The sequence below is a fragment of the Sycon ciliatum genome, chromosome 4, assembly GCF_964019385.1.
Source record: "Sycon ciliatum chromosome 4, ocSycCili1.1, whole genome shotgun sequence".
Classification (NCBI taxonomy): Eukaryota; Metazoa; Porifera; class Calcarea; order Leucosolenida; family Sycettidae; genus Sycon; species Sycon ciliatum.
Window position 1 is genome coordinate 6,440,402 of NC_088646.1, and position 107,500 is coordinate 6,547,901.

The following is a 107,500-nucleotide window of genomic DNA, read 5'->3' on the forward strand; positions in this document are numbered from 1 at the left end:
GAATGAGAATCCGAAGGAATACGTCCATCAAGGTACATAAGAAGTTGCTGATATCCTTTTACAATCCACCATTGCCAGCGGCAATGTTTCGTCGAACACCTTCTCAATACCTTCTCAAAATCTCAAACAGCATGGGTGAGCCCAAGCACATGCATCACCACAGGCACAGGAAGTCGGAGCATACTGTATGCACCGGAAATCTCACACTCCCGGGATCCCGTATGCTAGACTGTACGACAGGAGTAGAGCTACAATATATAGATCTACATGACATCTGAGTACATAAGTAAGTTGAGAGTACGAGGTGATTCGCAATTATTTTTGGACATGTCGCAATTTTTTAAATATGGAAGTAGAGGCCTCCTGAGTCGTTGTGCTTTCCTTGGTGGACAAATCTTTGACAAGAGTGTCTTCGTGTGGTCCTCACGTTTCTTCGTGCCTATTTTTTGTACATAACTGGTTATGTACTCTTGATGACATTGTACTCAGTCATATTTTTGAATGACGACTCCCTGAGCTGAGGCCTGTAGAGCTACTCGTACAGTACTGCGGATCCCCCCGCCGGGCCCGCGCGGGCCCCCGGGCCGGGATAGTGGGAGTCGACATGCACGTGAGATGACGTGCTTCTACGCAAACCCAAAAGTGGAGTTTTCGTACCGAAAAAGGTTGAGGGGCAAAAAAGAACAAACAAATGAAAGAAGCAAAAGGAAGGACTCGATGCGGTAGCTGCTCATGCTGCTCACGAGGCTATACTATAGCGCCTGTTCCGAGTGCGACTTTATCGGCGTACCGTAGGCTACGTAGCTCGTACGATCGTAGATCTAGCTACGTAGCATGCATGCAACGTTTTCTTCTTCTTTTTAGTTTAGTTTTTCTTCTCTTCTTCTTTTTATTTTGCTTTGCCCGTACGTACAAGAGGCTTTACCGGTTTATAAAAAATAAAAAAATAAAAAGTACAATGTAGTGCACTAGTACATATATATTGCTAGCTGCAGCATATGGCCATGCATAACACCAAGAGTACATAACCCCCGTACTCTTGATGGCACACGTACAGGATTGCTGAATTTGTGGCAGGAAAGCAACTCGTCGTACCGAATCTGTTCTGCATTTTGTAGTACATGCCATGCGTGATTGTCTGTATATAGCTGTATGACCACACACAGCATATTCATGTTTGGGCACTGTCGGATAATGCAAACTGCGATGCACTCGTACAACTAGGCCTAAGGGTTCAGAGTTCGTGCACAAGAGTACTACAATTGTAGTACAGTGCGTATCGGTAACAGCGTGGTCGTGTAAAAGAATATACTGCCTACAAGAATGAACTCTCATGTTTTCATAATCATAACATGCATTTCAAGGGCACATTTATTCTTACAAGCAATTTTATCCCATAGTAGAATATATCTGTCCTAAGAATGGACTTTGTGTAGCAAAACATGCCAGATTAGTACAAAGTGTATCGCCTGTAGTAATAACATCTGTCCAATGCCGTTCTGATGTGACTCTCGTTGCGTCGTAGTGCTGCAGATTCAACTGTTGGGGCCATGTAACTCATTTTGCATAGCCACATGGTAAGCCTATAGTCTAGTATGGGACTATGACCAGCCACATGTACAGAAGTACTGCGTTGCATGTACGATGATCTTCCTGCCCCTGCGCACATGCATATGATATGCCACACTTGATTTATCGTGTGTAAGAAATATCGGAAATAAGAATAGAAAGTCGTTTTTCAAACACCCACGCTATAACCGATACCTATTGTATATTATATCAGATGTTTTCATAAGGTCTCTAGACGTGCGCCGTATAGCCGTGGGATTTTCCCTTGACAAACGCCCTGAACCGCACCGTCACGGCTTCGCCTAATTTTCCAGAGAGATTCTACCTTTCCCTCAGTACCATCGTTTCCATAACAACTTTCCCAAACCCGTGGTTTTACCCATGTGTACTATGAAACCGGGTGCTCTTGGTAATCTGGTTAATAGGGGATTCACACACACGGGTAAAACCACGGTTATGGGAAAGTTGTTATGGAAACTATGGTACTGGGGGAAAGGAAGAACCTCTCGGGAAAAAATTGGCAAAGCCGTGGCCGTGGGCCTCAGAGCGTTTGTCAAGGGAAAAATCCCATGGCTATAAGGCGCGCATGCGTAGATCTTGTCTTTGGCGAGAACTCTGAACCCTAGTTGTACGAGTGCATCGCAACTTGCATTTTCAGACAGTGCCGATCGAAAAATCGTGCATGGCGAATGCAAGATACAGTACAGGATGTACTACAAAAATGCAGTACAGATTATTTTTTTAGTTGCCCCGCCACAAGTTCATGGCCAAACGTGTGGCCAAGGCAAAACTGACCACGGGTGTGAACGGCCCCACTCCGTTGACCGAAGGTCTGAACTTTTACCTTGTCCCGTGACCTCAGGTTTACCCGTGTGTGTGTGAATCCCCTAATAAGTCAGCGATTCACACTCATGCCATGGGGAAAACCTGAGGTCATGGGACAAGGTAAAAGTTCCGACCGCCCGGCAACCGAGAGTAGCCGTTCACACCCGTTGTTACTTTTCCCTTGGCCGCATGTTTGAATTTGTGCCGGGGAAGTAAAGAAATCTATAGAAGAAATCTATACTGAATTTTTGTAGTGCATCCTGTATGCACTCGCCATCATGCACGATTGTCCGCATGGGCACTGTCTGAAAATGCAGCCTGTGATGCACTCATTCAACTAGGGTTCTGAGCCGGGAGCATTTTACTACTCCCTGGTTCCGAGTTCTCGCCGGAGACAAGATCTACGCACATGCGTCGTATAGCCTGACTGCCTGACCTTTTACCTTGTCCTTTGACCTCAGATGTTTCCGTGAGTCGGCTTCCGAAGACTTGCAAGATAGCGCAGCAATCACAGGTGTCCCACCCCTACCTCCCCATCTCATTATGCTCTCCGCCATCACCAGGGATGTCGTGAAGCAGGTTCTACTCAACACCACCGGAGCAGCGGGACCTCCTAGCTTCCGATGACCTTTGCGATGCCCTGGCGCTACGTGGAAGACGAATAGCATTGTGCCCCGTTGATTCAGCGTCATTGCCGGGAGGCTTACAATGCCTGCCGCCTCAGTCCACTAGACAAGCAGGTTGGTGTGCGCCCCATCATGGCGTTGGGGAAGTTGTGCGCCGTGTGCTGGGGAAGGCCATCCTGAAAAGTGGTCGGTCCACCCACCGAACAACCAGTCGGCTCTCTCCAACTACAATTGCAAGTGCCGGCCATCAAGGCAACATTCCTGAATGACGACACTTAACAAACGATTTCAACTGCATTAACCGTGCCAGTGCATGTCTTGCTAACATCCGCCAACTCTGCCCGGAGTTCTCAGCTCGTGACTGTCATCAATTCCTACCGCTCACCATCCAAGCTCTCCGTCGGGGGCGAAACACTTCGGTCCTGCGAAGGTACCAGACAAGGCGACCACTCGCCATATGTATGCACTTGGGACGGTACCCCTCATACAAAGCGCCAAGTCCAGTGGCGCCCTCCAAAGCCTGGTTCACAGATGACTCAACAATGGGTGGCAAACTACAGACGCTGCGTACCTGTTGGTCTATCCTACAGGAAGAGGGGCCAGTTTTGGGCTGCTTTATCAATGCCAAGAAGTCCATTCTTCTTACAAAACCAGATCATGCTGACCTAGCAGCTGAGCTTTTTGGTGACACCAATGTGGACATCCGTGTTGACCGCTGTCGTCATCTGGGCGCAGTTCTGGGCATCCCACAGTACTGTGAGAACTTTCTTCGATCGAAAGTCCAGGAGTGGTGCGCAGTGGCTACAGTGTTCGCCCAGCATGCTGTCACCCAGCCCCAAGCAGCGGTTGGGTATTTGGACAGGACCTGCGGCACAAATAGGCTTTCATTGCTCGAACTGTGCCCGACACCGTGCTTGCTCCCATTGAGGACAGGATCCGCACTAACCTCATTCCAGCCATCACCAACCGACCGCCTCCAGGTGATCTTGAAAGGTCCATCCTCGATCTACCCTGCAGAGACGGATGATTCGGTCTCATCATCCCGGCCTCCCTGTCAGCCCAGCACCAGGACTCGAAAGTTATCACGCCAGCACTCGTAGAGCGTATCCTGTTTCAAGACCAATCCCTTGACGGTATCATGCACAACACCAGAAAAGCAAAGGCAGATGCTTGATGCCAAGCCTGCCAGGCACACATGGACCATGACAAGTCCATCAAGGATAGCCCTGGCTGCCCGCTGCCATGCTTCAGGTGCTGGAACTGGCTTCAGAGAAGGGAGCCTCTAGTTGGCTTGCCTGCCGCCCGCCCCATCGCTACGTTTTCGTCCTCCATAAACAAGCTTTCTGTGGCACACTTCGCTTGTGCTATGGTTGGATCCTATCTGGACTTCCCTCAACCTGCACATGCGGCGCTTCCTTCACAGCAGAACACGCTTTGTCCTGTCCCATACTCTAGGCCATAGACGGCTACCCATCCATGTGCCACAGACGTCAGTGACCTCCAATGGCAATGATCTGACTGCATCCCTGGGCCTGGGCCCTGGCCCTCCTCAAACTGAAACTTTCAGAGATGTGGCCCATGATCAGTAGGGGAGATGTCCTATCTAGGACATCGCACTCTGAATGAGTCTGATTGGTTACCTGTCCCAGAGTTGTCATGGAAGCGTCGGTCGCGCACACGCGATGAAAAGAAGTGCTGCGTGAGCATTTCTGAATGTATGTGGAGGATGCACGATCGTAATGGCGATGGATTTCTTTCCGAATTGGTCAAGTTTGAGGGAATAGGCGGAGAATATCAGACATCGGCGGGGATTGAGGTAGTGTATATTCGATTCGCCATCGAATACCCGACCGAATGGCCGTTTTCGTTTGGGGATTTCATGTGGGTTAACCGGTTTCTCGTAGCCACGCGGCGCTTCTTTGGAAACGATTGGTTCCAGGGAGTCGTAAAATACCACTCCCTGATTGGTTCTAATTTTGAATGTTTTGCCTTTGGAATGTTTCTTCACGCCCCGTGCGTTCATTTCGCCCCAAACCTGGCCATGCAGAGGAGGAAGACGAGGCAGCAGGCGCTAGGCCCGTAAATTACTGCCTGGAAGATATTATTTAGCCAAAGCTTGTTGTTGGCGTTTTTGATTTCTTGGATACGACAGCTCTTGGCTAAAACTGGACCTTGGACGGTCCTTCTTGGATATCAACCCAGGACGTGGTGGTCATGGACGTATCGCCATCGCTTTCAGCCAGATCCTTCTGCTGCCTGAAACCAATGGCGAAAGTAAAAACTTTATCGCAGCAGCAGCTACTGCTCTGCTGAAAGTGCGAACAGAAATTGCTTCGCCAATCCTCTTGTGCACTTGCAATTTTCAATGCGACCAAAACGATTCGCTTGCCAGTTCCTTTGTCCAGGCGTACTCCACAACGAGGAAAATAAAATTCGTGAAGGCAAGAGGCAAGATACAAATCTCGACTCGCTTGAGGCAAGCCGCCAGGAGAACAACTAATTACTTTTGAGACGAAAGGCCTTCGTTGCGTTTGTTTTGAGTGCGACATTTCATCTTCCTCGGACGGACGCGACACAAAGTTTTGAGTCACGTGTCACGATTACTATGGGAACAGCATAGTATGTATGCTGGGGCATGCTGGGTTCCGTGATGTCCTATCTACCATCTACAGTCCATTCAGAAAATGTTGATATCCTAGCTTTTGGCCATAAACGGGTCAAATTTTGAGTTTTCGTCTCCTTTTTTTTGGCAATCCCCCATGGAATGCTCTTGTGTTTTTGAAGTCTATTTCTCCAAAAAGCAAGCCATAACAAGAATAGGATTTCGGCCAGGTTTTGCCCCCAAAGCACTGAATTGGGTAAAAACCATGAAAATCCAGGCCGTTCACTCCACTTGCATAATAATATAATATATATAACAGTACATTTGCGGTTCGAACCCCAGTTGAGGTGCCTTTTTGGACCCTTTTGCAAGTTTCGAATCGCGCGGCACTGCACAGTGTACCACAAAATCGCCAAACACGGGAGCTCTCCAGAGCCAGCGCTCAACCTTTTTTTTGAATGGACTGTAGTGTAGGACATCACCAGGACTGATGATGTGAGCACTGAACCTTCCCTAGGCCCTACAACCCGGTGAGATCCTGCGTCTTCGCACTTCAATCTGAGCTGACAGCGCTCGCCTGGACGTGGCAGCATCCGGCATTATGAAGTGGGCGTTTTGAGAAGACGCTCCTCGACATTCGCGTCTTTAACCTGTATGTGCATTCCAACCGCCAGCAGTCACTTCCGGTAATATACCGACACGAAGCCGAGAAGAGGTGCTCGTATGAGGAACGAATCCGGGGAAATTGAGCACGCCTCATTAAATTTTGTGCCTGTAGTATTAAAGGGGAAGTTAAGGCAAAAATTAAAATTTCACCAGTTGTAGTCTTCGGGGTGCTGAGTCGAATGGTCTTGGTCCGAGAAAGCTGAGACGCTCCCTTCCTACTTGAATCCCAATCGAACTCGCGCACTTCCACCGAAACTGGGTGACTGCGCCCTACGAGATGGGGATTTGTATGCAAAATGTCACTAAAAGCGCCATTTCGTTCTTATAAAAGCACGGATGACCGCGATTGGCCCATATGTTGTAGTCTTTTGGACGCTGAGTCGACTGGTTTTGGTCCGAAAAGGCTGCGATGCAGCGTTCGCCCCTAATTCCCAATCGAACATGGTTGAACAAGCGGTCACGTGCTCCTGCGTACACCAGTCACCTGATCACCGTGCCTGCAGGGTACAACTTACAGCCTGTTTTGACCTTTTTTGGGTGCAGTCCTGTCACTCGAGTTGAACCTTGGTGTGAAAGTTGTCGCCTGCTGGCGTGGTGACCAGGTGATTTTGGCACCCAGGAGCACGTGACCGCTTCTTCAACCATGTTCGATTGGGAATAAAGGAGGAACGCTGCATCGCAGCCTTTTCGGACCAAAACCAGTCGACTCAGCGTCCAAAAGACTACAACATATGGGCCAATCGCGGTCATCCGTGCTTTTATAAGAACGAAATGGCGCTTTTAGTGACATTTTGTATACAAATCCCCATCTCGTAGGGCGCAGTCACCCAGTTTCGGTGGAAGTGCGCGAGTTCGATTGGGATTCAAGTAGGAAGGGAGCGTCTCAGCTTTCTCGGACCAAGACCATTCGACTCAGCACCCCGAAGACTACAACTGGTGAAATTTTAATTTTTGCCTTAACTCCCCTTTAAGTGCATCAGGAGGATTCGGGAAAGCGGCTTCTGCACTCTACAACAGAGTTGCCCCTATGCTCTCGGACAAGAGCAAGGAGCCCTATTCCACCGCACTGGCCTGGATCAGGTCAAGGGTCTCTTTCTCTCTTGTCCGCTCAGCAAATGCTAACCTATGTGGACATCGCGTCACTCACCCGAAGTCCAACTGAGCTTTGGCTGACTACTCAGTATCCCGCTGTGCTCGCCGCAGGAGCATGATGCCACTTTTGATCCTCTTGCTTTGGCAATCTAACCCAGTCTCATTTAGTCCATCTTTTTTCTTTTTTATTACTTTGCTTTTTGCTCGGCTAGGTGCTAGCAAGAGTATGGTTAGCATCAAGAGTACATAACCTGGTTATGTACTCTTGCTAGCATTAAGTTCCCGAATAAGATCAGCAACAAGCACCTGTATGATATCTGCAACTTAGCACCAATTTCACATGAGATTGACTCAGTAACGACGTTGGGAGCTCCTTGGTGATGTAGCCTCTCCCCATCTACTGAGAATCCAAAAGAACTCTCCTCCACAGCGTGTGCTGGAGTTTTCCCTTTTCAGCCATGGCGATCCTGCGCAATCAACTGGGTCGACCCAGGACAACTCTTCTTTCGGTTCTTTCCCAGGATTGCCTAGCCAGACTCCGATCAATGTTAGGAGCAGAGAGTCGTAAAATGGGATAATTCCCTGCTATTTTACGACTCCCTGGATTATGTGCAGATGCAGTTCCGAACGCAATGGGAAGTGATCACACCCACCACCGTGAAAGCGGTCTAAAACCAAAAAATCCCTTTCGCCCTGCCCACGTTGCCACGGTTACCCTCACACTAACACAATGTGTTTCCTGATTATGTCATAATCTAGCACTAAGTAAGGGGTCCGTGACAGAACAGCGGAGGGAATATTTCCCCTTTCAAGCAGGGCTTGAGCCTGGTACATGTGCATCATGCCCTCAGTTTGTTCTTGCTCTGGCATCATTCCGGATCCACAGCAAGAAGGCATCAATGTTTGTACCTATGTTTGTACCTATGTTTGTACCTATGGTGAAGCAATTTAAAGATAACATCATTGAACATAGCATTCTCAGTGATGGTCCTAAGCCATCTCACTCTGTCGGCTTGCCTGCATGAAGATTGAGTAGCGCTGAATGGAAGGAATCATGTGTGAATATTCCAGAGGCTGACCAGATGATGGGAACAAACAATGAACGTTTTAAAATATCACCAGCGGAGTCACAAGAATTGTGTGTTACTGACAACCTTCCGGCTACCTTTCAAGAAAAGCCCACTAAACTGGTTTTAGGCAAATCCACCTAATCTGGCATATTGAAGCCTCTAAAGTAATGATAATTCCACTATGCAACTAAAACTATGTGCACTACGGTATGAAGGGGATTGGACTGGTAACAGTGGTGCGACTCTATCTGTGACAATGGAAAGACGACTACTGAAAGCGCTTTGGTTCGATCACGTCGCCTATCTGTGGCCCCGGCATTGATAGGTTCAGTGTGAACTTTGCCTGCATGTCGGCACTTGTGGATGCCGATGCCTCGGTGTCGACGGCGGTGCCTGCAGTGCCCATGACTTGAGGAGTTCCTAGCCTACCGGCTGGAGGTGTTGGTAAGCGAAATGTGCTGAACTGATTACTCTGTTGGACGTCAACTTGAGGTCGAAATTCAAACTCTCCTGCACAAATTAGCCAATTCAAAAGAATAAAAGTATGTCTTATAAAAAGGTTTCCCTTCAATTATGCATAGCTTTTCAGGGATTCTAAGAAGGAGATACCCACACAAAGCGCTTGTAGATGCTTTGGTTTGCCTCATTCGCAACCTGCGGTGAGTAGCATTCCAGTGGAGTTCTACATACTTGAATGCACGGCGTGTGCAAATACAGCACGCACTGTACATTACATGTACTCGCGCTCCAGTTACCGTAATGCCTGCACCGTTCGATTACAGACTAGGGCTAACATTTGTCACAGCACCCTGGGCAGAGTGCATTCGGGGAAGGGGGGGGGGGGGGGAGGGGAGAGCAGCAAAGCCCACTATTCTCACAGTGCTATAATTGTTATCGTCTTTCCTGTACCCCTTCCCTTCCCTTTGCTTAGAGCATAAACTAAATGCACGGTGTGGAGATTATGTCGAAACACATCCATAGTTGTATCCCATGGCCTGTCACAGCTAGTGCCTGCCTAGCTTGTGCAGGAGACTGTTATCATGCACTGACCTTCCTGTCCAGCTCTGTGGCTGCTGCTGCCATCGGTGGACTCCACAAGAGATGTTGTTGCTGCACCACTGTTGCTATGTGCCACCGCGACAGCGTGCACCCCTGCCTGCTGAGTGTGGCCAGCGCTGGAAAAACCTTTGTTACGACTTGGCAACAGCGAGAAGTGAGGAGCCAAGGAAGGCTTCAACCGTGTTCCCAAATCATCTGAACTGCCAAATGTTGATGTCGTCACGGTTCTCCTACAAAAGGGGGTCAGAGATTGACAGGGGGCTCGTCTCAAAGGCTATGCCTAGTCTGGTGGGAAACAGTGGGCCGAAAGAATATTCCAAACTAACCGCTTCTTCATCTTGGCGGATCATTTTCGGCACTCTGGAATGCATGTGAAATTGTCACCTTTTATGTTATTAAGGTAGCCGATATGATAGCAAACATATCACATTAGCTAGAGCCATGAATCAAAAATAACTCACCTGCGCATTACATCGTACATGGACTGCAGAAATAAGAAAACAGGAAAAAACCCACATACCCAGTGGAACTGCTGCAGCTTCAACTGAGTCCTCAATCACACTGTCAAAGGCTCAAAACTAACCCGTAGATAAAGGATGGTGCAACTCATTCTTTCGTTTCCTAGCAGCTGATTTGGCACACGCAGATACTTGGGCAAGGTAGCGCCAGTGTGTGTATTTAATGAATAGGCTGTGTGTGTGTGTGTGTGTGTGTGTGTGTGTTGTGTGTGTGTGTGTGTGTGTGTGTGTGTGTGTGTGTGTGTGTGGTGCTAGCAGATAGTCCCTTCGCTCTCATTCCCTCATAGTCCCTTCGCTATCATTGCCATCGGCAATGGGCATGTTCAAGGTTCAAAGGTCAAAGTTCAAGGTTCAAGATGTGTGTGTGCACGCGCGCACGCGCGTGTGCTTGAGGTTGTGCTGGCCCGCTCAGGATGGGGAAGGCCAGGGTTTTGACTTTATGACCAGTTCATAAGGAAATGAGTCCTCCCTCCAAACTCACCCCAGTACACCGAAGGCTGACAGTGGACAATGAATATTCAGTCTCCGCATTTCAGGCTAACTATCATCAGCATGATCTACATTACAAACTGGTTGCATAAACCTGGGATTTACCTGAAGCTTTTGGTAGTGGCGGTTGCGCTCCACGAGCTTGCTGGAGCATTCATTATACCTGGCTTTGAGTGCTTCTAATTCATGTTTAGCAGCTAAAACAAACAATCACAGTGATCGTGTAAAAGTAGGAAGCATTTTTCCTGCCTCAAGTTTTGATTACACTAGTCAGGGCAATCAGTGCATAATTCTGTCCCCGGGGAAAATTGCAATTCCGCGGCCGCGTTTTTTTCCGCGTTTTTTGCGATTGTTTAAAAGACCGCGTTTTCCGCCATATTCCCGCGTTTTTTGAACTTTTTTGTTGCACTACACGTACACACAGTGCACTGTCCGGTCAGCAACGTCTCGTCGTGGCGGCTTTTTACTCAAATATGACGAGTGCTTACACCAGAGACTTGTAACTGATTGATTTCACTACATAATAATAATAATAGCACATTTCGCGTAGTAGAGCACTAAATAAAGAAATTCAGTGTTTTTTCCGCTTCTGTCTTGTGAGCATCATCAGCTAGGTGTAGTAGCTGCTGATACCGATTTCTCGCCGGGTGTCGAGCTGCACAGTTTCCTCCAGTCTGTCTTGTCTGCTGCTTGTTGTCGGCACCTGGAAAGGTCTTCCATGGTCTTCATTGGCACACCCAGCTTATTCAGCTGAGCAACCAGACTTGTGGCCAGTGTCAACCTTGGCCGTCCACGAGGTGCTTTGTTGCCCTTGTCAAAATAGCCGCTCATGGCTACTTGCGGTGGCGTGTCCGTGTCCATCCGCAGCACATGACCGGTCATTCGTAGTCGCCTACATGCAACTGTGTCTGATATAGGGTTGCTCTTGGTTCTGCGGTATAGGTCGTCGTTTGAAATTGTGTCTGGGTATCGTATTCCAAGGAGTGATCGCATTTGACGCCGGTGGAATGCGTCTGCCTTGGCCATTGCTGTTGACGATAATCCCCAGGTCTCGCAATTGTACAGGAATGTCGGCAGTACGATAGCGTTGTACAGGCGTAAGCGTGTCTTCTCCGCTACTTTATCTCTACGCAGCCATAGGGCGTACAGCTGGCCAAACACGCGAGAGGCAAGTTCCATCCTGCGCCGAACATCCTCTTCCTCCCCCATCAAGGAGCCAAGCTGCCTAGATGTCCGCCAGCTCTCGGATTCAGGTGACACACGGATCCACTCTGTTTTATCTGGATTTACTTTTAATGACCAATCGTGCAGTGTGTCTGCTATTACAGGCAGAGCATTCTCAAGCCACAGCCTGCAGGTTGAATAATAGGAGATGTCATCTGCATAACCCGTCTCTGGTGGTAGACTTGCGTCGCCAGCAGGGCGGGGCGCGAGACGAGTTCTGCATTCCTGTAGTGCAGCCTCCAGATAGCAGATGAAGAGAACTGGGCTGAGACTGTCGCCTTGTGGTGTTCCAATAGTGCTCTCAAACGGTTCAGCTGTGGCACTTGCAACCTTAACAGTGATAGTTGTGTTGTGGAGTAGGTGGTGGATGAGACATGTGCAATCTGAATTGGTGATTGCAGACATCACCTCCAGCAGCTTCAGGCGGTTAATCGTATCGAAGGCCTTGGACATGTCCAGGCCTAGAATGTGAAATTGCTGTCGGTAACGAATGGCTCTTGCAGCGATCCACCGCTGGGTCCATACCACGTCCGCTGTACTACGGCCCGGGCGGAAGCCGGACTGTGTAGTACCAAGATGACGAGAGAGTGCCCCGGATTCCGTGATGCGCCGAAGCACAATGATCGATATCACTTTGCGGATAGAGTTTAATAAAGTGATGGGCCGCAGACTGGTTACAGGACCCTTGGGCTTGTTAGGCTTAGCGAGAGGTATGAGTATTCCTGGTCCAATAGCCGTCGATAAATTGGCACCCTGCGAGAGAGCAGCGTTGACGAAATTTGCTATGACCGGCGCTAGCACCTCGGATCCATATTTCAGGAGCTCTGCTGGGATTTTATCTGGACCACAGGCCTTCCCGTTTCGCAGGCGCTTGAGGGCAGTGGCGACTTCAGATTCGGAGATGGGAGTGGCGAGGGAGTATGGTGATGGCGGTGGTATTTCACCTGCTGTTTTGGCACTGAATTGTGAGGAGAAGTGATCTCGAACTCGACTGGCCTTGTCTGTGGCATGAGCAAGAATACATCCATCATTTCACTACATACTCATTGAAAATTGCCGCACATCAATAGTATTCACCGCATATTAATTTTACCGCAAATTATGCCATCATTATGCCGCGTTTTCCCCCGCGTTTTTTGCGATTTTTTTCCGCAATTTTCCCCGGGGACAGATAATTATGTCCCGAGCCATTTCTCATGCTATAGATTTGTGATGAACACAAGTGTACATGCAGTACATTGAACCGTCATCACTTTTCTTTCCCGAGGCTCCCTCAGAAAACTTGGGACGTAACCTTGCTGTTCTGTGCGATCATCACTCACAGTTAGCCAAGTTCAGCTTACGGAAGAAGTCGATCTCACACCGGCTTTTTGAGTCTGCTCACTTCACTGTATTGGTTCTATTCATGTATCTACAATGTGGTTCAGCAGAACACCTGGTGTCCACACACTCACCAGTGCTCAAACAACAAGTCTTATTGCAATGATGTCACTTACTTGACACTTGACTCTTCAGCGCTGTCGTGCAGTCGTCATGTTAGGTCAAGGACAGTAGCCATGGTAACACTGTACTAAGTGTTGCAAAAGAAGGATCCACGAGCGGGATTCGAACCCAGCACCCCTGTCCTTCCGGGGCAGTGCCCCACCGATTAGGCTACCGGGGATCACACACACCCGTGGCTCCTTCTTGCAACAGTACCTCTTCTTCCCAGTACAACCACCAACACATGCACGGTAAAACATGTATGCCACTGGTACACGAGGAGGCCGGGGGGGGGGGGGGGCAGGTGGCACTTCAACCATCTGTGAACATGGACATTCCTAGTCCAGTGTAGGATACAGGAGATTTCGTTTTGCAGCCGAGCTAGCACTTGCTCGTAGTACTGTTCCAGTTTGAGGCACCTTTCTTTCGATTTGTTGGAAAGGTACTCGTGGTAGGTGCGCTCCTGATGCGCCTGTTCCAGTGCAAAGAATAAAAATGAGAGAGAAGAGAATCACATGTATTTGCAGCATCACCACAACAACAACACATTGGTCATGGATCAAGTTCAAACTTGCAGATACTTCTAAGAAAGCCAAGGACATCAGTGTACATGCAACTGAAGTGTTGGCGACCCTGATGTACAAATCAGGGGCGTAGCACCCGCTACGACTGGTACGACCATGGCCGTACCACTTTTCGAAAAGTGTGGTCCGTCCGGAACGTGCAAAACCGCAATAAAAAAATCAGGATCCATCGATGCATATGCGCATCATCAGACTTTCACCTTTTTCTAGACTCGTAGGTCTACGCTCGTACTCGTAGATCTGCCATGCATCTGTGCATGTCCATGCACGTCTCTTCTGACCGTGAAATAATTCTATGACTTTATAAACTGTGCCAGAAGTGTGCCAGAAGTTCCCAGAATGCAGAATTTTGTGTCTTTTTTTTTTTTTTTTAGTTTCTTACAAAATTTTCCCGGGGGAGGTCCCCGGGACCCCCTCCAAAACGGCCTTCGGTCGTACCACTTCCAAAACCCCTCCTACGCCCCTGCAAATGTAAAGGCAAGTGCCAGTATGTGTAGCAGTGTGTGCGCACCTGGTACGTCCAAAATGAAAGCGCTCTTGTGCAGATCTCCATAATGACTTCGGGCTTTTGGCCAGCTAGAACCATCTGCAAATAACAAACCCAGGTCACAGACAAGTCTACATTGTTAGCACAACGGCAGGAACATGCAATGTACAAAGTGCATACGTTGATGCTAATATCTGTATAAACTATTTTTTCGTCACAGTTCCATCACTTAGCATTGCGGAAGCGTGTAAGATCCCGAGATGATTTTCACCCCGGGCAGTGTCGGGTTTTCTGCAATTGCTCTTGCACTGTGCAACTACCGAGAACTTGCCATCGTGGTCTTTGTCTCTCCTCATGGCAGTTGAAATTGTGGACAAGCTACAACAAGAAGTATGCGGCATGTGTGCTGCATGAGTGTGTAGTAAGAGAAGTTACCTGGCCGATAGCAGCTTTCACTAAATATTATCCGTTGGAGTGCATCATGCACCAGGGGGAATGCATGGCAGGCATGTTTTTGTCCGGGCAAATTGTGGTGTGTCCACCACTGGTCCGGGACACGTCTGAAAATGATGTGTGTGCCACAAATAATTAGTATAATGTCAACTTGAAATTAGGAGTCAAACGGGTGAACCTTTAACTAACGAACGGGTAATTTTCTTAACAGGCGGGTTAACGGGTACCCTTTAGCAGCCATGTTTAGGTTTTTGCGCAATTTTTACATCAATCAAGATTATAATTCATCTGTTCTCGGGTTGCATTTTGATATCACGTTGTGATTCGCAAATCGATTGGTGTCTGATAGTCGCAGGAGTAGATCTACTAGGTGCGAAAATGCAACAACAATGCAGACATCCAGCGTGTAGTTGTAAATAATCGACTTCCGCCTGGAATACACAATCCCAGCAGTGTTGCTCCACACTGAGTGGTTCATCAAAATCCAAACGGGTACCCTTTTACTTACGGTACCTGAGATTAACGGTCGGGTACCCGGGGACCCGGTACACCCCTTTGACCCCTACTTGAAATTCTATTGAGACAGCACTGATACTGAAGATCACTCTCTGGGGAGTTATTGATAGCTTGCATGCCGTCCTCCCGGTAGGACCCAAGAAATCGTGCTGCAAAAGTGCTTTTGGTTCAGAATTTTCTGGGAACAATTGCTGTCTGGCAAAGTAATGGCGCAAAATGCAAAGCTATATCCAGTGCATTGCATATGTGCAATTTTATCAATTGTCAAAATGGCCGCACATACTCCTGTCGGAGCGCTAGCAAATATGTCCAAAGTGAATTTTGACCATGGCACATCAATCGTGGTGAGGTCCTAATGTTTTTATTAGCCTGCCAAGGCAGTGGAATGCATAATTCCATACTCCGTTTCCATGGTTACCATGGGCTGCTACCATGGAATTTCGTAGTATGCCTTGTGCGATCACGTCTAAAATGTGTGGACTCCTTCATTAGCCCCTTAGCAACAGTTTAGGTCAAGTTTTAGGTCAATGTCAGAACAGAGGCTGTGCAGCATGTCTGTGTATGATGGTCAGGACCGAGGTCTATGCAAGCTATCAAATTTATGTAATGTTGGTGCCATGGCATGTAACCACGCAATGGTGTGTGGCAGAAGTACACGTGCGACCAAACCATACTGATATTGTGTGGGAACGGTCACAGCATTGCCAGCTGCAGAATGCCACAACTTACAGACTTGTATTGATCTGTGGGTGAGAGATCAGTCCGAATGATGTCAAACTTTCCCGACAAGTTTTGTTCACCTGAATAGCACAAATAGCAAAATATATATAGAAGAAGCTGCAACACAAATTCACAAACTCAGGTCACTCTGTACACAGACTTACTTGCAGGGGCATCGGAACCAGTGCGGCAGGTGCAGCCAAAGCCGCACCAATACTTTCATCTTGGGATGTTTTGAAGCAATGGAATATGGGTTATTTGGGCCCAATTTCCCTAAAAAAAGTCCCGGGGAGGACCCCCACACCCTCCACCCATTCATGGCCGCACCAATGTTGAATACCGTCGGATGCCCCTGATTTAGCATGCTGTCTGCCCAGGGTGTTGTTATATTTTGACTCCTAGGCCCAGTGTTTCATGCGAAAAGACACATAGCTATTCAGTTAGAATGTTTTGCCCGGGTACATAAACTGATTTTCATCCCAGTTCAACGGTACTGGTTACTGGTGATCAGTTGTTGCACCGTGACGACACACTCACATGGTCCTGGCTTGAGTGTGCTGCTCTGCCACAACTCTCACCACCTGCATTGAATCTGTGTGTTCATTGCAAGATAGCTGGAGTTGGGAGTTAGTTAGGGCTCCACCATAACCTGACCATCTGCTGCCCGTGACAGAAAGATCAGTGACTTTGTTAACTTATTGGCTGACAACATTATTGAAGCCTCGATTCACTGTCTACCGCGGGCCTATTTCAGTTTGCCACTGTGGCAACACAAATCGCCAGGGAGTTGCTACTAAGCCAATAACACTAGCATCATGATAATTATCAGCTAAATCAGCAGAGATGCTTCGCAATCTTTTCAGCCCTAATTTTAAAATCTGGTCGGAAAATTATGACCAGGGAATCGGCTGGCCTCTGGGTGGCATCAGCAACAGGAATCAGGATCATGAAGGTATGCCATGGTGCATCTCTTATCCTAGAAAGCAGCAGCAATGTACAGCGCTCACTCTTACAAGCAGGACACGCGTAGGACTTGTTGAATTCCTTCGTGCCGTCTTCGTCACAGAATATGTCTGAGGAAAGCGAGTCAAGGCCAGGCTACACTGTGCCACTTGCAATGGAGCAGTATGGCTCAAACAGACAAGCAACGCTGTTTTAAAAAAGACATGCATATCCATCAGCAGGTATGACACTCTTGTAGGTCTAACTACAAGTATAACATGGCTTGGTGTGGCATACATCTTATAGTTTGTCCTAAAACAATGTCTCGCCAATCTCGTAAGGCAGAGATTAAAAATTAGTGGTGCTAAATTCACTTATTCTGGCTTTCATCGACAGAGGATACGAGAGCAAGATGTTACCTAAAGGGGAAAACAGCAATGCAAAGGACAATAAAAAGCTGTTTTTAGTCTTGTCAGTATCGCAAGTTATACCAGTTCCGGAGAAGAAGCTACAAGGCTCTAGCAGTTGCCTTACCCAAGCAAAGGATGTGAGCGGCTTTCGGCATTTCTTCAGATTGCATGTCAGGTCGCTGTCCATCCCGGGTGAGTATGGCGAGGCCGCGGCACACGAGGCCACCAGCTGTGCTCGGATGTAGATCAGTGTTGGTGAAACGGCTTAGCTCTAGGTCATCGTAATCAAGATTCTACTTGAAATTGGCCATATCTAATTGAAGAAGCAATGGTGGGAATCACACGAACTCAACCAGAGATGATATGTATGTTTTCCAAGAATGTTTTAATTATTAGAAAAGTTCACTGTGCATACCGATGTGCCCCGTACCATCGCACACATCCTGCAGTGCTTTCAAGTCGTGTGCACAAACACGGATGCCAGTGAAGCGAGGGCCCATGAGTGCAACTAGTTAAGCACTGTGGAATTTGGGCAATGCTGGATGAACGGACTACTAGTATGTTTATTATAATAATATTCGCGGGATCCGTGTCGGCATTGTTTGAATGTTCAGAAACACACAAGCTAGCCGTCGCTGCATCTGCAGGCCACCCCTATGCCTGTACACCTTAGTGGCGAATGCTGACCTCACGTCAGGGGAGAAGAGGTGAGTCTCTCAACCGATCGGGCGTGTAGCGGCCCATAACGCCATAGATTGCATCCTTGTTATCCTCACTCCGAGCTGTGAGTACCGAGCTGTCTGACGGTGGGTGTCGGCGCAGTTCACCGCTATGTTTATTATTATTTATTCACTGTGTGACTCAATCTCATGCCATATGCGAGCAGCGCTAGAACCCCACAGATGAGGGTCACGCAGTGGAGTCGGACATGCTATGGTCACTACGGTATTGACCGTACCACTTGTCATCGCTAGCACCCATTAAAAAATGAAATGCTAAGATTGCTGGCTCAAATTTGTACATGTAACGATGTGTGTTCAAGACACCAAAACTGGCAAAAGGTTAGGCCTAAAGGCAGGCGCGTGCCCCATATGGCTTCCTGGGTGCCCGGAACCCCCCCCCCCCTTTTTCGCTCAAAATGCAGGATTTGCTTCTTTTTTTGAAATTTTTCACGGGGAGGCCCCCGGAACCCCCCTTTGAAGGACACCCGCGCACGCACCTGTAAAGGTGCCAGTTGGGATGAATGGACAGTAGTATGAATGCACCCATACAGTGTACATGTACATCTGTAATCATAACCATGAATACACCTTTTAGCTCAGTCAGCGGAGTTCACCATACCTTTTACATACATTCTGCGTGTTCGTTTTAGGCAAAATCCAATGGAATACACCGATATATCAACCTCTCCCGTATTCCAGCGAACACCCGGGTAACGTTGTGAGGGGGTTTCAGTCGGCCACTTATGATAACAGGTTACCAACACATTCGGTCCAGAACTTAGAAGACTGATTTCCAAATGCAAATGCAATACAAAACGACTCGGTCAGGATTGATTGTGACCAGCTAGCTACCGAGGCTAGCAGGGAACTACTCAGTTTCCCTGACCCTCGGGCTCTCACACTCGAGTCACAGTCTCAGCTCCAGCTCCAGCTAAAAACAGCAACTGCGACAGTGCAAGTGCAAGGCAACACGATCCATGGACTTTGACCCCAAACTGGGTTTTGTCCGTACTGTACTTGTCCAAGTCGATCGACCTCATCTTGCCTGGCGTGGCTGGCCCCGCTGCAGCGCTGCCGCTAGGCCGCTGGGCAAGCGAGGCCAGGCCAGGGTTCTTATCTCGTACTCAAGTAGTAGTACTGTAAAAGTAGTAGCTCTGTCGCCGATTGTCATTTCTTACATGACACGTGATCGTTGCCGGGGCCATGGCCAATAGGCGATCTTCCCGCCGCGGGCATAATCAGGCCATCAGGACCGTTTGACGTCATTTCGGGAATGTTCGGACCGTTTGACGTCATTTCGGGAATAATTTTTCGACCTTTCGACCTTTCGACCTTTGACCTTCCCTAATATGTTGCTTCGCGCTGTAAGAAATCAAATCAAGCACGCTCTGTCTGTCATGATGGCTGAATCTTGCCCTTGCCTGCAGCCCTCGGGCCTACGACCCTTGGGCTGCATGCAGGCTCGGGCAAGATTCAGCCATCATGACCTCCTGAGCGTGCTTGATTACATACTTCTTACATGACACGTGATCGTTGCCGGGGCCATGGCCAATAGGCGATCTTCCCGCCGCGGGCATAATCAGGCCATCAGGACCGTTTGACGTCATTTCGGGAGTTTCAGGACCGTTTGACGTCATTTCGGGAATGTTCGGACCGTTTGACGTCATTTTGGGAATAATTTTTCGACCTTTCGACCTTTCGACCTTTGACCTTCCCTAATATGTTGCTTCGCGATGTAAGAAATCAAACCAAGCACGCTCTGTCTGTCATGATGGCTGAATCTTGCCCTTGCCTGCAGCCCTCGGGCCTACGGCCCTTGGGCTGCAGGCTCGGGCAAGATTCAGCCATCATGACCTCCTGACTCTGATTACATAGACCCGGCCGGGTGCTCGAATGAGACACAGGGTACCAAAACAGAAACACCCTGAAATTCTACCGTCTACTAAGTCAAGTCAACCCTGCGAAAGCAACGGGCAGCGACGGTGTCCCAGGATTCCTCCTGAAGTCCTGTGCCGAGGTCCTCACACCATCTGTCACCACACTCTTCAACCTGTCACTGAAATCTGGTGCAGTGCCTGCCGGTTTCAAGTTGGCGGCTGTAAGCCCGCTGTTCAAGTCTGGGGATCCGTCTCAGCCGACAAACTATAGGCCAGTGTCGCTACTTCCGATTTTGTCAAAGTTAGTTGCTGGAAAAGCTGGTCCAGCGGCAGCTTGTACGGCACCTCGACCACACCGACGCTATCCCGGAAACTCAGTTTGCATTTCGCCGGCAGCACTCGACGGGTGATGCACTAGCCTTACTGGTTGATCAGCTGCAAATGGCTCGCGACAAGAAGGACTCCTCTGGAGTGTGCTTCCTTGACATGTCGAAGGCCTTCGACAAAGTGCGGCATGCAATTATGATCCAGGACTGCTTTGAAATTGGAGTTGGCGGTACGGTGATGAAATGGCTCGTTAGCTACCTTACAAACCGGACACAACAAGTCCGCATCGGTAGCGAACTGAGCAACATCACAGTATGCACAAGTGGAGTACCCCAGGGATCTGTATTGGGGCCCATCTTGTTCAATATATACACCCGAGCGGTAGCTGCAGTAGCTCACCCGACCCCTAGCATACAATTTGCTGACGATATTGCACTGTACCAAAGTGGTTCCAACACGGCAACTATTTCACTGGGACTCTCGTCATCCGTCACTGCGCTGGCCGACTGGCTCGAAAACCGCGGCCTGATATTGAATGAACGCAAAAGTCAAGTTCTGTCCATCTGTGGGAGGGATGCGCAAACCAGTATCGCTGTAAATTGCCATCAGACCCGCTTACCTGCTTGTACTGCGGCCAAGTACTTGGGTTTAACCATCACCGAGCAACTGACCTGGGACCCTCATATCCACGATGTTACAGCGAAGGTGAACAGGAAAGTCGGAGCATTGTGGCGAGCCCGGCGATCCCTTTCCCAGAAGGCCAGGGTCCAATACCTAAAATCCGTTGTGATGCCCGACCTATTATATGGAAGTGTGGCCTATAGCACGTCCCTCTCAGCTTTCGCTCTAGGGAAACTCCAACGTCTTCAGAACCGTGCCATCCGCGCTGTGTTCAGCCTACCACCCACATCTTCGGTAAGCCACCAAAGGGAGAGCATATCCCTCCGGAAAATCGAGGAGACACAACACCACCGACTCCTCGATCTCATCTGGCGCGGCCTGAACGGCCAATGTAGTACAGCGCTTTCAAAGCAGCTGAAGCCCGTAACCACGGCCCCAACTCGACATCAAGCCAACGCCGGGCTCATTCTCCCGCTGGCCAGGACGAATACAGGCACTCGCCGACCGTTCTTCCGTGGACCTGCGCTGTGGAACACTCTGCCAGCCAGTGTACGTTCCTGCAAAGCCGTGGCCGATTTCGCAGCAGCCGTGTACCCGTACACTCTCAGGCCATAAACGTTTTTAAAAGTAGAGAAACAGTGACATGCCCCCCCCCCCACACACACACACGGACAGTATGTATAGGCATATAACGAACGGTCTTTTCCTGTTAGCTCTGTTTGTCCAATACATGAGATATAACGTCTTTCTTGTTGTTTTTCCTTCTCCATGTAGCTGCTTCCAGCATGGTAAACGACAGTACCATGGCCTTTTCAGATTTTCATTGTACCTATTTGTAGTACCTCCCGGGATCAGTATTTTCCACTTGAAATAACATCCACCCCAATGCCTCATTCTTAGCATTCTTTTATTCGCTTCCATGTAATTGGGCTTATTGCCCGTTTGGTATTGCGAATTCAAATAAAAAACAACAACAATTGTACCTAAACTTGTTCCGATTTCGTTTAGTTTTCACAAATAGTGAAATACCATCAACATACGGCCCGCTAACGGTATGCCAAATTTCAGCGCTGCCCGGTAAACGCTTTTTGAAATACTCGCGACCCACTTTTTGCTGGGTCCTTGATTCGAGGATATGGGTCTCCTGTACGGTGCTGCCAAAGACCTGCTGAATCTCCGGCTCCACTGACCATCTTGCTCTCAAAAATGAAGTAGTAAGTTAGTTACTACTCCCTGCGCTCAACTGCCACACCAAGCGTAGACGATGGTAGACCCGTACCGTGTGCTTGAATCGGAGACGATCTGACGAGTTCGCTGTTTCTGATTCGAGCACCCAATTTTCGAATAAAAAATCCGAAGGAAATACGACAATTTTACTGCGTACTGTAGCTTGTGTTGTAGCGCACCCAGGTTCTGAATTCCTGCTGGGTGGGTCAAGCCAGACTCTCTTCCCTGTTCCATCGCCTCTCCAAAAGTATATTCTGACATTATTGAGATTTACAGATGAGAAATCTCACACCTGTCAAATCGTTTCTGATTCGAGCACCCGGCCGGGTCTACGTCATGTCGGCTTCGGTCAGGCCATGGGCAGAGGGTACGATCACGACTAGCGACCAGGGACTCTGACACTACGACAGCCGGCCTGCTGAAAGCACCTTGAACACCAACATTCGCAACGGCAACGAACAAGCCGTACATCTCCCAGCGCTAGCAGTGGGCTCCCCCTCTCAGTCACAAGAAACCAGGAGCGACTCACAGCCTATGGAACCCACAAGTCAATCTGTGCACTCTGCCCACTTGAGTGAGGCGAACACCACTCCTCACTCGGTCTCGGACGTGTATTCTGAGGTCGTACATTGGAAGAAGCGGTTCTTCAAGCTCCCAACAGACTCAGCTGGGAAGCGATTTGTAACATTGATGTGCGAACAGATCCAGGACTTTGTTCAGTCTGCTGGTACCCACAGAACAGCTCTGTACAACCTAGCCGTGCTCCCAGCTCTGTTACTACAACAAACGTATCGTCGATCATCCTGGGCCAAGCCCAAGAACAACACGAGTCACCTCCAGCGCCGGATGGCCCTCTGGGCAGATGATAATATCACTGCTCTGGTTGAGGAAGGACGCTGCCTGCAACAGCATTGTGAGCCACACCGAGGAGCACGTCGACGAGGTGAGCAGGACAAGGCAAGGCATTTTGGTTCCCTCATGGCAGAAGGCCGTGTGCACGATGCCCTGCATTCCCTATCTGAAGCTGACTCTGAGTCCACGCAGTCATCCGGTGTGTTAGGTATCGATGACTCGATCACCATCAATGACTCCACCACAACCGTGCGGGCAGCCCTGGAGAGTAAGCATCCTTGCGGCACTCCAGCATCAGAGCACATCCTGACAGCGGGAGCAGCGCCTCAGTGCCACCCAATCCGATTTGATTCCCTAACTGCCGACCTCGTCAAACCGTGGCCATGCAGGCGAAAGGCTCGGCAGGTCCTTCTGGTCTCGACTCGTCAGCATGGCGACGTATGTGCTCGGCGTACAAAGGGGACTCCAACAACCTTTGCTCGGCGATGGCGTCCTTCGGCCGCTTGCTAGCAACACAAACCTTGCCGCCAGACTCTCTTACCCCCTTCACCGCCTGTCGTCTAATTGCCCTGGACAAGAACCCAGGTGTCAGGCCCATTGGGGTGTCTGAGGTCCTCCGTCGCATTCTAGCCAAATCCATTCTCCGAGTAACGTCAGACGATGTAATGGAGGCCTGTGGTTTTTTCCAGAAGTGTTCTGGATTGCCAGCTGGGATAGAAGCAGCGGTCCACGCCATGAAGCGCTTGTATGAGGACGCCACAACTGAAGGAGTCCTACTAATTGACGCGGAAAATGCCTTCAATTGCCTGAACCGCCAAGCAGCTCTTCACAATGTTCGCCACTTGTGTCCTTCCCTGGCTACCACACTGCTGAACTGCTACCAAGATGATGCCCGCCTCTTCGTTTCTGGCGGTGGTGAGCTTTCCTCCGCAGAGGGTACCACACAAGGTGACCCTCTGTCGATGGTTTTCTATGCCCTCGCTACATTACCATTCGTACGGCACCTCCGCACTACCCACGCCAACATCCGTCAATTGTGGTATGCCGATGATTCAAGTGGTGCAGGCAAGCTACGGGCCCTTCGACGCTGGTGGGATGATGTGGACGAGACCGGGAAACCTTACGGTTACCATGTCAACGCCTCGAAGACTCTCCTCCTCGTCAAGCCTGACCTGCTCAACCTGGCCCACAGTGTCTTTGCAGGAACTGGCATTGAGGTGGTCACGGATGGAGCATGCTACCTGGGTGCCGCTATAGGGACACTGGATTTCATCGCTGGCTATACAGCTGGGAAAGTACAAGACTGGCAGCAGGAGCTTATGCGACTGTCCGAACCTCATGCGGCGTACCGAACCTCATAACCTCATAACCTCATACCGAACCTCATGCGGCGTATGCCGCCCTCACACACGGATTGCGTGGTCGATGGACATACCTCCTTCGTACACTGGAGTTTTCAGCTGAACAACTGCAGCGCCTGGATGACACGGTCACGGAGCACTTCCTTCCGGCTCTGACAGGGAAACGCACATTCACGGCGGATGACCTCTCTCTTCTACGGCTACCTGCCGGCCCGGTGGAATCGGTTTGCCATACTTCAAAGAAATCGCTACCTCCCAACTGCAGGCTTCCCAAGTCGTCAGGAGCAGCCAGGTTGACGAGATTATCCACCAGCACGATCGAGAGTGGCAGCATCATTCCTGCGACTTTGTGGATCAGCTAGCCCGCTGTGAGAGAGCATCTGCTGCCAAGTCCTCCAAGAAAGCTAGTGCTGCCTCTTTCGCTGCTCTCCGAGAAGCTGCGGACCGCCCCTTGGCCCGTCGTATGGATGAGCTGTCCCGCAAAGGCCCCTCTTCCTGGCTCACTGCTCTTCCTCTCAAGGAACATGGGTTCCACCTCTCGAAGCAGGAGTTCAGGGACGGCCTTGCATTGCAGTATGACTGGCCTCTCCTCGATGTCCCCACGAAGTGTGCCTGCGGAGTTCTGTTCTCCACTGCTCATGCCATGTGTTGTTCCCGGGGTGGCTTCCCTACAATCCGCCATAACGAAGTCCGTGACATGGTAGGGGAGCTACTCGCGGAGGTCTGCCACGCAATGGCAATCGAGCCTCAGCTAGCCCCGCTCTCTGGAGAGGTGTTTACGGCTGCATCGGCAAACACCGCCTAGGATGCCCGCGCTGATGTCCGTGCCCGTGGCTTCTGGACCCGAGCACAGGATGCTTTCTTTGACGTACGCGTCTTCCATCCTGATGCGGCGTCCTACTCGGCCCAACCACTGGATGCCCTACTGCTTCAGCACGAGCGCCAGAAGAAGCTGCAGTACGGAGAGCGAATCCTCAATGTGGATCGTGGCACATTCTCCCTTGAATGTGAAAGGTTCCTTAAGCGCCTCTGTGGCTTGCTTGCCAGGGCTGATTCCAGCATGCCCTATGCACACCATGTTGCATATGTGCGCTGCAGGCTGTCTTTCGCGCTGCTCTGGTCCGCTGTCATGTGTCTCCGTGGGTCTCGGTCGGCATACCATCGTCCAGCTAACGAGCTCAGGGAGCTGGCGGTGGTTGAAAGCCGGATCTAAAACCATTTGTGTTTTAGTGTGACTCTCGCCATTCCCAGACATATTTTCCACACCTGTGTACTATTATTAATATTATCTTCCTATCATACCCTGGTTTCTCATCATTGTGTTGCTTTTAGTTTTACCCGTAAAAGAGGCTGTTTCTTACAGCGACCAGGTAGTAGTAGTATTTTACTACTCCCTGCTAGCGCTAGCGTTATCGACTCATCTCCCACTGATCTTCGAGCTAGCTACGTCGTCTACAAAAATGTATGACAAAAATGTACGAGTCCGAGTACTAGACACTCGAGTACAGAAAGTCGTACAATAACGACTCTCTCGAGTCCAAAGCGTCAGTGAAGCGCGAGGCACCCATCAAAAATCACGATTTAGTGGCGTGTCACCTCCCTGTATTTTACTACTCCCTGCTAGCGCTAGCGACTCATCTCCCGGCTGGCACTGATCTTCGAGCTAGCTACGTCGTCTACAAAAATATAAGGGAGGTTCTGCTATACGTGAAACGTAGAGAAATCACGTAGAGAGCAGGTGTCTGGGTTAGAGTCTACGGCTTCGCGTGTTTTGGCTCCAGATTTCTACGCGGAGATGGGGTTCTCTACGTTGAGGCACACGCAGAGAAAATGCGTACGGATTTGCTGGGTATCGATCAACTGCATGCAGAAAACTGCCAAATATGGAAGGGGAAATTCTCAGTACACATTCCACGTGACTTCTCTAGGTGAAACGTAGAGCAGAACAGCATTTCTTTACGTTACGGGAATGCGAAGAAAGTTCGCGTGATTCTTTGCGTCGCGTTCCCAAAACGTAGAACAGAACCTCCCTATAGTGAGGTTCTGCTATACGTGAAACGACGTTACGTAGAGGAATCACGTAGAGAGCAGGTGTCTGGGTTAGAGTCTACGGCTTCGCGTGTTTTGGCTCCAGATTTCTACGCGGAGATGAGGTTCTCTACGTTGTGGTGCACGCAGAGAAAATGCGTACGGATTTGCTGGGTATCGATCACCAGAAGTTATCCAGTTCTTGCAACTGGAGAAACTGATCTAAGTTTCTACTACATGTACCCTGTACTCTCACAGTCATTTTCATATTTATTATGACTTGTAGTTATCGAAGAAGAAGAAGAAGTATCGATCACCTGCATGCAGAAAACTGCCAAATATGGAAGGGGAAATTCCCAGTACACATTCCACGTGACTTCTCTAGGTGAAACGACGTAGATCAGAACAGGATTTCTTTACGATAAGGCTATTCATACTACGTTACAATACGCGTCACGTTTTGGAATACGACGTACTGGCAGACGTCGTTTTCATGCAGGTGCAGGCCATGCGCCAGCACACGCTGCTCGTACACCTGTGTGTAGAGCTTCTTTTGGATATAAACTGCTGGGAACGACAGAACGAAACTCGGTACAGGGGTCTGGATACGTCGTCTACGTTTTCGTATCAGGGGTACGATTTTCCCGCCACGTTCCATGTTGTCATGGCTATCCGGACGAAAACGTCACGTACGCCACGTTCTGGGCGTAGTGTGAGGCCCATAAGGGCGCGTTCAGACTACCGATAAAAAGTGACCGATTGGGAAAGGCGCCAAGGTGATTTGATCACGTGACGTTACTGGCACGTTACCGGTGGGAAAGTTTTACTGCCGCGGCGGCTGCGGCAGTAAACTTTTACCGGCAGTAAAAAAGTGCTCAGGCTGCATGCGCGCTGCGAAAAAAAGGGAAAATCCCTTTTCAATGCCGCGGTGAGAGCTGAAAACTTCACGGTAACGTTAGTTTGTTACCGGTAGTGTGATGTCCTTCACCGTTTATCGGCATTCACGGTTTGACGGGGTTCACGGTAGTCTGAACGCGCCCTTACGGGAACGCGAAGAAAGTAATTATTATAATGTAGTTCGCGTGATTCTTTGCGTCGCGTTCCCAAAACGTAGACTATAGGGAGGTTCTGCTAGACGTGAAACGTAGAGAAATCACGTAGAGAGCAGGTGTCTGGGTTAGAGTCTACGGCTTCGCGTGTTTTGGCTCCAGATTTCTACGCGGAGATGGGGTTCTCTACGTTGTGGCACACGCAGAGAAAATGCGTACGGATTTGCTGGGTATCGATCAACTGCATGCAGAAAACTGCCAAATATGGAAGGGGAAATTCCCAGTACACATTCCACGTGACTTCTCTAGGTGAAACGTAGAGCAGAACAGCATTTCTCTACGTTACGGGAACGCGAAGAAAGTTCGCGTGATTCTTTGCGTCGCGTTCCCAAAACGTAGAGCAGAACCTCCCTTACAGTGGTGGTCAAAAGTTTTGACCCACCATGCAGATTTTTCGAATTCTGAAGGTTTGTGCTGTAAGCTACTAAATTTTTGGTCGAGGACCTCTGAATCAGGCTGAATAGTGAAGTAGAAATGAAAAATGCTGAAAGACGGAGTCATCTGGGGACTACTGTGGTCAAGTATATGTAAAAGGCGGGTCAAAACTTATGGCCAACGCCCGCACTATCATAAACCGCCAACAGGATACACGGAATAGTGTGATTTCTAAAAAGTATTCAACTAAACTAAAGTCTAGAAGTCAGTCCTGGCCTATTCCAGATACATCCACCACTTTGTAACCCCTCCCTTGGCCTTGATGATCGCTTGCATACGCTGCCGCATTGAATTGACGATCTTCTTGCGCTCGTGAGGAGAAATCAACTTCTATGCCTCCCGGCACACTCGCCACAGCTCATACTGGTTTCTGGGGGTGATTTCAACATCGTGCTGCTTCAGCCCAGCAATTTTGCAGAGATTCTCAGTTGGATTGAGGTCAGGTGGCTGCAGGGGCCATGTCAGGACGGTGATGCCGTTCACCGTCCGCCGCGCCTCCGTTCTGTTTGCGGAGCGTTTGCGGCCATAAGACACCACCCACACCACCCACAAGCTGCATCATGCTCAGCAACATCATGTTTTCGGATGATGCGAGGTACTGGTCCGCATTCATCGTATCCATCACCCGGCAAATGCGCGCTACGCCGTTGCTGGCCATGGCTCCCATACATTGATATTGCCGTCGCGGCGCTTCACAGTTTTGCGGGTACATGTGCCAGCCAGAGCCTATCCTGTCCACCTCCTGACGTAAACTGCATCACCAGAGCCCTTGAGGTTGATTTTAGACTCATCAGTCCACAGAATTTGCCACCAGTCATCACTGCTCCAGTCCTTGTGCGTCTATACAAATTTAAGGCGTTTTGCCTTATTCACAGCACTGATGAAGGGCCATTTGATGGCCATACAGCCACGAAGGCCTGCTCTCTGCAACTTGCGTCTCACAGAACGCACAGAAATCGCGTTATCACCGTCGCTCACCATCTCAGCTCGCAGGCAGTGATGGATTTGAGGCGATTCTCCATTGACTTCATGATATGGTGGCGATCTTGTCTTGCACTGGTCTCTCTTGGTCGGTCTGATCGAGGTGAAATGTAGTCAATTTTTGTTTCCTGACAATTCTACGTATCGTAGGATTACTCAAATCCAACAGAGGAGCGATACCACGCCAAAAGAGACCGTCAACACTCAGCTTCACGACCATTTCCCTCACATCCTTGCTAATCTGACCTCGGTTCACTATCCTGGCTGAAAATACCATCTCCGTCGTCAAAATAATCAAGTTTGATATCGCAAACTCTCAAAGTGAGAAGTCAAGTGTTGATTTTCAACTTTCCCGGCACGTGCATCAGCCTGACAACTTTTTTGAAACCGTACGGTACGGTAGAGCAAAATTTGGTCACGTGGCCATAAGTTTTGACCCACCCAAATGTATCGTGATCCATCACAAATCTCAGTTGACAACGGATTCTTTCAAATTTTAGTGTCCTTGCCAAGTTTCAATCGGCTTTGGCCTCAAAGAAGTCAAAAACGGCGTGTTTAGGAGCCAGGCTGAGCTGTACTGACGATTCCATGGGGTGGGTCAAAACTTTTGGCCACCACTGTATGTATGACAAAAATGTACGAATACGAGTAGTGGAGTACGAGACACTCGAGTACAGAAAGTCGTACAATAACGACTCTCTCGAGTCCAAAGCGACAGTGGATTCGGCGGCGTCGGCGCACTGCATGCATGGCCACGGCTGACTCGTAAGTGATGACGTCACAGCTAGTGGCAAAACTCCATGGCATGAAAAGGTGCGCATGCGCGAAATTTGTTCCTTTCTCTCTCTTGTTTTTCAAGGCATAAGAACATGTGAGTTCATGGCTACCCTTGCGTTCGCTTTCATATTGGTGTAGACAGCTGTGCTGGGAGCGAAGGCATATAGAACTTACCATTTTGGTTCTTCTTTTGGTTTGGTGCAGCGAGGAGTTCCGTGTTCCAAAATGGCCGCGGAAGGGTAAGTATTCTTGAGAACAATTTTCACACTTATTTTTTCGTAGCTTATCATTTTTGCTTGTGCTGTTGCAGAGATGCTCCCGCTGCTGCTGTGTCAATGGACATCACTACCGCACTGACTGAGGTTTTGAAGACCTCTCTCATCCACGATGGCCTTGCTCGCGGCCTCCACGAGGCTGCCAAGGCCCTTGACAAGTACGTATCGTGATAATTATTACATTATTATTTTGAGGAAAGTTGGTGAGCACACATGTGCATTCCCTGGGCGCTGCAAATTCACAACTCATTTCATTTCACAGAATCATTTTTAACGTTTCCTGCAAGTTGCCATCATCAGGATGCATATGAAATGGAAGTCTGCCAAGGAGCAGTTACACACTAATTTGATGTTATTTGTTGTAATAGGTGTTGGTTATTATTTTGCTCACCGATTCAGCCTAAACCTGTCTACCGGTAATCATGCTGGTGATACATGTATCGTGGATTATGTACCAATCCCCTTTTGAACATATAGTGGGATTAACTGTATAAAGTGCAGCCGGTGTGGTCTCTCTAGTTGATTGAACATAGATTGCACTTTCAAGTTTTTTGAAGAAGTACTGAAATATTTATGATCGTTCTGTGAGAAGTGGTCGAATTGCGACCAAAAGAGTCACCTATAATGTGTACAACTTATATTTAATATGAGCATATTTTCATTGTGCATGTGTAAGGAATGAACGATGTTATAAATGATAACAGGTTAAAAGCTGAGCTAAATTGTGATTCCGATTTAATTTTGCGTACATTATTCATTTGTTAGACGTCAAGCCCATCTTTGCGTCTTGGCCAGCAACTGCGACGAGCCCAGCTACGTTCGTCTTGTTGAAGCCCTCTGCGCCGAGCACCAGATCAAACTTCTAAAGGTCAGTCAGTGTCTCGATATGTCTTGAGAATTTAAATTAATCGCTTTCAATCCTGCTTGTCACACTTGGCACGCCATCATGTACGCAGTGAGGCATCTGGCCAGGGTTCATTTTGCATTGTACCGTAGTTGGAGGCCTCGTAGCTTCTATGGTTTGTGCGAATGCATTAGCAACTCCTGCTGTGTGCTTAGCACCCGTACCGCCATGACATCATTTGCACAACCTCTTGACACTTGACTGACTCACGGCTGCCATCCAGAACACATGAGAAGTCCATCGAACCTTTGACTCGGCAAACCTGTAAAAAGCACCACTCCCTACTCAATACCCAGTGTTTCGGAGTGGTCCTTTCTTGCAGATTTGCCAAGTCGCAAGTTCGGTGGACATCTCGTGTGCTCTGGATGGCAGTCGTGAATCAGCCAAATATCAAGTCGGCGGAATAGCGTGAGCTCCAGTGTGGGGAGCAAACGATCATTCACTGGACTAGTGCTGGCGCAGTTTAATTTATGTAGTTTTTCGTGGAAAGTTTCCACCCTTCCGTTTTGTTGCCTGCTTGTCAATGTACATGTATATGGCAATGATTTGAGTCTCATCGTTGACAATATAAATAGGAATGTCTTTGCTGCTTTAAGGTGTTTTGAAGGGGTAATGTTGCATGGGTATCATGCCGTCTTTTGTAACCTTTGCTAGCTTCATATGTTTTACATTATCTGGTGGGAGCACAACCTGGGTAGTCATAGATTTTGTGGCCAATTGTCCCTGCGTATTGATATTATCTGGATTGCCTTGTATGTGCACATGTAGGTTGATGACTCCAAGAAGTTGGGTGAATGGTCTGGCCTTTGCAAGCTTGACAAGGAGGGCAAGGCCCGCAAGGTCGTTGGCTGCAGCTGCGTAGTTGTCAAGGTCAGTACAAGTCCTGCTCTTGCTTCTTTTCTTTTTTTCGTCCATTCAGAAATAAGAGAAACAGTTTCAAAACCTTTTTGTGTTTTGGACCTGCAATGCCTCGCATTGGGACTTATATACCACAAATTGATCGTTCGGGTGACTACTCGATCTCCAATATTTTGTTGCATAAGCCATAAGTACTTTAAGATTTCGTTTCAGACCACATAGAATGTGTCGTGTTTGATTTTCAGATTGCGCATATCTAGCTGCATCCTGTAGTAGTGAAGGCAGCACACTGCATATTGGACCCATAGAAAGGCCCCTGCATTTATCAGTTTCGGGAAATACTCTCAAGATATTTTTGTTTTATAGCGAGAGGCGAGTTACTTCTGAATGGACTACAGCATAATGCTTTTTTGGCCTGGTGTGTACAGTAAATGTACAATGCCAATTGAAGTGTATGATGAGAAACCGGCTCCCTCTTCTGAGTGTCACTTTGAGGAGAGATACCGCAATCCGGAATCATTATGTCTGACACTTGACGCAGTGTGTGCATGCTTTCTTTTTGTCAGTTCCTTGTGATCATCATTCTTTCCCCCTGTGCTTTCTTTGCCAATGTGCAGGACTACGGCAAGGAATCCCAGGCCCTTGATGTACTTCTCGAGTACTTGAAGACTAAGGATACCCTTCAGTAATCTGAAAAAAGAAAGAGAACCTATTGATAAATCATCCTGTGTTCTCTGTTGGTTTGTGCGTGTCCTAGTAGTCCCTTATGATGTGCCAAGAATTACGTGTTCCTCCTGCATGCTTAAACAGGCATCTTTATGCCTGGATATAAATGGGTCGAGTGAGTGCGCACCATTTCCATCTGCAAGGCTTCTTGTACAAGCTTTTGTAAGGGTGCTTCAATTCGAGCTGGCTAGCAAGCTTGCATAAGCTCCCAAGAGTGCATTTCTGGATACTGGTGGGATACTATACTGTACGCTGATGGCGATAATTCACATACATGACCTGTGGTGTAGTCATTCCGTTGTACAGTAGAGTCTCCTGTTGAAGAGCGTGGAGCCCGGGAAGCTACAGGTTGAGGCTGCGTTTACACGATAACACACGGCCAGTTTTCCGTTTTCAGTCCCACGTTTCTTTTTCCGTTTTTACATGATCAAAGCTGATCCGAGGTGGTCTCGGTTTGTATTGTTTTCGTGCGTCACACTGGAGCAAAGAATCTGCCAAAGTTCGTCATGTTCCAAGTGTTGTCGTGGAAGCACAGAGTCCAATCACACTCAAGGAATAGTTGAAAACATGCTACACGACAGCACTCGTTACATGACGAAAAATGTAACAACAATTATTTTTGGATTGTCGGATGCGTGTGAGCGGCCGAAAACGTTACGAAAAACGAGGCCAGCAGACCGTTTACACACCCAAATTTATCCGGCAGAACATTTCCATTCATTTCCGTTTTCATATTCTTCCACCTTGGCCAGCGTTTTGCTCCGCGTACTGTGTAAATGAACCATGCATACGAAAGGATTTTGTTGCATTTTCACCCCCAGCGTTGGCGTGTTAAGTAAACTGTAAACGCAGGCTAAGGGTGCGTTCTTAAATCCTCTCGGAAAAGTTCGAGAGCTGTTCTGTCCCCTTGGAAAAACGCGATTCCGCGGCCGCGGCAAATTTCGCAGAAGTTGCCATCATCCGCGGAAATCACGGAATCCACACTTTTGCCCGCGGAATCTGAATTTTTTAGGGTAAATTACTAAAATTACTACTCAGAAAGCAGCAGAAAAACTACTTTGCGATCTGTTTGAGCACATTTCTCTTGCCAGTGCAGGTCTCTCCAAGATTCTTCACTCTTATTCAGTTCGTGACTGCAAAGGATAGTATGAAAAAGTGCTCCTTCATGCGACTAGTTGTCATATCCTCTACGAGGAGGGTGAAAAACTTGCAGAAAGTGCCGCAGATTTTTGATTTTACAGCAGAAAATGCCGCAGAAAACCCCCCTTTTCCCCGCGGAATTTGCCGCAGAATTTTAAATTCTTGGCCGCGTTTTTCCAAAGGGATAGGCTGTTCTTATAATTATCCTCTCCGACTTTCAGGAGGCTCTCCAAGCTTCAGAGGTGGTTGAAACTTGGAGATTCCTGCGGTTTGGGATCAGCGCATGCGAACTACGACTAAAAGCCACGTGTTGATCATGAGTGTATCCATTTCCCTTTTCGCATACGCACACGTGCATTACTACATTCATCACTCAAGATCGCGGCCCCTTTGGCGCTTCATTTTGCTTGACATGTATCTCCGAATTCTTCGAGACCCGTTCTTGCATTAGGGTTGGTTCACATGTCACCGGCGGTGGGCTTCTTGCAACCTCTTCCGGCGCATTGCGATTGTGTGAACCAGTGCAGTCGTAACAAAATCATACGGTAAAATATCGCAAGGGACCGCCGGCAAAGTTGGACAGTGCCCAACTCTTGCGATCTGCCCCGGTGCCGATCCCGTACAATTTTGACCAAAAGTGGTTTGTGAACCGTTCGCGCCGGTGATCGCCGGGAGCCAGACTTTGTCAAAATATCAAACCAATACGGCCTAAATTTTCCTAAATTGAAGCTAGAGAGGTCCGTTCGCCATTCTTGTAGTCGCTTCAAGCTGGCAAATAAGTCAGCATACCAGCCCGTCCTTCTCGGATGATCTGCTTGACCATTGTGCAACTTATGAGACAAATACAATTGAAACAAATAAAAAATATGATGGATACGTTGGCAAGTTCTTGTGACTTCACCAACGTTTGCTAGCATAATTTCGACACAATCGCTTACTAGACTGCAATAAAATGTGTAGAAGGATTTTCATGATCTCCAGTAAAAGGTAGCACCGAGTGGCCATCACCGAAAGACCTTGAACTACTGAAGAAACAAAGAATTGGCAAACCTATCGTAGCATTTGGGCACATTCTGTACTACTTTGTAGTAGTTTTGGTACTCGAGCCGTATGCGCAACGGATCGGGAGCTGGCTCACCGCCGATGTCTTGCGGCGCCGATTTTGCTTACCAGTTTCTTCGACTTCCCTTTTCTTCTTCTCCTAGAAGCTAGAAAATATAAGAACTAGGGGTCAAACGGGTGTACCTTTAACTAACGAACGGGTAATTTTCTTAACGGGCGGGTTAACGGGTACCCTTTAGCAGCCATGTTTAATTTTTTGCGCAATTTTCACATGAATCAAGATTTTAATTTATCTGTTCTCGGGTTGCATTTTGATATCACATTGTGATTCGCAAATCGATTGGTGTCTGATAGTCGCAGGAGTAGATCTACTAGGTGCGAAAATGCAACAACAATGCAGACATCCAGCGTGGAGTTGTAAATAATTGACTCCCGCCTGGAATACACGATCCCAGCAGTGTTGCTCCGTACTGACTGCTTCATCAATATCCAAACGGGTACCCTTTAATAACGGTACCTGAGATTAACGGTCGAGTACCCGGTACACCCCTTTGACCCCTAATAAGAACGCACCCTTATATTCTCTAGCTTCTAGGTAGAAGAAGAAGAAAAGTCGAAGAAGCTGGTACGTATAATTCAAGAATGGGTCTCAAAGAATTCGGAGATATTTTGCACATGTCAAGCAATATGAAGCGCCAAAGGGGCCGCGATCATGAGTTATGAATTTAGTATACACATGTGCGTATGCGAAAAGGGAAATGCGTACACTCATGATCAACACGTGGCTTTTAGCCGTAGTTCGCATGCGCTGATCCCAAACCGCAGGAATCTCCAAGTTTCAACCACGTCTGAAGCTTGGAGAGCCTCCTAAAAGTCGGAGAGGATATAAGAACAGCTTTGGAACTTTTCCGAGAGGATTTAAGAACGCACCCTTATTAGAACGTCGGTGTTGGTTATCTGGCCGCGCGACTACCACACATTGGCAGCCTGTCTTGGTGGCCAGTGGAGTGACCAAGTTGGGATGGTGCTCCGTGTCAGAAATCACTCAGCAATACTGTATTTCCTTCATGTGGCACCTTGGCCTGCATTCAAGACCACAATGTTATGTAGCAAAGCGGGTGCAGCCCAGAAAATATTTTTACTAAGGGGTCGTCCACAAATATCGATGTTTTTTTAGAGAAGATATTCGTTCGTTTGGAGGGGGGGGGGGGAGGGGGTTTGGGCCCTGTTCGTCTCGTCTTTTCAGAAAAAAATATCGACTCTATCTATGGACAGGCGCTGTTCGAACATGTAGTTTATGACCTACACAAAGTGAAAGTCAACCTCGTGAGCATAGCCATGGCAAGGCTGTGCGACCGTGGCAACATAAACCTAGGTGTTACCGTGTATGGTGAAATTAGAGTGGCAGCCGGTCACGTTTCGTGAGGAAATTGAACTTCATTAAAAAATATCGATCCCTTGCATAAACATGTGTATGTTCGTTTTGAGGGGGGAGGGAGGGGGTCTGGGGAGAGATGAACAAATATCGTCTGAAAAAAAACATCGATATTTACGGACGGCCCCTAAAATTATATTGTATATGCGCATAATTCCAGCACAATAGACCCATTGCGCAATGACGTAATTTGTACCATAAACACCCTTCACAGCCACCTGAGGGGGGGGGGGGGTCGTCTGGGGTGTTGAACAGTGCACTCCTGATCCCAGCATACTCACAAGCATTACTCATGCATTCCATATTTGGCTGTGAAGGGTGTTTTTACGTCATTGCGCAATGGGTCCATACATGTAGAGAGGTTTCGCTCTACGGAATGTATGAAAATAATGTAGGAACTGCTTCGCTACCTTGGTATTGGGAGGAAATTCCCGTTTGGATTTTGCGAAGTCAAACAAAGCACGTAATTTTCATACGTAAGAATCAGCGCTGTTGGGTTTCGCTCTACGTGATTCTCCACGACCGCTAAACATGCCTTGTTGCTTTCGAGACGCGTTGGCTGCATGCACCACAAACCAAAACCGCGTTTCCATTAATTTATTTTGCATGTGGTGTACGGTGTGTTTACCTTGTGTTTCGCGCGGCTTGAACTTTGCCATGGATTAATCCGGAGAATGCGAAAAATATTTCAAAAAGTCCTATGGAGGACCCAACGTAGGAAAGGGCTTTCCTATGGAAATCCGTAGAGAGATTTACGTATGAAAGTTGCCCTCGCTCCCCGGCACACATAACGTAGAGCGAAACCTCCTTGTTAAATGTGGCATGATCACTGGCATAATTTGGGCATGATGGAAAGCATAATCCGCCGAGGGCTGGTGCAGACAGTCACACCAGTGATGCACAATACGTCATTTTGATGTCACAATAACTTTCATGCAAGTATCATGCTCTAGTACTAGGTACTAGCAAGAGTACGGTTATGTGCACTTGGTACGTGTACTAGTAGTAGACCGTCAACACAACTACTTCAAAGTACATGATTGCATAGTCATGTACTTACATGTACATGACTATACTGTATAATAATAAGGACAATTTTTCGTTTACGAAATCTTTAGTTTATAAGATCACTCCACCAGCAGGTTCGTTACGAACGTACTAAATTTCGTTTTGGCCGAGGTCTGTCACCCCAAACGTTCAGAAAAAAACTTAAGTTTTGTACAAAAATGGACTCGGATGGAGAGCTATTATTATTATTATTATTATTATTATTATAAGCACGTCCGCGTAGTGGGCGGGTCTGCCCACCTCGCTTGTGCCAAACTGTGCCACGTGTCCGTACAAAAATGAGAGAGGGGAGAACAAAACAAAACACAAAAAAGCAAAACAGAAAAACAGGAAAGTAACGATGAAGGAACAGAACAGACGAAACACGAGTTATATACATGTATAACAGAAGGGTGGCAGAAGACTACATCATGCAGCATCCACGAACGAGGAAAATCGACCGAGGGACATGATAAAGGGGAAAGTGAGAGGATGTGTCCCCGGTCCACATCCTCTCTCTTTCCCCTTTATCATGGAGAGCTAGCCAAGGATTAATTTATTGAAAAATAAAAAGGACCAAGGAACTACAAGTTACGCTATAGTGTCCACTAACACCACCAGTTACTAAACAATCAGCTCATGCTAAAACATTGCACGACACTGACCGACGGTACTGACGTTCTACAACTAACTGGCCAACAGCTCTAGCACATCTTGGATGCGCACTCCAACAGCCTTCCAACTTGTCGTGCAATGTTATCGCATGAGCTGACTGTTTAGTAACTGGTGGTGTTAGTGGACATAGCGTAACTTGTAGTTCCTTGGTCCTTGTTGTTTTGTACAAACTTTAGATATTTCATGCCCCCTAACGAATATAGCGAAAGTTAATTCCAAACGAAACTTGTACATGTACCGGTACTAATACATTACAGTGCTTTGAAGTAGTTGTGTTGGCGGTCTACTAGTACTAGCACCTACTCAAGGCATGTTGTAAAATGATGTGTTGTTTTCCTGTGTGATGGCGTTCCCCAAACTGTCTCGTCTAGTCGCTTGCATGTGTGATACGAGCATGCACGATTTTGTGGTCGAGGGTCCTTTTGTCAGTCTTCTTGTCCGCCTCTGTCAGAGTAGTCTGCTTTTCCGGAATGTCAATAATAGTAATAATGTAACAAACAAGTCTTGTCCTTTGTGTCCTGCATCCCGAGGAACGGAATGGCTGTGATTCCGTTACAGGCAAAATACAGCCAATGCTGTGCATCGTATACGCATAGTCGACTACTATGCACAGCATTGGCCCGATTTTTTGGATGTGATGGCATTATCGGGGTACATGTACATGGATCCACCTGACTTCGTTTTTCTTGCCCATTTATCATCTTTGTGCCTTTCTACACTGCTTGGTACGCTAGCTAGAGTGTTTGCCGAAAAGTATCATTCTTAGACACCCACGCTTTAGCAAATAACGTTATGTTCTAACAGTGTTACCGCAAGGAGAAAATACCGAGACTTGGGTTTGACCTTTTAATAGCAAGATACACGCTAATTTTAGTACACTGTTGCCATGAGTACAGCTTTTAATTCGCGCGGTACAACCATTTATGACGCCATATACGCGATAGAAGGTGAAATGGGTACGCTCTACGCAATATTTGGCCTAAAAATGTACCGTTTGTCACAACGATAAATCAACGCCTATAACGTTTTTACGCTGCAGCTTCAACGCTATTTGGGTGATCAAGGTACGAGTACCGTAAAAATAGTGTTACCGTTGTTTGCTAAGGGTGTCTACTATGTGTGGTATGGCACACATGGCAGGCGATCAATCTTGCCAGAAACAATAAAAGAACAGTCTCGTACATATACACGTACAGTCTCTTTAGTTTGTTTGTATTCTTTATTTAGAGTGGGAAGTCCAAAACAGGCCCTAGCCTAATAACAATGGTCCCACTAGTGAGGGAATGCTGTATATCTGTACATAGTGGTACAGGGCTGGCTACTTTTGAAGAAAAAAAAGAAAAAGTACAGTACACTTTAATAATGCAATGAATATAACTAAATGCGCACTCATATCACAACCATGGGGACGAATAATGTATTCCAGAACGTTTTCTTGTCACAATTATCAATGGAATTCGTGACTAAAGAGAATGATGAAACTACAATAGGATTTATACACTTGGAGTGAAACAGCGAGGATACAAGCATAGTAAGAAAAATAGCACAAACCTATTATTCTTATGTCATGGCCCTGTATAGATAGTACTACTCACCAATACTATAGTAGTGCTGCACACATTCATTATCAGCCTGTCACCTACCTCTACCGCGGCTCTTCATCAATGTTCTCTTCCTTTTGATTAGGATAGGGTTACCTCTCCTGTCGCCGGACCTAGACTATCCATTACCATAGAACTGTCAGCTATTGTCTCTGTTGCCGGTCCGCTGTTCTGCTGTTCCGCTTAGTTGCTCCGATTCATGATTAGCATTAGCTTCAATACTTAGATACATTACTCTTTGCTGAGTTTAGCACAGCTCACTACTCGTTCGCTGCTGCCTGCTCGATCCTTCCCTTCGTGGCCGCTCGCATAGATTTCAGCTAGTATAAGTTCGCTGACTTAGCCAGATATCGAGGAGTCTTGGATTAGTCTTGTTTGAGTCTTGTATTAGTCTTATTCTCTTTTATAGCTTTCTTGACTTTCTTTATAGGAGTTCCGCTACCGCTCAAGCGGACTTGTCCGCTTGAGCCGGTTTGGCCTTTGACTTTCTAGTTTCTTACTGTTCCTTTGTTCCTTTACTATATCGGACCTGAGGGCTCCGCCACCCTGACTTCTCTCTGTGCTTTGGGTCTGAGGTACGCCTGAGTGGAACTACCAAGAGGCGCACATATACTTTGTGCAAACGGGCTTGGGATAACTAACACGTAGGGACGATCAGCCAGCCACGACACTTGGTGCTGTGACCAGGATTCTTCTTGGTCTAGTTTCCCAGGCCCTCCGCCCTACTCTTGGTCTACGCACTACCCGTCGTCGTTCCGTCCTTGGACCTCCGCTGTGACTCTGCCGTATCTGTACGTCGCCTCACGAGTCCTTTGGATTGTGAGTGCCTACTGACGATTCCTCGTCGATCGACGAGTCGTACGCCAAATCCGTTGAAGACACGCGCTCCGAGTTGCGTACGGCAACAAAGAGAATACTTACGCCAGGTTACCACTGCATTCGCAGTCGTTTCCTCTTTGAAGAGAAGCAAAAGAGACGTTCCTCGGTGTTGATCGTCAGTTACGCCGCTCTGCTGTTTCAGCAAAGCCATAGATCTACGCTCCCAAACGTGTTGTGGTACTGTCAGTGCTGCTTCCGTTGGCCTACGCCTTTGTGATCAGCCCTGCCTCCGGAGCCCTGGTCAATCTGTTCGCCTGTGTTACGCCTGTGAGCTGTGTTCCGCTCGCAAAAAAAAAAATGAGTTTCGTCTCTTCGCCGGATGCTCCGCGATCCTTGTACATGATTGTACAGTCCGCACTCTCTGAGCGTGCGCTCACTCCGTTGTGTGTTCAAATCAGCTCAGCTGGTATGGTTCACCGGTTTCTCCGCCGATGTAGTTCCTGTGGGAGCTGCTGACAAAACGCTCATGAGTTACGTGAGTGCTCCGTTGTACTCGACGAGTTTGGGTCCCGCGCGTTGGGTCATTCACCGCTGCAGCACTTCCTCCGGGAAGAGGTTGACTCTACGCGCTCTCCGCCTGATGGAGATGGCCATCCTCCAGCTCTGTGCTCGAGCTCGTTTACGCTGTGTGACGGAGTATGCGCGTCATCATGACCGACGAGGCGGCCTCGTCGGTCTTCCGCTTGATTCCGCCAGACCACTTACGTTTATCTCCTGGTACAGGTGTTGGCCTTTGTCCGCTGTCCGCAGCTCCTGTGGTGCATTGATTGTCTTGATAATTGAGTGATTGAGAGATGGCTCTCGTGATACTGATACGCCCTGCAACAGGCGCCTGGCGCCACCTCCGTCCTATTCATGTTTCGTTTCTGTTTCCGCTGATGATTGTCCTTTGTCCCGCGTGGCGATTGAGTTTCGCCTGGTTTACGCTTCGTCTGGTCTGATGCGCCTTTGGCGATGTGGTTCCGCCTGGTGCAAGAGAAGGATTGTGCGCACGATTGGTGCGGTTCGGATCGTCACTGGAGAAGTTCCTGGTCTCGTGACTGGATCCAAGATCGGAGTAGAGAGAAAAAGCTCCGATGGCTCGCGGTTTGTGGTTGCGCTGATTGCCCGTCGTTGTATTGCTGCCGAGTGCTGGCGACGGAATTGAAGTCCGATCTGACCGTGGAGTGATTTGTGTTGTAAAATGCGTAGCCGGCTACGTGACAAGCGGCGAAAGGCTGCTGTGGTGCTCGGGAGCTCGCGTCCGACTGATCAACGGAGAGCGGAGCTGGCCAGGTAAGAGTACGGAGATATATGCACGCGATCAGACCATCGTCTTTTGTGAGTTTTGTTTTTTTGGTTGTCAGTGGAGGTTAGCTGGTTTTATTTTTCAAGGTTTTGGAAGGGTTTGTCTGAAGTATTTGTTTTGCAAGCAGTAACGGGTTTACTGGTTTTGAAGGGGAGCAGAGGTAATGAATGGTAGTTGTTGAGTTCACGGAGATTGAGAATCTTGGATTTACTTTAGATTGAAGAATACGTACTAGAAAGTTCAGGCACCAGCTGTTGACGTAACATTGTTTGGTTATCATTTTGTTATTATTTTTGGAGGTTTTGTTGATTTATCCACCTATTCTATCACGGATTCCGGGTCACTGATGAGTACCATTTTATGTCTATGTGAAGTACACCTTTGGGCTGTTACTTGTTCGTGTTACCGTGGTATCAGGCTCTGTTTTGAAGTACATGTAGGTTGAAGGTAGTTGTAGTCTTGTCGTATGAATCATTGCGGGGAGTGTGACTGCATTAATGTTGTTATTGTTGCCGTTGTTGTCTATCGGTACGAGAGTGACTACGCCGCCCAGTGGGCCTTCCGTATCCCTGTGTCGTTCATTTCCGCCGGTTTGCATACTGTGTAAATCACTCTGGTCCGCGTACCAGAAAGACAAAGTACGTAATCATTGTGGTTGCACATGTCTCGAATGACACTGCTCTTACGCCTACTTGTGTTGTCTATCTGGCACACGCCGCCGCTGCTGATATTGCAGCCTAGGGAAACCTATTTGTGTCTCACTGAAGTGCCTGATGGCTTGTTACAGTTTGATGCGCGCCGTCCTTTCCGCCAATTGTGCCCTTCTATGGTGTTTTTGGTATTCCGCTGCTAAGTTCTCTTAGCCATATGAATGTTACGCTGCATTATGCTGGGCTGTTGCCACCTGGCCTTGACTGACCAGGCTGCCCATCATAGTTCCATGACCCGTCAATCTCGTTGTTACACAAGCTGGATTCTGTCGTGAATCTGATCATTACGTGCAACACTGCTGGGGTCCTCTTTCCGCTTAAATCCCATTGCTGGAGAGTCAATTCTCCCACTGCCGCTCAGATCATTGATCGTGGTGTGCAGTCGTGAGCCATGCTAACAGACTATCACGTCGTGCTCGTTCAGCACAGTTCGTGTGTGTGCACACTTGGTCTATGGCTTGCATTCCGCTGAGGTACAAACCGTTGCGTTTCCTACCCTCATGTGTATCAGGTAAACGTTACGCCAGAAACTTTGTGCATGCGCAGTCTGTGTGCACAAAACGTTCGCCTGTATCTGTCTGCACTGCCCGTCCTCATGACGTTGGCGCTCGTCTGGTGCATCTCGTTTCTAGTAACCTTGTTTGGTTGCTGGTCCCCACCGATTGGTCGAAGTTTCCCCAAACTTTGTGTATACTAACTATGGTGTGGACTATTCCCGGTACAAGACCGTCTCTTGGATGTTGTGTATTGCGTCCCAACTACGCCCGGTCTTCGTGATTATTCTCAGTGATTCTTGTGGATCAACTGTCTCGCTGCCGTGTTCTTTATGAGCTAGGCCACCATCCTTCGAGATGGAAGAAAAAAAATTCGCTTCTTGAGTTGGTGGAAGATCTGCCTTCTCCCTACGCCAGTCCAGTCACCTGTGAGTGAGGCATTCCTACTGCTTCCTGACTTCGAGTCATTGGCTCTGCTGTTCTACCACTACGTCTCATCGTTTCACCCTACCATGCTGATACCATCACTCACCTATAGTACGATGACATGAACACCAGGATTCCATTCCGTGGTCTGTTGAGCCTCACCAAGTACCTGTCTTACCCAGCCATTGCCACCAGTTGCTGGAGTATCAATGTTTCTGCTATGTCTTCGTTGTCCGTCCACCCTGTCACTATAGCCGATTCCGTTTGGTACTGCACTTGCACTAGTACTGCTATGATGTCGTCTGTTCCCTACTACCCTGAGTGCACTGTTCCAGTCTACCATCTTGTACTGCCGCCATCTTCTATAGTGTCTACCGTCGAAGTACTGTCTTCCATGTGCCTAATAGTATCTCCTCAACTTGATTCAAGTACTGCCGTCCACCATCATCATGAGTACCGTCCGCACTGATCTCTGTCTGCTACCTGAGTGCCACCAAGTAAGACTCGATCTATCTATGTACGAACAAGTGTGCCCCATACAGTTAGTTCTCTAAGTTCCGACTTTGCTCCTATCTAACTCTCGAGTGTCTGCCCAACTGTTACCCCTGGTCCTGTGCCTTAGGCAGTGAACAATTAGCTCCTAGCCCCATCGTGCTTTGATTAGGATTGTTTCCCAGCACACAAGATGTTGTGCCAGTAGATTAGATCCGCTGTCCATTCGTTTTGTTTTGTTCGGCATAGCTCATCAGTTATCTCATAGTTTTGTTCTGCTGCTAGTGACTGTTTTGCGTCACAATTTTTCCAAGATTAGACCCTGCTAGAGATGCCACCTGCCAAAGAAATTAGATTTTACATTGTGTTCATTAGTTCTAGCCGTAGGTTCTTTTTGATTTCGTTTCCTGATTCGAAGTCTGAAGCTCTGTTCCCTCTTGCTCACACCCTCTTTGGAACTACGGCGATGTTTAGTTTCCTTTTATTTTAGCCCTTTTTCATTTGCTCTTTTGTGTTGTTTCTTCCCGTCACGAGGACGTGACCCTTTTCTTTGTAGCCGAGGGAGATGTCATGGCCCTGTATAGATAGTACTACTCACCAATACTATAGTAGTGCTGCACACATTCATTATCAGCCTGTCACCTACCTCTACCGCGGCTCTTCATCAATGTTCTCTTCCTTTTGATTAGGATAGGGTTACCTCTCCTGTCGCCGGACCTAGACTATCCATTACCATAGAACTGTCAGCTATTGTCTCTGTTGCCGGTCCGCTGTTCTGCTGTTCCGCTTAGTTGCTCCGATTCATGATTAGCATTAGCTTCAATACTTAGATACATTACTCTTTGCTGAGTTTAGCACAGCTCACTACTCGTTCGCTGCTGCCTGCTCGATCCTTCCCTTCGTGGCCGCTCGCATAGATTTCAGCTAGTATAAGTTCGCTGACTTAGCCAGATATCGAGGAGTCTTGGATTAGTCTTGTTTGAGTCTTGTATTAGTCTTATTCTCTTTTATAGCTTTCTTGACTTTCTTTATAGGAGTTCCGCTACCGCTCAAGCGGACTTGTCCGCTTGAGCCGGTTTGGCCTTTGACTTTCTAGTTTCTTACTGTTCCTTTGTTCCTTTACTATATCGGACCTGAGGGCTCCGCCACCCTGACTTCTCTCTGTGCTTTGGGTCTGAGGTACGCCTGAGTGGAACTACCAAGAGGCGCACATATACTTTGTGCAAACGGGCTTGGGATAACTAACACGTAGGGACGATCAGCCAGCCACGACACTTACTATGCGCTTGTATCCTCGCTGTTTCACTTCAAGTGTATACATCCTATTGTAGTTTCATCATTCTCTTTAGTCACGAATTCCATTGATAATTGTGACAAGAAAACGTTCTGGAACACATTATTCGTCCCCATGGTTGTGATATGAGTGCGCATTTAGTTATATTCATTGCACTATTAAGATTATTGTCTCCATGTCGCCTTTTTACTGTACATTTATTGGGGGTAATACGGTAGTAGTAGTGTCTAGTGCATGCAGTATACAGGTCTGCTCTCGATATAACAACTCTCACTTGTACGTAAACCTCGCTGGTACATGTAGGTATGAAATTAAATCTCGCGCCGAAACAGCATCACTTCCATGCAACGTTTCGTTCTCAGCTGCACAATGTAATCCAACATAACGTAAACCTCAACCGATACACTGTAGAGCACGCTACGGCGTGGTCCCCGCACTCTAGATACAACGCGGTCCCCGCACTCTAGATACAACGCGGTCCCCGCACTCTAGATACAACGCGGTCCCCGCACTCTAGATACAACGCGGTCCCCGCACTCTAGATACAACGCGGTCCCCGCACTCTAGATACAACGCGGTCCCCGCACTCTAGATACAACGCGGTCCCCGCACTCTAGATACAACGCGGTCCCCGCACTCTAGATACAACGCGGTCCCCGCACTCTAGATACAACGCGGTCCCCGCACTCTAGATACAACGCGGTCCCCGCACTCTAGATACAACGCGGTCCCCGCACTCTAGATACAACGCGGTCCCCGCACTCTAGATACAACGCGGTCCCGCACTCTAGATACAACGCGGTCCCCGCACTCTAGATACAACGCGGTCCCCGCACTCTAGATACAACGCGGTCCCCGCACTCTAGATACAACGCGGTCCCCGCACTCTAGATACAACGCGGTCCCCGCACTCTAGATACAACGCGGTCCCCGCACTCTAGATACAACGCATATTCACGTGTACGGTACGATCAAGCTGTAGCTAGCCAGTTTAGCTTTAGTCCTATTGCGCATGTATTCTGCGGCATTAGACACCCTTAGCAAAACACGTTATGTTGTAACGGTATTATCGTAAGGAGGAAAATACCGTGATTTGGGTTCGACCTTTAGCAAGATGCACGCTATTTTTAGTACGCTGTTGCCACGAGAATAGCTTTGATTTCACGCGGTACAACCATTTTTGTCACCATGTACGCGATACAAGGTGAAATGCGTACGGACTATGCAATATTTGGCCAAAACACGTATCGTTGGTCACAACGATAAATCAGCCCCCATAACGTTTTTACGCTGCAGCTTCAACGCTATTTGGGTGATCTAGGTACGAGTACCGTAAAAAATAGCGTTACCGTTGTTTGCTAAGGGTGTCTATTGATTGCATCTGATGTCGATGGTGGTACAGTGTGTACAATCATGTTTGCATGGATTTTACACACAGTTTTCTACACAACATAACTCTCGATAGAACATCATTCCTGTGCGGCTATAGTACCATACCCTCGTCTAGACTGATGACGTGTGCCTTCCGCCAAGTTCCGGTTCCGGCCGGGCGTAATGTTTGGTCATCCAGGGCATGCATGCATGCGCCAGGCCCACTTACAAAAACAAGTCTTTCACAAACACAGACTCTGTAGCTAGCTGTCGAGAGCTACCGGTACCGCGGTTGCATCAAAGCCGTCATGTAGACCAGGTAGACCGCTACAGTCATGTAGATCGAGACATGAGCGCGCGGAGCCAGCATGCAAAACGTGTATGGCGGGAAGTGGACGTCGATTCGATCGTGTCGGCCAGTTGTCCGCGTAGATCTACGACCCCGGTCAAGTGAATGCAGCAGCAGAAAAAGACACCGTGCACAACACGATACGAATCACTTACTTGTCTTCGTACAGTCCTGGCTAAGACTCAGCCGGTTGGGAGAGTCCAGGCTGGAGCTAGTTCGGAAATACTCCCAGCTGCTACAATTGTGTTCGCATCGCTAGATAGCAGCATCAAGGAGAAAGAGAGACACGATGGGGAGCGAAGACGAGCGCAAAGCTTCCAGGTAACCTTGCGTACAGTACTGTTGTCTTTTGTTGCTTTCTCACGCGCCATCATCGCTATCATAACCAACGACAGAATTACTCAAGTACATGTAGTTATCGATCTGCAACAAAATATACAACTGATGATCATTTCTGGAAAAAAATTAAAATTAAAAAAGATCATCGCGGAAACGCTATCGCTAGGCCGGGCCATGCAGAGTTGCTACTGCGCTATAGCCTAGGGCTGCCAAGTATTTGTCTGATTTATCGGACATTCTCTGGAAATTCCCCTTGTCCGAAAACGATCCAAAAAGAACCTTTCAGTTCTCGACAGGCAGGTAACTATTACTTGTTGAGAAAACCCAAAGATTGTACCATACCGGGTATGCAACAGTATTGGCAAGGCGGAATGCATAGAATGTTGAACAAATGAAAAGTAGGCTTAGGTTCTGCGAAAATGCCCAATACCTGATTCAGGCGGAGTGGCGTACACAAAGGCACACAATGAAAACCTTGGGCAAATTCAGTTGTAACTCGGAGTAATTTGCCCAAGGTTTTCTTTGTATGCCTTTGGGAACTAATGAACATAGAATGTTGCCTCTAATTATTACAACACCAGGAAAAAGTCCAAGATGAAAGCTCTATGCTTTCGAATTCACTAGTTATATCGGACCTCGAACAGTCAGGCGTGCCGCACTAATCTATTTAGCCCAAAAGCTGACAGGGAGTATTAAAGGGGAAGTTAAGACACTCCCTTCCTCCTTTATTCCAAATCGAACTCGCCACTTCCGCCGAAACTGGGTGACTGCGCGCTACTGAGATGGGGATTTGCGTGCAAAATGTGTACGGATATGGATACGATGAACTCCCGTTATTGCAAAACAATGCCACCGGTCCCTTGGCGTTCGTCCTAAAGAGGTATAGTATGACTGTAGATTACTAGTATCACAGTACTGCCTGTACTTCAGCGTACGGTTCATGATGGCTGCTCAGGTGTGCATCAATTGTACTCTACGCTAGTTAGCAGTTACGTTAACTGCCCGGGCAGCTGAACCTTTTAACTGGAAATAACGAATCGAATCTAATCCTTCTTGTCTCACACCACCCTGTGCGTGTACATTGTTGCCATGGTTTCACAGCCTTTCCAGGTGGATGACACTGTTCAAGGAGCGTGCACCGATCCTGCTCTTTGCCTTCATAGCCCTGGGCCCGATCTGCTCCAGTCAGTACTTGGTGAATGGGAAGATTGACGTGGTGCGGTTGATTGCTGGCACATTCGGATTCATGGTTAGTTTCTATGGTCTCGTGGTGCACATTGTTGAGGTGATATTCTCTGCTGGATTCACTGTGGCCTCAGCGCACAGGACAGCTGGTCTTTGCTCACACGTATGTGTATGTGTGTGTGTGTGTGTGTGTGTGTGTGTGTGTGTGTGTACGTGATTGTGTGCATGCGTGTGCGCGCGCGTGTGTGTGTGTGTGTATGTATAAGTTAGGTGTGTGTGTATATGTGTGCACAGCGGTTGAATGCTCCGGATGGAGCATACCACTGTTCACAGATGCCTAATTGTTACCTGTGGCCAATGATGGGCTGTTTGAGAGTGTGTTTACTGTTTAGTGTTTAGTGATGTTTGTATACCGCATTGGTGTCTAATGCACTCTCTCTTTTTGGGGGCCAATCAACTCAGTCATGGTGTACCAGTATGTTTTACTGCAAAGCATGATTAATTAATTATTAAAGTGCAGGGCCGACTTTGGCTCCATTTCCGCAGTTTTCTGAAGTATGCCGGATAGCCCGGGAAGTGCCGCAGTCCGCCATCCCAGTTCACCGCATGCAAGTTCTGGTGACACGTGTGGTCTTTTCGTATGGGTGTCGTACAAGTACATTTGTATGGCTGTGGTGCATGTGTATGGGTGTGGTGCATGTGTATGGGTGTGTAACTGTTGTTTACACAGGCGGTTCTTCTACTCGTTCGGGTAATGGATGATGTCAAGGACTACGACACGGATGTCGAGGTACACCCAGACAGGTAATACTGGATGCCAAGGGAAAGTGGATGCTGCGATAGCCTCTGCTACCCACTCTACGTGTATTTCACTCTATTGATCACACCATGCTGCATGTGCAATTCTACAGTTCAGTCGACTAGGGGCGCAATGTGGTGCGATCGAAAGAGCAGAATTTTCTTGTACACCAGTGGCTCAATGTTTAGCTCAAGACAGTGTATGATATCAGCCTTCAGGGATATAGCTACTGTAAGTCTACACATTTTCGGCCCATTCAAATTTCGGCCTTCCAGGGTTAAAACACATTTCGGCCGAATTAAATGTTTGGCCTGTACTGCTGCCGACTGTATACACTGTCACACTGGACCTTGCAAAACAAAATTTCGGGCGCAACAAATTTTCGACCAGATATAACCTGGCCGAAAATAGGCGAAAATAAATATGCGCCGAATATTTGTTGGCTTACAGTAGTATCCTGGATGTAAGTAAACCACTGGTCATGGGATGAGTTGGACTACCATCGGGTTGGTTTTGAACCCAGTCATTCATATCTCCTGTAAGGGCTATGCGAATGTGGATGGCACCATCACGCATGCTAAGCTTTGTGTGGAGTGTGGAGTGACAAGACAAGACTTGTTCTGATGCCACTCAGAACACTGCACCTCAAACGATGCCCATCCGTGCCTTTGCCAATGTGTACCAGCATGCATGTGTGTGTGTGTGTGTGTGTGTGTGTGTGTGTGTGTATGTGTGTGTGCGCGCGCGTTCATCACCTGTTTGCTCCACAGACCTCTGCCACGTGGTTTGTTGACTGTGGATGAAGTTGTGCATGCCATCAAGATTGCCACTGTCAGCCTCTTTGGACTTGCCCTTGTCTATGGAATACTGTGAGTAACGATACAAAAAGGACAGCTCGATTCCACACGAGTGCCATGAGCAAGGACTCACCACTGTTTTTAAATATTGGAATGGTTACGTCGCTTGTCAAAGGGGATTTCCCCCCATTATTATTACCAGTGGCATGGCAATTGCATTCCGAGTGTCACCAGGCTTCTAACTTATTTGTCCTTCGGGGAAAGTAGTGAACATGCTGTGTTTCCTCCTGCCTTGCGACCAGAGTTAGAAAGACATTGGCCTGTGTGGCCTGTGGTTTGACATGACTGTGTGTTGCACAGGTACGGATTCACTGCTGGTGCCGTGTTTGCTTCACTGGTAAGTCAGCCTTTACCCGGTTTTCTTCAATGGCCCGGAAGGCCCGGAGCGTATCGGCAATATGACTCTAACGGCAATGGCCGTATAGGAGTGCCGGCAGTCATACATAATCTCAAGCCACTACTTGAAATATTATTTGCTACTGCACCGTACACATGAATTTGAACTTGGTAAAGTTGTAGAAAGAAGTCGAGCTGGAGCGAAAGTTAGTTGCTAACCGCCCAGTCTGTGATAGGTTGGGCTGTACAGTCATACACAATGTACGGAGTAACCTTCTGTCGCAGAGTTTGGCCTCATGCTTGCCACAAAAGTGAGTTGCACCCTGTCTTGTGCCCAACAGATGGTGTACGTGGTCCTGATGTACTTTGAGTTTGGCATTGGAACATGGTTGGACGAGCGGCCCTTGCTGTATGGACTCTCTCATCAGGTAAGGTATTTGTTTGGTTTAGGTACGTCCATCGTTTCCTCCAGTGGCTACTATTGCCAGTATGGGGTTACTAGAGTTACTAGTATATTTTAAACAGTACAGTAGTTTTCTGGCAGCTACACACACAGTACTGTCATGCGCCGAAGAGCTGAGCGGCCAAGAGCAAACAGGCTGGGATCTCACCCAGCACAGCATACAGATATACATGTATACGCGGTGGCACAACAGCACATCGACTTGTACATGAAAATAGGAACGGCCTTAACTACGACTTTGACCACCCAGTTCTGCCGCACCTGACAGTACTGTAGTGCAGTCGAATACGACACCTGCACTCTCTCTCTCCTCTCTCTCACACTCTCTCTCTCCTCTCTCTCACACTCTCTCTCTCTCTCTCTTCTCTCTCTCTCTCTCTCTCTCTCTCTCTCTCTCTCTCTCTCTCTCTCTCTCTCTCTCTCTCTCTCTCTCTCTCTCTCTCTCTCTCTCTCTCTCTCTCTCTCTCTCTTACTACAAGACGAAATTATTTATTCATTCGTGTACGTCATAGATGCAAATTTAATGTTTGTGTCAGCTCCGGTATACGATGGATGTACTTGCTTTGATTCCCAGTTTGGAATGCCGAAGCATGCATGCGTGAGTTGTGACAACTTATAGACTATGCAGCTACATGTATGAGTGTATGGACATCCAGAGTTATCTGGGCACTATCTGGTTTTCAGAGATGCGTATACTACAGTTGTCTATTTGCTTTTGATTTGTCTGGTAGAAGGCTCTTCATTGCCCATCGTTTCCTGCATGTGATATCAATGCTGTATGTTGTCTACAGTTTGCAATTGTGATAGCAGCAGCCTTTGCATGCGCACTTGCTGGAGATGAAGATGCGTTGTGGAAACGTAGCACATACTGCCTCGGTGCAGTTGGCCTGTCAGGGTTCTTCGCTTACGAAGTTTGCCGCAAGCTGGACCCAACGCTGCCAAAGGTAAAAAAAGTGAATTTCTGTGTTATGTGCTGCCACGCCGGCGCCACATGCAGTATTACTGGAGTTTTTAACACGCTGTTGCAAACCTGAAAGCCAGCTGCAGTATTAGAAGTTGTCATGGCAATGATGGCTGCACTCTCTTGTCATCTCCTTGTCTGCTATGCATTACAGCGTGCAGGATAGGGTTGCTAAAATATTTGAATTTCACATTTAGTGTCTGCCGTAACTATGGTGATTGCCCCGTTCCGATTATGCCACTGCAGAAAAAGGGGACGTACCTCGTCATCTACGGACGCTGGAAGGTATTTGCAATTGTTACCGGCACGGTGGCATTGGGAGTGCTTGGTGGAAATCTACTGTCCTTGCAGCGGCTTCTCTTTCCTCTGCAGGCTACCTTACTGGTGGTAAGTTTACTACTAAGTTAGTATGACTGTATTGGTGTCTTTGTGATGGGCAACTCTGTCATGTACGCACATGGACTGTATCAAATTGCTTTTTTCAGTATAGCCACGTGGCCAACATAGAACCGGTGAGGATGGCAGGATTCTCCAGCTGCAATTTCATTAAATGAATCGTGGCATTTTCTTGCTAGGCGTGTGGTGTTTAGCATAATTATACGCCTTTGCCTGGTAAATGCCGCAATGATACGTGGGGAGCAGAGCGTTCCTCATTGATGATCAAGATCTCTAAATGCGGTGGCAAGAGTCTCCTATCAGACTACAGCACTGTCGGGCGCCGATCCATGGAGAGCCGAAGAACGACCAGGCTAGGATTTCACCGTGCACAGCATACCAATGTATACACGGTGACTCAACTGTGCATAGACTGTAGTACATGAAAATAAGAACGGTCTAGGCTAGGAGGCTGACCCCCCAGTTCTTCGGCGACCGAAAGGACTGTACGCTAGCAGCCTGCACCGATCGTGTTTCCTGCTTCTTTGCACTGGCCTGGCATGAGCCTAGCATCCTAAGCTGGTTGTACAGTGTATTTCTAATAGTGGTGTGCACGGGTAGTCGGGTACCCGTGCTACCCGTGAGGACCTCGGGTAGACGGGTACAGAATAGTACCCGAAGACCCGAAGTAGCAGACGACATCATGTACAGGGCACGTGTACGAATTCATGTAATGCTCCGCATGGCTACCCAGTGTGTGAGGGAAGGAGTGCATTTTGGTGTTACAATGGAAACATTACCCGATCGGATACCCGTGCTACCCGTGGAAAACTACCCGAACCCGATACCCGAAGAAAATGCTACCCGACTCAGCCCTAATTTCTAAACACAGCTGTATAACCAGTTGTAATGCAGATCTACACACTGTCCTTTCTGTGTGAACATCCTGCAGAGCCTGTTCACCCTGTTTGCGGCGTTTCCAGAAAGTAAAAAGTTCAAGCTGGTCGAAGGATTGGCCATAGTTTACTTTCTGGTGCACGTGTGGAGCGGAGCTCTGTTCCACTGGTTCATGGCCTAGCCTGGTTCAGCACACTGCAGAGAGAAGGCTGGTAGGTTGCAGCGCAGTGCTTGCGTGTTCCCGACAGCCAAATGGCACAGCGCTGTCCGGAACACGGCCGAAGGTGCATAGTGCCAGCTGCGAATCACATTGCAGACAGCAATCACTGATATAACAGTTATATGCCTATATACATTGCTGCGTTTAGAGATATGCATGCATAGACAGTGCCCGTGTTTAGCGTGCCATGCACATGCAGAACGTACTATCGAAAACGTATTTCAGCCGGTTTTATCTCGGGATCCATAGTGCACATGCTCTGCAAACGTACTCTTATGCTGTGGTTGGCACGGTTACGCCACTGCCTGTTACCAATACAAGATGTAAATGTTCTAACGATGATGCCAAACCGCTGTCTCATGTAGAAAACATGGTTGCGATTGCTGGATGCACACACCTGGAACTCTGAGGCATTGATTGCACTTTTGTCTTTTCTGAAATTATCGTGTTTTTTTGTGGTTTTCACCCTGATCATTGGGTGTGATTCCATTGATGGCCACAGTAACCGGTAAGGCCGAACATTTGGTAAATTTGAAGATATTCGCAGGTTCTTACATGTATATAAGAGCATATGTCAATACGTTAGATGGCTAGATGGGACACGATATAAAGCGGGATTGAGAGGCATGATCGAGTGATGTACAAGCAGATAGTCTACATGTGTCCTGGACTAAGTGTTGTCGACTGTGCTAGGTGGAGACAGCCATGCATGCATGGACTGTGATAAGAAACACTTGGAAGTACTAAATCTACTCCAATGGAAAACAGCAGATCTGAATGAAACCTCTTGACTTGTCAACTGTTATGAAGTCAGGACACGTATCATCATCATCATCTGTTGTTTTCGGGTGTTTGTGCAAGACTGCTGAAACAGTGAATCGCTGTCATCAGACTGAGGACCGGCTAATAATTGACAAAAGGTCCATAGGCATAGTGTGTATGTGTGTGTGTGTGCGCGTGCGTGTGTGTGTGTCCACGCGTCTGTGTGTGTGTGTGTGTGTATGTGCATGCGTATGTGTGATGACCAACTGGACTTAAAGAAATTGAAACCATGGCGAAAAATAGAGAGATGTGGTTAAGTGTGATCTCCGTATGACTGCTGGAAGATCTCACGTGAGAAGTGGTGAAAGACATGCTTGTCCAAAAGTACTGACGGTCCATTGACATTTTACAACCATATGCGCTGGGTGTTGATTACAGACCATCTAAGACCGGTGTCTCTACCTTTCAGTGAAGGTGCTCAGTTCTGAATAAAAAGTCCAGGAAATGATGAGCGTTCTGTCGTTCCATGTGCACACGTGTACATCTCATTCTAGGCCTGTGTTGCAGTTGATCATAATTATTATGTTCAGAGCTGTCTGTTCAGCTTGATGTGGGGAAGCACTATTTCTGCTTGCCTCGATGTCTGAAGACAAGCAGGATGAAAGCCAACACTCGTGTGACCCCGCCGATGATGAACAGTGCGGTCAGACAGAATCCAAAGTTATCCAAGCTGTAGTCGTTGAGGCCGGCTAAGAACTCCACGTTGTATCTCAGAATTGGCGAGTGCTCGTTGGCCTCGATTTCAAAGAGTGCTTCGGAGAACCACTTGCTGTATGCTATACTGTAGATAAAGGGTCCGACGAACGTGTAGGACTGGAGCTTGCAGATAGTCGTGGTTGCCGTGCCGCACACGGCTGCCGAGATGAGGGTTATGACCACGGCCGCCATCTTGCTGTTATCAGGGTGCAGCACGGTGGAGAGCACGTAGCCGATGCCGGTCGCCGCCCAGTACGTGAACATGTACACCACGAAATAGGATCCGAGCGGTGCCCGCGGCGACGTCAACAGGTAGTAGAAAGACAAGAAGAAAACGGGCAAGAGTAGAATGCAGGGAAGCTGTCCGACGTTGACGGAGCAGAAGTAGGCGAAACGGTTGATGCCGGCCGAGCTCTCGCGCCAAAACCGTGGCCTGGTCTCGTTGGTACCGAACGGGCGAAGACCTGCAATCATGCCGGTCAACGCTACCGCTAATCCCGTCATGACATTGGCTACGAGTGATTTCTCCAGCGTAATCTCGGTGAACAGAGCACCCAGGATGAACCCAGAGAGTACTACTAGACCAGCGTCTAGGAGAAACACCGACCAGGTCCTCACCTGTGCCAACAAGAAAGCAAAGAGAGAGAAAGAGGGAGAGGAAATTTGTGTGTGTGTGTGTGTGTGTGTGTGTGTGTGTGTGTGTGTGTGTGTGTGTGTGTGTGTGCAGTTTGTGTATGTATATACGTGAGAAAACTAACAAGTGCAATGAATTGTGAAAAATTACCGGTATTCTGACTTAAGTGCTCTAAGCCATCTGCCTACTTCTTTCTGTTCCAAAGAAGTGATGCTATTACAAACCGGGCCGATCTGTCCGCGCCTCCCTAATCCTAATGTGGAAGAAACCCCCAAGAATAGGGACCTGTCCCTGCTTAATACAGTCCTGTAGGCTTACAAAACACCTTCTAAGTTCTAGCTTCTGTTAGGCGTGGGGCTTAGCACTCCTTACTCCAGTTACTCCATGGAGAGCCACATTTCCAACGCCACCTATAAGACACACAAGCTATCAACTTACCGTTAGCAGTAAGAAGCGTACAAGCAGATAGAGGAATTGCACGGCAATCATTGGCCTCTGGATAGGTTTGAACGGCTGAGTCGGAAATTCCAGTTTCGGTCTGGGGCACCTCCTCTGTTCAGCCTCCCAGAGGTCTGCTATCGTGTCGATCTCCATGGTGTATCCGTCCGTTCGACGCTTCTCAATTCGCTCCAAGTGTGCAGATATACAGTCCAGATAGTAGTCTGCGGGGTTCGTGTGACTCGGCCGGTCGTCGTAGCCAATGAATGTGAAGAAATCCTGGAGCAGACACACACACACACACACACACACACACACACACACACACACACACACACACACACACACACACACAGAAGAACAATATCACTTCATCAAATTTACTTCACTGCCGTACCTGCTCCGTTTCACATCATGGCCGTTGGAGTCAAGTAAATATTCAAAATCCGCTTGTGCGCTTTAAAACAAAATACAGATCAACACGGAGCCTGAAAGTTTCTTGCACCAAAGTTCAAGGCCATATAAATCATAATTAAATGATGCAGCACAGGATGACTGTAATCACACAGACACAACCTGATTCTGTGGAAAATGTGTATCACACACATGCATACCCGTGTAAGAAGTGCATACCCGTGTAAGAAGTGCCACTCGCACATGTACATGCACATTTATAACAAAAAAATCCGACCACCGTCACCAAGTTCACGGCAACCTATGCCGACACAAGAGGCATTTGTTTGTGCAACTCTATTCTGCAGCTCCTTACAGTGCTGGTTCTTGCTCAGACTACTAAGTTCTACTGACTTTCGGCCATTCACCGGTTATGACGGCTTCGACGGCTTGCCCGCGTCATAACCACTGTACTACTGGTAACATGTACCTACCTGTGCCTCTTGTGCAGAACCCTGAAAGGCAATGCGTCCGCCTTTCTCCAGCAGAATGGTGCTATCGAACTGTACAAAGATATCGTATCGTGGCTGATGTATGACGGTTACAACGGTCAGATTTCCTTCACTGGCAATGAGCTTCAACAGCTCAATTACCTAAACAGACAACCACAGCAAACCAACACAATCCAAGTTGTACTCTACATGCATTCTGTGGCAAGACATTTTCATTCCGAATGTATTCTAGTTTCCATTCGTCTGGAATTTGACTCTTCAATATGCCTGGCCCCATTGTAAACCCCCTGACCCCATTGTAAACCCCCTGACCTCGTTATCAACTGACCCCTTTGCAAAACCCCTGACCCCATTGTAACCCCCGACCCCACGGTTAACCCCCTGATCCCGTTGTAACCACCCCCCCCCCCCTGACCCCGCTGTAAACCCCCCGACCCCGTTGTAAACCTACCTCTCTGCTGGTGACACTATCAAGACCGCTGGTGGGCTCATCTAGGAACAGGATGGTTGGGTCTGCCACAAGTTCCATTCCGATATTGACACGTTTGCGCTGGCCACCAGAGATCTTCTTTGCTGCCGACTGGGAGCCAATAACTGAATCACGTATTTTCGACAGCCCCAGGAGATCCTCAATGTCGCCGACCTGTGAAGCAGATGTGGATTGATAGTGCAACACAAAAATAAAGGCCAGCTGAGAGCTTAGCAAGTGTCATTGCATCTTGTCGCCAATGTCACACACCTTATCAACTGTCCTGCAGCACATGTTTTAGACTCTTTCAGCCAAGATGGACATGCCGCACAAAATTGTCCTCGTTTTACGCCACACAAGCCGGTCATGCATAGCATGTAGTGTACTGAGTCACACTTCATTGTTGCAGCGAACCACACAGGAAGGTCTATGGCATTTCGCAGTTACAGAACCAAATGGACAGAAAAGAAAATATTTGTGTGCATTGATTGGAATGAAGTCAAATACTTAGAGGATATACAGTAAAACCAGTCGAGGCGACCACTCTGATAAGGCGACCACCTGTCCTAGAGGACCACTGAAACCAGGACCAAGGGATGCCATTTCCAGTCAAATGACCCTGGATAAGGAGACCACAACCAGTACACAGTGACCACGTTTTGAAGGTCCCTTGAGCAGTGACCACGTTTTGAAGGTCACTTGAGCAGTGACCACGTTTTGAAGGTCCCTTGAGCAGTGACCACGTTTTGAAGGTCCCTTGAGCAGTGACCACGTTTTGAAGGTCCCTTGAGCGGTGACCACGTTTTGAAGGTCCCTTGAGCGGTGACCACGTTTTGAAGGTCCCTTGAGCGGTCGTCTTACACAGGGTTCACTGTAGCATGCTCTGTGGCGAACAATTTTTGTGGGTCACCGGAAGAATAGGGCGGTTCTCTTACCTCTTTCTCAATCTCTTTGCGTGTCTTGTGACGTGGTAACCGCAGCAGTGCCTGGAACATCAACACCTCGTGTACGGTCAGTTCGGTGTGCATGACATCGTCCTGGGGTACGAAGCCCAGCACGGTCCGGTACTGCTCAATGCTGTTTGCCCCCTTGCCGTTTATTCGCAGCGCGCCCGTGCTCGTGGCGTAATATGCCTTACCTACGGGTGGTCAAGAGAACAGTAGATAAAGCAACATTGCATTCATGATAGTCTTTCCCTGCTTGCATTATGCACTGCTAGCTTCATAATGGCCTTCTTCAGTGCACGGAGACTACACAGCAGCACATCCACTATCCTTGATCGACTCAATTCATCACTGCCGCTACCACCACCACTGGCGCCACCGCCACCACAACCACCACTCGCGGCCGCCACCGCCACCACCACCACCACAACCACCACTCGCGGCCACCACCACCACCACCACTACCACTCGCGGCCGCCACCACCACCACAACCACCACCACTCGCGGCCGCCACCGCCACCACAACCACCACCACCACCACCACTCGCGGCCGCCACCGCCACCACCACCACCACTCGCGGCCGCCACCGCCACCACAACCACCACTCGCGGCCGCCACCGCCACCACCACCACCACCACCACCATCACTCGCGGCCGCCACCACCACCACTGCCACCATTGGCACCCCGTGACCACTGCACTGATACTGTAACAACAGCGAGTTTGCCCTGATGAAGCTCTGAGGGCAAACATTGGGAGATCATAATATCATTGTTGCAGCATACACATCATGCGGAGGTGGTGGTGGTGGTGGTGGTGGTGGTGGTGGTGGTGATGGTGGTGGTGGTGGTGGAAGCTAAGCGTGGTGCGGCATCACCTGACATCAACGACAGCTTTTCTTCCTGTACTTCTCAACATCATCCATGGTTTGTGTTGATCAATCAATTTCACCCAGCACACCGTGGCCATGCCCATGTATGGGTTGTTCCACCAGTTGTTTGATAAAAACAGGCTAGAACAGACTACAGGCTATTTAAACAGCTATTGAAGCTGCATTCTAAACAAAAGGCTTGAAGAACTTTTCCAATTATCCATTCTATACTTCTGAATTAGCTAAAGTTCATTTTAAAGTTTACATGTATAACGTGTCACTACAAGATGCACATGTGATATACGTGTTTGCATCACACATCAATCCATGTCAAATTGCTTCATTGTTTGTACGCTATGCTACTGCCTTACCGCACAAACAGTTGAGGAGGGATGTCTTTCCAGTTCCCGAGCCGCCCATGATGGCTGTAAGCTTGCCCGGCTCTATGCTGCCGCTGACGTTGTCGACAACTTTCTTCTTGCGGCGTCCGTGGAGTCTCAGCGACAAATTCTCGAACTCGAGATGGATGGTATGCTGTTTTTTCTTCGCCCTGATCACGTCTCTGTAGGCTTGCAACTTACTTGCATTTCCATCAATTGTGTCTCCAGCACTGCTCCTCTTGGCCGTCTCTTTTTTAGTCACACCCGCCATCCACATGAGAACAGAGATTGTGCTTGATGTAGTTCGAATGCGCACATGTGGTTCTTGGCGATTGATGATGTTGCTTCGAGAAGAAGCCCTGCCCTCCTCTCGAGTTAATTCCCGGAACTGTTGTTGTTGTTGTTGTTGTTGTTGTTGTTGTTGTTGTTGTTGTTGTTGTTGTTGTTGCTGTTGCTGCTGCTGCTGTTGTTGCTGCTCGTTGTGGTGGTTTTGTTGTTGTTGCTGCTGCTCCTGCACCTCCTGGAGATATTTCTCCACTTCATCCTCCTCCGGCTGCTGTTCCTGCTGTTTTATATGCGTTTCGGGTAGACTGGACTGGGAATTTGAGTCACTAAGATGTGTGCTATGTAGTGGCGATACCACATTACTGGGTGGAGACTGAGCAAATGACAACGGGTTAAGAAAGCTTGCTACATTCAGTGTGAATCCTGGCGATGGTGGCAGGGAAGACATCAGTGGTGATGGTGGTAAGGAAGACATCGGCGGTGGGGGTGGTAAGGAAGACATCGGTGGTGACGGTGGTGATGGTGGTAAGGAAGACATCAGTGGTGGGGGTGATGGTGGTAAGGAAGACATCAGTGGTGGGGGTGATGGTGGTAAGGAAGACATCAGTGGTGGGGGTGGTGGTGGCGGGGGTGGTGGTGGCAGGGAAGAAACTGGTGATGCTGGCAGTTGGTCATGAGGCTCAGCAAACACATCCCCGTCATCTCCGCTCAGCCGACGGGAATCGGAGGGTTCCGTGAGCGATTGCCCTTGACTGCTGCTAGTGACCCATGTCTGAGTGCTGCGGACTTGAGCGTGCTGTATTCCGGTACGTCTTGGTGAGCATGGAGGGCTATGACACCAGTCGTTGCTGAGGACGACACCAGTGTCGTTATTCTCCTCCACGTCTACCACCTCGTATGTTCCGTTCTCGTCGATGTTGACATTGTGTTCTCTCAGGTAGTCAATGATCTGGTGTCGTATCCATTGCCGTTTTCTGAAGAGAACGACAATGCCAACCAGTAGCATGGCCACGGCTATGCAAACCACCAGGCTGCTGGCTATTGCCTTGGGTGCACTCGAACTCTTGCTGCATAATGACAGTGTAGGGCACGCGTGTGGCTTGTCCGAGCCCTCGCGGCAGTAATGGCCCTGCGGGCACTGTATCCTCTCCACCGGTGTTGGGCAATAGAATCCCGAACGGCACGGTTGGTCGGCATTGGCGCCACCACACGCAATGTAACTCCCAGCACTAGAGTTGCTCGACGTGTTACTGTTGGCACCCTGTGGCCACATAAAACATGACATGTTTTATTGTCATGTGTGCGGTAGCAGTTAGGAAACTTGGAACAGCATCAAAAGGATAATTATGCATTACAGTCAACTTCGGTAATAACGACTGCGGATATAACGACAATTCGCGAATAACGACAGACTTTTCATGCCCAGAGCAAAGTCCCATCCCACTGTAATACATATAATGAGACTTCGGGTATAACGACACTTCGCGAATAAGGACACCTTTTTGATGCCCTCCGAGTGTCGTTATAAGCGAAGTCGACTGTACATGGATTACGCTCGCAGACAAGGCCAAGTGGCTCTAGCAACGTTCAGTACTGGTACGCATCTACTCAGAGTCTCATACTGCTACACAATCATTACCGAAGACTAAGTAGAACTGAGTACAAACAGTGGACTAAGGTTATACAGTTAAGCTGGTTCAGGTATCAACGACTAAAATGATCTTAACCACAGTTTTTCCAAGCACCGATCATGTCATCAATGCCCCTCCCGTTCCCATGTTTGTACAGTCATGATTCATGGCACTGGCACATGGACGTATCCGGCAAAAACTGTTAGCTGCAGTTTGGTCAATGAAATTCAACCTCTTTGATAGAGCAGTGCGGCATTGAGTACCATGGATAGTAGAGAGCCGGTGTTCCGTAAAAGTTTCAAATTCAACGTCAACATTACCGTCAACATCTCACGCTTGCATCCAAAGTTCGCACGCCATTTTCCGCAGCAAAAGTTCACGTCACGCCAAAGATACTGTGCAAAATCTTTCTACTAAGTCCATGGCAGGCACGTGCTATTGTGTTGATGAGGCTGCATTTCATTTTCACTTGGAAATATTTTACCAATGGATTTCACCCCCTGATTTCAGGAGACTGCTTTTTCATAAAAAAAGAAGAAGAAGATGTAGACCAGTGTGACTACTGTATACAGTGTAGTACTAGTAGTACTGCAGTCATGTAGTGACTTCATCTTGGACATGGGGTTGCCGGGGACAAGGGGAAGACATTGCACTCACCTGCACCCATCTCTCACTTCCCGCGTATGGCTGACAACACGTTTCTGAGTTGGTCGCTGAGCATTGGCCAGTCTCATTCTGAACAGCAACGTGTTGCTTGCAGTAGGCACCCACGGAGCAGCGCACCATACACAGGGCATTCTCTGGGCAGAAGAAGCCGTCCGGGCACGGTAGCGTTGCGTTGTCAGCCCCTGCGTAGTAGCCACCGTGACAGGCGTTGTGCCTCCATGGTCTTGGCAGACATGAGCTACTATTCACTGCCTCTGACGGACTGCTGCAGCAGAAGCTGGCGAACGGAGAGCCGGTGCAGTTTAGATTGAGGCGTCGCACCGGTCTCTCGCCATTCTCCACACATATGCCTTTACAGAGGACGGGCAAAAGAATCAGTAGCAGCAGCAACGTCCGCAGAGCTGACAGTCCTGCAAGGGACATGCTTCCTTCACCCATTGCAGGCGTCTTCTCGCGGGACAAGGCAAGCAGACAAACCTAGCTACAACGCAAGTACAGTACAGAGCTTGCTGCTGCTGCTGCTAGCATGCTGCTTGCAACGTAGGCCTGGAGAAAAAATCCGTGGAAAGCACTTCGGCAACTAATACTTGAAGAGTTCATTCCCATTGAATGGACGATTGGACGGCACACAGACACGTAGGACGACGTCGACCGCACTCAGCTTGAGATCAGTTTTGTACCCTCTGTGTACGACTCGTACCGAGCATATCGCACAGCATGATGGTCATGTTCTCCGCAGGTAGAACATGACGTTGTAGATCCTCGGCCTCGTACTCTAATCGTAGGCCAAGATCTGCATAGACTAGACGAGAGAGCTAGAGAGACTCAGACTCAGAGAGAAAGACTTAGTGCAACAGTTGCACTTGTAGTACTGTCACTACAATAATGTAAGTAAAATAAAGTAAAGTTTGCACGTCCGCGTTACCACCGGCTATACAATTGCGTTGAGAACTACAATAATGTAGACCTGCAGTAATGCAGCATGCCCAGCATGTTGCCATTGTTGGAGTGTCATTTCCACTGCTGGCGTGGTGATAAATCTCCGGACTGCTGTCGACCACCGGCACCACCATTTTACGGTTGATTTACCGCAAAGTATCGCGACGCCCTTCTTTTCCTACAAAGATCGGCCTCATTTCCTCTGTGCTGCGCTGATGAGTCCACAAGTACAAGGCCGGGACGAAACGGTTCTGTCCGCAGATTGAGTAGATCTACGTACTTCACGTTCGCGCTCATCTGGCCTGGGGTGCATGCAGATATCGATAGACAGAAGAGATTTTTGCCCGTTTGGGCTTGAAGTATCATGAATATTACTATTAATAGTATTATTAGTCGAGCAAAATCTCTGTCAGACTGTGGAGCGTTTCACTGCATCATACTTTTCATAGTGCATGCCAAGCCCATGCAGAGGGGGTGTATGCTCTCTCGCTGGTAGCAGAGTCTAGACTAGGCTACATAGTATCCTTTTCTTTCTTTGCATCATCATTAATTTTTATGCGGTCAATAAAAACCCGCTTCCAAGGCTAGAGACTAGTAGAGTAGAGGAGGGCATTATGCTGCTAATCCAGCTGGTGCAGAACATGGTGATCAGCTGACGGCATGTTACAAGCTACAACAAGCTACATTTTATTAGATAAACCTTGCTTTGTTGAAACAGTCATGGTGTTGGTTGACAGCATGCAACAAGGCGGAGACCACCGTGTTCGGAAACCAGCAGTGATCTTACTTCAACCTCCGTGGTTGGTAGAGCCCCGGCCCCGGTCTTCACGACCACTCTAAACAAAGCCAAACAATATCTAAACCATGGTTAGAAGTTGAAAAAATTATAAAAAAGAAAAGTAGGTAAGCAGATCAGAGCAAAAGCTAGTATCAAGATGACATCCAGGCGCGAACAACGTATGCACGACTAGACCAGGGAGTCGTAAAATACCATTTTACGACCATTTTACGACTCCCTGGACTAGACTGACGGTACAACAAGAAAAAAACTAAGACAACTCCCTTGAATAAAGAGGGTCAGAACCGGGTCTAACAGCTACATCAAGAGTCAATAAGGGGCCGTCCAAGGTTACCAATAATATTTTCAAAACGAAATGTTTTCGTTTGTGGGTGGGTGGGTTTGATGGAGTTTCGTTCTGAAAATAATAATTATTATTGAATGCTGATGGAGAATGCCCAGTTACTTCTGGATGTCGAAAATTGACATCAATATTTTATTGGAATTCGTTTTACCTGCAGAAAAGGTGGGTGGGTGGGTGGGGGCTGAAAAATACTCAAATTTTGAAACTTTTCGTTTTGTAAAAACAATCGGTAACCCCGGACGACCCCTAACTGGGTTATGGACTCTTGGCTACATATGTCTCCACGCTTCAGATGGGCTCATGACTCAGCGCAGCCCCAGACATTTTCCACGTGACAGTAAAACTCATAAAAAGGACACACTTCAGGCTCATTACAAACATCTTGAAAGTTTTTGTCTTCACAAGTATACTTTCAAGCCTTCTCATCAGGTGAAATACAGGCAAGAGAAAAGGAACAGGAACAGTGGATTAAATACAGTAAGAAGGTGGTAAAACAGCGCAAAAAGAAAGAAAGAAAGAAAGAAGATAGCTAAAGTAAACAGCGAAAATTGCAATAATGACACAAAGGTGCAAATGCGAGAAAACTCAATAAGCGCGACATGTAGTGCTTACTGTATTTAATCCACTGTTCCTGTTCCTTTTCTCTTGCCTGTATTTCACCTGATGAGAAGGCTTGAAAGTATACTTGTGAAGACAAAAACTTTCAAGATGTTTGTAATGAGCCTGAAGTGTGTCCTTTTTATGAGTATTATCGCATTTTTGTCTCAGAGGAAACTGTTGACAGTAAAACGTCCATATTTAGGCTGCGTTTACACGACAACGCACGGCCAGTTTTCCGTTTTCAGTCCCGCATTTCTTTTTTCGTTTTCGTACGTTTACACGATCAAAGCCGATCCGAGGTGGTCTCCGTTTGTACCGTTTTCAAGCGTCTAGTGCCGTCTACACGAGAGCAAAGGATCCGCCAAAGTTCGTCATGTGCCAAGTGTTGCCGTGGAAGCACCAATCACACTCAAGTAATGGTTGAAAACAGGCACACGACAACACACGTCACATGACGAAAATTGTAAAAACAATTTTTTGGATTGTCGGATCCGTGTAAACGGCCGAAAACGAAACAAACGTGACGGAAAACGAGGCCAGCACACCGTTTCGACTGTTTACACACCCAAATTTATCCGGCAGAACATTTCCGTTTTCAAATTCTTCCACCTTGGCCAGCGTTTTGGTTTTCTTCCGTTTTCGTGTACAACTTTTACGTTTTGCTCCGCGTACCGTGTAAATGAACCATGGATCCGAAAGGATTTCGTTGCGTTTTCGCCCCCAGCGTTGTCGTGTAAACGCAGCCTTAGACGCGAAACCGGGAAAACCCCAAATCGCAGCCATATCGCACCCCACGCAACTGCCGCAACTGGGCCATCGCAGGCCATCGCAGAAGTTGAGCTGCGATGCGATGCGATGCGACAAGCGATTTGGTGTACGATTTTGACCTTTTCTACAGCAAAGTTGTACAAAGGTGCAAGAGTTGCCTATAAATTTTTACAAGTAATTATTAGTTGTGTCAAACCGCGCGAATATCATGGTGACGTACCCAAATCAGCAAAACTTTGTCGCATCGCTGACTTCTTCTGTGAATGGTATTTCGCGAGTTCGCATCGCACGCATCCATCGCAGATCGCGTCGCATCGCGTGTCGCATCGCAAAAAAGCTTCTGTGAGAGCCCACGTACGCAAGCTGGGGTGACATGATGCGTGATGGATGGAGTTGCGCTACACGCGCGCAGTCGCGCACTCGCGCAGTCGATGCGCCAAGCCAGCTGAGTGGGTCTTTTTCTTTTTTTTCTTTTATGTCGTGAGGACCGGGGCTCTTCCAACCACAGTTTTATGTCATGAGGACCAGGGCCCCAGGAAGTCCCTCCCGTTGAGTTCCCCGTTTACTAAACAACATGTGAGTGCTTTGGCTTTTGCACCTTGTGCCGTTGTGTCGCTCCTGGCCTTGCATGCTAGGACCGGCGATACTTCGCATCTTGGAACCACTAAAAGCCGACGTGTGCACACCAGTACAGCCTCATTCGTCTTTCCAGGGAGTTGCTGGCAACTGTTACTTCGCTCCTGGTAACAAGGATGCAACGAATCTTACCAAGGTTCACGGCAAGCCCGGGACATTCTCTGGACATCTCGTAAGGTCTACCGCTGGCACTGGCACTCGGAGGCTGCTGGGCCATGGGTGCAAGTAGAGCGTTCCCGTGATGATGTAATACCTGGATATTTCCGCAACGGAACACTTTGCCACGGGGACGGAAGAGAGAAGGCAATCATGGTCAACTAAACCTCCGCTTATCTGATTGTGTTTTTCTACACGCAGACAAGACCTTTCGACCTGGCTTTCTTCGTCTTCGGCTTGACAGACAGGAAACATCTTCGGCCGGGAGTATGGGCTGCCATCCCGCCTGTAAGCGGTAAGACCGGCATGTGCATGACTATGATTATTCCTACTACAAAAAAGTGGCCGTCCGTAAATACATGCAGAGACGGCTAAGAGGCGTTTCTTTCTTGACCCACCCACCCACCCCCAGAAGCGCCCCCCAATAATGCAGACACTACCACTACTAATAATAAACAGCATACTTAGTATGCACCAAGGAGTAGTACAATTGTACTACTCCTTGGTATGCACACACAATTATACTGTAGTACAGTGGACTGCACTTCTGACAAACTCGCATCGTAGCGAACTTCGTGATAGCGAACCCTTGTCGTTTGCGGTTCAGAGTTGAACCAGAAACCAAGGCCAAGGTTCCTGTTTCACACCTACATTAAAGGGGAAGTTAAGGCAAAAATTAAAATTTCACCAGTTGTAGTCTTCGGGGTGCTGAGGCGAATGGTCGTGGTCCGAGGAAGCTGAGACGCTCCCTTCCTACTTGAATCCCAATCGAACTCGCGCACTTCCACCGAAACTGGGTGACTGCGCCCTACGAGATGGGGATTTGTATGCAAAATGTCACTAAAAGCGCCATTTCGTTCTTATAAAAGCACGGATGACCGCGATTGGCCCATATGTTGTAGTCTTTTGGACGCTGAGTCGACTGGTTTTGGTCCGAAAAGGCTGCGATGCAGCGTTCCTCCTTTATTCCCAATCGAACATGGTTGAACAAGTGGTCACGTGCTCCTGGGTGCCCAAATCACCTGGTCACCACGCCAGCAGGTGACAACTTTCACACCAAGGTTCAACTCGAGTTCAACTCGAGTGACAGGACTGCACCCAAAAAAGGTCAAACAGGCTAGTAAGTTGTACCCTGCAGGCACGGTGACCAGGTGACTGGCGTACGCAGGAGCACGTGACCGCTTCTTCAACCATGTTCGATTGGGAATAAAGGCGGAACGCTGCATCGCAGCCTTTTCGGACCAAAACCAGTCGACTCAGCGTCCAAAAGACTACAACATATGGGCCAATCGCGGTCATCCGTGCTTTTATAAGAACGAAATGGCGCTTTTAGTGACATTTTGCATACAAATCCCCATCTCGTAGGGCGCAGTCACCCAGTTTCGGTGGAAGTGCGCGAGTTCGATTGGGATTCAAGTAGGAAGGGAGCGTCTCAGCTTCCTCGGACCACGACCATTCGACTCAGCACCCCGAAGACTACAACTGGTGAAATTTTAATTTTTGCCTTAACTTCCCCTTTAATAATGTAGGTGCTATAAATTTATAGCAAGAGTATAACCCTCTAGTCTTGGTACTACATGTAGCAGTGCTACATCATGTACAATGTACATGACATCATGTACATTGTACATGACATCATGTACACGCGTAGTATGGTATGCATGCACTCCGAAATGTATTTTTTTGGAAACGCCTTTCAGGCGAACCCACCCACCAGAAACGCCTCTTAGACGTCTCTAAGTAAATACATGTATTTACGGACGGCCCCTAATACTATGAGTGATTACATGCATGGTCGACTAGTACAGTATCTAGTACATCTTCCAACCGGTCATTAGCCCGGTACGCGGTACTTAGGGGGCGTTCGAATTGTCTTCATCAACTTTTAGAACACAAACTTTAAAAGAGATTAGTAAGTTTCCCAATAGAACGGTTTCTATCATTTTAGAATTTTTCAGTGGAATTGTCATGGCGATAATGACGTACGATCAGATCGACGTCACGCGTAGCTATTACAAACTTTTCGGAACTATTTATATAAATCCACCTCTCCATCGGATGAGGTTGTGGACTTTCGAAAAGGAGTTTCGGTCACCTCTTCAGAAAAACGAAACTCCTCAAAAAGTCAAAGAGTGACCATTCGAACGTGCCCTTGGTCTCCCGCGTGCAGGTCAAGATGGTGTCACAGGGCCAACTGCTTCATGCGGATATCCAAAAAGCGTACAATGCAAAAAGTAAAGAAAGGGATAGTAGGTGTTGCCCAGCAAGCATTGTACATGTAGGCCCTAACATGTACATTATATTTTATTTCATGACACAGAGGGTGTGCGCCTTAACCTGCAATAGTGCTCAAATGCCCGGAATGGGCAGAGCGTAGTACGCAAGAGGTACACAAAAGGAAGTATATAGGGCTGTTTTTTGTTGTAACTCAGAGTTTCATGGCAAAAACCAATCATCAGACAACGTGTTGTCTGATGATTGGTTTTTGCCATGAAACTCTGAGTTACAACAAAAAACAGCCCTATATACTTCCTTTTGTGTACCTCTTGCGTATTATATTTCATGAGAACACTTTACTATGACTTAAGCAGATGATTTCAGTAGCGGCATTGCAGCCTTTCCTTCTCTTGAAGCATCAACAAATTAGTGGGCGCTTTCGATTACATATTTGGGCATAATTCTCGAATAAACAGAATGAACCGAGATTGCGGCCATGTAAACGAACGACTACACGTAAAAACATAGAAGGGGATCAAGTGGGATCCCGTGCACCCTTGCGCGCACGTGGACCAAGCATGGCGTTATAATTATGTCGAGTGCATCAATTCCGGATTTAGCAATTCTGGTATTCTGCCCTCTCTTCAGAATTGACTGAACTCTGTTGGAATTGAACGCAATTTGTGTAATCGAACGGTGCATCCACCAGAAATAATTCTAGAATTGACCGGAATGTGTGTAATCGAACGCGTCCATTGATTGGTTGAATAGAGCTCGTAGCAAGGCAAGAGTAACCGCCGGTATATAACCAGCCATGAAATTGCCCTACTCACTGCTTGGGTTAGTCGCAGGATTATTCCAGTGACGTTTGAAGTGTCCACAGCGCTTGCCAATTTTTAACAGTTCAGTAACACACAATAGGGTCTGATGTCCACTTTTCTTCATTCCTCCCCCCCCCCCCACACACCCTTATAGGGCTGGCGGGGGCTTGAACGCATAATAAATTAATAATCGAGCAATTTTTACACAAAGGCACCAATTTCTTCGGACAAATGCCCTAACTCATAAGGGATATTTTGAAGACTCCAAATGCATCTCTCCGTATCATGTGAATGTAGTCGAGATTCCCTTACGAATCCATTTGCAGGAAAGTCAAGTCATCAGAGCCAGGTGTTGGCAGGCGCGCCATACCCTCGCGCGTCATACCCTCGCGCGTCGTGCACTAGGCCCAGACAGACGCACCCCCCCCCCCCTCGTCAAATTCCTGCACACGCCCCTGGGTAGCGCCTAGCTATGACCGTAAGCTGGGGTCAGAAACTTTGTATGTTATCGAGACGTGTGTGTAAGACTGTTGCGAGAGGTCAATCTAAATTACATGTGCAACGTGAAAAAGACCCTCTTTGAATACTGGGTAGAACGGGTGCCCGGGTACCTGCATGTGATCAGTTCGCTTCTGTGTACGTGTAAATGCGGCATCCACAGTAAATACTCATTATACTTTATAGTATACATTGTACTACTGTCCAGGTGAGTGAAGTAGAGACGCCGCGCTCAAGTGCACAGCAGTGTGTGGTACTTGGGTCGTGTAACCCTTGGCGCTATTAATATTGAGTAACAATTCGTGAGGTCGGATTTCTCTGGACAGGACTGTGATAGTATACTAGTAATAATGACCATCGATGCAGAAAGGTTGCGCTGAAAAACCACTGCATACGGTCCGAATTGAGTGAACCGTACGTCGCGGGGACTGAGCGGATTTGATGCGAGTCGATAATGTCACCCTTTGGGGAATAAAAGGAAATAGGAAATGGCGCTCTTTGGGCAGGGACTTGCACGGGATGTATGTGATACTAATGTCTTTTTTCCACATTTTCTCCGGATATATCGCTTGAAACGCATATCAGGGTCCTTGGGAGGCATTTTCACATGGTACAGTAGTCCGGGACGATGATCCTATCTGATTATGAGCTACCCCAAAAGTTAAATCAGGGCACCTGGGGCAAAAGCCAACACTCAATGACCTTAGCCGGTGGAACAGCCAACACTCAATGACCTTAGCAAGTCCCCATGCCTCTGCATGTGCTAACCCCATCACAAAATGGCCGCTTAGTGAATGAAGGATTTGAAACTCAAAAAAATAGAATCTGTGAAACTCAAAAAAATCGGTTCATATCCGGACATATTTGCTGCTGGGATAATAATGCTGGGCAACTGAAATTGCAAAGCTTGTGTTCAATTGCCTCCGACATAATTTTTGAAAATGCAAACTTAGAGGGCCAATAAAGACGGAATGACGGAATGCTGCTCCTCAAATGTGCATGATCAAGCTCTCTTTGTACAATATCCACATTGCTACAGAACCCACCTGCATGCTAGGGTGACAACACAGGAAGAAGGACAGCGGCACTTGGTACTGATAAACTACCAGCAGCAGCTGGAACACTGATGCTAACAAGAAACCGTCACCCACTTTTCTCTTCCCTGACGAACTTGGTGGTTTTTGGCTGATTTGAAGGACTACTTTACACTTCAGTTACCTGGTGGCTTGTTGGGAGATTGAAAGGACTGAGCCAGTAGCTCAGCCAGCTGTAGTTCACACTGATCATGTTCGCTTGGCGCCATGAATAGGATCATCTGTGCTGTGAGGTTGCTATTCAGTTGCCGGAGCTCATCAGGTACTTCGGGCGGGTAGGTGCAGAGACGACGCATTGCTGGGTGCCCAGTTCTGCTGGGGGTTTCCCCCGATGATGCTGCTCTGTGCTTAGCCGGCACAGGGGCTGTGTGGCTACGTTGCTCCGGCTGAGCATGGCCACGACGCACTGAGGATGATGCACCGGTAGATCCTAATCTATCAGTATGTAGCAGCAGAAGGTATACGAAAAGAGAGATTGGATCCAGTCCACATTGTATTCATGCATGCAAGGAGCAAAACGCCCAGCAACACCATTGATTTATTCAAACCTGGGCTGAACAGAAAAGCCATCCCAAACCACAAACAAAGAATTTTAGATTTTCTTCTCTGGTAGAATCATTGTTGAAATGTGTATTTTTCGTTGGCTGAGCGTAGCGAATGAAAATGAAAATGAAACGAGTGAACAAACTACTGTGATCTGTATGTTTCTGTTGTGTGTGTGGGTGTGTCTGCCAGCTAGCACGCAAAAATTAGCGTAGGCTATAAAAGTAATTATTCCAGGAGGGGATGGTGGTCGGGAATTTTACGGCTTGTTTTTCCTTCCTCAAGCAGAAACAACAGGAGTTCAGCCATCAGCACAATAATCAGAGTTCAGCAAGTGTTTTTATCCTCTTGGCTGTTGTTTCTGCATTTCTGCATGAGGAAGGAGAAAGAAGCCGTAAAATTCTACCGGAGAAAATCTAAATTAAAAAGAAGAAAATCTAAGTTAAAATTCTTGATTACTTTTATAGCCTACGCTGGCTGTACTTCACACCTGAAATGATTGGTCAACCGGCCTCAGCCAATCAGAGTTCAGCAAGTGTTTCCCGGCTCTTGGCTTGCTGATGGCTGTTGTTCCTGCACTTGCTCTGATTGGCCCATTATTTCAGGTGTGTAAGACGGGCTATAAAAGTAATCATTCCAGGAGGGGATGGTGGTCGGGGTTTGGGATGGCTAGACATTTTTAGATTTTCTTCTCCGTGAAATTTTAGTATTCTTCTCCGGTAGAATTTTCCGGCTTGTTTCTATCTAGCCATTAGCAAGTCTGTGGCTTGTTTCTATCTAGGCATTAGCAAGTCTGTGTGAGGAAAGGAAACCCATCGTCGTTACTGTATTGCCTTACTGCGACGTGTTACCAACACCGACTCGTGGAGTCCTGATCTGACCAATGATAATGCATGAATGCACGAATGTATCAATGCAGGAGTTGCGTGCTGACCGGCACTCACCTTTCAGTTCTTGATTCCGACGGCCTGACAGTTCCACCAGCACCCGATTTCTGCAAAGACACACAGAGGAGCGAGCACTATCAATATCTAAAGTCTTTTAGGACCAGCCTCTGGACAAACAAATTATGTATTTCTCACCGGCCTAGAGCAGCGGGATGGGTGAGAAATGATTTCTCATGCATCCCACTGCTATTGCAAATAAGGCATCCAATGTCCATTACTCTTTTCTTCAGCATCTGTATTTGTATTTGTGGATTCTCCACAGGCCTTAGCCTAAATCGAGGGAGTCTCCACATTTTGCTCAATACCAGGCAGAGAGCAGAGCAGTTTTGTCGGCTCGCCTGTCAGCTCGCTCATCTTCAGTCAGCTTTTGAGTCTCACCAGTGTCCCTGCCCTCCCGCCCTTCATGTCTGTGCATCTTGATCTTACCTATTCCGATTTTGCTATGATATGGTGCCCTGTTTCCGTGCTGCCATGTTGCCCTGTCATGTTGCCACTAAGGGTTTCACCCGGTTTTTCACTCATTACTATATCTGACAGTGGGGGAAAGTGCAGTGCCCGTACCGACACCTGTAACTACTGTGTGTGAGTTTAAAAGTCTGTTTGTCTGCCTGTCTGTGCCTAGGAGTGTCTGTGTGTATCATTCACTTGGGTGGAGATTGCACAAGTACCACAGCGAGTATGCCGGAAATCATGTACAGTCAACTTCGCGAATAACGACTGCGGATATAACGACAATTCGCGAATAACGACAGAATTTCCATGCCCAGAGCAAAGTTCCATCCAACTGTAATAATGAGACTTCGGGTATAACGACACTTCGCGAATAACGACACCTTTTTGATGCCCCGCCGAGTGTCGTTATGCGAAGTTGACTGTACACATTTTACGAGCACTGCCCTGCCTTGTCAACCCTACAGATACAACCCAACGTTACGATACTTCAACACACACACTGTGGTGTCTCTCTCTGTAGTACTAATGTTACTACTCTGCACTACTTCACTATCTATGTATTGCGCATGCGCACACGAGCTTCTTGTTCCTATTTTAGTCTGGTCTTCTTCCAAGGCTTTTTCCAATAACAATAATGACTTGATGATGTTTGATCAATGGTTGGTACATAACACACACACACCTTGACCTTGATACACACACACACACACACACACACACACACACGCGCACACGCACACACGCACACACACACACACACACACACACACACACCAAAGGATAGCTTGGTAAATAAGGCGGCTGCAGAAGACTCAGTGCTGCACAATCCATGTGAAATCATTCCATTCATGGTCCATAATACTTAGCAAAGTTGCCATTGAGCTGCACCTAACTGCCGCCGGACACAGTCAGTACAAATTGAAATAGAGCAAATTTAGTACAAATAGCACAGCACAGGGGTGTAGTAGCCGGTGCGGCCGGAACACTTTTTTTTACACAATGCCAAAAGTGCCCGGAATGCAGGATTTTGCACCCTAATTTCAACATTTTCACAAGGGACGCCCCCGACCCACCTCCAATGGCGTCAGCTGTGAAACCTGACCAGATTAGGAGAAGGTGTTTGGTACACAGCAGCAGTATGAAGTAGCCTCAAAAGGCGTCTTGCCCACTAGAGAAAAAGCAGCAGCCTCAGGGACGAGAAAGGTGCGACCCAGTCTGATATCTAGGACCCTGATGCAATGCAGCAGACATAACCTATTTGGTTACCAACATTACAATTCTATCTGGGTTTTGCTTCTCCATACATTTTGCCATGGCATACCTGTCCAAATTTCGTAAAACCTGTCCGAATTTCTAATTGCCTATCCTTGGTCTTTTCCGGCCTCAAATGAATGTGTGGCACGGAAGAATAATATCACGGGTCACACAATGCAGGATATGATGTGCTGTTGTTTTCAAGATATCTACAACAGTTACGTGGGGGACACCAATGTTGCGACTCAGACACAGCATTGCTACCAGACAGTGGAACTTACAAGTCACAATCAAGAGTACATAACCCATACCCCAAGAGCGTGCAACTTCCGGCTATGGGTCTGCATTTGCGATGGCAAAACTTGACCATACATGCATACACATACGGGTAGTTGAAAACTTGAATGCCGGAGAATTCCCGACTGATTTCAAGTGATTTGTACAACACAAAGGGCAAACATCTTACCGAACGAAACGGTCGACTTTGCTGCGACTGTGGCTGTGGCTGTGGCTGTGGCTGCTGAAACTCCCCAGAAGTGTGCCTGTCACCTGTCTGGTTGGTTGTTCTCACCACACCATGCACCTGGGGATGTCGATCACCTACTTCAAACGCCTGATCATCAACCAGTGCGTTAGCTCGGCTTCGAGAGGCTCCATCTTCCACCACCCTCCGTGTTGCTGGGTTCGGCTGACGCCCTGAGACAGCCCGCGTTGGTTCATATTCATGGCGAGTTGATGTAGGCTCTGGAGTGCCGTTCGTCGGTAGTGGCTGCTCTGCATGTGGGTGGTGTGGCTGTGAGGAGCGCTGCGACGGGACACCTCGGCCAACGGCTTGCAGGTCTTCAGGCCTACTTGTTGGCAGTTGCTGCGGTTGGGAATGATTTCGCTCTTGACCTTGGCCGGGGACCGACACGTACTGTGGCTGTGGCTGGCGTTGCCTCTGCTCCGGAGGGGGAAGTTGTCCTGGAGGAGGCCCATACCCTGCAGTTGCCTGCCCAGGGCCATACTGACCAGGCGCAGATGGGGGAATCGGATGCTCCTGTAACGTCGTGTACTGCTGTGGGCCACTCGGCGTGCGCGTGATGTGTCCGCTGACGTTATTCACCTGGTGGTCGTATCCGACGTTAGCTGCTGTCTGGTTAGCATGGGAGTATCTTGGATCTACCATTGCCGAGGTTGGGTTGCCCCGACTTGCCACATAGGTAGATGCCGCTGTAGCCGCAGCATTACCACTACCTTTTCTTGGACTGGGTTCCTGCTGACGCCCAGGAGCAGCGTTCTCCGTGCTCTCCAGATCATACCGTGCTGGTGGCAAGCCTCGCTGAGTCTCCACCTGCCCTGCTGCTGCTGGTGCTGCTGCTGTATAGTGGCCAGTAGGGTGGGATTGTGGAGGATATGGCTGATACTGAGTGGGTGCTTGTTGTTGCTGCTGCTGCTGCTGCTGCTGCTGAACATGCCCATGGTTATTCTGTCCTGGGTTGTAATCACTGGATGGTGACACACGTTGTACAAGGCCAGAGGAGGGATGTCTCGCCTGCAGCTGCTGGTCAGGCGTGGACGCTTGTCTGGATGGTGCAGCTGCCTGCTGTGCACTAGCTCTTCCAGAGCGCTGCTCGGAGCTATGCTGGCGGCTGGTGTTCTGCTGAGCAGGTTCTGCTTGCTGGTGACCTGAATATTGCCTGCTGGATACATGGCCACTGTAGTTTGATCGCCCGGCATCTCCAGCTTGCTGCTGCTGGTGCTGGTGCTGGTGGTGTGGTTGACTATCCCATGCTGCACTTCTCGAGTCACGTCGATCAAAGCCATACCCAGCTGATGACCCAGGCATGTGAGAGCTGGCGTGGTGGCCCGACAGCGGTGCACCATGCCCGGCATACGGATAATTCGCTCCAGTGCCAGTTGCCGTGACCTGTCCTGTTTCGACGACGTCGCGCTGAGGAGGCTGCCCCGCTTCACTAACGCCGAGAACTGCTGGCGAGGTGACAGGTCGCGGTGTGCTGCGTACCTTATCCTGAACGAAAATGCTTATAACGTTTTGCATACCCCCGGTGGCTGGCTGTGCTGTTTTGCCTGCGGTGGCGCTGGAGATGAGCGCTTCTCCAGCTTGATTACTACTGGATATGCCTGATCGTGATGGCATCATCTCGTTGACAGCCTGCAGTCGCCCAGAGTGAGGACCCGTCGTTCTGCCAGTACGTTCGCTACCACCCGCACCAGACGTGCTGCCCGTGCCAGCAGAGGCAGAATGGGAGCGTCCGTAGTGGGCCTGACTGGCAGAAGCAGGCGCTGTCGCTGCTGCCTGTTCGTATGGCATTGCTGCTGCTGTCGTTGTTGCTGCTGTTGTTCGCTCATCGTAGTGGGGAATGTCAGTGCTGTAGGCTCCGTTTCTATCATCAGCATAATGATGCTTTGTTGGCGGATACGCACGACCAAGCTGCAGCGAATGTCAGTAAAAAGCAAACCAGAAAAAGTCAAATGACACTGGAATACTCGTACATCGCCGGCAAATATGATACCACTCCTGTAAATATGATACAATGTACAACTCCTGCAAATATGAAACCACTCCTGCGATTTCTCTCATAAATGCACAAAGACATGTTATATATCTTGACTTTTTTATTATTCTTTTTCTCAACTCACCCCTCTACTGTGTTATCAGCCCTCTTAAGAGTTGTGTTAATCACTGTTGAGGCTTCCGATGGAACAATTTACATAAAAGAATACTACTACTACCAGCGCTTTGGCCGAGTGGTTGTGGGCTTGCCTGCGAATCACAAGGTCCCGAGTTCGAGACCCGCGCTGGGAGCAGGGAGCGTGTACTGTGCTAGCAAATGCGGTGATGCATGCGTGAACCCTTTACATGCAGTGAACTGCGCCGACACCCACGGTCAACTGGGTACTCACTACTCGGAGTGAGGGTAACATGAATGCAGCTAACGAGGTTAGCCCCCTTGTCGGGCATTGGTTGTGAGACTTACCACCTCACCCTCGCCGTTAGGCGCTGCATCCGCCACCCTGGTATCACAGGCATGGTGGTGGCCTGGCACATGCGAAACTTCCTAAGCTGGTTGTGTTTCTCAACGCAATTGTATAGCCGGTGGTAACGTGGACGTGCAAACTTTACTTTACTTACATGACTTACTAGTGTTACTACTTGTGCAACACCACTCTTGATGTGTTTTCTATCTGGTCAGCTCAGGTTTTACGCACTCCCGAGACGCACACAATCTCAGAATCAATAACAGTTACCAGCGATGAAACCCTGGCATTGGCTTAGAAATTGTACCATTGAAAGTATAATCATGGCAAGCTCCAGTATACTTGTTTTCTCAATTAATAATTGTTCACCTCGAACACACGACCACTGAAATATGAAGAAACAGAAGCAGGAGAGAGCAGAGGCAGCTAATGGTAGGAGCCTCATAAAACTGTTGGGTATGTCGCAGTTTCTACATGCATCAATGTTGTAGTGATGGAGCATAGGTAAGAGGTGGTTCTTCTTGCTTCTCAGTGCCGTGGATACAGAATCAATGGTGGACGACTGGGGAAAACCCACCCAGTTTGCTGCAAACAAATAATTGGACGGTTCACGTACCGGGCGGGTCAAGAACCACATTTCCGCTTCCGTGGGACGCCACCACCCCGTATCAGGCATCAGATGCGGCTCCTAAACGGTGTGTGTGTGTGTGTGGGGGGGGGGGGGGGGATAGATCAGATCCACCAACCAGAGGCCAAATGCCAAAATCCCATTTGCCACATCCATGTTTTCCTCGTGCCAGGCCACGAGTTCCCAATTCACTTGGGTCGCAGCAGGCTGGAAAACAATCCTTCCGTTTCCAAGCAGGACTTGAACCTGGTACCTCTCGTTTCTCAATCATGGTCTTAGACTAACCCACTGTGCCTGCCTGCTTTGCTGCAAGCATGATGAATACCATGCGTGTGGAGCGTGCAACTGCCTGGCCACCTTGCTTTATCATGACTATTCAAGAGAGGGCTATATTTTTTCATTGGCCCTCCGAGACAGGGGCACTATTCGAGACAGGGGTCTAATCGGGCGAGTCCAGTACATGGCAATAGCGCCGTCGCTTTCTAACACAGGGACGTCGGAAGGTATTTTAGGGTGATACGGTCAGCCACCTGAAGTACAACTTACTAGTGCGGTTGGGGTGGCTCCTCCGAAAATGCTTGAAATTTAGAGCCCAAATCAGTGCATTTCATTGATTCACGGGGTTACCTGGGACAAAGAGTGCTACGGTCAATAGGGCTTGAAGGTGATGACGTCAAAAACGGCCAGGGAGTAGTAAGTTGACATCAGATTTCTATTTTGGATCCACTAAGGTGTGACTTTGCTATTGCCTCAGTATGTGGGTGCATAGCAACCCACTCATGTCGTATGCAGGGGTGACTTTTACTTCGCCACCAGTTGTAACCCCCCCCCCCCCCCCCCCCCCAATAGCCAAATCAGTCAGTTTCACTGGTTACATCACCTTGCTGTGAGTAAGACGGCTTGAAATGTGCTTGGATCCATACAAAAACTGGATCCAAGAGGATCCAGTTTTTGAATTTTTGAAATTGTTGCTTTGCTGTGACGTAGCACTTCCAAGCCCTATACCGCACTCGTAGTGACCGTAGCATGTCCTATGACCCTGTAACTGCTCTTCGGAAACAGCCAGTACGCCGCACTCTCACAAAGAAAGTTGTCGGTGAAGAAAGTAGTAGTCGGAGGAGAATGCACAGCAGAGCAACTGCATACTTTCCTTGTACATGTTTGACTCCACTGTTTTTTATGGCATTGACTCAGTGCGTGATTTCCACTCACTCACCACTGCTTGAGCTTGCTGAAGCTCATGATCTCCCGCAGTGTTGCGCCTTCTCGGTTCCAAGTAGTTCTCCTGTTGTGCGCGGTCGGACATTCTGGGCTGAATCAGGTGGTAGCCATTCGGAGCGGAGTCCTTTCGGAAAGTTATCAAAAATCAGAACGTAAACAGCACGATTAGTCCTGGTGACGTTAGACAACACGCGTTAGTAATGCTGAGCAGCTCTCTGTCTAGTACTAGAATAAGAATAGGGGACTTCTGGGATTGTAAGTAGAAGCAAAGCTTGGCTGTACTACTGCCTGTACTGGCCATGTGCTCGCTAGCGTCCAGTTCGTCATGCACAACTGAGTGCGCCATCCATACATTTGACAGAAATAATTCGAAAACACAGACCGACAACAATCTAATACTGTAGTAATAGGAGACCAAAGTCAGGAGTTGGCCCGTGGCAGAAGGTTTCAACGTTTTCTGGCAATCGCGTGCATGCTGCTCTTACCCTTCTGTGGCTGTGCGGCGGACCCATTGCAGCGACCTTGTGTTGTGCGTATGACTGCTGATAATCAAGGCCATAGCCAGCCGTTTGTCCTTCTGATGGCCGCATTTGGCTGGCCATTCCCCACGCAGCGTGGAGCTAGACCTCTCCAATCTTCGGCGAGCCTACTTATAAAGTCAAGGTAGTAGTAGTAGGAATCGACAAGCGCGCTGCAGCCTTGGCAGGTTTAGCTGACTTTAGCTCTACAGCTAGCACGAACACTGCGGGTGACTCATCCTCCAAACAGTTTTCTCTGCTTGCTCTATCGATTCCAGTGAAGAGCCGTTGAGCTAGCTCGGGAGATCGACTGGCTGCATAGGTTTTTCGGTTTGGGTGAAAGAAACGCTGCGGACCATGGCGCTAGATCAGCGTGGAACAAAGAGTGCCCGAGTGCGTCAGGGTCTCAGGGACCTTGGAAAGGAGATTTTCGCCACCTTTCCCTTGGCTCCCAAAATAGGACATTACACCATTCAGTTACGTCACTGTTAGCGAGGGGTTGAATGCTTGGCATAATCATGATCGCAAGTAGTCATGCAGGCTTGCAGCTCAAAATCATTAATTTTTGGCATGAGGCCAAACTAAAGAAGGTGTGTGGTTCGACTCACCCGACCGACCGTACAATTTCAGCCCGACCGTAACTTTTTTTCGGCGGGCTGTCGTGTGACTGACGTACGTGGACTGAACATGTCCACGTCTACCAGTGGTCTACGTGCTGTGCGGCGTGAGTCTGCGGACGCAGGCGGCTCCTTTTGGACTTGACTTGTAGTTGTACTGCAGTGCAGTGCAGTGAGTGGTACGACTGCTGCCTTGTGCTGGTAGTATACTAGTAGAGTCTACTCGATACGCGTATACAGTGTATTTACATGTACTAAAAAATATATTAAAAAAAAAAATCCGCCCGCCCGCCCGTAAAAAAAATGTCCATGTTAGTCGAACCACACACCTTCTTTAGTTTGGCCTGATTAGATTATTATAATAATTATGGACATTTGACAAAATGCTCATCACTGTACTGTCTTCGTACAGTAGCTGTCTTTATCAATATGACAATACATGTAATAATGTGTATACATACTAGTGAGTAGTGACTACAATTATGTATAATAAGAATGGCATAACTCCTCTGACTGTACTAGCTGTAGCCTTGTCATGAATGATTTTAATTTCTACCCCCCACAGCCGCACAAAGTCCTTGGCTACACAAAAACGAAAATCTCTCCAAATCTTTCCAAATTAAACAAACTTCAATTCTTTTCCGAATTTTCGCCCAAGAATTAATTAGTATATCCCCGGATGAGAGCTTCTCTTCGACTTGCCCCTGCCTCCTGGAAGACACCATATGTTATTTTTTACTCTTGGGAGTCTTGCCATGCTGTCTTGGTATGCACACCCATGCACTAATAAATAATTATTTTTTGTAGTGCAACCACATACCGTACTACACTGTAGTACATGTCGCCTTTTAAAATACACCAATGCTACACTGGCACTGCACTGCCTAGTCTGTACTGTACAATACGTCATGTACAGTCTGTATCGGCTATTGAGTGACCGGATATAAGAATATATCGGCTACAGTGATATTGGTACGAAATATCAAAAGCAAAACGTATTTTATCCTGTACAAATATCACTATAACCAATATTATCGGATGTAATGATATATCGGATATTATGATGGCAACATAGAATCAAAACATGCATAGCACACTATATTATTATCGGCTATAGTGATAACTTTAAAATACATGTTGCAATAATATCAAAGGCCCTATTTTTTTACTTTCTTCACGTTGCTTATTTTGATAGTGACACATGTACATGTACAAAACAGAATTTTTTATGGAAATGCGGGCACTGTCAACTATGCAGCATGCTCATTTGTCAAAACGCCATGCTGGAAGTATTTCCTTGCCTTTCATGTGTCGCTCGAAAAAAATCGATCGTATCGCATATAGTGATGCATCGGTTATAGTGATAAAATCACGGAAATCAAAAGGGTACGCTATAGCCGATACAGACTGTACATGTACTAGTAGTAGTAGTAGGCTGTAGTCTGCAATATGCCAATACATGTAGCCGAATTACTGTACATGTACAATGTACATGTATGTTTGTAACACAGTGCTAGTAGTAGTAGTAGTAGTAGTAGTGAGTGTGCATAGCCAGTGTAGACATGTACATGTCATATAGCCTGTAGGGTCACAGCCTGTCCAGCTGCTGGGGTCAGGTGGCAAGCACTAACCACCACTTTACCCGGTTTACACTGTTCAACTACAAACAATACAATGACTATTGACAGTACATTGTACTAATAGCCTAGCTTATGACCTCTCTCCTGACAAAATGAGAACACGGTTTCTGCCTGATCAGGCACACAGTAGAGTGAAGAGCACTCGGTTAATGTGCAGTGCAGCAGCACGTGCTGTGCCCTTTAGAGGTTATGCCACGAATGTTGTCATGGTCCTGAGTCAGCAGAACCGCTTATTGTATTGTTTATTTACGGATTCTCCAGAGGTAAATGGATACCTACATGTATCATGGGAGTCTCACCAAACCAATACAATAATGAAAATAGAATTATGTAGAGAGTGGATAAAACTCAAAATCTGAGATTTTTTAAGTCATTATGGGTGATATGTATACAAGGGGAAGTGTGTGTTGCTACCTACATGGGAGCTCGCGGTTTTCCTGCCGACTTGAATTCTCACTTGACTGACTCCGTGACGACTGCCATCCAGAGCACACGAGAAGTCCATCGAACCGTCCACTCGGCAAACCTGCAAGAAAGCACCCTCCCTGCTCAATACACAGTGTTTCGGGGAATTCACCCCTCATCAGTTGAGCTTGAGTAGGCTGATGAAGATTGTGCCTGAAGAGCATCACTTTAATCTTATATAGTGCTCTCCAGGCACAAACATCACCGGGGATACAACTTACAGAGACGCTCCGTTTCCAGCGCGACAAACACCTCGTGAACACCAGATAGCAGCGCGAGTCAGTGTCGCTCATGGAGGTGCTGAACAAGCGCTGAGGACCGTTGGCCATTCACAATGTCGTTGCCTACAAACCATCTAATTCGCAAGCCCGCGCTGGGGACAACAATGTGAAGAAGAGGTCGCCGAAGTCGCACCAACCTCTTCTTCACATATGTATACAAGGCTTTAGAAATTTATTATTTACCTGCAAGTGTACCCAGTGTAGATATATCAGAAAGGGCTCAATGAATAATCCGATCTCGTGAATCAAGTCTGCGCCCTGCGCCAGTTCACATCTCAGTGTTCGCAGGTGTAGGGTTGCACGGCACCCTGCATGACAGTGACTCGCTTGATTGGATTTCATTGAGCAGCACCATACACGCACCACTACTAACTAGACTGTGTGGATTTCGGTTATGGAGTTCTGCAGGATCAGCCAGCATACGCACGGTGTAATCGAACAGGCTGCCCTTCTCCGCAATCCGCGCAACGGCCAGGGAAATCATGCAGGAAATTAATTTCAACTGGCCGGTGTGCTTCTGTCATGGCAAGAGTTCTCTACAGATGTGACACATGAAAGCACACACTGACTGAACAAGAGCAAGCATGTCACTATGGCATCACTGAATGCTGCACGCAGACACAGTACTTCAGTACAAGCTACAGGCTGTGCAGGGCGGCGTTTTCTACGTGTACCCGCTTGGTCCAGGTCATTTTCTTCAGGCAGCACGGGTAATATTACCTTTCCAACAAGTCCAACATTATCAAATTGGTCAGACACTGAGACAGAGCTAAATATGGCAGGAAATCGAAAATGAAGGCATACGCTGACATGTACACGCGTATGCCAAATACCTGATCGGGTATTTGACAATTTTCCTACCAAATTACGCTTGAAATCCATGGTAACACACTTAAACACAGGCATCAACCCGACTGCTGGTGCACAGTCCTAACATACAAAGCTTGAGGTGCGGAGACACTGACTTGAGAAGTTCACTTACAAAATGCCCTATCGGAATCATCAGTAAAAAATCACCAGTGGGCTTAGATCTTATGTATTGGGATCATCGGGTATTATCAATGTTTAGTACATGTATCAGTGAAGGTCCCTGGTTCGAATCCTGGTGGTGACAGTCAATTTTTTTCTTCAGACTTTTCCCGTTTGTGTCTTTCCCTCAAACCAGAAAAACGTATCTTCAGGATTCTTACTATGAGGAGTTGACCAGGTTGGAAAATGCATCCAGACCCAAAGACATTGTACATAGTAGCCCCCCCCCCCCTTTAAACTAACCCGTATGGAATGACTTCTTTCCCGAACTTTAAATATGAAAACATAGCCATTTCACCCCCCCCCCCTCCCCTCCACACACACACACCTGCACAAACATACACATACACATACGCAAACACACTCTCACTTTCTCCCTGAAAAAGATATCAGCACACCTGTACCAAAGGAGGAGGGCCGCAGGTTGACCAGGTAGCATTTTTTTAGTTTACGTTCGCATCTAGTTTATAATATGCTAGCAAAATGTATCTGGCAATTGCTAACCATAGCAAAATGTATGGTTAATCTTACACTAAAATAAACCGTTGACTACTTCAACGATTCAAGGGCTAGCATTCGTCTAAAGAGTAACACTGCCAAGGTCGGGGCATAGGGTATTCCTGGAGCATACATTTCCAGGTAGATGGACGGTTAATTGGTTAATGAGAGCTGCATGAAATACTCAAATCATTGGCCAGAATCAAAGCACAGAGAGTGGCAGTGCAGTGCTAACGTCTGCCTAGCTGTGAAACTCAACTATGTTGGCTGTAGGCCGCGTGTGAAGATACTACTAGTGCTGTGAACAGTTCTTTGGTTGACATGCACGCACGCATGCATGCACGCGTACATTCTTGCCTAGCATGGCGAGGGTGGGTTAGCAAGGCCAGTCAGTATACGTTTGGCCAAGGCTTACTGCCGCAAACTACTAATGCTAGGCAAGTGTGCAGGGCTCGCACACCAAAGCCACAAGCCAACATATATAGCAAGTCTGCGGTGCTGTGTTTAGTGTTATAATTAGGCACACACTCTCACACACGCGCACATTACATTACGCACTGCTGGTTGTTGCTGGCCGTGTAGGAAAGCAGGAGAACGTCAGGTCCGGGTGTACACCACCGCGAGTCCGTCATAGTGTCATAGTTGGATAAGCCACTATTATCATGGCGTTCTGGTCTTGACAGTTCCGTCTTCCATTCCGAAGTAGGCAACGTTAGCCATGCCAACGAAAAGCCCAACTTCAACAACACCTGAGCACAAGGCAAGAAAGCATACACTCGTAAGAATTGCTCAACTGCATGTGCCGGGACAGAGGCTACTTAGAAGTAGAAGATTTACTGCACACATTGAATCAACACAAATTCGGACGAGACATTCACAGTAAAACCCTTGGCGCACAGAATACTTCATTGCAAAATCCTACGACACAAAGTGTAAGATGTATACGAGTCGTATTTATAGTACTTGCTCACCAGCAACGTTATTGATGTCGCTCTCCACTTGTTTCCAGTCGCGCTCCTAAGGATACAAGACGCACGGTCAAATCAAAACATACTCTATTTCAGCAATTTTAGGTGCTCAAAATTTTCGGTATGAGGGCAAAAAGCCAGGTTGGTGAGCAGATAGTTTAGGTACAGAGAAGCAGTTCCCTATTGGATTATGTGCGTTAGTGTTTGTTGGGTGCATTGAAATTTTAGGTACGAAACAGACGTACCGAAAATACCGAAAATAAAAGTACACCAAACACTTGTGAAATGACAGTACTTCAAAACAAGCAAGTGCAGTACAACCGGTCCTAACCGGACGCCCTTGGTGCAGCGGAAACCGTCCTGACATGACAGGAGTCCACTCAACCCAGGGATGCAGGTTCGATCCACAGCACTTTGGTGCATGAATTTTGTCCGGTCAATACAGGATTCCGCTTGGTACAGGGTCCGGCAAACACCGGTTTTACTTGTACATGGGCAGGTGGAATGCAGACAATGAACAGTCTAATTCAAACATACCGTTCAACAGGAACTTTTCCGGGGCTGACTTCAGTCAATACGATTCCCATAGAGTTTTCTGATTCTGATGATTGCTTTAACAGTGCGTGAAACTTGGAGCAAAAACACTTTTTCATCCTCTTATTCTTGTTAGAGTTTTCTGATTATTCGAACCTTGGACTGTCCATTCGTGCCTAAATATAAGTGCTATGAAATTGGTGTAAAGCAGTGACATAGAAAGATGTAGTATTCCTGCTGATAGTTTGAAGCTTTCAACGGCGCATACGAACTGTTCTGTCAACTTCACCGGCCAGTTCAGTTTTGCACGAAACATTGTCCTTGTCAGTTTGGAGTGTCCGCAGCACATCCAAAAATCTTCCATTTCCCTCCAGGGTTTTTGTGCCTTGCAGACTGCTAGAAACGCACAGTTAAGGGCACGGCATGTAGTACACCAGACCTTCGTGTAAGAAAAATCCAGGAGAGTGAACAATCACTCTCGCTATCCTCTCAAGGAGAGTGGTGGGAGAGCAGTCCCCACAACCCTCCCCCCCCTCCTCCCCAAAAAAGTCGCTCGCCTTATCTATCCAAGGTGAGCACAACACGGGTTTTTTCAGCATCTTGCCATAACCCAATCGGATTCAATACCCAATACAGTAAAACCTGTGACTACCGACCACCCCTTGGGGCCAGCAAAAGCGGTCTTTAGTAGCAGGTGGTCTTTAGTTAGAGGTTTGCACCGCGCGACCATATACATGTATGGATCCCATTATATGATATGTATATCAAAATGCAGCTAATACAATTCCCAAGACTTGCGCAATGCCATTCTTATTTCAGGTCAAACAACACTTGGAGAGAAAGACGGAGAGATGGAGAGAGACAGAGAGAGAGAGAGAGAGAGAGAGAGAGAGAGAGATTAATTTTTTTGCGGACATCAAATTCAGCTCCTACTTCTGAAGCCTGGAGTCAAACGTTCCCTGTGGAAGTTTCGTTTTGCGCTGGGCTTCAAATTTGTTCATGCGATCAATGGTACCGACTGTCCTTTGTGCGACTTCTTGATTGCTTTAACGCGATTCTCCAGCATCAGGACCTTGCGGTGCTGCTTTGTTTCTGGATTCCTTGATGCAATCGTCGATTCGGCTGTATGACTGGGGTGACAGAGCCGCTCAGTCTTCGTTTCTCCTCCGAGTAGTAACATCAATCAGAGAGCGCTTTAGATACGCTCTCCAAGACGTTTCCTATCATGTTTATTCTTGACAGTGCTTGAAATTCTGACAGGTGTAGTGCAGTCCACACCAACTCCACAGTCAAAATGACCTGCGTTCATTTCTTCAGCTGTAGTATCGAAAGATGCCTTTCAGGACCACGGAAAATCATCAAAATTTCAAGAAGGAGCTTCGAGCAACATTTGATTTCCTACATCGCGGTCGCTAGTTACGGGTCAAAAATCGTCTTTGGGACAAGAAAAGGCGGTCGCTGGTCGCGTTCAGCAGGTAGTCGCTAGTTACAGTGCATTTTGAATGTGAGACCGTCCGTGCCTGGCGAAGTGGTCGGTAGTACCAGGCTGGTCGCTAGTCACGGTGGTCTTTAGTTACAGGTCTTACTGTAGTACCACGCTGGTCGCTAGTCACGGTGGTCTTTAGTTACAGGTTTTACTGTAGTACCAGGCTGGTCGCTAGTCACGGTGGTCTTTAGTTACAGGTTTTACTGTAGTACCAGGCTGGTCGCTAGTCACGGTGGTCTTTAGTTACAGGTTTTACTGTAGTACCAGGCTGGTCGCTAGTCACGGTGGTCTTTAGTTACAGGTTTTACTGTAGTACCAGGCTGGTCGCTAGTCACGGTGGTCTTTAGTTACAGGTTTTACTGTAGTACCAGGCTGGTCGCTAGTCACGGTGGTCTTTAGTTACAGGTTTTACTGTAGTACCAGGCTGGTCGCTAGTCACGGTGGTCTTTAGTTACAGGTTTTACTGTAGTACCAGGCTGGTCGCTAGTCACGGTGGTCTTTAGTTACAGGTTTTACTGTAGTACCAGGCTGGTCGCTAGTCACGGTGGTCTTTAGTTACAGGTTTTACTGTAGTACCAGGCTGGTCGCTAGTCACGGTGGTCTTTAGTTACAGGTTTTACTGTAGTACCAGGCTGGTCGCTAGTCACGGTGGTCTTTAGTTACAGGTTTTACTGTAGTACCAGGCTGGTCGCTAGTCACGGTGGTCTTTAGTTACAGGTTTTACTGTAGTACCAGGCTGGTCGCTAGTCACGGTGGTCTTTAGTTACAGGTTTTACTGTAGTACCAGGCTGGTCGCTAGTCACGGTGGTCTTTAGTTACAGGTTTTACTGTAGTACCAGGCTGGTCGCTAGTCACGGTGGTCTTTAGTTACAGGTTTTACTGTAGTACCAGGCTGGTCGCTAGTCACGGTGGTCTTTAGTTACAGGTTTTACTGTAGTACCAGGCTGGTCGCTAGTCACGGTGGTCTTTAGTTACAGGTTTTGCTGTACATGTACAATGTAGCTGGCAAATTCGTTCTGGAAAATCGCCGTACGCACTACAAATGAAAGCTGTTCGGACCACAACTTTAGTTTCCCTTCATCAGGGACAATGACACACGCAATGGGAAATTGAGACAAATCGCTAAGATCCGATCTTAACATGGCATGGTATTTTTTGTAGTATTCATCGTAGAGCGCTCCTTTCTTCTGTAGCTGACCGCTAAAGACCTGTGCCTGGCGTCACACAGGTCTATGCATGCCCGGACTGTCACGCAAGAGAGGGAAATCCTTTATGTCAAGATACTATGATTGCCACCCAATTGCGGAAGTGAAAATTTGCAAAGGTACGTAAAATACCTTGCGAGTGCCGTAACTTCACTATTGGACCTCGGATCGACTTCCGATTTGTTGGAGCCGACAGTTGAGAACTTTCTAATGCGAATAGACCTTTCTATTACTCGATTCCGTTCAGGGAAAGCCGGGTTACGAAATATTTGAGTGTTTTCAGAACTTCATAGTGATGCGGATGCGCTCGAAATTCTCAAGGCGTGCGACGAAAAGCGCGCCCTAAAAGAAAATAAGGAGAGCGAAGGCGCGCGAGAGCGATCGCTCTCCTTTTACCAGATGGTCTGTACACATTGTCACAGCTTACCTGTGTGGCATCAAACTTGACATCTAGGATCACATTGCCATTGTCCGTTATCACTGGTCCCTGCCAAAGCAGAACAGGAACCCGACGGCACATACAAGCACACACACGCGCACACACACACACACACACACACACACACACACACACGGAGATATCACTCAGAAGAAAATGATTGCCCTGTGGTAACATACTTGATGATGATGTCATATACCCAGTTTTCAAGTCTACTGGTACTTAAATTAATTATGTAATCTGTCACGAAGTTCAAACTTCGGAAAAGATTAGCTATGAGACTTGGGCAACATATGAATTAGACGCAGATTGAGAATTAGATGCAATAAAACTCAGCCGGTTGTTATTTGCACACTACACTCATATCGTGCTTATCCGGGCAGTCCGGGACCGGGCACTACCCATAACATGACGGAGATACTCTGAATCATGTACGTTTTGATGGAGAAGGGCCAGAGGTCTGGCATATATGTATGTTGTCACTATTTCCACAAAGAAATATGGCAGGACACCAGTGATATTTCTACTAAACTCGCCCACAGGGTGCCCGGTAAACCGAGGTGCGGATAAGAGAGACATGAGTGTATATTCTAACTCAACTGCACTAGCTAGGGGTGCTACTCACGGCTTTGTTCTTGGCCATACGCAACACGGGCTCGAATCCCATGCGCTCCATCTTGATCGCCACAGGCTTGTAGGCAAACGGCACTACTTCCACAGGCAGTCCTTTCTCCCACTGCACAGGACAACACAGGGGAACTGGAGTTTGCTGGTGGTTGCCAGTGAGTAGTGACAATGCCATGCATGCAGTATGTTCAATGTTTTCCGGCATAAAACCTGATGCCAACTTTTTTTAGGGCATACATCACCACATTCACATAACAACAGTCACCTTGTGAATAACGACCTCACGTATAACAACAACTCACGAATAACACACACAATCTTCAGACCTAGTGATCATTTGACTACATACTCTTAAAACCTCAACAGGTACCTAACAAGAAAAGGGGACCAAGGAGCTACACATTATGCTATAATGTCCACTAACACCACCAGTTACTTTACAATCAGCTCAAGCGATAACATTGCACGTTCTGACGTTCGACACCTAACTGGCAATCAGCTCCAGCACGTCAGTTGCCAGTTAGGTGCAGAACGTCAGAACGTGCAATGTTATCGCTTGAGCTGATTGTAAAGTAACTGATGGTGTTAGTGGACATTATAGCAAAATGTGTAGCTCTTTGGTCCTCTTTTCTTGTTATAAATGAATCCTTGTCTCTCCACCCAAGTCTAACTAGATACCTAACAACTTATGCATATTCGAGTACCTAACAACTTATGAATATTCGAGTACCTAACAATACTTCCCATTCCACGAATAGCGACAAATCGCGAAAAATGACACTTCTCTGATGCACAATCGAGGGTTAGGCACCGGCGGATTATGCCGGCAGAAAAACTGGCAGAATTCGGTACTTTTTTTGGTAAGTTTCATGCATGTTTGGTATGTGGATAAAGAAATGGAGCAGAATTCGAGGAATTGCCCGCCATAAGGTTTGTATGGTTCTGCCAATTTCACTGCTTTTCGAGCAGTATCTGCCACCTTTTCAAGCAGAATCCGCCGGTCCCTATCGAGGGTCCTCATCCGCTAGGTTGACTGTGAATGTAGCAATGAGATGAATGTTCAATGCTTGCTGAAAGGTTTACACCAGGGCGGATATACCACAAGAAACACTGAGGCACAACTTGCTCAACACAGCTGCTCTTACCTGCTGACCAAGACGCTCAGAGTCCTTTCTGCAACGAGTAGGAGAAGACAATGGAGGACAACAAGAGCAGCGTGAGTAGGTGATGGGCCAACCATGACGATTGTACACTTTGCAGTGACATGTCCTACCTGTAGTCAGCGACGACAACAAACTTCTTCGCTGCAGCTGCGACGACCTTCTCCTGAGTCTGACAGCCACTGGCAAGGAAATAGATACACAGAAAAAAAGGAATGCCGAAGAAATCAGTTTCAGGGGTATAGGAATATTTCAATCCCTCGTACCCCAATCAAAACTGCATGGCAGACAATTAGGAGGAATCGCCTGCACAACAATTGAGCGAAGGGCATTAGGAAAGAAACAATTTCAGAGACTGACACACACATACACACGCGTGCGCGCGCAATACTTACCCGCCACCTTTGATGCAGGAAAGGTGGGCATCCACTTCATCCGCTCCATCAATAGCCACATCAAGCTACAACACACAGGCAAGAGCAGGCACAACCAAAGACATCCATAATTCATACTCTGCTTTTCAAAATTGGCAAAAAACACCCAGTCAACCTGTCTACCGCCGGTATATCACAACACACTTCGACAAAGTACACATTTCAAGAAAGTAAATGACGATGCTTGTATAGCATACAAGTAGATTCATACAGATTGTGACTAGGAGTTGTGATTCGTCCTATGCAGATGATACATGTACAGTGAATTTGTTAAAGTGCGATGCAAAGTTCACACACGAGATTTCGCATCAGGCTTCGGAAAGCAGGAAGACAAGAGTATAATGCCTGTCGTGTTCACCTCCCTCGGACTGACGTAATAATAATTTGACAGTAAAATATCACTCAGAGGATCCGGAATAGTACAGGATCCGAAGCTCAAAAATAAAATTGGGTCTGCCACTTCACTCCGAGTATTTGCCGCTTTCAGGGCTGATAGGTGATGGTTATAGAAGGTCAATTTTGTTTGTTGGCCCTTCTGAATCGGGGAAGGAGACGAGCGGCGAGAGGGTTTTCGTCGACGATTTCGCAAGCCTTCTCAAGCGTTCTCAAGAAGGTCGCAAATTTATTTTCGCCGTGCGTCCGTACGCGCATGGCTTGAGCATGCACACATTGCGCACCCACGACAAACATTTGAAAAATTTAGAAAATGATGACGCCGTAGAAAATGACGACGCTGGCCGGGGAACTTATTTGAGGAAGCACGAGGTCTTTCAATTTCATTCCCACGCGAGTAAGCATGGAGGAAGACGAGAATTGTGCCTCCTGTGCACAAAGTCCAGGTAGTGTTGGGCATTTAGTGGCTTCAGCCAGTACTCAGGTTTCGGAAATTTCATGGAGCTCATGTTTGTGCCACTGTGTGAAGATCGAAGGAAGCGAAAAGGAGGAGAAAGTAAATTTCACGAACACCAGCTGGTCTCGAGTGGTATCTGCTGCCAAAATTCGCCAGGACGGCACATGGGCCTTTCTCTGCCAGGAGCAGTGTAGCACGGATGAGAGCACCCCGCGTGGCTGGTACCATAGGCGCTGCTATGCAGCCTACACCCACAAGAAGACTCTGAGTCGTTTTGAGGGAGAGGAGAGTGGTGGCCTTGCCAGCAATGTTGGCGCAGAGGAGGTGGGTGACGCAGATGCCTGTGAGGATGAACCTCCCAAGAAGCGTGTTATGACACGAAGCAAAGTGACAACCATCGACATCACTCTGTGTATAATATGTCAACAAAAAACAAAAACAAAGAACCGGAAAGCTGAACCGCTTACCCTCTGTTCAGAATTCCGTGCTGGCGAAAGCTTGATCCGTGCGGCAAATGCACGTGGAGATGAAGCAGGCCAGCGGATTTTACTTACCCTCCAGGAGGGCAGTCCCGATTGTGTAGCATCGGACATATGCTACCATTTCTGCTGCTACCGTAACTACACTCATTCTAGTACGGTGGCAGCACTGGAGGCAAAGAAGACGACGGCAGTTGCAGACGACAATGTGTACGATAGAGCCTTTGAGTGGCTGGCTGTATGCATGGAGAAGGAGCTCTTCAGTGAGACAGAAATACGAGCGATGCGTATGGACAGCCTGACGTCCAAGTACAGCGCCAAGCTGGCAGAGCTCGGAGCTGCAAGTCAATACCGACGATGGCTGCTGAAGAAGCGCCTGTTGGAGCATTTTGGAAAACGCATCAACTTCGTCCGTCCTGGTCCATTATCACCCGAGAGCGTTGTAAGCAGCTCCTTGACAGAATCACAACTGCTACAAGTAGTTGGTGCAGCAGTAGCCAAGGCTGAGGCAGCCCAGCAGTGCGCCGACGAATATGCTGGAGATGATATGGCGGATGAAGATGCACCTCCAGCTATTGATAGCAGCTGCAAGGTACATGCCTTCCACACAGCCATGGCTCTGAACAACGCCATCTGTGATCAGCAGCCCACAATACCCACCATGCCACATGCCAGTGATGTCGTAAATGAGAATGTGCCAGTGCCAGACATCCTCTACAATGTGCTTGCCATGACCATTGTCGGCCCTGAGAAGTGTGACATTGGTGACCTGACAGACTCCCGTGTCCATGTCCCTACCGACATCCATTGCAAGATTTTGGCAATTGCTGAGGACATTGTGTATGCTGCAACTCGTGGATCTATTCTGACACCAAAGCACGTAGCTTTGGCGCTTACTGTCCACCACCACACGAGGAGCAAGCACATGGTGGATCTTCTCAACCAGTTCGGCCATGGCATATCGTATTCAAAGCTGCGAGAAGTAGAAACCGGGTATTCTCTCGAAGTAGCAGGAAGTTCCGCAGCCAGCAGTGTTGTAGTACCCCGTGGCATTTCCCAGCATGGAGGTGATGTTCATTTCTGCTGGGACAATAACGACCTCAACGAGGAAACTCTGAGTGGCCAAGGGACGACACACTGCACCAACGGCATTGTGCTCCAGCACTCGCTGCCCTTCCAGGACGATCCGTGTCCACCAGAAAGTACGAGCCGTGCCGAGCCAGGTAACCAACGCCGACCGCGAAGTGTTGCCCCACCTGCAGTTCCGAGCCTAGAATACAACTGCGGTGAATTATGGCTATGGCTGTCAACACACCTAACCTGTTCACACATTGTATATAAACTGCTTGTACATAGCTTGGCTTCTAAAGCGATGACGCTATCATCCTACATTTTATTCCAATGTACATATTAAACTGGGCATATTGTCCATGAATTGCACAGCACTGGACATGTCTTCCTTACTACAGTTGTAGTATTTATTCCCGTAGCTATGCAGAAGACGTTACTTCAGTAACGTCTGGCGCTAGCCAGGGTCCACACAGCTTTAATTTGGTATTTGTGTGTTTGTTTGTGTCACGCCTGGCGCTATCCGTATCTGACGGCAAAAAAGCATAGGATGTTATACATTTTTCAATTCTCCTATTTTTTTTCAGGCATATCCTGGGATTCGAACCCGCACTATCGCCCTACATGCATTCCCCCATACACTTCGCATTCATACCCATTCTTCCAAGTTGCTTCACGTTATTATCTTGCGTTTGAAAGCCCTATTTGAATATTGCGGGCAGCTGTATGGCCAGCTGTGTTTGATGGTACGGTACGGTACGGGAGACGGTGTCGTATTACCCTCGATCGTACCTGTCCCGTACCTATCCCCTACCGTACCGTACCATCAAAGACGGCTGGCCACAATGCATATTCAAATAGGGCTTTCAAATGCAAGATCACAATGTGAAACAACTTAACTTGGAAGAATTAGTATGTATGCGAAGTGTATCGGGGGATGCATGCAGGGTGCGCGATAGTGCGGGTTCGAATCCCAGGTTATGTCTTAAAAAAAAGGATTTTTTTAAAGAATTTATAACATCCCTATGCTTTTTTTTGTCTAGGTCATCAAGGCAAAAAAGCATAGCGTAGGGCCCTGAGCTTCCAAGCTCTCTCGTTTATTTCATTTTCGATTGAGTAGTGACTACAATGCGTTTATATCATTTCTACTCTAACTCTAATTTAATCGAGTGCTATTGAAGGTGTGTGTGCCTGAGAGAGAAGCAGGGAAAGGGTCCAAGCTTACCTTCGCAGAATGATAGGTGTCCCTCGTATCGATCGTATCAACGAAATTCCAATCAAGAAAACATTTGAGATCACTCGCGAAGCGGCGTCAAACTACACGACACGACGGGTAGTTTGTTGGCTGCCATTGCGAGTGGGTAGTGGAAGGACCAAACGATATCTAGGCTAGGCTTACGAAGTCCCTGTGCTTTACTTCTACAAGAGCGAGAGTAAACTTCTTGACCAAGAATATGATGAACAACAAAGTGAAGTCGCCGACCAGATCAGACACTCGCTTTGAGTTTTTTTTCAAATTTGACTGCATTTGGTTGTCATGTGCGTACTCTACGCAACTCAGAATCGGCCCGAGACGAAAGGTGAGCAGTTCAAGTGACCGACGAAGCTGAACTAAAATTGCCTCTCGCGGAGCTCCTTCCCCGATCTAGACGGGCCAACAACTACCATTCGACTCCACAACAGGTATTCTCTCCACCTGTACAGTTCGATTTTACTCGGATTCTAGTGGCAGACCACTTTCAGATTTAGACACTTTTTTTGTCTTGGATCCCCGACTAGAAGGGTCCTCAGTTGAGAGAGGTGTTTATTGTTTAGGTAAGGCAGGGGTACCTGGATAAATGAGGGCTGAGCGTAGATCAAGACGGCTCTCTTGGGCAAAGCGGCTCATGGCAGCACATGAATTACTCTCTCCCAAACCATGCTGCCTGGGCTCTCGTTTATCTTTGCTTGCTTTTATTGCTGAGGGAATATTATTACGCTGGTTTGTATTCGTGGGTCCCCATGTTGCATGGGTCACGCGTACTCATCCGGCGGATATGTGTGAATACTAATAATAATGATAACCCATACCTCAGGACAAGTCTCCAGATCTGCCAGAACCAGATTATTTGAAATGATCAGCTGCCGTGCCTGTAGACCGAATAGAACAGGAATTTCAGCATTGAGAAACTGATCATTTAAAATCCTCACACAACAAACTGTACTTTCGTTACTGAACATTTTTTCATCGTCCTTGTCAAGCAGTAATCACTGTCTCAATCAGTAGCACAAGCACACGCATGACAGCATGGATTCTTTCTGTGTATTGTATTACTTGTAGAGCACACACACCCATGCACCCACGCATGCACACACGCATGCACACACTCATGTACACACGCATGCACACACAAATGCGTATGCACTTGCACACACACATACACACACATACACACACATGCACACACATGCACACACATGCACACACACACACACACACACACACACACACACACACACACACAAATGCACACACACACAAATGCACACACACAAATGCACACACACACAAATGCACACACACACAAATGCACACACACACACACATACACACACACACACACACACACACACACACACGCACAAACGCAAGTATGCAGCACACACATCAACGCGCAGAGGGATTCCAACCTGAAACGAAGTAGGCACACATTTCAGCTGCAAGTTCTCATTCTTCACTCGCTCGGCTATAACCGAAAGACACGGCAAAAGAAACAAAGGAAATAGACTTGGATAGACTTTCGAAGTATCATCATCTGTAGTAAGCATGTTTACCAGTACGAACCAAAGAACTGCAAGGAAATATACTAGCATGAACATCCAACAAACTGCACAAACTTTTACAGAATATTGTTTCGAGACAATACCAGCAACTTAGGCAGCAGCAGTCAGAAAGTTGGAGTTGCTCACAGGGCTGAAGGATAGACTTCATCCTGCCAACTTCACACAACACTTGACTAACTCGCTACTGCCATCCAGAGCGCACGGCAAGCCCACCACACCTTCGACTTGGCACGCTCGCAAGAAAACCACCGCTCCCCGGCCGCGGGTAAATCGACAGGAAGAAGCGAGAGTTCCAATGTTTGGGGAAACAGACTCTCTGAATGAATGCGTGAACCAAGCTCCTGAACAGTGCCGTTGGTCTTCTAATAGAATGGAGATGAGCGACTGAATAGAAGTAAGGTAGCACATATATGGACGACAGGGGGTGATAGCATCTAGGGAGACTGTACGGGCAACTGAAACATGAAACAACGTGAGTGTCGTTCTCGGGTTGCCCATTCCAGACGCGCTAGGAGCAGGGTCGATATATTTTTATACACGCTGGCATACGGCATTGCTGGTCCGCTGGGCCGCGAGCTCCATGGGCCACTGGTCACGTGGAATTACTTCCAAATCCGGGGAGCTTAAACGCGCATCATGTTGGGTGCTATGGTCTCGTGTAGTGTCTCTAGGGTCTATGACTCCCTGGTAGTGATAGCCATAGCATAGTTATGCCAATGGTGTCTGTATGCAAATAATTTGAATACTAGTACTACTGTTGTGGACATGGAAATCCGGTTGCACGTCTAGCGGCCCCAGGGTGCTGGCCATGCAGCCGTCGTCGTGGATAAGCGGTGCACACATTAACATGCATTTATGCGCTGCAGCGCGCTGGCAGCTGGTCGCATCGGATAAACAAGTGCACTGCACCAAGCGTTCTGTACGAGCTGAGGGCGTCGGCATCGGTCAATCGGCTGGATTTCCATGTCCATGACGGTAGTACACAGCTTAGCCACCCACGCCAAGGAGCGTCAGGCCGCGTCCTATTGAGGATATTTCCCTCATTTTCAAAACTACGTGTACTACAGTGAATTCTAAGTAAAGTGCTCCAAAAACCAAAATAGGATTTTTGGGGGACTTGAGTATTTTTCATGCACCACGTGTACAATGTACATTCAAAATATCGCGTGTGCTGTGTATTATGTCTGTCCAGTAAGTCAGACTTACTCAGTCGCTCCACGGCATACACGACCGTTGAGCCGCTGCCCACTCCAACGACTGTGTTGTTCTGCATTGTGAGATAATTACACCACGACATTCACACATCGTCCCTGAAACATTGGGTCGAGGTACATGACTGTGCTAGTATTCGGAAATTCGATTCATTCATTCTCCTACCTGAACATGCTGGTCCACTGCCATGAACGCAGCAGCTCGTTTAGCTTGCTCAACCGTAGACATGCTGTAGCTCCGAACACCTCTCAGACCGTGAAGCAACAAAGAACGCATGCGAGCAAATCGATTGTGAAGAAAATTATCTTGTGTTCAAAATTATCGGAAGTGCTTGAGCCGGATCATCCATATCGTCAAGAGTCCATAACTCTTGGACTCTTGATATCGTGAAGTGCTGACTTTTCGGAGTTCATTCAGATCTACGACAACTACAGTACAAGGCTGCGGCATGCCGTCTGAGGATGTGCTCTCGAGTGACCGGAAATCGGTCGAGCAACACAAAAGAGTTTCAGTGAACACTGGTGAAAGAGCTCAACAACAATTTTACATAACAGGCGCTAGTGTACGTGACCATGGTGACAGCGTAGCAGCTATGACGCGTGCGGTAGTGCTGTAGATCTAACCCGTCCCGGGTTTCCGACTCCCTGCCTTGTACATCTACACGTCGGTCCAGGGAATGGGCCGGGATATCATCACCAAAGTAAGTAGTTTTAATAGGAGTCTAGAAATGCACTATGCATGATGACTGCAGTGTTGGCTAATACTAGTAATAGCAGGGAGTTGTATACAACCAGGGAGTCGTAAAATACCGGTATTTTACGACTCCCTGTATACAACTCCCTGACACATACAACTCCCTGGCTAAAAGCAATGAGGAAGAGAAATCATGAACCGTAGTAGTAGTAGTAGTAGAATTTATTATTTTGATAGGGAAGGCTCTCAGCTTTGCCTCTTCTGGATCTCTCTCCACAGTGTCCACTGCGATCATTGCAGGACGTCTGCGGCAAAGGTACATAGCCAGTGTACGTAACTCGTTTGAGCTGAGACTGCAGCCTGAGAGACAACTAATACTTCCCTAGACCAACTCACTCAGATCAGTGTTGATGATAGTAGATTCTACGGTACAAGACTTCAGTAGTGATTATTTCACACTGGAATAGCAACTGATAGCAAGCAGCACACAAGCAAAGCAGTGTAAGCCAGCAAGTTCAACTTGAATCAAAAAGCAGTCAAATTATTGAGATACTCATGAACTACTTCCTTGCGAAACAGAACCGCATCATGGAAAGCCAGTTGCAAGCCAGAACTTGACCTCCTACTATGTAAGGTCATGTGACAGTTCACAATCATAACTATATCATCAACCATCCTAGCACTCCATCATTACACACGTACATCTGCACTACTATACTAATCAGTGACTCAGTGTATCCTGTACCAGGATGCAGCTCTCAAAAAAATTACGAGTAGAATCGGGAATTGTACTTCTGCCGGGACGGGTATGGATTATAATGGTATCGATTGGCTGTAACCACGGTAACAAACAGACGTAAATGATATGTACTACGGTGTGCAGGTCGAGTGGATCTACTGAGCGACAATTTGTCGTCAGCTAGGGAAAAAAGAATTCAATACAATCGGGTGCTCATGTTTTTTGTGCCGCATTAACAGATTAGCTTAGTGGAAAATAATACTACATTCATTACTACATTCATTAGTACAAATCATTAGTAAATATCTATTTTAGATTGCCTACCGGTATCTATCATTATGATTATTGGCTACATTAGTACGTACTCTCTCCGCGTCCGTATTGAAATTCCACAATACGGTGGCCATCATTACACTATCGATAATCATGCTCAACTGTACCAGTACGATTACTCTGCAGTCTGCCAGCCAAGTAGTAACTATACAGCTGCTTCATTACACCCACGCTGAAGGTCTAGGCTAAAGTATATCATTACACATGCTGTTTGGTAATTCATATCGTATTACATAGAAGTGTTTCTCAGCCTGCGATGGCACTGCGGTCTACTCAAGCAAATAATATAATAATTATTATGTTGCGTATTATGTAGCATTGTAGTTACGTTCGATCGACCAAACCCTATAAAGTCCATCTAGTTTGTTATTGCGCATAATCTCCTATATTCTACTTGAATTACACCAACAGTTCCTCATGACCGCAACCATGACACCAGCAGTCAGCTTCGTTGTAGAACCCATGTCCTGTAGTGCTCCACAGCCATGGCAACGGGTCACATGACTTGTCGCAGTAATGACTACCGGTATGTTAGTGATTACTCCATGGAACAGCTGCTGTCGGTTAGAATTCTGCCAGATGAACTGTCATCGGATGAGCAGGTCAAGCTGGATTCCTCCTCGCCGTCATCCTCACGCTCCTCATCCGGAACAGGAATAATAGCTGAAGAACACAATAGAAGAGAAGAAAAGAGAGAAGGGAACGTTAGTTGAAGACGACCAATGATGTCATTGGCATGGTAAGGAGGTTGTGGTGTGTGTGCAACACCAGAGCGAAACACAGTGTGTGGACAGTGCAAAGTGATGGATACTGCTACATTATTTTGTCGGCTGGACATCGAATGGTATACACGTAGCTGTTCTAGTGGTTGCACATGTAGTCTCAGTTTGATATATCCTATAGCAATACTAGACATGTGGATCTGATAGTCCCATCACTCACCTCCATTTCCAACCCGGTGTGGTAGTGGTGCACTAAAGAGACCGCCTGACCAGGCCTTCATGCCTACTTTGCGGATCTGGCGACGGGTGTTGGCGAACCACATGGAGACTTGGTCAAGACGCATGCGTGTCATCATGGCCAAGGCCAGTTTGTCCTCCTTGCTCGGGTAGGGGTGTGATCGATGCTTCAGGATCCAGTCACGCAGCGGCTTGGTGCGCTCGCGTTGGCTGACCGGCGCCTCGTGCGATAGCATGAGCTGGTGTGAGTAGGGATGCGTCTGGGATGGCGCAAGGTTCTGATAGTAGCAGGGTCTGCATGGAGACAGAGGATGATTGCAGGACAAAAAAATACATCTTAGAATGTGAGAAGCAGGACTTCGGGTGTAGATCGGAGATACATGTACATACGTTTTACTAAGACCGAGGACATCACCTAAATGAGTGCGATATGCTTAGTTTTACCCTGTGAACTACAAGTACAGCCAGTGTACATCATGCCTGTACTGGTAATGACAGACCGTGGCCCAGGTGATGGGACTGTGAAAGCTCCTTACCCGGATGGTGCAGGAGCTGACAGTGGTGCTGGGCGATGCTGTTGATGGGACAATGTTTGAACGACGGCGGGACGGCTCTCGTAAATTGTCTGTTGCTGCGGCGGTCCGGCGACGGAGATTGGCAGCATGACCAGGGGTACCTGGCTACGCTGTACTGGCTGACCATTAGACGGTATTAGCAGGTTTCTACCGCTGGATGGGATTACATCGGGGGAGGAGGAGGTGATGGCGGGACTGCGCTCCACTGGAGATGGCTGCTGCATCCATAGAACACACAAGACAAGAAGTAACACGGTTACTGTGTGATGCAAGCGTCCAATCATCTTTTTGCAGTACATGAAGTTGCCAATTGTTGTTGTTGTGTAAAATTGCATCACCAATAGGCAAGTACCTTCTAGCAGGTGTGTTTGTTGCGTAGTTCACACTCATGTTACATACTTTGAATGTACACGAACGATTACCATGACATTGTGATGATTAGATGCAGACATGACATGCAGATACCACAAATACAGTGCCGGCTAGATCTGAAGTGTCGAGTTTGATTGTATATCCTAGTCTACGAGCCTCATCACAAACTTCACGACTCTTTTAGTGTGACTGTGCTGCTGGCTGAACACCAGCATCTTAGCAAAGGTCAGAGGCTGCAAGTCGGGATATCGGCAGCTTCTATAATTGATTTCAGATTATGTGACACGTATTACAATAAAGTCATGTTCGTACTTCGAAGTACTAGAATTTCCTTCTCTCAGTGTATTTTCCAACGATGGAAAGTTGACACACAGATTACCGTGTACACACCACCGAACATGTGCAGGTACTGATAAGTGACACTACTTCAAAACACCTCTGTAACTTCTGGCAGTTCGCCCGACAACGACTTCCGGCCACTACTTTGCCACCCAGTGGCACCCATGGACGCCCAGGATCACTTCAATTTCCTACGAACATCTCGATGTATATTATGTTTGTGCGACGACTGTGAAGGCGTAGAGAGGACAATACAGATAACGGTTAGGAAGTGCTCTCTTACATGCAAGTTTCAGGCGTTTTTTAGTTTCTAATGTGGTTTGTTGTTGCGGTGACAAACGCGACGATCCCAGATCAATATCATGGGACTATTTGCCATTGACTTTTACTGACTTGATCCAGTGGCATTTTCTCGCTGGGCATCGACCCTGCAGCACCCCTCAACTCAAGGGAGGGGAGTCACAGTGCATAAGAGTACTATCTGTTCCTGTATTTTCAGTACGGTCAAGAGCCTACTGAGTATACATCGACCAAGAGCCCCCTACTCCTGAAATTTTGGTACTTAAACATGTGTATGTACACGGTCTCGACTTGTGCATGCCGATAACGGAACAGCCAGTGAGATGCTACAAACAACGAAGAGATCAGGGAGTCGACTCCCCGGGGCCAATGCTGACACGGAAATAAGGTGTGAATCGATCGTTCACACCTGCGAACAAAGTCAAAGGTACGAGTGAGGCTGGTACAAAAGTGCGAAGAACATGGACTGTTACACAAGAGAGTATGCCCTGGGGACACGAAAGGCGTGATGTAGGTCTACTAGCTCGCTCGGATCCTGCGGCTCAAAGTGTGACCCCGTAGATATCTACCCATGTGTGTTTGTGTATGTTGTGTACGCCCGTGGGTGATGCAAGAAACGAACAACAAGGATGACGGTCGGTGGGCACTCTATCCAGCCTGGGGCAAAGCGGTTCCCTCACTCGAGAACAAGATGAAGCTGAAAGGTGGGAGAGTGGACAAAACCCTGCCACTGGCTGGATTCACTAGCGCGAACAATAGGCTACTACTGAGCTGAGTGAGAATACATTAATTATCAATGGTACTTGTGCGCCTTCTGCAGGTCTGCCAATGTCATGGATGCATGGACACACTCTGACGCTCACTTTGCGGGCAGAAAATAAACAATCGCATTAGAGATTCTAGATGTGAATTCGGGGCTGTGACTCGTGTGAGTGCGCCAGTGGATCGCAGCTCAAGTCAAGAGAGCGTTTCGATCAGCAACGATCAGCCCCCCGATATTCTCTCATTCAGACCTCTCGACTCTGGGCTATAAACGACTACAATCTACATCGTACACTCGTGATTTGAAGTATAATACATAGTGAGCCGATGAGGGGCGACTCAACGATGCAATCAGGCACTCGACTGCACAATACAATATTCACTAGATTTGTATTTGTATTGGACAAATTAATTCATTTTGACTCTAGGAGAATTTTTCCCCAATTTCACCATCATCACCATCTGCGCGCCACAAATCGATTCCTTTGTCAGGCACCCTGGGCATCGAGTAAACGTCGATAAACAGTTACTGTTGTTCGGGGAGTTCGAGTACAGCGAAGGATCGGGTGGTACCGTGACAAACGTCACAACAGCTATCGGTATTATCACGGGGTGTACGATTGTGTCGTACAATTAGACGGTGTTATGTTACCCTTGCTCGATGTGTGGTAGTAACGGGCAACGGTCCTGAAGGCCTGGGAGGCGAGAGCGGCGCAGGGCGATGATAGCACCGCAGAGCTTCAACAGGAAAGCATCAAGTAGTCGAGTTGTTAGCGGCACAGTGACATCTGCTTCACACAGTCTAGTACACGGCATGTAATACTAGGAGGCGAGGTAGCCGTGTTCCGTGTTCACACATACACCTGCAATCTACATGACACTAATCAACTGAACGTATACAATCATGTACAGTCATGTACACTCACACACTCACACACTCACTGACTCCGTGAGAACCCATTTCAGTGATTGGCGGTGGGCAGTGTGAAGCTTCAAAGCCCTGCTTATGGAGACACTCTTTTGAAAATGGGCATCACCAACCGGCTCCGTCTTCAACTCAATGATGGGCCTCGACTTTTAAAACCTATTCCATTTCTCAAAGTACGTTGAAACCTAGCAGAGTAGCATGGCGAACATAACTCGCAGTCAGTACTGACTAACTTTGACGGCTCAGAATAACAGTGGTGTGACAAGGGCACCAGTATCCGGCGGGGATCATGTCGACAACTACTTCGAAGTACTAAGATCTCGAGCAAGAGTCATTGCTCGTAACGTTCAGAAGTAGGAGAATTAGTTATAATACGTTGTGTGGTGCTGCACTGATGACGCCATGGCTATGTACATTTGCCACCAGTACACGAATTCGAGATAACGTGAAGCTGCACCACAGTAAGACTAGACTACGAGTAGTTGATTTCAAGATGAGCTGTTCCAGAGTACAATTATACATGACGTACTGTAGGTATCCGGCGTTACCCACGGCTGTAGTTCTCTAGCGCCAGAGTGCTCTAACTACGAAAAGCAGGTATCCGGTAGATATCTGTTACAGCTTCCATCATGTCAGGATTATGAAGCGTGACTGGACGCCGAGCAATACCAGATCATACCAAGATGCTTGAAGTACATACCTACTCGCATTGCCTAGAACAAACTGCTTCCAATGATAATATCCCCTCCCCCTCCTCTTTCTCCCACATCCTTCAGATTCCCTTTGAAAGGGTACAAGACAAGTATTCCATTTCACTTACCATCCAGCTGACTCGGCTTGACATGGGCGCTGTGCAGGGTGGAGGAGACACTTGGCCGTGTGGAGGAGACACTTGGCCGTGTGGTTGATGCTGCGATGGTGAATGCTGCAGACTCTGCGGGGACAACTGACCGGAGACTGGACCACTTTGGTGGTGAGCATTGCTGGTCACACAAAACGCAGGGGGTTCTGTAGACACAGCAGAGGCTGCGACCGGAGACGAGGAGGGCTGCAGCAAACTGTGGTTGGCGTTGCTGCTACTGAGGGTGTTGTGTCGGAATCCGGCGATGGGTTGTGATAGCTCCATACACGACCTAGGTGTTGGTGTCCAGGCTATGGTGGGGCACATCAGTGAAGACTGATTGGTGTTGGACACGTGGGACATCATGATCCTATTGACTATTGTACAAGTCAAGAGATAGAGAGATGAAGGGGGGGGGGAGATAGAGAACCTATGAGCCTCACAGGTCACGTTCCAGTTAGGGAGATGTCAGCCTGCAGTGTCTGCTAGTCTAACTGGTATCAACAGACGACGGAACACAACTGACACGAGGAGATAAACTCTTAATCGTATTTATAAGGCCCAGTCTAGCGGCCCGTAGACCTGTCACTCGCTGCAAAGTACTGTTCGTCAGATTCCAGCCAGTAGAACTAACAACTGAGCGACCAAAGTTCTGTGGTACCAGCTTCGAATCAGGAAAATTGGAGGGAGACTCGCTGGCGATGACTTACTGTCAACGACAGACACGTCGGGTCTAGAGTTTCCTCTCTTCTCAGATTTGCAGAATGTTGCCCACAAATGTCCTTGCAGCGGGGCAATTGTTCACGCAGCCTCTTCACACGTTGTTCGAAAATGTTCTAACGCTTGGACAATGTGATGACGTCGGTGCAGCCAGCCGTTCTGCACATGTGCGTTCCCAGTCTAACTCAGTAACTGCGGGTATGGTGATGGGTTCAGTACTGGACGCGGAGTGACACAGGTGATCTGGGGGCGGTTCCTGAGCGACCAACCAACGTCAGACGTTTGCCTAAGTCGGAGTTGTATCCGTCCCAACGAGTGGAGAATTTGTCCTCTTTCACAAGTGTGCAGCTTGACAAACAATTGGGATAAATTCACCGTGGTACAAATACACTTCCAACAAACTGCAGGCAAGTCAGAGCTGAAGTTACCTGAAAGTCGTTGCAACTACTTCCTCCTTTTCTTGTCGAGCCGTGTACATTTATGTAGAACTGCTCGGTCCTTTTCCACCGTGCCTGCCCTGGCTCAGGCTTAGCCGAGAGCGAGCGGAAAGTGCTACTCTTGCAGCGGGTCCTATCGGCGTGAGGAGAAGTCGTCACCTGTAGGCTAGCTGTGCTCTCATACTCTTCCAGCATAGTATCAGCCCGTTCATGAGTGCCTTGTCCCCCCCCCCCTTACCTCACACACACACACACACACACACACACACACACACACACACACACACACACACACACACACACACACACACACACACACACACACACACACACACACACGCTCACACATACACACACGTACACAGACATTGATATGTGCATACCCACACCATGCCCTGGCCTGGGTCTACCGGTGTTCGTCCCACCGCGTAAAAGAAGATCGGCCTGCAACGGTGGCCGGTGTGCCACTGCCATTGTGTCGCAGTGCTTGGTCCACTTCACGGCACCCTTGCCTCACTCGCTGCAGGCTTTCGGTACTGTATCGGACGACACGGCCAAATGGATGTCGCTAGATGGGCGACCGACAAATTCACGGATGCAAGCTCACATATTCAACGCATAGAAGGGGAAGAGTTTCCTCTGGGACGCAAGCACGCGCGTAATCTACAGGATAGTATGCTGGCGTTACACGATGAGAAATATCTCAACCACGATGTAACAAGACTTTCTATACCGTCCTTCACCAACGACGTGTTGTGAGGTGAAAGTTCGACGATCGCTTGCGTCGTTTCCAGATTTTGCCACACACGAGTGGTGAAATGAAATGGGCAAGATAATTATCAGGACGGGAGGGGGGGGGGGGGGGATCTTGGCTATGCAGTACACAATCACGTGAAGGCACGTCATTGAAGTATTCATATGAGACTGTACCAGCTCTGTGTGTGGTGTGTTCAAACCACTAGCACTAGTACATGTAGTCAATCAGGAGATGGGTAGGAATTGAGTCAGTGGAACAGGAGATGGGTAGGAATTGAGCCAGTGGAACAGCGTTCGCTGTCTTGCAGGCAACATTCAGCTGTGCATTGTGCAGGATTCAAGGTGTGAAGTCAAGTCGGCGAAGCAATTTACACCTGCATGAAGTGCCAAAAACGGGGGCCATTGTTAACTCGCTTCACAGCAAGATTGTACCGTTCAGGATGCGGCGAGGGGAAGCGAGAAAGGCGTTGCTAAATGCCCGTGCTTCAGCCCTTCCCAGCTGCAGAATCACATATGGCAAGAGTTAGAAAGAGAGCGGATCGGGTAAGGACTGTGAAAAACTGACCATGAACGACATTTACACGTCCTGTGTAGATTGGTACTAAGGTTCATCTTCTCTCAACCAGGGAGTTGCCCCTGGTCTTTCTGGTCTCAACCATATTCTAAGGCATGCTAAGGTGCATCTCATTCTCAGCTTTGCCATGCCAGCATGGCACAACCGTAGTATGCACGCTTGTCCGTGCTAGCTACATGCGTACACGATATTGTAAACAGTTTATGTTGAGACCGATGCAAGTCATTCTGTGCGGGCATAGCGACCCAGCCATTCTGTACGGCCAACGACCCAAGCCAATCCGCTATGAATGTGCATGTACTTCGAAGGAAAAGCATTGCCGTCCGTTGCCTTCCATCCGGCGTTGGTTCGCCTCCAGCGACCCAGCAATGTATCGTAAGTTCAACAAGCATGCACGCTGCTCTTCCGGCCAATAGTATGCCTACTAAAGCCAGTAACTGATACTTGAAGAGCGGCTATGGCCAAGAACATTCAAAACATCCACCCACATGCATGTCCGCATACATACACGGCATACACACACGTGCGGTATACACACGCGCGGTATGGCCATTGGAATCCAATGAAGGCGCGCTCTAATGCGTCCTGAATGCATCGGCAGGTAAGCAAGAGGCCTCTGCTCGGTCATTGGATGAAGAGGTCGCTGCTGCATTCAGGCCGCCTTGCGCCTGGACTGGAGACTCAGGCAACCGAGTGTACCCCCCCCCCCCCTCTCTCTCTCTCTCTCTCTCTTTTCCTTACCGCCCGCCCATTCAGCCCCATATCTCACTTCCTTGCCATTCACGCAGTTATTGCGCTGCGCTGGGGATCTGGCAATGAACGAGCACGTTGTTCCCTTGTGAAAACATCAATTGCAATACTCACTGACTTAAGTTGCACATACATACACACACACATGCACACACGCGCATGCACATGTATAAATCTACGTACAAAGTACACCTTCATTCAAGTCTGCCGCAGTGCATAAGGACTGGAGGAAAGACGCTCTCGCACGAGCGTGACGCAAGAGGTCCTCTCCCAAAGCGGGGAAGACGCGACTTGCCAGACTGCGTTTTCCTGTTGCAGCACGGCAGGACAGTTCGGCA

General features: G+C 47.9%; 6 protein-coding genes across 10 annotated transcripts; 1 reads left to right on the top strand and 5 right to left on the bottom strand.

Moving 5' to 3' along the window:
* Window positions 1–8,280: 8,280 nt before the first annotated feature.
* Window positions 8,281–19,093, bottom strand: LOC135814136 (E3 ubiquitin-protein ligase CCNB1IP1-like). Of its 2 annotated transcripts, XM_065327202.1 has the most exons (12): window positions 18,676–19,077; window positions 17,459–17,647; window positions 17,328–17,343; window positions 16,996–17,055; window positions 15,992–16,062; window positions 14,318–14,392; window positions 13,580–13,694; window positions 13,237–13,257; window positions 10,622–10,713; window positions 9,971–9,993; window positions 9,501–9,739; window positions 8,281–8,960 (listed from the first exon to the last, which is right to left on the bottom strand). In XM_065327202.1, exons 2-12 carry the CDS (start codon window positions 17,519–17,521, stop codon window positions 8,719–8,721), a joined length of 1,017 nt encoding a protein of 338 aa, XP_065183274.1. In that variant the 5' UTR covers window positions 17,522–17,647; window positions 18,676–19,077; the 3' UTR covers window positions 8,281–8,718. The 2 variants fall into 2 exon arrangements, with proteins under 2 accessions (XP_065183274.1, XP_065183275.1); XM_065327203.1 differs by lacking the exons at window positions 16,996–17,055; window positions 17,328–17,343 and having other exon boundaries at window positions 18,676–19,093.
* A 10,564-nt stretch (window positions 19,094–29,657) lies between these two features.
* On the top strand, window positions 29,658–53,663 carry LOC135814138 (uncharacterized). Of its 2 annotated transcripts, XM_065327205.1 has the most exons (12): window positions 29,658–29,745; window positions 29,856–29,890; window positions 29,962–30,084; window positions 30,692–30,794; window positions 31,599–31,700; window positions 48,971–49,005; window positions 49,771–49,869; window positions 50,158–50,194; window positions 50,535–50,621; window positions 51,448–51,600; window positions 51,864–52,004; window positions 52,945–53,663. In XM_065327205.1, the coding sequence occupies exons 2-12, from the start codon at window positions 29,877–29,879 to the stop codon at window positions 53,068–53,070; spliced, it is 1,020 nt and encodes a 339-aa protein (XP_065183277.1). In that variant the 5' UTR covers window positions 29,658–29,745; window positions 29,856–29,876; the 3' UTR covers window positions 53,071–53,663. The 2 variants fall into 2 exon arrangements, with proteins under 2 accessions (XP_065183277.1, XP_065183278.1); XM_065327206.1 differs by lacking the exons at window positions 29,658–29,745; window positions 29,856–29,890; window positions 29,962–30,084; window positions 30,692–30,794; window positions 31,599–31,700 and adding exons at window positions 46,720–46,998; window positions 48,118–48,265 and having other exon boundaries at window positions 48,932–49,005.
* Window positions 53,631–62,702, bottom strand: LOC135814137 (uncharacterized). Its single transcript, XM_065327204.1, has 7 exons — window positions 61,844–62,702; window positions 59,262–60,816; window positions 58,009–58,211; window positions 57,056–57,247; window positions 56,587–56,745; window positions 55,700–55,978; window positions 53,631–55,245 (listed from the first exon to the last, which is right to left on the bottom strand). The coding sequence occupies exons 1-7, from the start codon at window positions 62,288–62,290 to the stop codon at window positions 54,493–54,495; spliced, it is 3,588 nt and encodes a 1,195-aa protein (XP_065183276.1). The 5' UTR covers window positions 62,291–62,702; the 3' UTR covers window positions 53,631–54,492.
* A 7,714-nt stretch (window positions 62,703–70,416) lies between these two features.
* On the bottom strand, window positions 70,417–79,655 carry LOC135814140 (uncharacterized). Of its 2 annotated transcripts, none has more exons than XM_065327208.1 (5): window positions 79,237–79,655; window positions 78,747–78,875; window positions 74,387–76,354; window positions 72,211–72,260; window positions 70,417–71,158 (listed from the first exon to the last, which is right to left on the bottom strand). In XM_065327208.1, the coding sequence occupies exons 1-5, from the start codon at window positions 79,351–79,353 to the stop codon at window positions 70,840–70,842; spliced, it is 2,583 nt and encodes an 860-aa protein (XP_065183280.1). In that variant the 5' UTR covers window positions 79,354–79,655; the 3' UTR covers window positions 70,417–70,839. The 2 variants fall into 2 exon arrangements, with proteins under 2 accessions (XP_065183280.1, XP_065183279.1); XM_065327207.1 differs by having other exon boundaries at window positions 74,387–76,357; window positions 78,744–78,875.
* A 4,082-nt stretch (window positions 79,656–83,737) lies between these two features.
* Window positions 83,738–97,425, bottom strand: LOC135814141 (ribose-5-phosphate isomerase-like). Its single transcript, XM_065327209.1, has 11 exons — window positions 97,250–97,425; window positions 97,079–97,139; window positions 95,720–95,775; window positions 95,120–95,179; window positions 90,614–90,678; window positions 90,332–90,400; window positions 90,204–90,231; window positions 89,057–89,167; window positions 88,420–88,479; window positions 84,771–84,816; window positions 83,738–84,548 (listed from the first exon to the last, which is right to left on the bottom strand). The coding sequence occupies exons 1-11, from the start codon at window positions 97,358–97,360 to the stop codon at window positions 84,460–84,462; spliced, it is 756 nt and encodes a 251-aa protein (XP_065183281.1). The 5' UTR covers window positions 97,361–97,425; the 3' UTR covers window positions 83,738–84,459.
* Window positions 97,426–98,182: 757 nt separating this feature from the next.
* Window positions 98,183–105,108, bottom strand: LOC135814142 (putative iroquois-class homeodomain protein irx-1). 2 transcript variants are annotated; one of them, XM_065327212.1, is made up of 4 exons: window positions 103,905–105,108; window positions 100,345–100,598; window positions 99,792–100,102; window positions 98,183–99,512 (listed from the first exon to the last, which is right to left on the bottom strand). In XM_065327212.1, the coding sequence occupies exons 1-4, from the start codon at window positions 104,289–104,291 to the stop codon at window positions 99,388–99,390; spliced, it is 1,077 nt and encodes a 358-aa protein (XP_065183284.1). In that variant the 5' UTR covers window positions 104,292–105,108; the 3' UTR covers window positions 98,183–99,387. The 2 variants fall into 2 exon arrangements, with proteins under 2 accessions (XP_065183284.1, XP_065183282.1); XM_065327210.1 differs by having other exon boundaries at window positions 100,345–100,601; window positions 103,905–105,107.
* Window positions 105,109–107,500: the final 2,392 nt, after the last annotated feature.

Excerpts from the sequence above, each read along its gene's own strand:
- LOC135814141 (XM_065327209.1), bottom strand. The coding sequence starts at position 97,360 with ATGCGTTCTTTGTTGCTTCACGGTCTGAGAGGTGTTCGGAGCTACAGC. Across the intron at positions 84,817-88,419 it reads TCAAGTTTGATGCCACACAG|GAGCGCGACTGGAAACAAGT; the intron begins GTAAGCTGTGAC and ends TTGTATCCTTAG. Across the intron at positions 84,549-84,770 it reads CGACATCAATAACGTTGCTG|GTGTTGTTGAAGTTGGGCTT; the intron begins GTGAGCAAGTAC and ends CCTTGTGCTCAG.
- LOC135814142 (XM_065327210.1), bottom strand. The coding sequence starts at position 104,291 with ATGATGTCCCACGTGTCCAACACCAATCAGTCTTCACTGATGTGCCCC. Across the intron at positions 100,103-100,344 it reads TCAGCTCCTGCACCATCCGG|ACCCTGCTACTATCAGAACC; the intron begins GTAAGGAGCTTT and ends GTCTCCATGCAG. Across the intron at positions 99,513-99,791 it reads ACACCGGGTTGGAAATGGAG|CTATTATTCCTGTTCCGGAT; the intron begins GTGAGTGATGGG and ends TGTGTTCTTCAG.
- LOC135814138 (XM_065327205.1), top strand. Across the intron at positions 31,701-48,970 it reads GCAGCTGCGTAGTTGTCAAG|GACTACGACACGGATGTCGA; the intron begins GTCAGTACAAGT and ends GATGATGTCAAG. Across the intron at positions 50,195-50,534 it reads GTGCCGTGTTTGCTTCACTG|ATGGTGTACGTGGTCCTGAT; the intron begins GTAAGTCAGCCT and ends TGTGCCCAACAG.
- LOC135814136 (XM_065327202.1), bottom strand. The coding sequence starts at position 17,521 with ATGGACAGCGACCTGACATGCAATCTGAAGAAATGCCGAAAGCCGCTC. Across the intron at positions 16,063-16,995 it reads GTCCTACGCGTGTCCTGCTT|GTGAACAAAACTTGTCGGGA; the intron begins GTAAGAGTGAGC and ends TGTGCTATTCAG. Across the intron at positions 10,714-13,236 it reads GCTGAAGAGTCAAGTGTCAA|CTGCTAAACATGAATTAGAA; the intron begins GTAAGTGACATC and ends TGTTTGTTTTAG.
- LOC135814140 (XM_065327207.1), bottom strand. The coding sequence starts at position 79,353 with ATGGCCAGCCAAATGCGGCCATCAGAAGGACAAACGGCTGGCTATGGC. Across the intron at positions 78,876-79,236 it reads CGCCGCACAGCCACAGAAGG|GACTCCGCTCCGAATGGCTA; the intron begins GTAAGAGCAGCA and ends ACTTTCCGAAAG. Across the intron at positions 72,261-74,386 it reads AAAGTCGACCGTTTCGTTCG|AAATCGGGTGCTGGTGGAAC; the intron begins GTAAGATGTTTG and ends GTGTCTTTGCAG.
- LOC135814137 (XM_065327204.1), bottom strand. The coding sequence starts at position 62,290 with ATGGGTGAAGGAAGCATGTCCCTTGCAGGACTGTCAGCTCTGCGGACG. Across the intron at positions 60,817-61,843 it reads GAAGTGAGAGATGGGTGCAG|GGTGCCAACAGTAACACGTC; the intron begins GTGAGTGCAATG and ends ATGTGGCCACAG. Across the intron at positions 55,246-55,699 it reads TACGCTTCTTACTGCTAACG|GTGAGGACCTGGTCGGTGTT; the intron begins GTAAGTTGATAG and ends TTGTTGGCACAG.